The sequence below is a fragment of the Python bivittatus genome, unplaced genomic scaffold (assembly GCF_059951505.1).
Source record: "Python bivittatus isolate LINGU-HERP-01145 unplaced genomic scaffold, Pbiv_v1 ctg000610_np1212, whole genome shotgun sequence".
Classification (NCBI taxonomy): Eukaryota; Metazoa; Chordata; class Lepidosauria; order Squamata; family Pythonidae; genus Python; species Python bivittatus.
In genome coordinates this window covers 46,987,066-47,131,244 of record NW_028277088.1, presented here as the reverse complement: position 1 = coordinate 47,131,244, position 144,179 = coordinate 46,987,066, and the positions used below count along the sequence as shown (strand labels likewise).

Below are 144,179 nucleotides of genomic sequence, written 5' to 3'. Positions count from 1 at the left end.
TCAAATTTGAGCATTGTTTAATTGTAATCTATAGTTACTTTTAGTTCCCTCTAGTGTCTAATTTTTAAAGTTTTATCTTTTTTTTTTTTTAGAATTCAAAACAAAAACATTTTCCCATGGGAAGGATTCCTTATAATTAATTCCAAAATCTTATTTCAAATTTAACTGGACCCTTAGTCCATTTGTAACTTTCTAAAATCAAAGTTCTAATCACCCTTTTGCTGTTTATTCCAGAAAAAAAAAATTAAGTCCTTAAACTTGCATTTAAAACATTTTCCCCTAAGGATTGAAGGAAATTCACTTGGTGCTGTAAAACGTGTTGATCCAAAGGTTCCTAATAGCTGAAAAGCAGTTAATAAGCAATTTCTGAAAGTGATTAGAAAAGGAAGTATGCAAACCCAGTGTTCTTTTAAAGGTGCCAACTGCGGTTTGAGCAAGATGGCTATTCCTTATCTCCCAGAGCTCTAAACCTGCTGAAGACTGCTGTCTTGTGGTCTCCTTGCAATAAGCAACTTTCTGGAGCACTTGTGGGTGATTTCAAGTCCTCTCCTTGTACAGAGAGGAGATAGAAAGAGCCGGTCTACTCGGCAGCTCTTCATTCTGCTGCAGTCATCAGTTCTACTTTTCGCAGAACCATCTTCAGCTTGCCATTTCTTCCCCAGAAGTCTACGACCACATAGATCTTGTTCCACAACAATCTGTCCCTAACTTGATCCTTCAGGTCTTCCAGTGGTGCACCCATTGCCACTCTGAGACCATCCCCTTTGCTGCTGGTCATCTTCTCCTTATATTTCCTTCTCTCTTTCTCAACATTAGAGCCTTCTCCAGAGAGTTATATCTTCACATAGTGTGTCTGAAGTACAGGTAGTCCTCACTTAACAGCCACAATAGGGACTGGAAAATTCATTAAGCAGGGTGGTTGTTAAGCGAGATATCACATGACCACACCCAATTTTACGACTGTTTTTGGGGTGATCATTAAGTGAATCACAAGAACATTAAGCGAATCACATGGTTCCCCATTGATTTTGCTTGCCGGAAGCTGGTTGGAAAGGTCGCAAATGGTGATCATGTCATATCACTACACCCGTCATAAGTGTGAGCTGGTGGCCAAACACCAGGATCATGATCACATTACTGCAGGGGCATTGCAATGGTCGTAAGTGCGAGAATTGGTCATAAGTAGATTTTTTCAGTGCTGTCATAACTTTAAACGGTCACTAAATGGTTGTTAAGTAAGGACTACCTGTAGAATAATTTGAGCCTGGTCATTTGTGCCTGGAGTGAGAACTCTGGGTTGATCCATTAGTTTGTTTTCATGGCTATCCATGGTATTCTCAGGAGTCTTCTCCAACAAAGTTCAAAAGCATCAATACTCTGTCTCCTGCTTCTTCAAAGTCTAACTTTCACTTCCATAGAGCATCATAGGTAATACCATTGCTTGCAGAAGTCTGATCTTACAGACACATCACAGCATCTGAATATCTTCTAAGGCTTTCATGGCTGCTGTACCATGTGCTAGTCTGCAGTATATTTCTTGACTGCTTGTTGCTTTACTATTGATAGTTAATTCTAAAAGGGAGACACTATCTACCATTTTGATATCTTCATTGTCATTTACTAGCTCTTGTTAATGGAATCCTTAGAAACTGTTCTGTATTTTCAATTTGCCAGCCCAGCCCAGCCCAGCCCAGCCCAGCCCAGCCCAGCCCAGCCCAGCCCAGCCCAGCCCAGCCCAGCCCAGCATGTGTGTTTGTGTGTGTGTGTGTATGTTCATGCATTTGTCTTTAAAACAAATGTAGGCAATCTAGATAACATCTCCCCTCTCTTTTTCTTTGAAACGTACTATGAGGTCTGGCTATTTCAGCCCAGATTATTTTTGCTCTGTATGCTTATTCCTAGTGAAAAACTATGTGCATACTCTAGAGCCTATGAACCATTGTCTCCTTCTTTTGTACATCAGTTTCTAGAAGTTTAGACAGCCAATATTTGGAGTCTCAGGAGCTATGCAATCCTGGGTGGAGGTGTCATCCAAACAGACACCGGAAAAAGCGAAGCGGATATTTTAGATGCAAGCGAATGCATAAGCCAAGCACAATTTTATTTTAGAATCATGAGGTGTTGACAGTGCCTACGTATAAGAGGCATTGAATCAAGCCTTTGTCAGTGAGCCAACCTGAACAAAACTGTAACCGATTTGCAAGAACAGTGCCCTGTAATCCATTTTTAGAATTCTTTCCAAAGAGCACATTTACGCTGCCTACAGTTATAACCTTGTTATACATCCTGCCGTTGGTGCATTTCTGAGATTGCATTCAGCTCACAGCCATACCTTGAATGGACATTGCTGCCAATGATGGGGAAATGAATGAGGCCACTGTAAGGAGACACTCAGCCCTGGGAGAACACTTTGCTATCGAGATGGGTTTTGTTCAAGCACGTTCCATGGTCCTCTAAGTAATACTAAACTGCCAGAGCTTGACAGGTCTGGACAATAGCAGTTGCTATAATGGATTCAAGGTCTTCTTTTCCTAACAACTTACACATGTTGCCATTTCTTATCTTTTGGTGGCAGTATCACCCTATTCTCTGGGAAGGTTTTGACAATAGTCTGAGCCATAAATGTAGGTAGAGAAAACCTAAATCCTCCTCCCTTCCCACTCCCAGTCACTGTCATAAACAAATGGATGCAGGAAAGCATAATCTACTATTTTATCCTGGTGCAGGGGGTTCAAGCCGAGATGGCAACATGTAAAAAGGGGGCAGAGCTTTGATCACACAGTCACCACTGTCGTCTTGATTTTTTTATCTCTCTTGCAGACATCCCTGCCTTGGTGCTAATGGGATCACTCTTACAGCCCATAAAGGATTCCTCAATCTGGTCTCTTCGTCCTATTTCTACTTCTATCTGTGTATTTTTTTTTTCTCACCAGACTAATTTTATCATGACTTTGCGTGAATGTGTGGGGAGGGGTTCTAAAGCTATAGAACATGTTTTGCTCCATTTTCCCTCACTTTCTCCTTTGATCTCCAGCAGGTGGGAAAAGAATTTCAGACAGGAATCCATTTTTTTTTCCTTTTGAGGCTATTTCTTATTTCACACCTACATAACTGCACAGCTGTGAATAATCACCCTAGTTTTATTTTTAAACTTGCATGCCAGTGCAGCTTTTACAGAGTTACCTGAAAAAAATAACTAGAGTACTTGAAATGACAGCATAATCTCCTGCTCCTCCTGCAGCTGCAGTGCTATTTGAAATGCATGGAATTTGTGTCCTAAATGGAAATGATAAAGTACTTGTAACTTTCCCAACTTGATATGTTTCTCTTGCAGCTAGATATCATGCATCAGCGTTGTAAACACAATGGATAATGTGCTGCACAAGTTCCCATGACAATATTTGCGAGAACAATCGATTACAGTGGTGCCGAAAGAAATGGGCCGCAGCATAGATTAGCTCATGACTTCTTGAGATATAGAGGCATCTATATGCTGAACTGAATTCCGTATATATGACACTGACATGCAGTAGATCAATCTATCCAACCTGGGCACCTGCAGCGGCTGAAGCTGGTGAGGTGGAAACCAGTGGTCTCCAAACAAATTGCCAAATATCTGTTAATTCAGAAAGGTGGGAAGCATAAGTGAGAGTTCAAACTCTGGAAAACAGGTATTTAAAGTCTTTGAATTCTTTGTTCTGCAAAAAGAATTCAACTGTTGTGTTCAGGCTTCATTCTTGTCTGCAGTAAAGGCTCCAATCTAGCTGATCTGCGTCTGACAGCTGTGTGCCCAGTCTGCTTAGCTGCATGTCATTGCAAGGAAGTTCATGTATAAAGGCAGCCGTAGGGGAATCAAAGGGTACCCAGCTGAACTTAGACAACTTTCTTGTATGATGCTGTTGTATCTTATAATAATCTAGATGCCACAGTTGCAAGAAGATGACTTGCATGGTCATTATCTGAGGATAACAACATCGAGTGATGTCCAGCTTATGGAAGTGAACCAACACAGTTTAGCCATCCAGAAAGAGGCTTAGGCTCCTCCTCTTCCTCCTCTTCCCCTTTCTTTTCCTCCTGTCCATCGTGCTATTCCCTTACAGGACAAGAAAAATTATACAAAGCACAGAAATGGAGTAAAAAGTAGGAAACAAAAGAAATTAAAGGCATGAAATAAGAAAAAAAAAAAAGGAAATATAGCTAAATGCAGTTTACACTAATACCATTCATTATACCCCCTCATAGCTTTCTGTGTTTGCTTCCACCATATCCATATACCCTTCCATACTTTGCCTTATATATGAATAGAATCCTCTGATACAGAATACTTTGCAGTGAAAGCTGTTTGTGTATTCACCTGTAAAGTAAGTAAAACAAATCGTATGAGATGTATACTTATGTGAACCATCTCAAGTTATTCTTGCACACTTTTTCTCTTCAAATAAGTACAGTTGTGTTTTGTTTAATTTTAAGTCCTGAACTATTTTGAGTACTGTCCAACTATGGACATTGGGAAACTCACTGAAGATATGGGGATCTAAGATGGAAAATATGAAGATATTTTCCATATTAGATCAGGACTGGAGAGACTCAGGTTTAAACTACTAACAATCTTTAAGATTTAGTCTTTAAATCTTTAAACTACTGAGTTTAATCCAGTTATTATCTCTTGATCTAATTTTGGAGGATATTTTGAGGATTGGCAACAGCCTTTTTTTGATGTTGTTGTTGGAGGAAAAGTTGGTCTATAATATATTAAATAAATTTTCTACACAAAATGACTAATTTTGAACAATTTCATATACTTAGAGGCTAATCTGGTTGAATCAGCAAGTGGGAGGGTATTGATCTATATTTACCGAAGGTTTGAATGACTTATTTTTGGATGGAAATTATTCCTTGATGGAGGCCAGTGTCTAAAAATCCTGAGAATTCATGTATATAGGAATCAGATATTCACAGAGTAACTCTAGTAAAATTCATGAACATATTTGTCAACAAAGCTGCATGACTGAAAACATTTCAAGAGCTCAGCAGAGGGTTTTTGTTGTTGTTGTTGTTAAAATGTATATAATGGAATGAGAGTTATATGTATAATTTAATATACTTGCAATTTCTGGAAGGAAAAGAAGAAGCTAGAATATTTTGAAACTCAGATGGAAACTGGAAGAAGCAAGCTGTTGCCACCTGATAGAAATATTAGGAATAAAAAAGCATGACATAAGCTAACCCACAAGATGTCCCTTGATAGCTTTTGAGAGCGGGTTGCAACATTGCCATATGTTTAGTTGATGAGGTAGAGCCACTGGGGACTCACAAACAGAGAAGTAGCTATAAAGATATCCATCACTAGGTCTGCAGATTTCAAAATGTGTTAAATAGTTCTTTGAACAGAGCTTTCTTGAAACTTCACAACATTTTTATTGACATAAAATAAATTTCTCCATAGACCAAGACAATTACCCTCTTCCTGTTAAACTAAAGTTTCAACGTACTTCACATGGTGCATATTATGATGCCAGGTTGACCCATCATGACTGTGGGAAACCTACCATTCCTGGAACTGATGATATCATCTTATATTTGTTCCCAGCCCAGTGTGAATGCCACTTCCACCTGTGTTTTCCTGCTCTGTGTTGAAAGTACTGATTCTGGCTTGTGACGTGACAGCACAAATTTTGCTGTCTGGTTTGTTTGCTGCAGTACTTTCTTCTTGGTAAATCCCTGCACTTTAGTTGGCTCCTGCATGTTGAGAGAGGAATGCCCCCTTTGCTGGGTCAATGGTCGCTGCCCTGCAGCTTGCTATTCTTTTCTGTAGCCAATTGTTCCAATAGCCTAGTGGTTACAACATTTGCCTGATATGCAGAATGTTACTGATTTGAAACCTAGCAGATTTTCGTTATTACTATTTTTCTGTCTCTATACTATCCACTGTTCTACAGAGCCCGAAACACAGGAATTATTTCTTCTCCTCCTCCTCCTTTTAAAACTCACCTCCCAGACAGCCCAGTTCATTTGGGTTATTTGGAAACTGAAGTGAAATCTTTCCATCTGAAGTGACAGGAAAAATAATGAAACAGTGCACTAGTGAACCTTTTTTAAAAGAAAAAAGAAAAAAAGTGGGTATGCCCATAGGCCTGCTTCCATCAATGGAAGCCAAACTCTATTTCTCTTTTAGAGGTGGCCTTCTGATTCAAAAGGCCTGTCTCCAAGTGGCATTTTTAGAAGATACTTACCTGGATCTTGTTATATTTTCTTGGTAAAATAAAAGGATACTCAGATATTACAGTTACACAGAATCTCTCTATGCAGATATTTGGCCTGTGTTCTCATATAGTTATTCATTTGTAAAATGCAGTATGTTCATGCAAATTATATACAGGTTGTTATAGGTTAATCTGTAAAATTATCTAATTGATCACATGTAACAGATATTTGGATTTCTCTCAGTCATGAAAGGGCACTTTACTTAGAAAATTGTGACAGAATCTAGTAACTTGACATTAGTTGTCACAGTACTCAGCCATATAGTACTTCCTGTACTGCAAAGATGGGCAACCTTTAAATCTAGGATCATATGATATCACCAAGCTTCCTCTTTTATAGCCTCTTGAGCCCCTTCTAATCAGGAACTTTGAGGTGAGGGTCACATGAAAGCTTTGTAGAAATCATAACATAGATCTAACCTCATTTAATAAAGAACCCCTTATTTTCCAGGAACCTAGATAAAAGTTTACAATCCTGGCTTCGTCCATGAGGTGACATGGTCCCACCTATTTTATGTAATTGTTCTATCCACAGTGGTCCTTGCTTCCTTAAAATGTTAAGTGCCATTCTTTTGCCACAGTCTTGTAGAGATTGTCCATCTCTACAAGGACTGCAATGGGGCTTCCTTCCCCCTTCTCTTCTCCTGTTCTGAAAGATCATTCAACTTCCTAGAGTAGATTTTGAAGAGCTGCTATTCTCCCTTCTCTGAGGGAAGGCAGATGGATTCCACCTAAGGAATATTTGGATTTGGCATAAACAGTTCCAGATTTTAAAATTCAGGTCACTGCTTGCGCTCTCCCTCCCTCCCTCCCTCCCTCCCTCTCTCTCAATATCCTATTGGGCTTAGACACAGTTGTGCTCTCTGAAAAAAAATTACTCCTTCAACACAAACCATCATAGTTTTTCAAGAAAATATTTCAGTGTTGTATAATAATGCTTTTGACCATCCCCAAAGCACAAAAAGTCCTGACAGATTTTAAATACTGGGGCCACACACAAGAAGAACGTGGGCATACTTGACTCATATGTAAATTTTCATTCATTTCATTATGAAATAAAACAATCACTTCAGTGTTTTAAAAACACAATAAAATGCAAATAAAAGATATTACTAAGTTCATGAGAGACATTTCAGTGTCATACATTTATTATGAACTTGGCAACATCCTTTATTTACATTTTATAATTGGGTTTTTAGTGCACTGAAGTGGTTGCTTTATTATAAAAACTGAATAAATTTTGAAGCTTAGTGCATTGCATCTCTGGCATATAGGTTGCTATAGTTAATATGCTTACCCTCCATGGACTTGAGGAATATTAGAACTTATAATTTACAAGGGTTTGGGAGGCTGATCAGAAGGTTTTCAAAGACTACCTTCAGATTTAAGGTTTTAGGTTGTTCCCCCTGCTTCCTCTAGTGAAATATATCCAGACATTCTTGTGCTTGCTAGCCACCACACCCTCAGTCCTAGCTGGCAAGGTTTGACTGATGCATTAGTTGTGCTCTTGAACGTAAACAGAACCCTCCACAGGACAGTGAGAACATATGAGCCTGCATTCAGGGTAAGATGTGAATTTCCTAATATTTGCCCACTGACCATCTACAAAATGAAGCTTGATATATGAAATATTTATGCACAGTAACATTTGTTCCAAACATTTTGTAAACCATAGACTGGATTAGTTAAATTTTGATGCTGAAATGATGGATGAAATAAATAAATAAAATAAAATAAAATAAAATAAAATAAAATAAAATAAAATAAAATAAAGAATATGGAACTGAGGGACCAAATTAACCTAGCACATCATCAGGGGAATTATTGTTGACCAGCATAAGTACATACAGACTTAGTCTCTGTTCTCTTTCAGCTCCTAAGAGGATTCCCTTAATGATCTATACAAAGAAGGCAGAAAAGAGTTCATTTTACCTCTGAAGGATAAAGGGCTGAGACAGATCCCCTGGGATATGAACTTGTAGCCCTAGCAATACTTAATGTCTAGGTCTCCCATCTGTTCTATTAATTGCTTCTCTCTATGGCATGTATTGCTAAAGCCCTTGTTCTTATTACGCAGGAACTGGTGTATCTGAAGCCAAAGGTCTTGAGTTTGATTCCTCATGAGGGATGAGGGTTACATACACCTTTGGATGCCTGCACAACATGCCTTCTTAAACTTGGAGATGTGGAAAGAGGAAAGCTGTGTTAAAATGAACAAACATTACCGGACATTATGGGATGTTGCTTGCTGTTGTTTTTTTCAGGAACGGAAGACTTAATGCTTTCAGACTCTGAGGGCCCTGAGTTTAAATCCCAACAGTAATAGGCTCTAGAGACCAATTAGAAGGCATTGTTTGATATTGATCCTACTGTAAATAATGCGGTGCTCTTGAATTGTTCCCTCATAATCCTGTAATTGAGTGGGCCTCAGTGACCATGGAGACAGACGTTGCCACCAGATAACGTAGTGCCTTGTGTGAGTCACCTCATCCATAGTGATACAATAAAGGAGGAGATGCCATGCCAGACGGTGTCTGTTTTGTTAAGAACATAGGGAATGTCATGGGTTAGACGAATGTTTCAGTCCAGCTGTAAGTTTTCATGTGTGAGTGCTTTTAACTGATGTTTATAAGGGCATTTGCCAAGAAACAGAGTTACGGTTAATCACCTGCATCTTTGATATTTGAGACATAGAAGGTTAGTCTCTGAGTATCTAGTACATGCATATATTTTATTAGTCCCTCTGTCTGTTAATAGAAGCAGTTGTGCAGAAACCATGAATAAATATAAAACTAGGTATTTCATTTTTCAAATAAAAGTCACGCCTTGTGAAATCTGCCATCTTACATAGTTCCTTGCCTTTCAAGCACTTGCTTCAATTATGTGTTCAAAAATAATATCAAGATGGTTTAACTGAATCACATCAATAGAGCTATGGAGAGCTTCAAGGAGCATTTCACCTCAGTGTAGATTCAGTGACAGACCCTTCCAAAGGATTCCCAACAAAGAGAGGTGTGCATCTCCCCACCAAAGCAGCAGCAACACTTCACTTTTCAAAGTGAAGCAGTCCAGCCCTACCTTGACACCACAATCAAAGTCCCGAGGCAGTGTGTCACCTCCTCAATACAAAGTACATCTTTGAAATGGAATGTATCTGGCTGGTTCACACATGTCTTCTCATTACAACCAAATGTAGTCATGAACTGAATTCAATAACACAGTTTATTGAATAACTTCAAAATAGCAGGTTGCCAAATCCAAATGGTCACTGCTGCCTTTTGTATCCTTATGTCTCTGTTTTAATTTTACACCCACATGATTTTTGAAATGGAAGGCAATGATGTGACAAATAGGCTAGGTTAGCTTTGAGGTTACCCGGGTTCATTTATATGGCAGTCAAGTCTACGTCTCTCAGCTAGCTGCCTTATGCAAAAGCTTATAAAATAGGGGTGCATAATCACAATTGTGAGTCAGTATAGAAAAGGTTAAGTGGGTCAATTTGCCCAAACATTCTTGCTTCAAAGTGAAGTTCAGGCTGAGTTCTCACATCACAACTAGCCAGGATTTTATTCATGATTTGCTAAACAAGCCATAATAGCATGGTTATTATTCCAGGCTACAGGGGTTAAATGCACATATCGTACTAACTCTAAATCAAATAAACCACTTTAGGGCTTAACACATACACTTGCACACTTCCACACATACAGCTAGACCTCACTTAACAACTGCCCTGTTTAGCAATCGTTTGAAGTTAGGACAGTGCTGAACAAGTAACTTTACAACTGGTCCTCACATTTACGACTGTTGCAGCATCCCTGTGGTCACATGGTTGAGTTTCGGGTGCTTCACAGCCAGCTTCCAACAAGCAGAGTCGATAGAGAAGCTGGCAGTAAAATCACAAATCGTGCTCACATGATGTTTCGCTTAACAACCGCATTGCTTAGCAACAGAGTTGCTGGTCCCAATTGTGGTTGTCAGGTGAGGACTATCTGTATAAAAGAAAGATGAACTTGACAAGATCCTACCATTAGGCAGAGCAAGATGGCAGTCTCAGGGCAAATAGTTTGAAGTGTTACAAATGTCTCACATTCTTAGTTCTTCATGTTATTACTTTTGCTGTTGTTGCTGCTGTTATTTTTCCTGATGGAATGAAGTGCTTGTGGGATTATTCCAGATACAACCAAAAAAAGAAAAATGAAGGTATATAATTGTTCTCGTTATGTTTACAACTCCAGCTACAAAAGGAATTGGCTATTCGGATTATTTCTGTAGATAAAAAAAGAAAAACAACAGCAACCCTCTACTTCTGTAGTTAAGTGATTAGTGAACTGAAAGCTTTCAGAAGAGACCAGCTCTCTGCGGGACGAAAAATGGAGGCAATTCAAACTGCCATGACCAATAGATGTTTTGCTGTTACTGAGCTAAGCAGGCATCCACATTAAACTATTGGTGGGCTCTGCTTATTATATAAAGCAGTGCTTATTATTTGTTTTTACCAATGGGACTGCTTTAGAGCAAATAGCTCAGATATCAGGCCTCAGTTTTTCTTCTGCAGAATGATGCAAGGAAGTACCTGGAAAAGTAGAGCTGCCAACATAACCTGTTTAGGAAAGCAGCTTCTTTTGTGGTAGGTCTTTTATTAAAAGTAGAAGAAGGAAGGAAGGAAGGAAGGAAGGAAGGAAGGAAGGAAGGAAGGAAGGAAGGAAGGAAGGAAGGAAGGAAGGAAGGAAGGAAAATTATACAAGTATCAGGGCTAGACACTCAGTGTACCGCTTTGGACTTCAGTTTACATCAGCCCCAGTCAGCAGGGCCAATTACAAGGGACTGAGGGAAATATACTCCAAACCTTCTAGAGGACCCCAAGTTCCTTATCCTGTTTTAAGCACATAGAACGCTTCAGTGTATGCAGAGCTATTTTGCTTCACCAGTGGTCTTTGAGGCAGTTGTTCTCAGTGCAGGTGCAGACAACTGGGGAGACCCTTTCAAGCAGCCGTACCAAATGTCCTGGAGGATGTGACTTCCAAGGAAAAGTGCTTTGCTTGCACCAAGGTACTTGCAAAACAGTTTTCAACACAGCCTTGGGTGTGTGTGTGTGTATCCAAACAGTCTTGCACTGAGATCAGTTAAGGAGGCCCTGTTTGTGGTCCTACCTATGGCCTAGCTCACCCAGTGATGATTAGGAATCAGCCCTGGATTAACCATTAATTAAAATTATTTAGGGCACCAAGGGAATGGAGACACCACAGAGTTTTCCCCCCTAGTTATCATCCCCTTAACTCTTTTACTGGCATACCTGACTTTAGTTTTCAGCCCTTATTGAGTCTTAATGTTTGGTCAGTTAAGCAATGGCAGGCCTGAGGAACACCATTGTTTGGCTGTGCTTAGGGTATCAGTTGGCTTTAACTTGGCCCTATTAGGAATAGGGCTTTCTTGGTAGTGATATCCTGGTTATGGAGCTCTATTCTGTGGAAATTAAGATGACAGTTCATGCAGCACTTTTATGGCTGTTGCCCTTCTGATTTACTGTCTTTTTGTCTATTGTTTATTAAACGTTCTGGGCTCCCTTCTCTTCTGGGAAGAGAAGTATACCAATGAACAACATACCTAATGCTTGATGGCTCTGCATTTTTCACTGATCATTGCAGTGGAGGTCATTGCATACCCTTTCCTGATCTTGCTTGCTTATTGATTTCTTTGAACTATTTCTAGCTGTCTTGGAGAGCAAGAGCATCTGTGCACCTGTCATTATTATCAAATTGCTTGTTCAAAGAATGTTTCAGTTCCTAGTGCAGACTCCTCCAAAGGAAAATACTCTCAGTTGCTTTCAGGACCATTATATGTTTCCTTTCTTCTCTTAACCACTACTGTAAGCCCACTCATTGGGGGATCCCAGTTGTTATTGATGGCTATATCTTTAATCTATTTTCATACCACATTCCTACATTTGCCAGCTTTCCAATCTGGCACCCTCTGGCTCTGCAATTCATAGCCAGAATAGCATTTGACTATGCTTTATTTGAAAATCATTGACTTGGGGAATATTTCTAACAGCTTGATGCCAAACATAGTTTAAAACCTATGAATGATGCTCAAATAGCAATCTCTGAACTTGGAAAACATTGCTATATTATTCAGGCTAATAAAATAAAGACACCTAACTGACTTCACTGTAAATCAAAGTTCATAGCTAAAATCTACCAAAGCAAGCAAGACATTAGAAATATAGAGTGATGTTTAAAAAACCCTTTGTAAGATGCCTATGGGTTTTCACTATCAAGCCAGCATCACATGAGAATGGCAGATGCAAAGGTTCCTATAACTCTAGCAATTGCCCAGAACAGAGGATACAGTACAAAAATACGAAGAGTTAGTCAAGCATTCATAATGGCTAGGCAGATATCTGTCTTTAACCCACAAGGAGGCAAATGTTCTTTCCCACGATTGTTTCCCAACATCTGCTAAGTCAAGGGCATGTTCTCCCTCAACAGCAGCAAGTTAAGCAACCCACCAGGTGTTAACACTGCTTATTGGCCAAACTTTTTGCCATCAGATTTCAGTAACATGATCTTAGGGTGCTTCAGGGACTACAAGTGGGGTGCCAGATGTCTATATGTGGCCAATGGATTTCTTACTTCTGTCTAAACCATGGTTTATTGAATAAACCACATCTGGTTTATTGCTTCACACAACACATCAAGTCATAAACTGGTTGCAAAGGATAAACATGGCTCAAACATTAGCTCAACCTGTACAGCAAACTATGCTTTACTGTATATTGGAGTTCTAAGATGGACTTTCATTAGTTCTTTAGTAACCTTTTTAGTACACTCGTATCTTGACAGGAAATTCTAGGAAAGGTATATAAGAAATTATATAAAATGTCCACAATGCCACCAGTGAATAAGGATCTTAATTGCTTTCTGGGGCAGCAAAGACTTTTCTTTCAACTGACAGCTCTGAAGAGGTCTCCCTCAATTTTACTCCCTTCATCCAGTGCTTAATACTCTTAAATACATTTTCACGTAGAACATCTTTTCTCTGTATCAGCGAAGGTACACATTGTTCAACACTCTTGTCGTATTTTAAGGTATTAACTGGGGATTTGTGAAGACAAAGAGTGTTCTCAAGGAGCTACTTAAAAGATAAGAGTTGAAAAGCCTACCTTTCAGAAAATCAAATCTCAGAAGTGCACTGTGTTGTTTGAACAAAATATCTCCTAAGTTCTACAACTTAGTTAAGACTTTTATAAACAGATATCCCTTGCAGCAGTCATCTTAAAAACAAAACTCATTCATAAATCTAAACAGCTTGTAACATTGAATAAGCATGTCATAGTTCAGTCCTCACAAGAACATGATCTTTTCCCCTCTCGGTTCAGTTCTCCCAAAACTGGTAGCCTGCAGAGTTGAGGGTCTTCTACGCCTGGAATCTCCAGCCAGCATAACCAATAAGGGATAGAGGGAATTGAAAACCTTTGCAGTGTGCAAAAAACAAAAAAACCCCACAAACCTGTTCTAGCCATTGCTCAGCTTAGATTCTCTTATGAAAACAGCAAGGCGTCTTGTAGCTAAGAAATATATTCAGGCATAAATGTTCATGAATTAGAATCCTCCTTGTTACCTGGGTGTATACAATATGTCTTGTTTGTTTTTGGTTCAGCACTTTGCATAACACTATTTAATAGATATAGAGATAAATGTGTAGATAAAGTTACTAGCATGCCCCATTTCCTGCTCACAGGAAGGACAGTACTTGTCAGTCTGGGCAGATTTTGGCCAGTATGCTACCAATGCAGATGAAGTTCTATCCCAAGCATGCTCATGCTATGACTAAGTTAAATGCAGAGATTCTAGCTGTAATGCGTACCAAAACCTTATTTTAAGACTTTGTATGGGATAAAGATTTCCATCAAGGAAATCGGGTATTTGGAAAGAATGAATACAGTCCCCCATTTTTACAGCCCCTATATAAACGGATGTTCAGTGGTCACTTTTAAGGCTATAGACACCCAGTCACAAATTTCCCTCTGGCATAACCTGGCCCTCCAGAATTAAGTAGTTGAAAAACTGCAGCAAGAAGGGTGGGGGAAAGAAGGCCAAATGAAAATGATATGGCAAAAAACAAAACCAAACCAAACCTATTTTTGAAAATCCACAAAAGCACCCAAACTTTACCATAAATAAACCATACAGCAAAACCCCCTGAGGATGTTGCTTTTCATGGGCAGCCACCTGCCTGAAGCTTATTTTTAAAGAGGTGCTGTGCTTAAACAGATGATTGATAGTTTTCCTGGAGCTCTGCCCAGGAGGAGGTAGACAGATCTTCACTCCCATGCCCTGGAATGGTCCTCCTTTCCAATAGTAGCACCAACAGGGGCTGTCAACACTCAAAAAAGATACTGGGGGTGGAGAGCAGAGTTCAGTCCCAGATGAGTTGCTTTCTTTGGAGCCTTGCCTGGGAGACTGATGAATCTCTATTCCCAGCCCTGGAATGTTCAGTTCATTCTGATATGGCCCTAGCAAGTTCAAGGGCTAAATCCTGAGGGGTTCTGGAACCAAATAAGGCCACCCAGGAGCAGAAAAGAGATACCAGTGTGCTTCATGGGACTCTGAAAATTGCATAACTAACCCATTTAACACAGCATAAAAACAAGCTTCACACTCCACATTAACAGATGCATAGAACATTACTGTTGAACTTTGCTTAATGCAAAAATGTAGCCAAATAAGTAAAAAATGAATACATAAGAGGGGGAAAAGAATCTATAAGGAGGAAAACCACTATCAAAATAGCTCAGTGAGGATTCAGCATACTCATTTGTCATAGAATATGGTCTGAGTTCCGTGGGAGAGATCTGGGAGGATGGGTGGAAGAGTGGGAGATGTAGAATGCTTTATTTGGAGGAAATGGCCTGGCAGTCTGCAGAGGAGCACTCCTGTTTAAAAGAGGATATATTGCTAGAAGAAGTAAAAGGTTGATCCTATCATTAGGCAGAATGAAACAGGATGTAGATTTGGATGAGCAGTAAATTAGTTCAAAGTCCCCAGCCTCTTCCTCTGTTCCCAGTCCAGAGCAGTTGCTTTATTGCATCTACAGCTCTCTTGAGTGCTTGTGGACCAGGTGGATGGTCTGCTCACACATCCTGAGGTATCTGTGATGTCTGCCTGCACAGGCAAGTACTGTGGGTACTATGTTGGCACCATTTTGAAGACCCTCTGAAAGGGATGGCTATAGTTTTGCATGGTACGAATGGTGCTGGGGAAGCAGCTGGATCTCTTGCTCTGAAGTGGGATACATTTGAGAATTATGGAAAGTAGCCATGTGAAAGAACATTATGGATATCCTGTAGACTGGAAGATGTCATTGCCTTTGAAGCAAGTCATTTTCCTCTCCACTGAGATTATTATGTGATCTTTGCTGTAGCCCTTCCCAATCCATAATATACTTGCCAATGCTAACTCCACTTACAAAAGTTTAGAAACATGGTATGAAGTGAAGCAATTATTTCCAATGTGCTGTTTCCTGGGTCAGATAAATTGTCTGCTCTGAGGAGCCATGTTCTAAGAACAGCAGCTGTTGCAGAACAGTTTGGGGAAGTAGACAGGGCGGCTAATTGGCCCTCCCCACCATCACCATTGATTCCCAACTTTCAACAATGGAGTTTTAATGAGTACAAAGTTTGTTCTTTAACAGTGGTTTATTGGAGATCCTTCCCCCATAAGTTCCAGCAATTGTATGAGAAGCTTTATAGGAATTCAAATATTTTTTTCCTCATCAGACTGTGGATAATGTAGATTCACACATAAAGTTTCTTTGTAAATGTCATTATGCATAGTTCCTCTGTTATTAATATCCAACATTACTAAAACTGAATGATAAATAACAGACTTAAAAGCCTGGATCTGTAAAAGTGAAAAAATATTATTACAAAGAAGAAGGAAAAAAACAGGGGTCTCTTCTGAGAGTGCAGTCTGACCCTGCCTGCCTGCCTGCCTGCCTTCCTTCCTTCCTTCCTTCCTTCCTTCCTTCCTTCCTTCCTTCCTTCCTTCCTTCCTTCCTTCCTTCCTTCCTTCCTTCCTTCCTTCCTTCCTTCCTTCCTTCCTTCCTAAAATTGAACCAATCACCTAAAGGAGTAATGGGATCTTTTTTGCTGGAGAACTTCAAGCAGCCATTTCTTGGGGAGTTGATTTATTCATTTAATCAATTAATTAAACTGAAGCAAAACAAACAAATACAGATTTTTGTACAATTTCCTGTACTGAGCATGAGTTGGAGCATAAAGCCTCCTCAAATGCTATTCTTTCTTTGATTGCCATGTTCAGGCAACAAACAGAACTTTGGTAGCCATTTCAAAATCTTAGATACAAAAAAATAACACAGGACTATCACTTACCCAAAGCCTAATTTTGGGGCAGATCAGGATTTTTCACAATATATTTATATTTAACAGATTTTTTAATCTACTCCACTCTGAATCAAAACCTTCCAAAAACTGTGGTTCCAGAACTGCTAATGGTGGTTCTCTGGCATTCTTCCTCACACTAAAAAAGGGGAGGGCAGTTTCTTTTTTGATGCAAAACATCATGGTAAGTAGGTGAAGAAGGACATATTCAGTGACTGATACAGTGGATCTGTCTTCAAATCAATGTGATACTTATGATCCGACCACCTCTGCTTTGTGAGCTGTGTTAGCTAGGTGACTGTCATAATTATCTTTATTGTATGGAAAAGACCAGTCTATTTATCCAAAAGCATAAATGTTTATACTTCTGCTTCATCGCCTATCACCAGCAAGAGACTACAGGTATTCATTCTCACAGACACTCTTCATCAAACATGGAACTTCACTGCAAATTTCATCCCATTTGATTATTGGGAGATCGTGTCTACTAAAGAGGCATTATGTTACGTTCAGTGGGGCTTACTCTCAGTTAAGTGGATGCACAGAATCAGATCAAATCTGGATTTAAACCTATAAATTTTATGACATCAAAACAAAAATAATGCTAACGCAAACCATATCAGTCCCTTTTTTTCTTTTGCCAATATTCTTTCAGAACAAGTGAATGTTATACAAGAAATGCACAACCTGAAGTTCTAGAGCCCTTTCAAAATGTGATACCAAGTTATAATTCTAAAGGTGACAGGAGAAGAATTGTTAAATACAGGAGTAACATTAAAAGTAAAGTAAATTTAATTTTGTCCTGGCCTCATCCACTCTTTGTTGTTTAGCGCCAGTATGTCACCTAAGATCAAATATGTGGTTGCCCTCCCAAAAGTTAAGTATAATATTCATGAGAGTCCAGAAAAAAATAGACCCTTCATCAGATTATACCTGTCTTGAAAACAGAAAATGTCACATTATCTCTCCCTTTGGAAAAAATTCTTGTACAGGCTTGGTGAACATTGAAAGCTTAGTTTCTCCATTTAAAGACTTATAAAATCATGTAAACTTGGAATATATTTGTAATTACAGATTTTTCTTTAGTCTTTTTTATGTTTTCATTTGTTGTGTCATTTTTTCCCCCTATTTTCATTTTTCTTTATGTTTGAAAGTGGATTAATATTTTTTTTTTTAAAAGAAAATTGAGAACAGAGCAGAAGACTAGATTTCACCCCATCTACTCATTGCAATAAGATACTGAAAAATCCAATGGCATAGCTCTCAGAAGAATCTTTTGCTTCTGGGCTGAAAATGGGGAGAACATGCAATATTTTTTGGGTGACTGACTTGTTCCTGGGACCTAATTGGTTCCTTCCAAAATAAATTCTGCCTCAGGCAAATTACATGCAAGAAAGGGACTTAAATGTTCAAACATTGCTGCAATAATGCACGCTAGAGTCAAATGGTTAATAGGCTGTTTCTCCATGGGAATTTGTGGATAACTAGCTGCCAGCCAAGCTCTGCACTGAACAGACCCAGTCAGGTTCTGTCAAGGGGATGGGCAGGGGGAATAAAAACAAAAGTTTCTTAGAATAAATGAAAAAGTTTATGAGCATTTTAGCTCTCACCAGGGGGAAAGAAGTGACATATTTATGACAGGCCTAACTGAAAAGAATCCCAGAGCAGTGCTTACCAACCCTGCTCTGGCTTTTCCAGCATTAGCGCTTGTCAGCTTTAACACAACTTTGCGGAGGATGTAATTTCTGAAGGATTTCCAAAAATAATGGAATCAAAGGGAATAATGAATTTTTTTCTCTCCTTTGCTTGAGGTGAACGTTTCACATTTATTTAACTCTTTTTCTAAATAAACATAGTAATGCTGTGTGTGTGTGGGGATCCCTCTTGCTCTCTCTTATCTAATCCATCCATCCATCCATCCATCCATCCATCCATCCATCCATCCATCCATCCATCCATCCATCCTCCATCCATCCTGCTTAATTCACTGCAGAATATTTAGGTATTTGAGTTTGGAAAATCAATTGTGATCCTGTTATATCTGTATGTAAGTGCAGATACATACATAGAGCATATAATCCAGCATTTTTGAAGGAGGGATGATGAATTAAATACAGATCCTGCTTCTTGTCAAACAACCAATTAGCATTCTAATTTTTCTTCATCCAGCAAGGTAGCTCTAGATGGCTCCCCATCCTTCTAAAATAAGGGACTGGCACTAATAAAGTAGTAAGGGAGAAGGCTAATATGTAGGGCTGATGGATGACAATCTCCCATAACTTCCAGCCAAGATACATTTGGCAGTACTAGTTGTGGAGTAGGAAGAGTATTTTAGGGCAAAGCTACCCTGCAGTTTTAAACTGCATTAGAAGTAATGTTGTGCAGCTCTGGAGTTATAGTCTAATTTTTGCCACAATCCTCCTAATTATTGAGTTTAGGAAGTTCCAGAGTCAGGGATGAATTTTGAGAACTCTCCTTACATTTCACCTTATACTGGAAGTTCTTGGAGGGCAGCTACACATCTCCAACTAAAAATTCACAGCAAGACTGGATGACTGCTCCCAGCTTCCTTGGAAAGATTTGGAACTGATCACAAAATACTTAGACCTATTCATAGTCAATTGTTATTTATAACATTGGATCAAAATTTTGCGTAAAACATCAAATAACAAAAACATAGACTAAAATAATAAAAGAGAAAAACATAGCTAATCACTTTCTGATATGGAACAATACGTTAGTGCTTAATTATGTGCAGAATTTCTGTAGAGCAATTGTGATTGAAAAGTATTTTGCTAATTTTTCTGAGATTTCTGATGATTTATCAGTCAGTAGCTATATATATAAGCTAATTATTGTATTGTACTGGATTACTGTAATGTGCTGTACATGGGGCTGCCCTTGAAGTCTGTTCAAAAACTACATCTGATCCAGAATGCAGTGGGGCAGGCAGTGTTGGGAGTGGCGTGTTACGCACCCATGAACCTACTGAATGACCACTTATCTCCATTTGTTTCTGCCCATGTGGTAAGATCAAGAAAGGTGGATGTGCTCTGGGTCCCATCGATCAAGCAGTGTCATCTCACGGGTTCCAGGAAGAATGCCTACTCTGTTGCAGCACCTGCCCTCTAGAATGATATTCCCCCAGAAAATTGCACACCTCCATCCTTATGATGATTAGGAAACTGCTGAAATCTGGTTGTTCTCCCAGGCCTTGGGATAGGGTGGTCATGGAGCCTCCTTTACTGATGCCTAGTTATGTTTGCCTATAGCTGGTGTGTATTGTTCTTCTAGTCAATCAGGATTTTTTTACTCATATTTATTGTTTTTTCTTTTTTATATGTAAGCCACCCAGAATCATTGAGGATAATAAATAAATAAAATAATTTAAAAAATAGAAAGAAATATTCTCTTCCATAGTACAGTTGGAGTGATTTACAAGGAGGAGTGTATTAATACAGAGTGCCATGTATGGTGTGAAGGATAAGTCCTGTGATGTTGATTCAGTGATACCTTCCATACAGGGACAGACTCAGTCCTGGAAGTGAAGTCACTATATCTCCCTTCCAGAATCCTTGATGGCAAGGCACTCAGTCTGGCATGAATAAGCTGTTCTGTGAGGGACACAGAGAATGTTGTATACATATTGAGGAGTAGATAAAAGCCTGTTCCAAAGGCTGATGTTACAGTGGTGAGAAACTCTGCTTCTGTCCTTCTGTAAATCTAGGTCCAGGATACATTGCTTGGTCTCTTGCTCTCAGGTCATCTAATTATTGAAATGAGAATCCTCAATAGGTCACTTTTTTTCCCACGAGGACTCAAACTTTTGGACAGCTGTCACCCATTATTCTTTAACATTCAGTCTGAAATCCAAAATATCCCATTGGAACGATGGAGACAACCTTTGTTAGGCAATAAAGTGCCTTAAACTGCTTGAGAGTATTATATTCCAGAATTACTTTTTATTGAGATGATGGAAATAAGGAGCTTGACTAAAAATGGTAGAAACAACTTCTAAAAAGCAGGACCAGGCAAGCCTGCCAAAAGCCAAAGATATCTCATGCTTGCCAGTCCTCACTGTCCTCTCAGATTCCCATTTTGGTTCTGTGCTAATTTTGAAATGTGAACTGTCCAAATTCTGGATCATTTGCAAATGTGTAGCTACTGAAGCAGTTGATTTGTGGGACGGAGAGGAAGAAATAACTGCCGAGATTCAGTTCGCCTTGAAAATGTGCTTATTTGGTGTTTGAAGTAGCTTTCTATATCATAGAGTCTGCTCATACCTAAAAATGGAAGAAAATGCAGGATTCATGGCCCTAATTTTCATAAGAAGTAGTGCTATAGTATTTATAATTATTTCTTGTTTTTTTCCCAAAAAACATTTTTGAAAACCCTGAGTACCTTTTGGAAAATTCTGAATATGATACATTTTTATCTTCACGTAGCATACCCACCCATATGCATCTATATTCTTCATGCTGGACAAAAATATGCAAATTTTAATTGTTGGATGCAGAAATCTAGCAAAAGCCAGTGTAAAAGGGAACAGCAATAATGAAAAACAGATCTCTTATTTGGATCCAAATGACCAAGTTGTATGCTTGATCAGGAATGGTTGTAAAAGCAAGCAGAACAATAATAACATGCACTGTTTTAATAAATGAGTTCACATACAAAAGAAGGGGCACTATGAAAGATGAATGATGGAAAACTTCCACTTGGTCATCTAATCAGGATGCATCTCAGTTGCTGGCCTTTGCAGTAGTATATGTGGTGGTTTTGAATTCAATCCTGTTATCTATGGAGCAGCAACATAACTGCATTGCTAATACAACAGCCCATATCTCTAGTAGCATTTCTTCACACCTTCCATGAATGGCATTACACCTTCTTTTTCCAACATCAGAAGGATTCTGGTTGCCCTTCAGAATTATCTGTAAAGTGCTGAATGAGAACAGGAAATACACTGCACTCAGAAAAGTGCAGAGAAAAGGAAGCATTGTTTGTTTCCTAAATCTTGATAAAATTACATCCCTCAGTAGCTCCAATTTGGCTTGCAGCATTGCCTAGCTTGTCAGGCCAGGAGGACGATGGATGGCTGTGCCAAACTTGCAGTTGCAACAGCCTGTAATGCTTTCTTTAAGACAGAAGTACCAGTGGTGAAGGCAAAATCTCCAGGACTCTCACTCTGAGTATTTGATTGTATTTTATTACTTGTCTCCTCTGCATTACAAGTTAGGCACAGATTCTAAAATGATGGTGGGCCATTAGTGGCTCTCCAAATATTGTTGGATTCCAACTGGCATGTTGAACTGATTGGTGAGTGCTGGAATAAATGACATCTGGAGTATCATAAGATGCCCACCTCTTCTGTGAAGAATTTGCATGCTCTTTGTTAAAGCTTGAAAATGCCAGAAAAATACTGTATATTTCACCATACAGACTCTTCCTGCAGAGTTCATTCTTTATGTGCTAAGGAGGAAGCCTAGTTCTTGTTGACAGTAGTGATTTATGAATATCATTTGTTAAGCATGGTACACTGATACTCTGACTGCCACACCAATTTCTGCTTGGACTAAAGGGCTTACAAGGCCCTAAAATGAACAATAACATTGCTTGTAAAGCCCATGAACTCTAGTGCCAACTTTTGTTGATTGAACAGAATGTATGAAGATCTGCAATGAATGTCAACAAAAGTTCAGTGTTGGTTTATTACCCTTTGGAAAATTGCTTCAGTAAATTTATGCAGGTAGCTTTTCTGCCTGGATAAACATGGCAATCCTCCTTGGAGGAGCCCATCACATTTCTCACATCAATGGACAGCTTTCATCAGTTTTGTACAAAAGAGCCTCTGAAATGTCTGGGCAGTTAAAGTGAGCGACAGCTTCAACGGCAATGCCCATCTCCTCTCTGTGCATTGCTCACCCACTATTTAAAGCCTCTGTTGCTGCAGTGCACTTAGCTAACAAAGGTAATCCAGACATTATCAGGAAACCGTGATGATTCACAGCAGAGATTACATATTAGGGATAGGAAAGCATTACTTAGCAGCTGAACGGATGTGCCGGAATGACGGGACATGGCCTCTCTCAATGTTACACAGGTTAGGGGGCAAAACCTTGCCTAGGGAATAATCAAGACAGATGGTTCCATGTCTAATGGCCTTTCTCCCCCTTTGATTTATACATGAGAACACTTGTTTCATTATAGAACGGAATCTAACTGCTCCATGTCCCGACAAAATGATTTGCTCCTAAGCTGTTCTGCCTGCTGTTATGCATTTCCCAGCCACATTTGTACACTGCCCTGTCAGTTCCATAAATTATTGCAGATAAGTAAATCCTTCTCTTAACCTTTTGGAGTGATAGCATGGCTGGTATTTTCAGAAAAGTATCGCTCCCGATGTTGCCTGAAAAGGTAGATGTAGATGGTTCCAGGCTCTGGATAGCTGCATGACTTGGGCTTTGCTCATTTCATTGGTCTCTCTGCAGGTGGGAGTTTAACCCTTTCTTTGCTGGCAGATGTAGCATCATTGTGGCATAAATAGGTTAGCATTCTAGCTGTGATATGAACTGTTCTGATTCAGTTCCCTGGCTGTCACCAACAGGTGCCCACTTATGCTCTTTCCAAGCTTTTCTTCAGAATGTATCACACTCGATCAATTTGTCTGTGACAATACTTTCCACATTTTCTGAGCAATCTTTCCCCCATGTACTTGCTTGCTAAGGAAGCCATGTCTGTTTGCCAAAGCACCCTCTTGTCTTTTCAGAGGATGCTCTGGAGTACTGATTTGACTATTATATAACACATCCTGTATTCAGATTATTGATTTTATTATGAGCCTGGCTGTGGCTGAAATATTAATGATTCATTTTTATATTACTTGTTTGTTTTGTTGTTGTTGTTTTAGCATTCTGTCATTTACAATAAATAATGCAGTGTGGTGCATCTCCAGATACTCAATTACTCCCCCCCCCCCGGCTTTTGTAATTTCCCCTTCCCAATAGCAAGTCCTCTGCAGAGTTTTTTCCCTAAAGACTTTTTTTTTTTGTCTTCTGCAAATCTTGGGATTCTCTGGAGCATGCTGATATCTTCCCAGCTGGGTGAGGAAGGGAGGAATTTGGCTGTAGATGGTGGTTTGAGAAAGTCAGAGAGTCTGTTTGTTCCACGTTCAGTACAAAGAGGTGGTGTCCCATGGGGTGGTTTTTGTGGGGAAAATAGGAGGCAGGAGTATTAGGTATGTTTGCCACCTTGACCAAAATATATATTAAAAAGGTGGTATAAAAATATCATCATCATCATCATCATCATCATCATCATCCCAAAACATCTGGAGCACTACTTGAAGACCATCAGCACTGAAAAAATCACCATCAGTCAATAGCAAAAGACAGCTTTACTTGGAACAACCTATATCCTGGGACAATACCTTTAACACCATCCCATCAAACCACAACATCTGCCTATCCCAGGTCCTTGGGAAGGACTTGATAGGTGAATAAAAATGCCAAATCCAAAAATGCCAAAATGTCTAAACATCTGGCTGATTGTGCAACCAACCAGAACATACAAAAAGCCCTCTTGCATCGAGAGTCCATCTAATTCCTGCTTCGCTTAACCTTCTGTAGGGGTTCATTGTGAATCCATGAATGGAACAGTCAAGTGCACTGGCCGAATGTCTCAAGCCCGTGCTCCCACACCTTTCCTTTGTGCATGTATTGTTAAGCCTACCATGTCATCATGTCCCTCTTGGTTATATGAATGATGGTGGACCTTACATCCAGGTAGGGTTTCAATACCCAATGTGTTGACTCCATAGTCTTTTTCCAGAGCGGTTCACAGTAATCTGAAGAAAGTCCGTTATATCTCCAGATGGCTTTTAACTTTCTTTGAAGGGATTCTAAGGCACTGGATTCAATGCCTGGAATCACCATGGGCATTGATTATAATCATTTTACTGCTCAACAGTTTTGTTGGATTGTTATGGAATTCATTTGCTCAATGACAGAAAAGATGCTTTGAGCACATGGGGTGTGTGAATGTAGAATCTGACCGTAGTTCTTTGAAGCAGCTGTGTCTTTTCCCAGGATTACATGGGAGCTGAGGAGGCTTTTTTGCTCCAGCATCCTCTGAAACTCCTTTTCTGAGTATTTCTGAAATTCTCAGAACCCTATTAGAAAGTGCTCTAGCTGATAACCCAATTCTGTTCCCCTATTATTCATTCATGCACTCTCCCCTTGATTAAAATCCTAATATGAAAGGGGGAGACAATGTACTTACTCCTGTTGAATGTTATTGTCTTAAATGTTACCAACTTGTTTTCCCATTCCTAATAGTGAACAAGGAGTTGTAAGAACTTGCCTTTTTCAAATGGGAGAATTGAATATTTTTTATTCATACTATTATAAGCATCAAGGCAGACATTGTCTAGTTGTTTGTTCTATTACTATCAAATATTGGCATCACATGCTTTTGTGTTTATAATTTGGGGCAGCATATGAGTTCTTGTAAGTTGTCTGTTGTCAAAGGCAACTTTTTTAATATGGCATGTCATCTGTCAATTGCAGTCCAGATTTAATGCAATTACAGATCATTGATCGAATATTGTCAATTATGAGCTGTTCATTCCAGGTGTCTAGGAGCAATGAAAAAATATGGTGGGTCACCCCAAATGAAATGAAATGTACTATTTAAAATCAAAAGTTGCTGAAAGTTGCTGAATATACTGTATCTGGTCCCTCTGAGGTACAGAATCAAAATAACAACTGAAAGAAAGAAAAAATTTAAAAACTCCTACACTTAGAACTGATTTGCATGTATAGCAGTAGAATGCAAAGCTCTATTGGGTGCCATTGTTTGAAACTTGAAAAATGGTTGTTGATAGAATTTCTAGCAAAAGATAATGTCTTACTGGTATGGTTGGATTTGTAGAAAATTAAAAAAAATGCCCATAGGAATTGAACATATTGTTTTCTTCTAGATGGATATGTGTAAAGGTCAGTATGGAACTCTTGAAATCAGTTTCATTCTGAGAATCAGATAATGCCATAGCATGATTAAGTGTAGAAGGTTTCAGCCAATGTATTGAACTGCAATCATATAACCCCTGACCTGAAAATAAATCTCACAGCAATCAATAGGGCTTACACCAGAATAAACAACAGCAGCAATAAAAAACTAGTGATGCTGAGTGAACCGGACTTGAAAGGGAAGTAGGCATTTTCTTTCATGAAAACAGCCATTGTGACATCCAATACTTGCCAGATAGGAACAACAATTTTCACCCTCATGTGCTGAGGCCTAAATGTCCTGCTTTAGGCCAAACACACACACACACACACACACACACACACACACACACAGCAGTTAGGTTGCAGAGGTTTTACTTCTGAGTTAAATAATACAGACAGTGGCAGGCAGTGCATATGTGCAAGCGTGCAAGCAAAGTCCTAGGCAAAAGTACAAGATTGCCTGGACGAGTTGCAATAGCCAGCGTCCAAAGCAGTGAGTGAGAGCATGGTCAGGTCAGAGACTGAGGTCCCAGAGTCCAATTGTGGATTCTTAGCCAACCCGGCTTCCAGGAGCAGAGTTTTTTCAGGCAACCCCAGGCTCAGGAGACAAATACTCAGGATCATAGCAAGTGGGACAGTTTTTCCCAGCAAAGAACAGCTAGGCAGCAATGGCTTTTGAACAGAGCCTGCACTAAGTGCAGGCAATCAGTGGCGAGAACACCCTTGCTGTGCAAAGAGCTGCACAGATCTCTATTTTGCTCTGCACTCAGCTTGAAGGGCTCTAGGGCTGGGTGTCCAGATCCAGCCACTCATCTTCTTGGCCATGTAAGCCTCCAGTGCTAGGTTCCCCCTGAACCTGGCATTTGTCCAGCTTCCTCCATCTCAGACTCTTATGATTCTGAGCTGGTCATCACACTAAAAATAACAACGCGTGAAACATTTCTTTGGTTAGTGAGTTTTTTTCATGACAAACTGTCTTGCTAAAATAGTCTGTTCTCTACAGTGATTACAAGAACACAACTTTGGATTCTTTGGCCATTCTATTCTAGCCTGGCTCCAGGTTTGAGGAAGCCCTGCAAGATATCAATCAATCAATTTTATTTATGGCCAAAAGGCAGAAAAGCAAGTTATAAATATAATCTGAACTTGGCATTAGATATTATGTAATATTTATTAAATACCTTATCAAATAAGGAATGTAATAAATATTACATAATACACTTAAAACTCCAACTCGTTGCTTTGTTACCAAAACTTTGTTTTTATAGCCATAGTTAAAATTCTGGCTGTTGCCACTGTAATTTTAGGATTTTCATCTGCAAGTAAAATTTTACATATTCAGAAGTACCTCTTCCTGGTTTGGATTTAAAAATAGGCCAGATAACTTCTTGCCAAAGACTCTTATATACTTCACAATACAATAAAAGGCGATCTACCATTTCAAGATCAGTGCCACGAGGACAGAATCTTTGAGAGATGGGAATTTTTTGAAATTTACCATATAGCATATTTGATGGCAAACATTTAATTTGGCTTTTGAAAAGGCTATTCTGTATTTACTTAGATATAAACTATTCAGATATTTAGAAAGTTGAAAAATATATCAGTAGTTAATTCTAAAGATTACAGGTGAACACGAAACTTTGGTTTTAGCCATTAATTCCTATACTGAATTATCCCGTAGTCTTTGTTTGATACAATGAAATACTGATGACATACATACTCCTGGAGAATAAATAATCAGGATCAATGCCAATCTGACTAATATTTGAGTCACCTGTTAGACCATATATCTACAAAGGATTCATTTGGGATTTCCTGAGGTGATCCTTGTTTTTAAAAGCATATATTTGCAACCAAAACTTAATACAGGTAGTCCTCAACTTACGACCACAATAGAGACTGGAAAATTTGTTAAGTGGTATGGTTGTTAAGCAAGGCATCACATGACCACACCTGATTTTATGACATTTTTTGTGGTGATCGTTAAGTGAATCACCATGGTCAGTAAGTGAATCACATGGTTGTTAAGCAAATTATATGGTTGTTAAGTGAATCATGCAGTTCATTGATTTTGCTTGTTGGAAACCAGCTGGGAAGGTCACAAATGGTGATCATGTGACCCCCGGGACACTGCAACCATCATAAATATTTGCTGGTTGCCAAGCACTTGAACTTTGATCACATGACTGCAGGGACACTGCAACAGTCGTAAGTGTAAGGACTGGCTGTAAGTCACTTTTTTTAGCACCGTCTTAACTTTGAATGGTTGCTAAACGAATGGTCGTTAGTCAAGGACTATTTGTGGTGTTTAACCAAGCCTCTGTTTTCAAAGGGCATTGCCCAGTTTCCAAGAGAATAACAGAATTTGGAACACAGCTTGGAACTCTTAAAAGAAATCTTCAAAATTTCATCTGCAGTTGTGCTGTTATTATTAGCAAATGTGATCCAAATTGGAGCTCCATATAAAATCTGAGATACAATTTTGGCATTAAAAACTTATATTGCTGCAGGAACAAATCTTTCTTCTTCTGAGTAAAAATATTGAAGCAAGGCTATCATAGTAGATTTTGCTTTCAGAAGTATTGCCTTGCAATGATGTTGCCAGGTTACAGAATGGTTAAATAAAATGCCCAAATAACTACAATTCTCTGCTTGTGTAATTATATGATCTTGAATTTTCCAGGTGCACTACTTTTTTTCCAAAAAGCAAAATTTTAGTTTTATCGTAGTTAATTTGCCATTGATTTTCTTGGCAATACTTAACTAGTGCCACAAGTAGATATTTCAAATCAATCTAGTATGTGAAAGAGGAACCGCATCATCTGCGTATAACAAAACACAAATTTTCCTTTTGGCTAATGCTGGACAATGGCTATCAACCTGAAGTAATGTGGTCTCCTGATCATTAAGATAGATGTTAAATAGCATAGGGGCCAGGATGCAACCTTGTCTCACTCCCTTTTTACAATGAATTTCACCTGTAAGTGAGCCTTTTCTGTTGTATCTAACCTGCATTATACTATCTTGAAACAGTGCCTGCATTAAATATGTAAGATGCCTGTCAGGAACCAAATTCTCTAATTTAGCCCAAAGTTTGGTTAACAGACTCAAAAGCAGTTTTAAAAACTATAAAAGCAGCAAAGAATTTACCTTTTAGGAAAATAGAATATTTTCTCCTGTAAGATATGTCTTCTGGTGATTCCCTTTGTATGGTGAGGGGTTTCCCTGGGCTTATTTGAGAGCAGAGGTGAAAGCAGCACTACATTAAAGCTGCCATTTTATTCTCCTAAAATAACTTGAACTCTGACCTAGTATCTTTGATAGTATGGCAAAATGAACATAGAAGCCTACCGTTTAGCCTCCCTTATTAGAGATCTCAGAGCAGATGCCCTAGAAATCTTGGTGCTAGTAGCAGGCCTGATACTAATTCTGAAGTAGGTTTAGGATAAATCTATCTTTCTTGAAGATATGGGAAGCACTGCTAATTATCTATAAAGCCTTAAGCAATTTAGTTCTGACTTAGTGTGCTGATGTGGTTCTTGCTGTATTTTAAAACTGGAACAGGACCTCTGCTTTCAATTGTCATTAGCTTGTTTAGTAATGATTTGAGATTAATTATTTTCAGAATGTATTGCCATTGGAAATTTAATAGAATAAGGCAGACATGGAAGAAGTACTTAAAAAGCAACTTCCTTGTCAAGCTTTAGAAAAGAGATTTTTCATGGTTTTAATTGTTTAATTATCAGATAGATAGATAGATAGATAGATAGATAGATAGATAGATAGATAGATAGATAGATAGATAGAATACTTTATTGGCCAAGTATGAGACATACAAGGAATTTGACTTCTGTCCAAAAAAACTCTCAGTGTGTTTGCATAGCATCAGGAAATAAGGAATAATAAAAAGTAATAACATTATATACTAAAACTATACAATCAGAAGAGGAGAATTGGGGGAAGAATAATACTACAACTATTGACTAACATACATTCATTTTTAAAAGGAGAAGCTATTGTCTAGCATATATTCACATTTAACAGAGGATCATCAGTCACGTCTTGGCAATCATATCTTATCATGCAATGTCAATCAATCTGTCATGCTGCATTAATTAGGTGTTCAGCAGAGCAATGACACAAGGGAAAAAACTGTTCCGGTGTCTAGATGTTTTAACATACGGTGCTCTGTAGCGCCGTCCTGAGGGAAGAAGTTGAAACAATTTATGTCCAGGATGAGAGGGATCTGCAGATATCTTCTCCGCCCTCCTTTTAACCCTCACAGTATACAGAACTTCTATAGAAGGCAGGTGGGTTGCAATTATTCTTTCTGCAGTCTTAACTATCCGTTGGAGTCTGCATCTGTCCTGTTTGGTTGCAGAGTCAAACCAGGCAGTTATAGAGGAACAAATAACAGACTCAATGGTTCCTCTATAAAACTGTACCGAAAGCTCCTGAGGTAATTTAAACCTCCTAAACTGACGCAGGAAGAACATCCTTTGTTGTGCCTTTTTGATGATGGTTGTGATGTTAAGCATCCATTTCAGGTCTTGGGAGATTATAGAACCCAAGAACTTGAAGGACTCTACTACTGATACTGGGCTGTCAAGTATAGTAAGGAGAGGGGAATTAGAAGGGTTCTTCCTAAAATCCACAATAATCTCTACAGTTTTGAGTGTATTCAGTTCCAAGTTGTTATGACCACACCACAAGACCAGTTGTTGAACCTCCCGTCTGTATGCTGACTCATCTCCATTTGGAATAAGACCAATGACAGTTGTATCATCTGCAAATTTCAGAACTTTAACAGAAGAGTTTTTTGAGGTGCAGTCATTGGTGTAGAGGGAGAAAAGCAACGGGGAGAGCACACATCCCTGAGGGGCACCTGTACTGATTAACCTGGATATAGTTTTGCCTAACCTCACATGTTGTTTCCTATCTGTTAGAAAGCTGATTATCCACCTACAGCTATGGCCAGGCACAGTAAGCTGGATCAGTTTGTTGTAAAGGATTTCTGGAATAATAGTATTAAATGCTGAGCTGAAGTCCACAAAAAGAACTCATGCATAAGACTCCAGAGATTCAAGGTGTTGCAGAATATAGTGTAAGGCCATATTAACAGCATCATCTACTGACCTATTTCCTCGATAAGCAAACTGCAATGGATCTAACAGGGGATCCGTGATGGCTTTCAGGTGAGCCAGCACTAACCTCTCAAAGGTCTTCATAACTACAGATGTCAGTGCAACAGGTCTGTAATCGTTCAACTCGCTGATGGAGGATTTCTTAGGAACTGGAATGATTGTAGAGCTTTTAAAGCAAGAAGGGACATAACACATCTCCAGTGATTTATTAAAAATGTGTGTGAAAATGGGGGCCAGTTGTTCCACGCAAGCTTTCAAACAGGAGGCGGTCACACCATCTGGGCCTGGAGCTTTTCCAATCTTTTGTTTTTGAAATAGATCTCACACTTCTTTTTCTAGGAACACCAGAGGTAAGGGACCGAGGGAATTGGGAACAGGAGTAGAACAGTTTGATGCTAATGATGATGGCTCTCTTCAGTCAATAGAGGTGGGTTGTTGTAGCCGATGACGTTTTTCAGGCTTTTCCACACAGGTGAAGAATCATTTGCCGAAAACTGATTTTTCAGTTTTTCTGAGTAATTTCTCTTTGGCGCTTTAATCTCTCTCGTAAGTACATTTCTAGTCCGATTATACATAATCCTGTCCCCATTCCTATAGGCCTCCTCTTTGTCACGACACAACTGTTTGAGCTTTGCTGTGAACCACGGCTTATTGTTATTATATATACATATATTTTGGGTGGGCACACATGTGCCCTCACAAAAGCTAATGTATGATGTCACAGAATCAGTATACTCATCCAGATCTGCCGAGGCAACTTCAAAAACATTCCAGTCTGTGCACTCTAAGCAGGCCTATAGGTTTAACTTAGCATTATCAGACCATATCTTCACTGGTTTAATCACAGGCTTTGCAATTTTAAGGCTCTGCCTGTAGCTGGGAATGACATGGGTCATACAATGATCAGACAATCCAATTGCTGCATGGGGTATGGAGCGGTAGGCTCCCTTTAATGTAGTGTAACAATGATCCAATGTATTCTTGCCTCTAGTAGGACAACTGAGATGTTGTCTATATCTGGGCAACTTGTAAGTAAGATTAGTACTGTTAAAGTCTCCTAAAACAATAAGTAAGGAGTCCGGATATTTCTGTTCTATGCCAACTACCTGGTCTGCTAAAGTCTGTATTGTGCTATTTGAGGAAGCAGGAGGTATTTAAACTCTAACCAGGATGAATGAGAATTCACGTGGAGCATAATATGGCTTGCAGTTAATAACTAAAGTCTCTAAATGCATGCTGCAAGATTTATGTAGGATTTTAACATCTTTACACCAGCAAACATTAATGTAGAAACAAATACCATCTCCCCTTTGTTTGCCCAATGACTCTGTAATTCGATCTCTTCTGTAAAGATGAAAGCCGGAAAGTTGTAGGAATCTATCCTCCATTAAGTGATTAAGGCACATTTCAGTGAAGCAAAGGGCTGCAGCATTTGAGAAGTCAGAGTTATTCCAATTTAAAATGAGTATCTCATCCATTTTATTGGCTAGCGAGTGTATATTTGTTAAAACTATCAAGGGTAGAGGAGTTCTAGTTTGTTGCTTTCTAAGTCTTACCAAGATTCCAGCTCGCTTTCCCCTTCGTCTGGATCTCATATGTTTTCGTTTAGTTCCCAAGCTGCTGCCGACGAAACCGCCGATGAAGCTGAGAGAAGCCACTGCCCCCGCGGTCAAAAAGTCTGTAGCAGCACTCCCACAGCCACAAAAAACAGGAGGAATTGTGTAAGCAGAAAACTGTCTGATATTTAAAAGCTCATTTCTAGAATACGTAATCTGCAATGAACTGCAGAATATAAAGAAAAACACCAAACCCACCAGGGAGCGTTTCACTGAGGCTGCCATCCACGGCGCCATTTTGAATTGGAAAAAAAATGGTTTTTTATATTTATATACTGTACATTGTAAACTGCCTTGAGTGGTTTGGTAGTTGGTCAGCACTAACTGTTTAAATTAAACAATACAGTCATAGTATCTTTAACTTGCCATTTCATTTCAGAAAACATCACCAGTGAGACTAGGAAAGCTTTTGCTACCTTTAGTTTTTAATTTCTCTCTCACTAGTTCACCATAATCAGAAGTCTACCTAGCATTATCCCTGAACCATGGAAAGCAGGACACTGTTCTTGGTTCTATAACAGCTGCAGAAGACAAAGGCGCCACTGATACAGGTGACATTTGCTAATTTACACAGCAGATTGGCGGTGCAGCTTGTTCAGTTGAATGGCTTATCATCCATCACCAGTCTGTAGATTTAGACAATGGGCTGGCAGTTATCAAATTTAGAGTGTGTAGTGTTCTTTTGCAGGTGTGTGTGTGTCTAATCGTCTCATTTGCTTTATGGCTGCCTAGAAAACACATTTCTTTTCTCTTTCTAACCTTGTCTTTCTCCTTTAAAATGAATCTTGTGTGCATTAATTTTAAAGCCTTAAACTAGGTGTGAAATGAGTATAAGTGGGATGTGCAAGACCAAAGGCAGTTTTGAAAACAAGAAACATGTTTTGTGTTTCTGTAATTACTAACACAACAATGGTCCCCTAAAGAGAACGGGACCCATCTAGCTCAATTTTGTCTGTTTAATTGGACTAAGACTAAAATGCTAATGCTAATGATTAAATGCAGTTTTTTCTGTGATACTATATCACTAAGCTGTGGGCCTTAGCTTGAGTTAGGCAATCCATAACCCGTGGACTGACAGCAGTTCCCTGAAACATTCCAGAATCATATGGATGAAATTTGGAAGCAAAGTGTTGAACTTCGCTGGAGAATTTTTGCTGTTTTCTCCTTAGCAGAAATCTAAGGAGATAGATACGTAGAGACAACCCCAACATTCTGAAAATGCTGAAAAGGAAAAATAGATAATAGAAAGAGTAAGAGATAATTTTGTAGTCATACTTGTATTTGCTGCAAAGAAAATTGGAAACTTCATCTTTATATTGATTTTTTTGTTTATATTTCTTTTCCTCTTATCTTTTTGCATTTTTTGTCTTTCTTTTATCTTTCTTTTTTCCTTCTTTATTTACTTGCTGTGTCAGGAAATATTTGCTGTATTTATCTCTTACAGCAGCTGCAAATCTACATGTAATTAGAAGCAAGATTTTATCCTGGGGGTGGGTGGGTGGGTTGCCATGTCCCTTTAGTGAAACATAAAATGCAGATATCAGCCAGCTTGGTTAAAGACTGTTCATGATCATCATGATCATCATCACCATCATCATCATCATCATCGGTTTTGTGTCTGGGCTCTTTTTAAAAATTATTTTGGCAATTTCAGTGTAATTAAATCTGAATCCATAGAAGTGTAAAGTTGGAAGGAGCCATTTAGGCTGCTGAATCCAACCTGCTGCTCAGCGTAGGAATCCAAATTAAAGTATTCCTGATAGAATTCAATTGAAAACATTTCCACCCTTTACTTGAACACATCCAGTGAAGGGAATCTTACCATCTTCCTCATGTCCTACATTCTGAGATGACAGAAAACAGATCATAGTTAAAGGAGCCCTTCCGATATCTGAAGACTGCTACCCAACTCAATGTGCCGATGCTCTTCCTTAGAGATAACATTAAAAAAAAAAAAAAATTAGCCACTTGGAAATGTACAGCTGTATTTTTTTAGCATATTGTAAGCAGATTTGAATAGATGGGGACAAAGTTAAGATACTTGTAAAAAGTCCAATTCTATTTCAGGACTAAGGCTCTCTCTTACCTTCAGGTCTAAGCTAACAAAGCAACAACCTTTTGGGTTCCTTTTATTGCTACTGTAATATTTGCTGCAGGTTACCCTGTAGATCCTCAAGGTTTGCATAGTGATTGAGTAAATAAAACAGCATTGACAGAATGAAAATATCTGACACAGGATGTAATTTAACTTGGAAACCATTTATGGATTATAATTCTACAAATGGATGTGTATTGCACCCAAAGTTTAGTCTTCTCTTAGCATAACGTTTTTAAAAAATAGCTCTTGTCTGTTTTGTCATAATAAGGATGATTTCCTAAATTTGAAATAAATGTTTATTAATTCTTTATTTCGATTGTCAATTCTTACTATATGGGCTACTTTTTAAAAATCTTGACTATTGATTTAATTCCAATGATAGAGATGATTACTTTATATATAGTATTGCCCTAATGTTATTTTGAAAATTCTTCTTCAGTTTGTAAGTACGTAAATCTCTTTTTATTTCTTTCTGGTCATTTTTTTTCTTTTTTCCTGTTTCTTTCAGGTTTCCACTATTAAATATTTATTAAAAGAAAAGAAAAATTACAAAAAATTAAAAAATCATGCTGGCTGGGGAATTTTGGAAGTTGAAGCCAACATATCTTCAAGTTGCCAAGGTTGAGAAACACTGCACTAAGCTATTGTTTGCTTAATTGTAATTTATCAGTAAAGCACATTGCCTAGATTATGCAACATGCAAGCTCACAGACAGATAAATCACTTTGGGCTGACCATGTTGTATAAAAGTAAACCATTTTTGAGGTGGGGTTTTTTTTTTTTTTTTGGTGCAATAGATTTAACCTAATCAACACTTAGCAAGTACTTCAAGGGGTTCCATCTTAATTTATGTTTCCTCTGTTAATGAAAATATATTTTGACATTGCAAGTAAAAATAGTGTTAAAAGTTTAAAGGTATTTCAGCTATTTATATTTCATAAGTTTATATCCTTTTGAGTAAAGCCCTGGTGCTTCCTCTCTTTTCCAACCATTTCACTTTTGATGATCATCCCTTTTTCTTACAGACTCGGGAATTAAGCTTGATGGTCTTTCAACAATGATAGGAAGAATAATAGAGCAAATGAAGGATCCTTAGGGCAGTTGATCACATTTTTATGTGTAAATGTTATAGGAAGAATAACATCCAAGATGATGCCTTCATGTGCCTAATTTCCTCTTATCCATCCCATGAATTCTTAGGTGAACCAAAATTGTACGCTACCCAAAATTGCATGCTACCAATAAGTGAATACCAAAGGGATTCACAATTCATGTACACTGGATGAGACGACATGTATAAATATCTATATATTAGAATGGTGGATTGAAAGAGTTGCTTTGGAGCACTTAGGGGTGCAAATGGAGTATCTGCCTGCAACTCCTTAAAACCACTGTACCTGGGATCCTCAGCAACTCCTTACAATTCTAGCTTCTCGTTCTTCTCTTTTTGCGTATTGGGTGGGTCTTAACATTGCCTCTGCAGCTACATTAGGCCTTCTGTGCTTCTTTAACTAAAGTCAACTGCTGTCTTGTTAAAAGAATAATTAACACCCCCCCTACTATTCAGCAATCTAATTAAATGAACCTGGGCTAAGTATTAACAGCACAGTATGTTGTAGACTGAACTATATTTTTAACCTTTTCAAGCCTTTATCATTTTAAAAAGCTAAATTCTATTTGTATTTTACAAAGGTCTAAGAATGAGGCTTGGATTTTATTATTTAAATTGAAAATTATGGGTGTCAAGGAAAGTTCCTTCCAATGAAGAAGCATTCTAATCTTATACTATGTGGCTATTATACACCTTCTATTATTTCATTTCTCACCAGGCAAGGAAGATTATCTCAACTCAATTAGAATAAGTAATAAATTTCTTTTAGCTGTGTCTGTAATTGGAAAGAGGAGCTATAGAAAGACTTAGATGGAATATAAAAGGCATTTGCATTCTGGAAAAGACAGGAATCCTGCCTAATCAGGAGTTCTGCTCCTGCTAAACAAATGGTTTTAGGATTCATCGGGGAATAGTATATAACAGTTTTGCCCTCAGGTTTAGTCACAGAGCTACAACAAAATCAGACAGATAGCATCTTTGAGGAGGCTGTCTGTTTGAAACAGCATCTTATTAAAATCAGTTATGTTGTCCTTCTCTGTATGTAATGTTTTGGATGACTCCTGCCTTCAAAAACTTCATGCTGAGCTCGCACAATGTACTAAGTTGTATTGTTCAAAACCAGTGTTTCTCAATCTCAGCAACTTTAAAATGTATGGACTTCAACTCCCAGAATTCCCTACCCAGCATAGCTGGGTAGGGAATTCTGGGAGTTGAAGTCCACACAACTTAAAATTGCTGAGGTTGAAAAATACTGTTCTAAACACTGGTTAATTGAATAAACTACTACTGATTGGCTAAGCCATAATCCACTGTTTACAGAACATAGTGCCTAACTCCCCAATGTGGGACCTGGGACCAACAGCATGCTTGATACAGGGATGTCAGCTGGGGGGGGGGGGGTTGGTGGTAAAAAAAAAGACAACATAGCGTCCATGACTATGTGATTGAAGCCCAACCCTATTGATTTATTTATTAGATTTATATGGCTGCCAATTCACAAGAGCAATTCTGGACACCTTAAAATTTGAAGAAACATAAAAACAAGAAATTAAAATAAAATATAAATAATATATTTTGAAAAAAATAACCTTTGCACTAAAAAACAACAGGATACTGGAATAACAGAAATAATAGTAATATTGTAGAAGCAACCAAGGCTAACCATCATATATCTCATTCAAAGCTCTTACATTCTATATGGATTCCTCCCACAGTCTGGCCCTGTGCTCAGGGGAATGGGAAGGTCCTTAGGGCCTTTCTGAAGGACAGAAGGGTTGGGGCTCACTGAATTTGGGGAGAATAATGTTCCACAGGGCAGGTGCTGCAACACAGAAGGCACAGCCCCTGGGTCCCACTGGTGACATTGTTTTGTGAAAGGGATCCAAAGCATGCCCACTCTGCTGGATCTGACAGGACAAGCAGAGGCAACTGGAGACAGGTGGTCCTACAAGTAAGCCAGCCACAAAGGGCTTTAGAATTGATAATAAGCACCTAGAATTACACCCAGAAGCCTATAGGGAGCCAAAATTTTAAACAAGGGGGAATCAGAAAGACTACTCATGTGTAAATGGTAAAAGGAAAAAAGCATAATGGTTTTCTCCCAGCAACACTGTGCCCCTGTAGCTGCCAGGTGAGGCTATAACTTGGAGGTGTGCAAAGGATTAGGGTTGGTTGGTATGCTCAGCCAATGTGGTCAAAGAAGCTGGAACTTTCATCTATGGGAGAATCTCCCTGTGAGTTAAGCTAGGAATGGAACTTGTGAATGAGCCAGGAAAAGGGGCAGGCTGGATTCAGACAGGCCAAGATGGACGAGATCTAGCCCCAAAGGAAGCAGCCAAGAGTGTGAGAGAAATGGTCACGTGTGACTTTTTTTTGAAAATGCAGCTGTAACATGTGAGCATATGAGAGATTATAGAACAAAAATTAAGTACCATCCTTAACAAAACACAAGATAACCATTGATAAAACTACATAAGAAAATAAGCTTATATGGAAAGGAAGAAGCGAGAAAGAACAAAAGCAGGGAATGAGTCCTTTTGTTCGGAAAATCAGAATATGGACTGAAATTAGTTTATATCATGAATTCTTAAACTTTGCGATTGCTTGACCCTCCTAAAGTTACAGATACATTTAGCAACCTTATAGCTTGATACAATAAAGCCATTTCACTGGAAATTAAACTCTTTTCAAAAAATTAAAATACTCTGCATACTTCCTGAACTCTGGGCTTCATTTGCAAAAAGAGACATTCTAACTTTGCATTCTGCATTTGGTTTTGGTCCGTCTTTTTAAGCCATTATTTTCTGATTACAAAAACTCAGATAAGTAGCTTTATCTTACTTTCTTGACTTAGGCTTACTTTTATCAATACTAATGGTAGCTGGTTGTCTTTGACAGTTCTTGTACCACCCACCTAAATTTTTTTCAGTCTTGAAACAGGAAGATCTCAGATAGCTTCCTTGTATGAATACCCCATCCCAGATTATTTAGGATTTTATAGCATGAAGCAAATAGCTCAAATGAGATGTTAATACTTCAGTAGCTGAAAATGCGATTTGTATACTTGCCTTTTAAGTGCTGAACGTTACACAACCGTGTCTGTGGGATGAGCTTCACTGTTTGCAGCAGATTATTGAACAAAACAGGGTTTCTAGGTCAAGTCACTGCTTTTCACCTCTGTGGTTCATTTGCTTGCCCTATGAAACTGGTTTAGCTATGTTAAAGTTTCCTCTTGCACTGAACGTTACCTTTTCTAGGCCTTTTGCATAAAACTAGCCATTAAAAGAGCCTGGCTCATATATTTTTTCCACAAGGGATTTGAATATGGACAAAACAATGAAAGGGATTTTACTAATTGATGGTTTCTTTTTGGATACTGAACAAAAGCTCTCTTCCTTTTTAGCCTGAGTTGCTATGTGAGCCCCTTGTCATGTTTTCATGGTGACCATGGGCATTGTGTTTCAAGCAAACCTATTCCTTTGAACAGATGGAAACTTCAGGGCTCATATAATTTGTGCTGTTGACTGATGAGAATGACACACACACACACACACACACAACAGCTTGCACTTGATGTCACCTTGCCCCTTGGAAGGCCTGCATCTGGAAGACAAATGCTTGCAAATGCTGAGGTGTTTAGTTCTACGATGATGAGTGTGGCGAAAGCAGCACTGTGTACAAGTAGCTGTTTTAAAGCAGGGATCGACAATTTGTGATCCCAGAGCCTCCCAGATCTCTTGGACAAATTTTAAATAGCCTTTAGCTTAATTCCTAAAACCCTTGGCAAACAATGAGTTTAGACTTCTGGCAAAAGTGTTTCTATCCCTTTCCCAGCTTGCTTTATGGGAAGAAAGTGTGGAGGGGGAATGGATGAAGGGAAGAGGGACAATGTGGGCTACAGCTATTTTTCCAGCACTGCTCACCATTTGTATGCAATGCGTTCCCAAATACATGAGAATTAATTATTTCTAGAGGAAGGAAATACATTCATATTCTTTGCCTTCTTAATGCAATCCTGCCCAGTTTCATCTTTTTCAATTCATATATAACTGAAGCTCAGTTATGTTTTGAAACTGAGCAATTTAAAAAGTGGATACAAATATGTACATTAGGGGAAACTGTGTGCAAAAAAGGATACACAGGCAAAAATACACAGGCAAAAAAGGATACACAGGCAAACATATGTTAAGGACACTTGTTTGTAAATATGCATAGACTGGACAAAATTGCAGATAAATGTGTACATTAGGAGAATGTTACACAGAATAATATGATTTTTTAAGCAAACTTTTTTAAAAAACAAAAATACTGATGCAGAAATAGGAAGAACAAATTTAAATTTGAGAAATTGAAATTAGCACATTTATCTATCTCTGAGTAACTGCAGTTGTGAGAAAAGTCTTTGTGAATCCATTCCTCAACTGTAGCATTCATTGTAGAATTATCATTCTTAAGTTTGATTGTAATGAAGGTCCCTAATCCAGAATCTTGGCTTGTGCAGCACTATGAGAGCTAAAAATTCTGTTCCTTCTTCCCTCCAGTGTTTCTATCCTGCAACCAAAATCAAAGAAGAAGAGAAGAGTCGTAATTGGAGCCAGGTCATTCTGCCTTTTGTTAGTGATGCTTTTGTCAGGGATTCAATCACAGATCTTTGAAAAATGTACCTTGAGTTTTTCTTTTAAAAGGCTGAACGTGTCCTTCAAATGCAGGATAACATTCATTTTCAAATTGTTATGATACCAGGCTCTCTTTTCTGTTCCCAAAATATTTCTTATTCCTCTGTTTTCCACAAATTTTTCAGGCCTGTTTTCAGGGATAGGATTCTTTTTGTTTAAACAAATGGAAACTCCAATTATTCAAGCAAATCATTTTGAAGAGTTAACAGAAAACATTTTCTCTTTCGATTCCCAGAAAAATAAATAATAAAGTGGATTGCTTTAGCGTTTCCATTGAAATGCATTCAGAAACATAGTTGAGAGGTTCTTCTGAGAAGAAATTCTTTGCAAGCTTGCAGTGATTCATCTTCTTTTCTTTCCTCTTCAATAACCTTTCAGGAAGGATGTGTTGTTTTGTGAAGAAAAAAAAAGTCTCGTTTTTGACTGTTCTTGAATATTTTGTAGAATAGTACCCAGAATTAGATGCTGAAATGAAGCCTAAGAGTTATTTCTACAATATTAACATCTTTAGAGTTTTTATTGAAATGAAATGGGAAGTAATGGATACTGCCTTGACCTTTGGAGGGAAGATGAAATATAAATCAGATAGGTGTTTACTCAGTAATTTTAACCTGAATGCAAAGCTGGAATCTTTCACAAGCAACTTACTAGCAACTAAGGACACAAAAAATAGTGACAAACAATGACATCCTGGCAAAGATGATGTAAAGTCTTCCTTCTTCTGTGTAGAATCCCATTAAAGAATCCCATTTAAGTTTGGTGTTTTCAAAATCATATAAAACAAAAGTAGTTGCACTGGCCATAAGTAAAAATTTAAAATCAAAAGTCCACAAGGGCAGTATTTTTGTGGAGTCCTTGGTGTTCTCTGAACTTGGTTGTTTCTTTGCAGATGTTTGCAAACTGTGGTTGAGTCTATCCATGTGTTGTGAGATTAAGGAGTTTTGTCATGTCTTCTGGCAGCTAGTTGGTATTTGTGGATGTGTTCTGCTGGTCTTCTGCCTGTCTGTCCTACATAGTGGCTGTTAGATTGTACGTTGTAGATCATTGTTTTTTCTTCTTAGGCTACTTGGTCTTTTGAATTGCTTAAGATGTTTTGGAGGGTTTTAGTTGGTTTGTGTGCTACAGTGATGCCTTGTGTTTGTAGTAGTCTGTGGGTTGTTTCTGAGATATTTTTGATGTACGGGAGTGTTATCCTTTTCATAGGTTGTACTGGTTGGTCTATAGCAGGTTGTGTGGTTAGGCACTTTTTGATAAAGTCATACAATGGATTTGTTCCAGCAGGTGGCAGCACTTGGTTGACATTGTCTCAACTTGGAAACTAAGCAGTGTTGTGCTTGGTTAATACTGGGATGGGAGACATCCAAGAAGTCCCAGGCCCATAGACTAGACTGAGAGGTTGAAAAACCATCCTGGAAGAATCCAAAGGTAAACCAGCATTGTGTTGTCTCATGGATGAGTCTATGATGTTACCAGGAGCTGAGATCAACCTGAAGAAAACTTTATTTTATCATTAGATTTTGATCCCTCTCCCAGTTTTTGCAATTACTTACATTAACCTTGCTATAGGAAGCCTAATCAATTTAATGTGGGTAGAGGGTCAATAGACCCAACATTTTCTATAGTGGTACCATATCTGTCCCAAAGGGAGATCACCCAGAATTTAATATGATCCTTGCAAAAAATAATAATAATAATAATTTGATAAATACAGACAAAAATCTTGTTCAATGCCCAGCTTCCCCACATTGTTGTGTAGGCTTGCCGATCTCATCTGAAATCCATTCTAGAGGTTGCTCTTGTTGTACTTATCTGTACATATAATTTAATAATAAATCAATCAATAAATATAGTATATGCATCTGTATGTGTATGTGTATCTGACCTGATTACAGCGGTGATGGCTGTGCCATTGGAAGAACTGAAGGACTAAATTAGGGACAGGTTATCCTGAAGAAAGTCTACCTATGTGGTTATTAAGAGTCCAAACTGACTTGGTGTTACATAATCAAACATCAATAATCAATCAGAGACACATTTTCTGCTTCTGAGTAATTGCTCAAGTATTGCCTTGTGGTCACCTTAGATCAATTTATTCATGCTATTAAAGACCTGTGTAGTGTAGGAGTTATAGCATTGGCCTAAGATTGGAGGGATCCAGTGTCAAATCTGCATCTAACTATAAAGCTCACTGTGTGATCATGATAGATAGATATTTGGGGGAATTTGTTGTCTACATATTCTCTTGCTTAATATTTAAAAACAATACTATTAGCTTATAGAAACTTCTTGATTCTCATGTTTCTCATTCTTTACTCCTTTTCTGATTTACTTGAAAAGGTAATATCTTGCCTCAATTTTCCTCTTATCAGCTAATATCTGTTGCCTAGCATTTATCCCTTGCTTTTCAAAAAAGAACGATGCTATCTTATTTGTTTCCATTAATTGCTGTGCCTTGATGGTCCTTTTCAAAATCCTTGGCAACTCTAATCTGCTGTCTTGATATGTGATTAATGACTTTCCATTCTCTCTACCATCCTGACAGACAGTGAAAGTAATAAGATGCCCTAGCATGAATCTTTCATCTAACCTTCCCTATTCCTTAATCATTCCAGGAAGAAAGGAAGGAATAATGAATGTTTCCATGTTCTACACAAAAAACACTGATGTTTGTGGTATTAAATGTTAATTAAATGAAACGTATTTAAATAAACAATATAAAGTTATTTTTCCACTTTTCAAGAGGGCAAAGGAAAAAATAAATTCAATTATTAATCAATTGTTTATAAATGAGCCTCCCCTTCATTGCAAAGATTCCAGCAGTTATTCAAAACCAGGAGGATTTGGCAAACATCATAATTGGTACTTGCTCTGATCTTGAGAAGTTCAGTGCTTGGAATGTTTATAATGTTTGTGGTTGCTAGAATAAATTAGAAAACGGGGATTGCAAAAAAGAGAAAAAAAGATTTCATGAAGATATTCCTGACTTACCCATGCAGTAGTGGTGTAGTGGTTAGAGCTTTGGACTAAAACAAAGGAGACTGGGATTCAACATTTCATTCAGTCATTAAATTCATTAATATTACTCATTAATACACAGATCAGTCACTGTCTCCCAGCCTAATTTACCTTTCAAGGTTGTTGTGAGATCAATGAGTTTCTAGTAAAGATCCAACATAAACTCCTTGGCAGAACACAAGAAATGGCAGGATTGAAATGAAAGAAATGTTTGCAAAACTGCTCTTAGAGCATCACTATTCATGAAGTTCTCCCAACCATAATAAAAGTCAGGATTCTTGATGCTTCTTTGGCTGCCAGTTATGGTAGTGAATCTTGTTACACAGATATTATACTCTGTCAAAATCAGTCCAGCACATTAGTGGTGTTAATGGATTTTTAGTGCGGATGAGTTTTATTGCCCCTGGTCATACATCTGGAGCACTCTCTGAACTCCACAACCTTGCAAAGAACAAGGAAAAGAATAATAATAATAATGATCTGCCTCTTTCCAAATGCAATATGATGGATTTAGATGCCTTTCCTCCTCCTCTTCCTGTCCCTTGAGGCAAAAATCAGGATTCACCACGCTTGCTACCATTTCATAGAGAGTAATGGTACATCAGGCTTTATTGCTCATTTTTGACTTCAAATTGACACATCACTTTGCCTTTTATGTGTCCCAGGTTGCCTCATACATTTTCTACCACAACTGCAGCATCAGCCATTCATCATAGATCCTCCTGTCTGGTTGATCAAGGAAATGCCAACTTTCCTTCCTTTCAACATCCTCTAAGCTTAGAAGTCTATTAATTAAATCTGCACCCTCCAACTGTGCAGGAAGGCAGTTGACTCTTCTGCTCGGTGTGAAGTTCAAATATCAACCGAGTAACTTGAGAATAAATACCCAGAGTTTACAACATGTTAAAACTTCAGGATAGGCAAAGATAGTTCTTTGTCAATGACAGAACTGAGATCTGAACCCTTCCCTTGACATAGCTGTTACCATTAACTGGCGTGAGGCAGCATCTCCGATAATGGATTCTGAGTGTCACAAGAAGGCAGCAAATAGTTATGTCAATTATTATTGTGTTTTTTACTGCCAAGGAGAGAGGAAGGTGTTACGGTTTCCAGGGCTACCCAAAACATTTTGTTGCCAGAGACAGATAAGATAATGACCATCCATTGTTCTACATGAAAAAGCTGACCATACTGACAGTTTAATCATTTAGATGTTGTCCACACAACATTTGAAGAAAGAAACTACAGCTAACCAGCACAGACTGTTTTACCTCTCTATATGTGGCCCTTTAGTTGAAGTCACAGGCTTAACGTTGTTTGAACCATAACTATCTGCTGTCTTGGATCCTTTTATCCCAGAAGCTGTAACTGACAGCACACCTAAGGTATAGTAGCTGCACTAAAAGGATCCACCATGGTAGCCTTTTAGAGTACAAATGACTCTGTAAGCCTATAACCTCATGTTAAAAAAAAAAAAGGGTGTGTTTGTGTGTGGATGATATTGGTGGTGGTACTGCATGCAGAAGCTACTTATTAATTCAGGCTTCTTGTTCATGTAAATATAGTCACTGATGTTGGTAGAGTTTCCTCCTGAGGACAATAGACTAGGTTGAGAGGTACAGGACAGGTCATATAGCACATAGAGCTTTGTCTCCAAGTAGCACAGAAAGAATATGCAGGGGTGCACCTACCATTGCCCTTCTATTTGTTAGCTGCATGGATCAGCTTATCTGATATGCAAATTCGGAGATTTTTTGCCTTAGGTGCCAAAATAATTTGAAGGGGAGTATAACCACATACTATTCCACCTCAGTTGCTAAAATATCTTGAGCTAGTCCCAGATAGTCTGGAACAATGCTTTGAACCTGGTTGTATTGAAACTGCCCATTGAATCTGTCCACCAAGATGCACAAGCAGGAGTGTATGTTGAGGATCTCCAACTTACTAAGAAATTTGTTGGGAGGATCCCAGAAACAAGCATTCTCTATCATGTCTCCTATCTTCTGGAAAAACTTGTCCCTGTGGGTGAGATTGGCCCCTACCTTGATGATATTCAGCAAACCTGTGAAGAGATGACTTAATCAAAGAGCCTTTGGGGACTGAAGGAACAATGTGATCCGCAGGACTGCTTGTCCTGGATGTGAACAATGGCACATGGCACATGGCGAAGAAATAATTATTGTGATGTTTTGCTTTTTATGTTGTGATTGTGTCAATTTTGTTGTCTGACTTTTGCAAGCTGCATAGTGATGGTTAAATTGTAGTGATACAGACATTGTAGTAATAAAGAAAGAAAGTACAAAATAACCCAATTATCAAGTAGTGAGAGGTACGTAGTGTCCTTTTGGCTGTCAGTCACTGTGGATATGTTATCTTTCTGGTGAGTTGACTTTTTCTCTCAAGAGCCCTTATTCCCCTATCCCTTCCTCTAGGGACAATAATATTACTAGTACAATAATACTGACATATTTTACATTGAGCCTGTGGGAATACAGAGAGATGTTTGTGAAAATTTGCAATTATGCTACGCATTCTTTTCCCCAATGAGCATAGCAGGGCACATATGGCAATGGGCTACCATCTATTTTATTTTCCTAACTAGTCTATGAGGGAGGCTAGGCTAAAAAGCAGAGGTCATCTCTGAGTTAGGATGTAAATCGGAGCTCCCCACCCAGCCTAATATTCTACCATTTTATCATTACTGGCCCTATGCCTTTAGAAACAATTTTTCCTTACATTAATGCCTATACTTGCAGCCAGAGGTATGTGCTCTTCTCAGGGCCATGAAATATATGCACCATTGGGGGGCCAGGAGAGAACGGGGGGGGGCGGGGGAAGAGGGAGAACAAGTGACATCATCATGCAAATGATGCAGTTTACAGAATTTGCATCATTTGTGTAACGATGATGATGATATTGATATGACACGTGTAACATTATTGTGGCTTGTACTGGATGCCTGTGATACACACTTCAAGTATAGTAAGAACACATGAATTTGGTAAATACTCTATTTTTAAACAAGAAACTTTTATGCAGGCAAGTTGGGCAGGGAAGTCCTGGTTCTCTCTCTCTCACTTCTTGGATGTGAGGGGATGAAGCTTGTGTTGGGGTTGTGAAAATGTTACTAGAAAAACCCTGAGGAGGAGAGAGGATTCATTCCCACCTCGTGGAGAGCCATGAGGAGAAGAGAAGGAAAATGAGGGAAACAGGAAAAAGGCGGGCTCCAAGCCCCTCCCACACAAAGCAGGAAAGCTAGGCCGCAGCGGAGCTGCCCCTCCCTTTGTGCCCGTGGGAGACAGGCTTGGTTGGAACCCCATATTTTCCAACAGCTTGTTTCTTTTGGGAAGTTGGAGCAGACTGTACTTGTTTGGTTTGGAAATGGCTGCTAGATCTCTTATTTTCTCAATCTGAGAAAATTGATTTATGTTTAAGATTATGCGTGTGAGAACTGATTATGAGTCTGAGAATCTGTTAGATATATTATTAAAAATTGGTTGCAATTAAGGAGGGGCCCTAGACACTGACTAGGGGGTTGGATTCAGTGGCCTACATGGTCCTTCCCACTGTGATTGTGGAGGAGTGGAGACAATAAAAGGTACACCTCCAGGAACTAGGTAAGGCAAACTCATGGGAAACATACTGTATCCCTAGTTTCTAGGAAATATTTCTTAACCGGGAGGTCATTATGTGGCTCTTTTGGAACCAAAATCGCACCACCTACACAGAAGAAGGCAGTATCAGCAAGTTCATGGAAACTTTAAACATGGCCAAAATTAAAACAAAACTAAAGGAAAAGAAGTCCAAAATGCTCACAAGGACTGAATGTGACTGTCTGACTGTTAGAGGGATGAGGGAATCCCCTGATAACTGTGGAGAATGGACAAGTGCCCTGAAAAAAGACCCATCTAGCAGCCCTACAATGTTGCAGTGTTTTGTGGCAAGTCTGCTTTGCAAGTATTATAACAATTTACCCTGGTGCACATCTACGGACATCCCCCCACTAATGCTCAAGCAAGCATTTACAAATATCCCTTTGACTTACAAAATATCCATTTCACATACAGGCCTTTCATACTTATGAAAATTACCTTGAAAGAATAACTGAAAGAATATTTGAGGGACTGTCCAATTTAGTGGAGATATTTCTACAATACACAAATCACCATTAGCCTGGACAGAACAGGAAAAGAAAGACAGAAATTGCACTGAGGTAGCCCTTTAATTGTGACTTGGGTCAAGGTAGTCCTTAGGAGCACTGATGGCATGGGGCTTTCCCTTGAGGTGTCTTGAACAATGTGGTGGGTGTATCACTAATGAATTCTTTCTATTACAACCTGGAATGGTTTTGTTGTCTTGCTCATGTTTTCAGAAGGGCTGGCCATGAGGGTCTTTCCACCCTGTCCTGCCCTCTTTCTTTTGTTCCAGAGCTAGAAAACACCCACACTTTCCTTTTCTTCTCTGTCAGTGTTAAATTCTCAAAAACAGGGCTGACAGTCATGAGTGATGCAGATTCATCTGGGCAAGGGAGTGCTAGGGAAACATTGACCAAAGCAGGCAGCGTATTTCACAACTGGTGTGCATATAATAATGAATTATTGCCACATAGCAAATTATAAAATGCTTGGCGTGTAATTATACTAAACATGTTTACAATTGGATTGATTGCACTCTATAACTCCCAGGGTGATGCATATCTATAAACTTCCTGGATTTCTCATAACAAATATAGCAACGCTTTCTTATTTTAAAAGAGGAGAGGGGAAGCTGTGATCCTACAGAGGTTCTTAGACATTAAGTCCTATCAGCTTGGACCCAGAATTGTCACTGGTCATATATGATGGGAATTTCTGGCTAAGAGGCAGTGAACCAAAGGTTCTCCATCCATTTGATATTATTCACAGTACAATTCTACCCATGTGTAAATCCTGTTAAGCTCAGTGCAGCTTATTCCCAGATAAATAGTATGAAACAGAAGCTAGGGGAAATTCTGATAGGTCTGAAATATGAGGCTGTATCCTAAATATTCTTAACAGGGCATAAGCTCCACAGAGCTTAAATGTTTACAGTAGTATTGATAGGGCTGCAGTCCTACAGAATTCAGTGATATTTTTTTAGAGTAAATAGGCATAAACTCACATTGCAAGTTACATAACTCATTTGGATTTTTCTTATCCAATCTAATTTGACTTCTAGAATATCCTTGCACACAGCTTGTTCAAAAGGAGAATTTAGGTGCTACTATTTATCCTTGTTTATCACTGGCTTTTAAGCTAACAATGGGCTGCAACTTATGGGTGATTTATATTTTGCATTTCAGCATAGTATATTAGCTGACAATACATTTCACTGAAGAAAATTTTTATTTGCCCAGTGCTTGCATAGTTTATGACAGTAAATGGAGTAGGTGTTAAATGTGCTAATTGGTTTGTGCTAACAGCACTGTAGTGGTGAATTCATATAAAAATGTAAGAGAGATTTCCCATATGTATTCATAACATGACTGATAAAAGGATGGATTTCTAAACTTTTGCAAGTTCCTCTGTTCGGTGAACTTAATATTTAATTAAACATATGTCATTTTTAAAATATGTGAATAACCAGATTAGTTCAAAAGTAATTTGTCCTTTTGATTTTATTATGTCAACAAAAAGGTGGATTAGAGAAACATTTGCATGCTAGTTATTTTGGGATTACAACTCCCTTGTCTAATGGTCAGTAATAATGGGAGTTCTGCTACAATATCATTTACATGGCCACAAATTCCCCACTACATTATATTAAATGAATTAGTCTGACAACAATCAGTGCTTATTTAATGGGCTACCATCTGTCCCCTATTTTTGGACATATTAATTTTGGACACATTATGCAAAGACCCAGCTCCCTTGAGAAGTCCATAGTGCTGGGAAAGGTGGAAGGAAACAGAAGAAGAGAACAACCAGCAGCAAGATGGATAGACTTGACTACAGTGGCAATGAGCACACTTTTGGGAGACCTGAAGGGCCAGGTTAGGGACAGATCTTTCTGGAGAAGATCTGTCTATGCAGTTGCTAAGAGTTAACACTGTCTTGATGGCACATAATCAATAATCAATTAGAGACACAGCTTCTTATTCAGAGTAGTTGCTCAAGTATTGCCTTGTGGGTACCCTAGTTTAATTTACTCATGCTATCAGAAAGCCTATGTGACTGGAGAGACCCAGTTTCAAATTTGCATCTAACTATAAACCCAAATAACTTTAAAGCTCAAAGAGCTGATATGGACTTGATGGCATATAATCAATCATCATCTGCCCCCTATATATACTAGGAGCTGAATGGCCACTAGAAAGTGAATTGCCTGGGTCATACCAAAACATGGCTCTACAACAAATTTATTTTTACTTTTAATTTGTGCCACAAACCCCATATTTGTGCTACCTTGTGTGTAGTACCATTTCTAATGAGAGGTCCTAGCTAAATTTGGCACTCTTAAAAAACCCTGTATTAATGATGTGTTGCCACTCACCACTGGATACTGTTGAGATCTTAGTGATCATTCCAAACTCATTCCTGTACCCTCAAGACATAAGCTAAACTTGGCGTATCAATTAGGAATTTCAGTAAAATATATCAATACACTTTAGCAGTAGTCATAAATCTTGGGGTTTGTGGCACAAAATAGTACATATATACAGTAGTATAAAATGTTTGTACAGATTTAGTTAACAAAGGTAAAGCATAATTTTATGCCACCATGTTATGACCATAGCTGTATTCTTGTTCATGTGGACAAAATTTGGTGGTGCAATTTTCTGATTTTTTAAAAAATTGGACTAAGTTTTGTTGTGCTTTTGAATAGGTTGAATTCACCTATTTTTCTCAAACTACAAACTACTAACACTCAAAAAGTAAAGGAAAAACCTGTCTTACCCAAAGGGGACATCACTGGCCTGCTTCACGCAGCTCTTGAAGGCCACCCAACTCCTAAAAAGTACATTGCTGATCTACAAAAAGATTGTCCCTCCCTGTCAGTAAATTATGTCAGTAAACTTGACCAAACAGTCCAGGAAGAAGGGTCAACATTTTTGGAGATATATTATTTTCTTATTTTAATTGGGCATATGTATGGTGTAATTCATTGTAAAGCCAGTTTAGTGTAGTGGTTAAAGGTTAGGGTTAGAAACCAGGTAATTGTGAGTTCTACTTCTGCCTTAGGCAGGCACCAGTTTGCGTGACTTTGGACCAGTCAATCTCTCAGCTGCAGGAAGAAGGCAATGTCAAACCACTTCTGCAAATGATGCCAAGAAAACTGTCTGGACTTGTCCAGGCAGGAGTCAAGACTGACTTGAAGGCACCTACATATATGTGTTTGCATGTTTGCGTGCATGTTTTATGAAGGATCATGCTATTTAAGGTTAATGTGCTGTTACATATGTAGGTGTACACTTGAGGATAATATAAATTAAACAATGTAGCCTCTCCTCTTGTATGCCAATGGATTACAGTTTTCAGTATTTAATATGGGGTTCAGTGAGGAAGAATCCTCTAATAGAAGGTATAAGAGATAGTAGGAACAAAGTGAAACATATATTTCTCCTTGTTTTAGAGAAAAGAGTTCCAGTGTGCTCTACATGAGATGACTCTGCTATCAGGAAGAGATCTTATGCAGAATCACGTTTGTTAGCTCTGATTCCCACACTGGTTCAGTCTTTATTAAAAAGAATATTAAATTAGATGTGAACATCCAAGTTCTAGAATGAAATTTCTCTGAAAGCTAGCCTCTAATAAAAGCAAGTCCATTCAGTGTTAATCAGTTTGTTAGTGCTATATCTATTTAGGGCTGCATAAATCAAAGCAATAAACAAGCTCTCTGGAATACTAATTTACCTTGTTATTTGGGATCAGTAATTATCATTGTGCAACAGCCAGTTGGATTCCATGTTCTCATGGAAGTGCTAGTTCTGAAGAGCCCATTAGGCTGGTACATGCTGCATCTATGAAAGAAGTGTCACTTCAAATTCTCCACCCTGGCTGAAATCAGGAAAATTGGAGTGGATAAGTGCATTTTTTCCAACAAGTTCTTGATGGTGGGATACAACAGTAGTTGTACTGTACATTTTTTTCTTTATTCCATTTTGTTGTTACAACACCAACAATTGTGTTGGTGTTTATATCTTAACATGATAAGTTGAGACAGGGAGAAACTTAGATAGACTTTCAAGATTCTGTTACTGTACACTACAACAGTAAAGTAGCATTTCTGAAATCCCTGCAGTGTCTCTTTCTTGATGTGGTCTAATTTGAAGAACTGACAGTCATCCTGAAAGCCTGTCCAAGTTTCTCCCTGTCCCATCTTATACTAAGCAAAATCAAGGTGGGGTTATTTTGAGTTTCTTTTGCATGCTTGCTTCAATATCAGGACTGTATAACTGCTTAATCAAATCCCTCCTTAACAGTTCTTTCATACCATCCCCAGGGCTATGTCTAAAATTCCTTCACAGTGACCTGCTCTATTGACACAGTGAGGCAGTAGGGAGGAAACTGCTTCAGAAAGTTCAGAGAGAATGCTATAGAGTGACCTTATTTTCCTGGAGAGGGATGTGTGGGGGGTAGGGGTGGGGGGGGGTGGGTAGGCAGATCTCAAGCTTTCTTAGGAAATTGACTTGAGACATTCTGTCTTGGTTCCAGTCTCACTCTTGTGATATGAATTACTGGGATTATGAAAACTCAACTAGGAATGTTGTGCAACTACAATATTCATACAGGGCAGATGTATTCACTTAAGGACTGCTTTGCTTTTGTTCCCTACCTGTGGCCACAAAGGGTACAGTGATGTCATCAGGAGCAAGGCTTTTTGGACCAGTTTTTTTTTTAAAGTATTTTATTGGGGGTTGGAGTGCTTAAGGATAAAAATTGCTCTACTTCTTGAAGTGGCTGAGCACATCTATTTCCAACCTTAATATTTTGAAGCAGAAAATCATACCACTGAAAAGTAGCCATTTTGCTGCTGAATTTTGGTGGTATATTAAAGTGCTCTGATGGCGTTTGGTGGGATTTTAAGGGAAAGAAGGAAACCTCAAAGAGGGTCCCTGCATCTATATCTCCCCTAATTTTAGTGCTTTAAAACTTAAAATTGTCCTTCTGGATTAGACACTTTGCTTCTGAATTTGACCATGTGATCTCAGGGTGCTTTGAGGACTGCAAATGGGATAGAGGAGCAGATATATTCAGCCTGAACATTACCCACCCTGCCTGGGTGGAGTCATTCATAATACCTAAGGGAGTAGAATGTGCAGGGCACTGCTTTATCGTGGCTTTTCCCAACATAGACACCCTCAAAATGTGCAGATTTCAATTCTCAGAATCCCCCAACCAAAGGGCTCTCAGTTGCAGAAGCCTGTTTTCTCAAGATCCAAGCAAAAGGAGATTCTACTGAATGCAAGTGGAAACTTTCAGAACTTGCCACTGTGTTAAAATACGAAATTGAGGTGGAGGTAGGGGAGGCATGTCTCTACAAGGGATGTAGGTAGAACAAACATTTCTGGCCCTGCTGCTTTATCCTCTTTGAGCCCTCATATATCCCTCAGTTTGTGGGAGGAGCTTTACTTCTCTAGTACCCATGGTTCACAAATGACATTTTCACATGGATGCCCTCTAGAGATGAGGCTGAAAGTATTAATCCACCTGTATTAATCCAAATAGATGCATCTGTGTCTAAGTGTATCCTGTTTTCCTCCTCAGGTGAACAAAGTGACACATCCCTAAGAGATGGCTGAATGGAGATGGTAAGATGTGTATGAACCAGATGTCTAAAAACGGTGAATATTGAACAAGAAAGACTTGTTGATTCACGCAGCTGCTCAAAAGAGTGTCCAACATTACTCATGAGTATGAATACTAAAGCCTTTGATCAGCCACAGCAAAGAGTGTGTGTACGTGCACATTCATTTCTGATTTCACCATCAGTGGTGGTAATGAAAAAGATGAAAGCCATCTGTTTGTAATAGAGACATGAATCAGTATGACATAAAACTAACCAAAAGAGTGTTTTAAAAATCACTTTGTTTTATTGCTTAGTATCAAAAGAAATGAGACAATGATTAAAGGCCATTGTGAATTGAAATTAATATTAATATTTATCCTATGAGGCAGGACTGAAAGAAAAATTGAACTAAGAGAAGCAGTTGAAATAGGGCAGAATCACAGTATATTGCATTGAAGTAAACAACAACATGTACAGACGGTTGTATAGTTTTACCTAGTCTTTGCATACTAAAATACAATATAGCCATTTCAGGAATCCTTACCTCTGGTCAGTGATTTGAAACCAAGCAATGACATAAAGCAGGTTCGGTTAATAGTGTCTCTTCTGTACTGCTACTTTGTCATAGGCAAATGTTTAGTAACTAGTAAACTGTCTGGTTTCCCTTTTTCAAAATGAAAAAAAAAAATTAAAATGTTTTCAAATGAAGGCGGCTCTATAATGTTTCTAGCATTATATGGAACAATTGTTTATTATAATTTTGCCTTTGGGGTGACTTTATTTACATGAATAAGAGCGAGCAAATAATGGAGTGGCTGTCAGTACCATGCATTCCATTTATTCCATTCCATTTCACACCTCTGGAAAAGTGGGCCTTTCAAATGAGTCAGTGATAATATGGATGTGTAAGTCCATGCCCAACCCCTGTCGTTCTGGCAATCCCCAAAAGCATTAAGTATGTTCATATCAGTAAATGCGCTGCAGGTTCCAGTTGTATCTTCAGAGTCAATGCCAGTCACAGCAGCCCTTTGATAAATACTAAGGGTGGACTTGATGTCCCCAAAGGCATCTTCTCTGGTAGCAAATGCACACCAAGATCCAGCCAGAGTTTGAAACACAAACCAAGTGGTGAAATGGGTCATTTCTGATTTTCTTTTGGGTCATGGGGATTTCAGGTCAGTGTTAATAAAAACAGGACATTGCTTATTCTTTTCTCCCTAATGAGTGTAAAAGTGTATCCTAGCTTATGGATAGTGCATGTTACAAAAGACTCTAGTACATTTTAAAAACAAACAAGCAGATCATAGATTAATTATAAAAAGGGGCTTAGAACTCCTCAAGAGAGATCACATTGTATTCTTCTTGTGCTAAACCAATAGATTCTGTTCAGCCTCAGTGACAACCTCTCATCCACTTGCATAAAAAGGGAAGGAAAAGCTGACTCCAAACTCTGACTGGAATCAGAAGGATGTTGCCTGGGTTGGGTGTCAAAACAGAATGTGAAACAATGGGCAAAATTCTGGCTTCTGTCAGAGGTTGTTATCCCAAGAAGGCAGTGTTAATTCTATGAAACGTAATAGGGCATCGTTATAACTGCATCTAACTTTGTGTTGGACTGTAGCTGGTTCATGCTTCCAGTTGAATTTTCAAACCTTGCCATTTGAACGTTGCGCTCATTCTTCAATGTGTCCTGGTTAATCTATTTTTCTTTCATCCCATATATTTTTCATCTGCGGATGAACGCTTTTTTCATTCTGAAGGGGAACTGGCTACCCACAGAAACAAGAATATGTTTGAGTGTGTGTGTATGCATATACCCTGAAACATGTTCCCATGCATACGTGCACACACACACAATATTTAAAAATAGAAAATGTATTTAGCATGTCTGCAGCTAAATTCCTTGTTTCAAACAATTTTCTTCTTTTGGCAAGAACTTCTAACTGGGCCTCACTGGGGAAAACGCTATTCATCAGTTGTATGAACAGAATTTACATCCATGATCTGCAACTTGTAGGTATACAAGCCCACCAGTTTAACCTGTATAAAAAACCCACAGAGAACTTAATCTAGGCAGTAGTACATTTCCCAAACTGATGTCTACATGTTTTACTTAAACTGCTTTGTTACAAAACATTGAAAATCAGAACCAAACATTATCCTGATTCCTTAAAATGGGGGACAACATTTTAAAGACCAGACTCATATATTTCAACCATCAAACCACAGTAATACACAGAAAACATCTGAACCCTTCCCAACCAGTCACACTTCAAACATCAAAAGTCTCTCATAGTTTTCTTAAGACATCTGAACAAGATAAAAACTTAATCTTACAGATCAGTTGCCTGTTGCCAAAGGGGTAACAGTTAGCAGCCTTGCTCAGGAAAAAAAAAAAAAAAAATCCAGTTTAATTTTTTGTCTTTTAATTTTTTGTCTTTTTAGAAAAACAGCCCACCCCTCCCTTAAGACTCACACCACCTTTATTTGGTTCTTTCTCTAATAATACAGTTTGTTATTGATCAACCACTGTTTGTTGCTTCAAAGCAGCTTAAGTGCTTGATAACAGTTGATCTTTGTAGTTGTCTTGTGATTTCCCTAGTCATCTTCAAGACAGCTTGTTTGGGTAGACACAGTGCAAAATGAAGCAGACGGGTCTTGCTGGCAAAGCTTCACTACTGCAGTTGTTGAGCGGGTAAGTTTCAGATGTTTTCTAAGACATCTACTGGGACAAAGCCCTTTTTCTTCCCACTGCATACTTTGATAAACCCGTTGTGTTCCTTTTCTGAAGTTATACAGATCTGAAGATAAACAATGGAGAGAACAGTTAAATATTTCTCACACTCAAACACTACTTTTATTATGAAACCCAAAGAGCTGCTGCATAGATGAGACAACCTGCTGTAAATAGGGCTGAGCTGAACCAGGCTACCTAACTTTGCAGCCCTGAAGTTTCTTTGATGTTTCAGAGGGGGAGATATGAAGGTGGAAACTACGAAGATGCTTTCCAAACACCACAGTACAGTTCACACACTACGCACTGCCTTATTTATTCATAACATTTATTAGCCGTTTTTCTTTGTGACAATAACCCACTTCTATAATGTAAGCTGTTACGACAGAAGCAAATTACTGTGGCTGAGAAGTCTGCTAACAGCCACATAATAAATGAATTAAAAGTGCATTGAGATGATGGTTTAGAGAAGTTCTAAACACACAATTTTCAATTATGCTCTCATTTTTTCCCAGATGCTAATTTATCTCAGTCTTACCTGTAAAAATTCTAAATGGTTTGTATAACTTTAACTCACTTGTTTAGCTGAAGCACTGGACTCTTCTTGGTGGCTTGAGACCACGTTTAACTTTTTATCAAGAGTTAAGGGAATTATATTATCTTTGATGGCTTGTGTATTAATCTTATCCTATGGTCCTGTGAGTCCAATTCCATAGTGAGTTAACAATATGAATAAATATTAGAACCTCATCTGGACACGACCATTTTAAATGCAGGTAACAATTAAAAGCCAGATTTTCAGCATACCTCATAACATTCTGCACCTGTGAAGGATATATTTTTCATCTTTGGGTGACACATACACAACAATAAGTGTGACTAATTTCTTCCAGATTTGTGCTTTTAATGTAGTTTTCCCCCTGTTTTTTGGCTTAGCCAAGCAGAATTATCTTTACTGATAACATACACAAAGTGCATGAACGACAAAAAATGTCTTAAAGGTCAGCTGCTATCAGTTGTCTGTATTGTGCTATATCAAATTAGAATCTACTTAAAAATAATAATAACTACTCAGATTTTGTAAGACCGATAAAGAAGAGGAAAGCAACCCTGCCTGATTCAGCTTCAGAGGAGCCAACAGCCAATGTTAACTGTCAAAAATGTCTTAAAGTTAATAAGCCAGTTTTGAACGTTGATCTTGATATACAGTATAAGAAATGTAATTGAATTGGATTCTTCATCATGGTCTGTGACCAGTGAAGAAAAGGAATACAATAAAATGTAATAAAACATAAAATACATATATGTAAGCAAATTTAACATACATGAAAATTATAGAAAGATCCTATAAAACCTACACTGCAAATCTAAATAACTAAACCTATAAAACCTATTAGTGACTTGGCATATGTAAGGATACTAAAAATGTCTCTGCTCTTCTGAATAACATTATACAGTGGTCCTGTTGATAAAACACCATGCATAAAAACTTCTCTATTTCCCATAACAAGCATATTACTGTTTGTATATTCATGCCTTATCCAGCGTATGTAAGCCCTCATTAATGTGAAGAGCTTATGTCAAAATTTACAAGATATATTCCTGTTTGAGACATGAAGCACCCTTTTAAAAATTAAGAAATCCACCTCAGGTTAGTGAATGAAATCTTCAGATGAATGTTCCTGAGGCATGAGATGGGCCTACTAATTTTTAAAACATCCCCATCAAGAAAAGGGAATGTAACTTCATACTGTAAATTTAGATGCATATAATGTTATGATGTATGGGGTGGGTGGGGTGGTTGGTGAATGGTACCTTGGCTTGGGAGGAGAGAACAAGGAGTGCAAGTGGGTTGGGGAGAATTGAGAAGGCAGGCAGGAACATTAGGGCGTGCTCTGGGTCCTTTTGATTAAATGGTGCCATATACAGTATTAGGCCGTAGGAAGCATGCCTTCTATGCTATGATGCCTGCCATCTGGAATGAGACCCTTCCTGATATCTGTGTGGCTCCCACCCTATTGGCACTGCAGAAGGACTTGAAGCGATTCAACACTTTTAAGGGAAACCCAAATTTTTGATGTGGTACAAGCCCACATATAATCCACAAGTGGTTTCAAAGTTGAATTAAAATCTGTGTTATATTTACTTTTGAAATATGATTTTGGATATTGAGGAATATTCCCACAGCTTAGTCATTCTTCTGAAAGAAACTGCATGTACTTTCCAGTGGGAAGTGTAGCGTATCCTTGCAGCAATTACCATGTACAGTGGTACCTCTAGTTACGAACACCCTCCTTACGAATTTTTCGAGATACGACCAGCTCCGGCCCCAAAAATTTACCTCGACTTGCGAATTCGCCTCAACTTATGAACCGGATCCGCGGCCATTTTCTGCCCGTTCCACGTGGTCTGCGGCCATTTTTCCGCCCTTGCCACGTGGTCTGCGGCCATTTTTCCGCCCGTGCCATGTGGTCCGCGGCCATTTTCCCGCCCTTGACACGTGGTCCGCGGCCATTTTTCCGCCCTTGACACGTGGTCCGCAGTCATTTTTCCGCCCGACACGTGGTCCGCGGCCATTTTTCCGCCCGACACGTGGTCCGTGGCCATTTTCCCGCCCGTGCCACATGGTCCGCGGCCATTTTCCTGCCCTTGACACGTGGTCTGCGGCCATTTTCCCGCCCTTGACACGTGGTCCGCGGCCATTTTTCCGCCCGACACGTGGTCCGCGGCCATTTTTCTGCCCGACACGTGGTCCGTGGCCATTTTTCTGCCCGACACGTGGTCCGTGGCCATTTTTCCACCCTGCCACGTGGTCCGCGGCCATTTTTCCACCCCTGACGTATGGTCCGCGGACGCCGGAACGGATTAACGGTAATTACATTGAACCTTATGGGAAAAATTGCCTCGGGTTGCGACCAATTCAAGTTGCAACCAGAGTCACGGAACGGATTAAATTCGTAACTCGAGGTTCCACTGTACAAAGTTAATTCTATATATTTTAAGGGAATATAAGATTTAGTAATATTTAATTGAAAAATAACAGGTTGGAAAGGAAATCCAGCTTTTAAAATGTATTTCATTCTATTACAATCACCTTCCAAAATTATTGATTTTTATAACTTATTTAGAGTGACTTCTATTGAAATCAGTGTGCCTTACTTCTGGGCAAATATACCAAATATTGGGCCATATGCTATATATCTAGCTGGTGGTGTAAAGCCATGCACTAGCCACGTACTTCTCACTTCAGACATGAATCCAACTGGTATTATCAGACAAGCCATTATTTCTAATTCTCAGAGTAATATTTATTTATTAAATAGAGTTGCATAGTGCTTCCTGTGCTGCATCTCAAAGTGGTTTACAACAAAAAACAGCAACAAGATATACCAAATGATCCGTGTGACTGATCGCTGTTGGACTTAGAACTGCTGCCCTAAGAACTATGTAACTTCTGAGTAAAATTTAAATTAGGCTGGAAGTAGTTAAGTTTTGTTGTTAAGATGTTCCTTGCTTCCTCATCCCAGAACTAATTTCCTTCTGGGATCCACTAATAGTAAAAGAAGAGCTGGATTAGCTTAACTGAGAATGCATCACCCATTGGTTGACAAAGGCATCACTCACTGGTTTTGTCCTGCAGTTATTCTTATTACACGGACAGCAACATGAATAGGCAGGACTGCTCATGTGTCCTAATTCCGCTGTTGTCTCTGGTAAACTTATTTCATTGGATTTAACTTCCAAAGCATCATGAGAAGAATACCCGCGATTTGGAGAATGGTGCACGCAATTTGGAGAAAGGTGGGTGCTGCCTCGTGAGGTTTTGAAAGGCCTCAGAAGCCTTCTAAAGCATTGCATGAATGGTGTGCGCAACCTTGGGAAGAAGGTCTGGCGTGGCCAGCAGCTTCCTTGTATAGAGCCAGGCTGTGTGTGCCTTGTCGGCAGCAGGAGGAAGCAGATGGCAAAGGTCAGCTGGGCACAGCAGGGCCGGTGGAGCACAGGGTAGCGGGGGCATCTGGGCTTTGTGCTCTAGTGCTGAAGTAGCTGGTCATGGTGTGGGGCTTAGGTGGCACTTCTCATTGATGGTGGCAGTGCTGGTGACACTGGGGCTGAAGTAGAGGTCCAGGAGTGGCACGGCCAGTGGAGATTGCTGAAGGCCCTAGGCCTCTACTTCAGCCCCAGTGATGCTGCTGCCAAGGAGTGCTGCTGTGCAGGGTGGCCAAACGGCAGAGATGGGGGGAGGTAGGTGGGTGGGGGGAGTTCAAGAGGCAGTCCCTTACCTTACCAAAGCTCGGGGCTGAGAGGTACCAAGCCAGGAATGGCTTGGATCGGGATGGCTCCTTGCCTAATGACTGGTGGGATTTGGTTAATGGGGGATTGCCATTGCTAAGCAACATGGTCATGGGTCATCACGCTTTATAACTGGATTGCTTAGTGATGGAAATTCCAATCCCAATTACCGTTGTTAACCAAGGACTACTTGTATCCCAATTTCACTCTTGAATTAACTCAGAAATTATTTCTTATCTTCCATTTCCTCTCAAAAAGATAATTTCTCTAAACTAACTTTCCCCAAAGTTGGCAAAATGCTGTATATTCCTACCAGCTCTTTTTTTCATAATATTTTTTATTAAAGTTTATATATATAAAAGCTAATACAAAACTTTAAGGCCTACAGATAAAAAGAAAAAGAAAGAGGATAGAGAAAGATATATCAAAGATGATTTCCCTCTCCCTGCAAACAAGTACATGCATTAACAGTAACTTAACACCTTCTCTAATATTACAGAAAAAATCCCTCTTCATCCTAAAACAATAACCAAATTATAAAAAATACTCAACAATCAAACTAATCAGCAAAAGCATTAAGAGTGCCAGTGATAATAAACTATATATTTTAAGCTTAAAAAAATAGGTCTATTTTGCATTTTAATTTCTAAATTTTTTCTAAAAAAATAAAACATAAAAGATCTTTCCCCTTAAGCATACGAAAGACCAATAATAATAACATATATATTTTAGACTAAATGAAATAAATCACTTTTGCAGGTATAAATCACCGTCTTATAGTCCTGGTCAGAGAAAGAAAATTCAATATTAACAATCCAAGATCCAAACTTATACAATTTAACCCTGATCTGATAAATCCATTTTGAATTCCTTTCTCTAAGGCTCAATATTCACTCTTTTCTCCAAATAAAGTCCCAGATAGTAATCTCTTATCATTCTTTCCCTATTTTCAGAAAAGGTTTCAGAGATTTGGTGTTTCCCTTCTGTGGGTCCAAACTCTGAGTCATTCTTCAGATCCATTTTAGCTTCTTTCTCCATATCATTCTCATAATCAAGCATCTTTGAGTCCATCTTCAGATCAACAACAACTTTTCCCATATCTTCCATGTCTCTCTTATAATCTGGCATTTATTTAAAGTCCATTTTAAAGTCTTTATTCAAGTCCTCCTCAACTTCTATTTTATCCAATGAAACCTTTTCTTCTTCTACAACCTGTGTTAGTCCCAATTTTAGAAGTAGTTCCTGGACACACTGATTCCAAACAGCTAAAAATTATTCTTTGAAATAAGGATATTCCTCCATTGTGTTAAAAGATATATTTCCTTTAAGTGTTCTCTGGTTCCCTCTGGTTAATCTTCAAAGCTCAGTCTTATCTGGTGTTTATTTTCAGAAGCAAGACTTTCCCAGGACAGATTTTCCTGCAGTTAACTCCAAACTTGCTTACTGTATTTTCTTGAACATTTAAAACAATCCTTAAAAAAGCTGTTTCAAATTCATCTAGTTTCTTAACTGTCCCCAATCAACATTCTTAATTCCCTTTCACTATTTCAAAAAGTTAAAATATTTCTTTTTGATCTTTAAACTTACTTTAATCTTCTTTCTCCCAGGATAGAAGGAAATTCTCCTGGTGTACAGCAACTTGCCTTTCAAGAGGTTTTTTATTTCCAAGTAAATCAAGAATAAGCAGTTTCTGATGTTAATTAAAAGAGGAAGTGAAAATCTAGTGTCCTTTTGAAGGCTCTACACTGTGGCTTGGGTTCGATGTTTCCCTCGACTCACCCACTGGAGATTGCATAAGGAGTGCCTGTGGGTGATCCTGTCACCTCCTACATCTGGAAATGATTTCAAAGAGCCACTCTGGTTGCCAGCTCCTCTATTTACCACAGATGTTGGCTCCACAAAAAAAGGGAGCTGTATTCAATCCACCACTTCTCCCCTAGAAATCCATTCTTACCTGCTCTTGATGACCCTTCAGATCCCTACCATAGCCGCTTCAACTTCTCCTGCCCTTTGTTTACTTTTCCAGCTGTGGAAATAGTAAGAAATACAGTGGGAGTGGCAGCTTAGGATCAGAGTAAGATTCTTTCTTTCACTCATTCTTCTCTATTGTCCTGGATAATGGCATGCTTGATCATAAAACAGAGGCAGTCCTTGGGCAAATTATATTTCCCACAGTCCTTTGGGCTCTTAATCCAGTGCACTGCTTAGCAGTATTATCAGTATTATCAGGATGAAGAAGTAATGAGCAAAGGTAAGGGACTTCTGATCTGGAGTCAACCTGTTTCACCATGTTCCATCTGTACTATGGCTTCCTCGCCTGTATATAGGGTTTGCATGAAGACAATGTAATGATTTGGGATTCGTATTTTTCTAAGCACATTCCACAGCTTAACACACTGACACAACTGAAAGCCTTTCTACAATCAATTAAGCATACATTGGCTTCTTCTTGGTATTATTTCACTTTCTCAATTATCCAGCAAGCAGCAGCAATGGTATCTCTTGTTCCTCAGCTTTTTCTAAAGCCAGCTTGAACATCAGACAGCTCCTTTTCCATGTACGACTCTAATATGCATTGGATGATCCTAACCATCATTTTACTAGCATGTATAATTAAGGATCTTGTGATGGTTTGCTCACTCTATTAAGTCTTTTTTATTTGATATTGGTATATAGGCTGACCTCTTTCAATCTGATGGTCACTGTGTCATTCTCCAGATTTGCTGGTTAGAACTTTTACTGATTCTCATTCTGTTGCTTGCCATATTTCTGTAGCTATTCCATCAATTGCTGTACCCTCCTAACTTGTAATGAGCGAAGTGCTGATATTCTAGTTTTGTTTTTTTTTTGGTCTGCGCTCAGTCATTGCTGACCCTGCAGTGACTGCTTGGACGAGTCCTTTGCAGTTTTCAAGGCAATTGTTTTTCGGAAGTGGTTTGCCAGAGCCTCCTTCCTAGGGCAGAGCCCAGCTGGCGAGCGCAGGAGGCGGGGTTTCTGTTGCTTCGCGCCCTTTTCAGGCGCGCACGGTTTTTCGCGCTTACCGGCAACTGCTCCCAACTCCTTTTTTCAAGGCACTGCCAGCATTTTTCCTCCCACCGGAGTGAGAGTACCCATTTATCTACTCACGTAAGTTTTCGAACTGTTGGGTTGACAGGAACTGGGGAGGAAACAGGAGCTCACCCTGTTTAACGCGAAGGCTGGACTCGAACCGCTGAAGCGTTGACCACTTCTGGCCAACAATTTTCAGCGTCATTAAGCCGCTGCGCCACCGCGTCCCCCTGATATTCTAGTACTACAGATTATTGTAAGTAGAGAATATCTTCTAAGGTATCTTGGATGTCGGTATTTCTACTGTACAAAATTTCAGTATAATCTTTCCATCTTCATTTGATCTTTGGATTAGTTACTATCTGCCCATTGGCATCCTTTAGCATACCAGTTTATGGTTGGAAGTTTCCACTGTGATTATTGTCTTTGCAGCTTCAGATTTTCTTTTCCTGCACGGCAACATCAGCAACTAGAAGTCCCAAAGGTTTTAATCTAGCCATGTCATAAACACTATTAGTACTCTGAAAGATCCTTAGATCTCCATGAGTAGCATGTTGAGTGCCATCTGACCTGAGGGACCTATAATCTGGCACTATATTGTCAATCATTTTATGTTGTCTATCCTTGTGGTTTATCTGCCTCCAGCATATTCCTCTACCTCTTCAGTCCAATATAGGTGCCTGCTTGTTTTAGCTGCACAGCTGGGATAGACTCCCAACATTCTTCACTCATCCCTCCCAGGATCCCCACCACCACCACCACCATGGTGAGGCAGCACAGCAGGGGAGTGGAGAACTGCAGGTAACTAAAGAATAGAATTCTACAAGCCTGATGTAGGATATTTATTCAGATCAGTCTTCTGATTACCAGGGTTATGTAGATATACAAACATTACATTATACATATGCCATCTGTGCTCTTATAATTGTGGAATACAAGTCAAAACAAATAGATTTAAATATATAGAAATGGTCAAGAACTGGAGACACTTTTCTCTTTAAATGAATATTTAATATTCCAATTTCGAGGCCACCTGATTCTACGCTGACTCTGGGAAGTTTACAGTGAAGTAAAATGAAAAGAATAACATACAGTATAGCAAAGAAAAGAAGAGATAGCTGATCAGAAGACCAACTTGAAACGAAAACCCAAAAATACCCCAAAAAACCAAAGGGGCTCAACCAGCCACCCTCCCTACCTCTTAGTCAATTTTTTTCTCTGAACTATTTTCTAGGCTTACCATCATTTGCACATGGTACTTTCTCTTGCCTAGTATTATATTATGAAGATCCAGTCCAGAATGGACCCCTCAATGTTTGTGGCTGCATTATCTGCACAGGCTAGGGCATCCTTTAACCATAACAACATTTTCAAGGGGAGTTTTGTGTAATTGCTTCCTAATTCCCTCTTAAGCAGAGAAACAACACATACTGTTTTCATTTCTCTCAGATCTTGGCTTCTTCACAAGTATTATAAGCAACTTGAAGGAAGAAAGGTACAAAGTCACATAAACACAAATTGCTTCACTGTCTGGGCAAAGTGACTTGGCATACGTAAGGACACTAAAAATATCTCTGCCCTTCTGAATAACATTATACAGTGGTCCTGTTGATAAAACACCATGCGTAAAAACTTCTCTATTTCCCATAACAAGCATGTTACTGTTTGTATATTCATGCCTTATCCAGCGTATGTAAGCCCTCATTAATGTGAAGAGCTTATGTCAAAATTTACAAGATATATTCCTGTTTGAGACATGAAGCACCCTTTTAAAAATTAAGAAATCCACCTCAGGTTAGTGAATGAAATCTTCAGATGAATGTTCCTGAGGCATGAGATGGGCCTACTAATTTTTAAAACATCCCCATCAAGAAAAGGGAATGTAACTTCATACTGTAAATTTAGATGCATATAATGTTATGATGTATGGGGTGGGTGGGGTGGTTGGTGAATGGTACCTTGGCTTGGGAGGAGAGAACAAGGAGTGCAAGTGGGTTGGGGAGAATTGAGAAGGCAGGCAGGAATATTAGGGCGTGCTCTGGGTCCTTTTGATTAAATGGTGCCATATACAGTATTAGGCTGCAGGAAGCATGCCTTCTATGCTGTGATGCTGCCATCTGGAATGAGACCCTTCCTGAAATCTGTGTGGCTCCCACCCTATTGGCACTGCAGAAGGACTTGAAAACCTGGATGTTCTCCCAGGCCTGGGTTAACGGGGATAGAACCATTTCTTGGATATGTTTTTTATATATATTTTATATTGAGCAGCAGGATCCCACTTGCCTATTTATTCTGTATTATGCTTCTATTTTGTTTGCTATATTGTGAGCTACCCAGAGTCAGTTTGGAGTCAAGCAGCACCTGGATGGATGGATGGATGGATGGATGGATGGAAGGAAGGAAGGAAGGAAGGAAGGAAGGAAGGAAGGAAGGAAGGAAGGAAATATTGATTAAACTAAATGATCAAAGGTCTAGTCTGGTAGAAGGCAGCTTTTTTCACACTTCATTTTCTATATCTTCAATTTGGCACTGGAGTTTAGCCCTACCTGCACACATGGGCATATGTTTCCAAGTATGAAAAATCAAAATGACAAAATGTGCATCATGACTTCCCAGTGCAAGCTCTGCCCTTTCATGGCTGTGTTGTGCCATCACACAAATACCCATTGCTATGTCCTCTAACAGCACTGTCCAAAAGAATTTGATTTAGCTTGGATCAGTGGTATACGTCAACCACTAATGTGCTTCTTCATCACACAGTTTTAGCGAAGAGCTTTTGATTTCATAGCTCATGCATATTAATTCTAATAGCAGCATGATCCCATAGTATTCTTTTGATTTGTTTCCCTGTATATAAAAATGGCAAAATTACTTTTTCTTCTCTAAGCACTGACAGCATATATTAATCATCCCTTTTAAGTAGACAGTGAGCAACTCTTGCCCTTTCATGTACCAGCTTTGTATTAATTGGGTTAATTGTCCAGCATTAGTCAGTGGATTTACCACTGACATAGATCCATGGCTTTGAATCTCAAATATTTATAAATTTTTTTGGAATCATGAATTATGGAATTTGGTGGAATTCATTTTTTTAAAGGGAAGGTAGGCCCTTAAAATTGTAAAGCAGAGGAAATAGTTTTAAGTTTACTTACTTGGTTCTCTTTTAGGGTTATCTGTCCTTGTTCCTTGCACCCAATAAATGTCCTGATACATTTGAAAACCTTTTCATCTTGCAATCTTTGAACAAAATTAGCAGGAAAAAAACCAATTCGGTCTTCTATTTTTCCCTGTGAATAGGATATGATGACAAGACAATCATTACATAGTATTAAATTTTGTATTTTGTATATGCTATTATTCTGCCACTTACTCAAAGTGAAGTGCTCTGTTCTCCCGTCAGCCAGTGAGATAGCTAGCTTTGTGAGATAGCTCCAGCAGAGTCTACAATCACCCACTGAGTTTCATTAAAGTTCAGAGGAATTTATAGTTTACTCATTCCAGCCTTGGCCAGATACTCTAACCCATCCTCCCCGACCTTGCCTCCCCAAGTATGGCAGACTACAACTCCCTTCATCAATAATCAGCAAGTGGTTTGCATGCTGGCTGAGGATGAGGGAAGCTATAATCCAACATATTTGGAGAGCACCTGGTTGGTGCTGGTCCTGTAATTGGTGCCAACTTCTAATGTAACCACCAGATAACTTGATGGTTTGATTGCATTCCCCTGGTCTATCTGTTGCCTTTTAATGTGAAAAAGAAGGAAAGTTCCTTTACTTTACCACTATGAAAAAGAGTAGCTAACGAATGAACAAAGAACTCTTCTATGGTGGAAAAGAGTATAGTTCTACAACAGGCTACTTTGATGTAGCAAAGCAGAGTATTGGGCTGCAAATGAATTTGTAGTAATGTATTGACCAAAAAAAAAAAAAAGTAATACAATGTCCACTTCTTCCATTTTCAACATCAATGAAATTATTTGATTGTACCTTCCACCAATCTTCATTCGAATCCTCTAGCAGTGTAATTCTATCTCCTGGCCTATGATTAAAAAACAGAAACATTGGTAATGAGTTTATATGTCTCTATTAATATGCAAGAGCAACAATGAATTCTGCCATTTATTTATCCACCATACTGCCTTGTAGAAGTACAAAATTATTTATAATGTTTAGCTGATATCAGTGTTGCTGGGATTAAAACTTACTGGTTTTGATTCCAATAAAATCAGTGAAACAAGCCAATCATAACTAAATGCAGCTCTCAGTGTCCCAAATTCACATCATTTTTTTTTTAAAAAAAGCTTGGGTATTGTGGACAAAACATGTGTATATTAAAACAAAAGTAATTCATACAGATGAGATATACAGTATATATTAGCATTACCTCATTTCCAAATCTTCATGCTCTTGTGGTACAAATTTGTACAAGGCAACATAGGTATTCATCTGTACTGTATCTTTATTAAGAGATCCCTTGATTATAAAAGAGGAGGAACAAAGAAGATGAGGATAGATTACTACCAGTTTTACAAAAACATCACAGATACTTTTCCTTTGAAAGTGAGGTGTTGTTTTGAAATATGTTTGGTCTGTTGAGTACCAGGGACCATTAGCTATTATTCGATCTGACTTTATTCTGTCTGCCCTTCTTAACTCAGTGTAGAACATAAGTGGTGAAATTCACCTGACGGGGTCTAAACATATTTTGAAATAAAGGTCAGGAGCTATTAGCTCTAAAGCTGGACAAGGGACATTTAGTGATGAATAACAACTATAGCAAACACTGAATGAGATATCACTTAGTATTATAGACAGACTTCAGGTTTGTAGGATCTGCTTTACTAGTACAATCCAAGATCCACCAAACAAGACACATGCAAAAGACTGATCCAGGAAGGTAAATGGAGAATTTGGAAAGAAGTTATTTTTGAGTACATAGAGAACTTAGGGTTTTTTTTTTTTTTTCAGTATCAGAACTGGTTTCATATATAAAACTAATTCTATTTTCTCTCAAGCTTTCTTGATCCCAGCAGCTTATACTAAGAGGGGGAGAAAAGGCTTTTTATGGTTGTTCTTGTTTAATCATTGGGAACTGGAACCATTCCACACCAAATATGTATTTATGTCTATTTCTATTCCATATCAGTTCTCTGTGTATTTAACTTTAGCTCCATTCCATCCAATTTCTGCTTCAGTGATTTAAAAAATGAATGAAAATTCATATTTATTTCCATACTTGTGTCTAATATATACTTTTTAATACATCTTTTCTAAAATATGTATTTTTGTGCATACTTTTCCTTAATACATGCAATTTCCAGCAAAGAATTATATATTTAGAGATCTGGGCAGTAAGAAATAGAACACTCTTTCTGCATACTAGTCCAGAAAGAGAAAATTAGATAGTTTATTGAAATCTGTATACCAAACAAAAACTCTCCATCTCTGCTTAATGCAAATGTCTTAAAACCATTCAGTTCACAGATTGAGATAATTTTTCATGATGCATCTGTACTTGAATATGAAACTATTATCTACATAAATTATTATAAAGGGTCTACGTAAAGAAGTATCAAGCATCTAAGGTTGCAACAAATGCTGCCTTTGGCATATGCTGATAGATAAGGAGATCTTTGGATCTGTGACAATTGGTTCTCACACTGATGTGAAGTCTAGTAGCGGTTAACAAAATAATGAATAGATGCAGTCAGACCCATCTTTACAAAAGCAGGCGGCTTTGTAAGAGTGCAATAAAACTGAGAAGGGTTTTGCCACTATACCTTGGCTAGTTAAATGGTAAATTCTAAGACAAAGTGATTGGGATATTCATTTTGGCCTTGCCCTGTCCAATTCCTCCTCTCCCCCCACCCCAAATTAATGAAAAGGTTCTGCAGTGAAACTGTAAACCTATTTGGCTGAAAGCTTTACAGAACTGGAAACCCTCAGCAGGCAGGTTTCCTCATTACCCAATCACTCTAGCTATATTCAGCTGAATTATAATAATTTATCTTCATATAATCCTATGATTCAGAAGTCTTGGATGGAGGTGCAGAAGTAGTATGTGCATGTCCAACTCCAAGTTTTATTTACAAAAGTGGGCTTTTTTGGGCCAGAAAGCTTATTTGCAGATTATCATATATTATCATATTTAAATATGATATGTTTTATTTATTAATTTATGTATTCATATTGAATATAATATGCTATTATCATATTTAAAAAATCACCTGTAATACGGAGTTTATTTTCTTCGGTTCTTCTCCAAAGTCTGACACACCGTTTACTGAGTATGTAAATACTGTAATCAGAGAGAAAAATATATTTTAGGACCAAGAATCTATTGCCAAAGGAGTCCCACCATTTTTACTACCATTATTTTTGCACTTTCGTTTTCTCTTTGCCTTTGGATTTGTAACTTGCACTCCTAATAAGATGCCCTTCCTAAGAGCCAAACCACCAATGTCCTATACTTCTATTTCCATCTGTGAAGAGAGAAAGGGTTGAAAACTATGAATATTGATTCTGTTACTGGTATTAAAACTTCACTTTTTAAATAGTGCTGCTTATTCTTTAACTGAAAGGAAAGGTATGGGAAAAAAGCGAGGAATGTGTAGAATATTTTGTATCCAAATATTCTGTTATGTACTATGCATATTTCCTCACTTTTCTCCCATGCACATATGACTTCTGACAAGAAACAAGTATTACTGTCAACATTCACCTGTATAAATTGTTTTCGGAAATTTAAAAGTTTTTCCTAGGACTGATAATGCTCACACGTGAATATCAACATTTCTTTCGATTATCTTAGCCACTGGGGGTATATTTGGGCCTGCTCAAGTCTGTTGGGGATGTTTTTATGGCAAGGCATTGCAGGAGATTTTAACAGCATTCAGGAATAGCATTCATTCAAACTATTAGTAGCATAGCTTGCTTTTTCCCTTAGGGAACAGTTCCATGATGAAAGCATTAGCATACTTGAATGTCTGATGAGGAACTTTTCCCACCATCTCCTTCTACTCCAGATGGCTACTCACTCACATGTGACAGCAAATACCGCTGCTTTGTATGAGTTTGACTCAGCAACCTTATCACTGAATATCCCGATGGTAGGCTCTGCAATGTCTCTTGCATTTTTACTGATGGCAAATGGCTAATCTAAACAGGATGCATCTCTGCTATCTCTCGGTTCCATGATTCACAGTTTTACACTGGATCCCGGACCATTTGTAGCTAAGTCAATTACACCAAGACTCTGTCTAGTCCCCGGAGCACTCAACTCTGAAGCAATGCAAAGATAACTCCAATAACACTGATCGGACCACATGAGCTGCTGGACAAAACCTTTCTTACTGGAATTTGTTCAGTTGCTGAGGGAACTGTTAGTCTGTATTTCCCTAATGATTACTTTGTGAGGCAGATATTTGTATAGCCTTGATCAGATAGTTGGTGGTTGCTGTGTGATTGGTGCATTTGAGTAATTTGTGGCAGCCATGTATGATGGCTGCTGAGAGGTGCCACTTTATAAAAGTGGTGATGCCATGCATCCAGGTTGCAAGTTGCTGACAAGTTGGAAACTGCAGAGTTTATGTTTGCACAGGCTGTTTCTTCCTGATTATTAACCTCCTTCCATGACTCTTGAATTACTTGAGCTATTGCTAAAGAGGTGTCAGATATAAGAAATAAGAATTCTATACTGATCTTTGTAGTCTATGAGCAGTAGGTAAGCAGGATTGTATTAATTGTATTATTTGTCAAGGCATGCTCTTCCAGTCCTTGCTTTACTTATAATGTATGGATTTAAGCCTATGTATGAAGAAGCCAGTGTGCATTAGCAAAATCTATATAGCTTATGAACATCTGAATTCCAATGTGTTATCAGTGAGGTGGAAGTGTCTAGTTAATGTAACTCACCACGTATATATGACTTACTCTGCTATGGCATATGGCATCCAAACAGGGGAGACAAATTACAGTACATGTATAATGACACCATCACACAATTGTCATGGTCTACATACTTATGTCAGGATGCAAGTACATAGTGACAGCATATTTTGTGTTGTGACATCAACCTGTGCTTGTTCCCAATTTGGCATCTCTGTTTTGTTTTGCTGTGGATGCTGTTGGCTTCTGGTTTCCAAGATGACATTTTGATATAGGATCACTTGCAGAAGCATAGGATCCAGCATACTGCCACACTATTTAATTAACAGTAAATCCTTAACTACCAAAATTAAGACAGAGTTGCAATGCAGCAATGAAAGTATAAACAAAATCTCCCAGTGCTGCCATAAGCCAAATGGCAGTGTTTATAATCAATTCCATCTGCTTAAGTCCTGCATTAGATTATTTAACAAGTTAGCAAACTTTGCTATAATCTCTGGCTCTCATAGAATGTGGGACCACGGAATATAGATCTTGATGAAGAATAATTTTTTAGGATCTTCTGGGTTGCTGTCAGCCCTACAAGGTAGACTAGACTAGGAAACCAGTGCCATGTAGGTCAGGACTACTTTTATTGTAACAACTATAATAACAGAAACTTGCAAGTCTAAATGTGCTTCCCCCTTCCCTCACCTTATCTTCCTGTGAACTAGGGAAGGGCTCGTCTGAGATGCTTTCTCAAGCTATTTTTTTGTCTCAGGCTATTCCCCATGCCCCCTACCACATCTGCATGAAGCCCACCGCTTAGAATCAACAGGCAGTGGCATTTCCTTGGGATTCATAGGACAAGCCATGTGATCGGAGGTGGATATCTCTATCTCAGAGGGACCAGACTAACTCTACCTCCTCCTCAATTTCTATAGGTTCTTGGTCTTTGGCAATAATGCCATGTTAGCACAGAACAAAGACTAAAAATTGCCTTATAATATGTATGTATGTATTTGATTTTTAATTACCTATCACTGAAGACCCTGTGGGGCAAACAAGTTCAGACTTTAAACCATTTAATACCCATGCATACCCTTCAGTACACTTAATATCCTTAATTAATGTTTGTGTGCCCTGTATCAGAAGCCTTGGGAACACAACAAAATTTCTGCCATTAACATGGCTTTGCAGACAGCATGGGCAATTTTCTAAATCTGCCAAGAGGAATGTTTTGGAGTAGCTCCTGTATAATTTTCTATGCTAATCTTCTGACGAGACAACAGTAATCTAATCATGTGATGATCAAATAAACTGTTAATATTCTGCTTTGGAAACACACACAGAACTCCAGCAACAACTTTCCTGCACTACGTGAAATTATGCACATCTCACAGATAATAGATCTTTTTAAATATGGAAAACATGAATGTTAAATAGGGCTGTAAAGCATTTACAGCAATTTTTTATGATTTATTGGCAGTGTACCAAGAAACAGAACATATTTAATTATTAAAAACCCTGGGAATGTAGTGGGGAGTAAATAACTGCGTCCTCAATATTTGTTTGCAACCTTCTGACATTAATCCCAAAACAGGGTTTGTACTTCAGGACTCTGTGAGGTATTTTATGTTGGCGCTAATAGCCTTGCACTCACCACTATTGCTGCGTTGTCTATTTATGTCAAACATATTTCCTGGACTTCCTCTTTCCTCAGGAACTTCTGCCAAATCCGATGTCTGCAACACAGAAAAAAGGCAATAGAATGAAAATGAGTGACAAGGTGAAAAAACTTATGAGATCAAACATGCGCCAACAAGTTGATGATAGTGGTAAGTGTAGGGGGAATGAGAGTGGAGATTCAGTGCTGCTTCTACTATGTTATCCAGAGGCAGTTCAAATGCTTGATGGAAGGATAGCAATATGTATGGGATAAACTGGTGTCCTAGATGTTAAATGGAGTGCAAACTTGTTTTCTTATTTCTACTGGCAGAGAAAAGGAATACTAAGCTCTTTGGAGCTTCCTCGTGAAGTAGGTTAGATCAGCCCTTCCCAAATTGGTGCTCCTCAATATGCTGGAGGTCAACTCATATTATTTCCTAAACAGCATAGCTATCCAATGTCAGGGGAAGACATTGCATCACCTTGTGGGCAATGCTTTAACTCCCCACAAACACATACTTAGATTAAAGCTGAAAAGATGCACTGGTGGGACTCAGTCTGCTCTTGGTTGCTGTACTGAATCCAGATGATAGTGGGATAGAGATGCAGTTATAGTTAAAACAGATTTACTAAAACCTATTTGTAATCAAGTAGTTTAATCAAGAGTCTAGTCTATTCTACTCTAACTAGGTATGGATTCAATCCATTACGAAGTAATGTCATCACCTCTTCATTTGCATATTGCTGTTCTTTCCCATTCCAAGTTTTGTTTCACGGTCATCTCTGACATTCCTTTGAGACTATTTTTTGAATAGCTGGCAACAAAGAATTTGATGAATGATGATTGATAATGGATGTTCAGTTATAAAAAGAGCAAAGAATTTTCTAGCAACCTAAAAGCTAAACCATATTATTGCTGCAAAAACTGTATGGAACCCACCTGACTTTATCAAATGCATAAAACATAACCCACTGATTTTAGGGCTAGATGAAATAGATACCTATGATACCTTGTGAAATAACACACGTGTTAATCTCTAAGGTGCTATAAAAATAAGGTTTACTTATGTTTTTAATATGTTAACAAGCACTGGCAGACCAATATGGTCTCATTCCTTTGGTGGATTATAATAGGATTTGTCTACAGCTAATGGGGTTCCACAGTCCATATAATGGAACAGAAGTAGGGAAATCAAGGTCATGGGGGCTTGGGCCTAGAGACAGATTTTCTTAGTTGCAGCTTTAACATTACAATAAGTTGACCCCAAGGTCAGGATGGTGTTCTGTTTAGAAAGACTGTCAAGATGGTCCTTTTCAATAGAGTCTTGGATCATAAGGTGTCACTTAACTGGGGACAGCTGCCTACAAGATGTCTTGCTATGTTGGTTTTATGCCTGTGGATTGTTGAGATATGTTTTTTTATGAGATACTATAATGGTGTGAAGTGATATCACAAGACCTTGTTTTATTGCTCTGATAGTTTTCATGGTTTTATGATTTTACTGAGTTGTGAGTTTATTTATTTATTAAACTTATGTGCTGCCTATCTCCCCCAGAGTTGCCTTGAGTCTTAGATGGAGGTGGTATACAAATGATTGAAATATATGAATGAAATAAATTTAGAAATTCCTGCTCAATGATGAAGCTCACTGGGTGAACTCGGACCACTCATTCTTTTTAATTTTTGCCTATCTCACAACATTGTTGTAAGGATAAAATGGGAAAAAGAAAGAACCAGATTCACTGTCATAAACAACCTGAAGGAATGTGAGAAATTAAATTAAATATACTTCTAAATTTTAATGCCTGATCAACTGAAGTTCATGTGTATGTTTTTTCAAAATGACTGTAGTATTAAAAACTACACAGTTATGCATCATCTGCTATTTCACAGCCTGACTCGACAAGAAGTAAATCCCACAATGTATTGGCATTAGAAACCTACGCCCACTCTCCATCTGATCAAAATTTCAAGTCAATCTGACATTATGTTCGTGTTTTCTGTGTTTGAGTAATCATTTATTATTTAAGAGAACACTTTACCAATTTGACATGAAATAATTACCCGTAGGAAATTCTGATCTCTGTGAATTACAGAAATCAAAGAAAAGGAGCAAAACATTTGAAGAAATTTAGCCTTCTATTTATGAAATATAACAATGATTAGGTTTGGTAGATCATTTCAATAGGGATATGATCCAGAACCCTTCTCTGGGAGGATAAATTATTTGGAACAGCTCTAACAGTAGCAATTAGAGAAAAGTTGGTGCTACATGGGAGAGGCAAGACTACATCTTACTCCTGATTGCTATCTAACTAGTCTTCTGGTCCAACTCTTGCTTAGGAACACAGAAAGCATTTTTACATTGAGCCAATTTTGTCAGGACTGACTGGCAGGTGCTCTCCAGTGCATAAAAGAGGAATCTTACCTAATTGGAGATGCTGGAAATGGAGGGCTTCTGCATGCAAATCAAGGTTTTACAGATTTAATTCAGAGGGTCTTTTCAGAGGGTCCCTTTCTAAGTTGGGAGTGAAAGAAGCCAGAGACTGGGCCAACATTAAGCGTACGTTTAGGCTGTATTTAGGGCAGGGGTGATGGACAATCTTTTGGTGACTGGGACTGAAATTAACATTTTTTGAGAGGATAAAGTTCAGGATTTTCTATTCTTTCTCCCAAAGTTTTAGGGGGAGATTTGGGGCCATTTCTTCTCCTGTTTTTTTTTTTTTAATCTAAGTAGCTTAAACTTACTTTACAGCTTAAAGTAAATTGTCAGATTTCAGACTTAAAAGGTGGAAAAACCATACTGTGAATTTTAGCAGTTATATTGTAGCTAGAAGAGAACAAAGGGGCATGAGCGTTTCAGGCAGCTATATGGCATCAGGTTGCCCAATGTCATTTAGGAGTACATGGAGCTAGAGATTTTTTTATTTTGGTGCTTGGCAAGTATACTTTGATTTGGTTAAAAGAGACTGAAAAGTATGATGTATTTGGAAAGCAGAGCCCAAAGAATTAACCTGGATTTTACTCTGCACTGCACATACTGGAAATCTTCCCTCGTACAAAGAATTGTTGGGAATCCTAAAGAACCTCAATACAGTAAGCGGGGTTGGCATATATTACCAAGAGGTAAACTGAAGTTATCCCTGCACAATAGAGATGCTAATCTCACAATGGGTTCAGCTTTATGGCATATTTTCTTAGATGGCTAATCTAGCTTTGCTATTGCTTCCCTCCTGAAATTGTAAAGAGGGTGACCCATTTCTCCACTAAAGTGTCAAGAGTTACTGAGATGGTACTAAGAAAGGACAGAAGAGAATTATGCCCTAAAGATCCTTTGAGCTCTTCAAAGATTATTGGAGAAGCCAACCTCTTTGCATGATAACAGCACAGCTGACAGCACCAGGATGCCATAAGTACCCCTACCTTTGTTTTTGAAAGATTTGCAATCATATATAGGTGAGGTATTTTATGTATTGGCAGAAACAATCATTTAGAGAATTGTTGGCTGCTCCTTAATGATCAGAAATAATTCTGGCCCCATTCTTCTGGCGGAATTATCAGTATTCTAACTCAAACTCATAAAGCAGGATTTCCCAACTGTTCTATTTCTGTTTTGCTCTCTTACAGCCATTGAAAATATTTCCTTTTTTGTTTGTTTAGCTTGGTGTGCCAGCCAGATTTGACTGTGGATGGGATGGAATTTCCTTCAGAAAGGTCTAGTTTGGGCTTTTTGGGAAAGTGAAGTTCTACCTTCTCTGTCAGCCCCAGACAGCTCAGGATCTTGAACTCCCTTACATGATTCTGCCTATTTTCACTTGCTGTCCTGTTTGTTTCAGCAACCATATTCTGTTAACCCTTCATCTTGTTCAAATTGCTCCTTATTTCTCTAAAGCCTTTGCTCAATCCTTTAGTTCAAAATCTTCAATGCTTTTAATTAAATTTGTTCATTCCTACTCCTTTTATCCTTAATATTTACATTCTTGGCTCTCCTTTGGTGTCTCTCCCCCCCCCCCCCCCATGAAAGTAAAAATGTAGATTATGAATTTTGTGAGGCAGGGACATAAGGAAGCCCAGATCCTATTAAGAGAGTTTTAAAGGAGACAGAAAGGAATGGTATAATTACAGAATTCCTTTTTGGTGAGTCTGAGCTACTTCCAGTACTGCCTTTCTTGGTTTTCTGGGCCAAGGAAGTTCCAAAGCGAAGTGTTTCATACACAGGGTCAACTTTATTGCCACAGGCTGAGGGGAAAAAGCAAAACATCAGTACATTTGAGAGATAAGGCAAGGCAAGTTCTTTCCATACACACTGCAAAATATCATGCATCATTCCATGATGGCAACTGGTTCTTTAAAAACAACAACAACGTTTGGCAGAGGATTAGATCTTGGAACACAGCCTCCAGACACCATCCCCATGCCCTAGCCTTGAGAAAAGCTGCTTATTGTTTGTGGAAGACATGTCATCACACCAGAGCCACTATCTGTTTTGTGGCTGGATCAAAAAGATCCCAGCAGAAAATGAAGCAAGACTGCCTATGCAAAGATTCTATGCTGAATGGAGAAGGAATCTGAGAGATTTGTAGGGCTCCACCTGGACCACTGCAAGACAACTCTGCCCATCTCACTGCAAGGTTCTGTGCCACCAAAGCCATTTCTCCTTTGACTGCTGGAGAGAACAGAGCTTCATCTAGTAGCCAATATTCCCTCCCTCCCTCTGCCTCCTGAATAGTGACCTTGCAGAAAGTATTCTGCAAGATCCCTATTTCTACTGGTAACTTCTGCCACATCTCACCAGCGCAATCCTTGCCTTTACTTTCTGGCCTGCCATTACTGGCCTTTTGGCTCCATGGCAGCAATGGCACAGCAAAGGCCCAGCCAGCCAGCATGCTGTAGCCATGCTGCCATTGTTGCCCCATGCTTTTGAAGGGCTCCATGGGTGGTGTATGGAATCAGTCAGTGACGGGGAGACAAGCAGGAAGGCAAGGAGTCTATGTTTTTGGTGGGGGTAGGACACTGGCAGGTAGAATCCTCTACCTTGCTCCTTGGTCCCTCAACAGTAACAGCAGAAACTGAGGACAGGAGGAATCCACACTGCAGGGGATGTGGGGAAGAGCCCTAAGACAAGTTGGTTAGTACAGTTAATAGGTTCTGGCTAGAATCTGGAAGACCTAATTTATATTATAATTCAGCCAGGAAGCTACCTGGGCGAACTGTAGATGACTAAACACTTTCATTTTTGCTATATATAGGCAGTTCATCCCCTGCTACTTATTTTTGACTTTCAGTGTCTGTGCTGTCTCCACTCACTAATCAAATGCAGTTGTAGTGTATCATGGTCTGACTGTGGATCCCCCCCACCCTCAAAGGTAATGGGACTGAATTAGAATCCCCCATCTATGTAGCTTGTAAAGAGGAAAAAAAAACTTTGGAATCATATCCCACTTTTGTTTATGCTGTTAACAGTCCCCCAACTCTGTGGCTTGGCGTGGGAATTTCCAGGTTCATGAACTCTGCATAACATGTAATTAGTGTTGCTGTTCCATCTGTTCCCCCCCCCCTTCTTTTTGAAGTTTTCCCGCTTCGACAAGGCTTGGACACCTCCAGGAAAGAAAGTGAGTGTCACAAATGAAAACACAGGAAAGTTCGTGTGGGCTGCTGAACACCAAGACTCACAGAATAGAAAAACAGAAACAATATAAAACAGAAAGTTAATGGGAGTTTACCAATTGGCATCACTTCTTTGATGCAGCCAAACTGCTCATGAATGAGGAGGGGAGAGCTGTAGTAACGACGAAAACCTTTGGGCTAGAAAGGAAGAGAAAGAAAATGAATGCATGACACACAGGAAACGGGAGTCAGGGAGACCTGGAAGCGGCAATTCTCATGTTTTCTCAGGTAGGTCCATAGGTGAAGAGCTTTCAGTTTAGGAAGAGATGGATTCCTGGCCTCCCGCAATTTGAACAATAGAAATTCTTATCTAGCAAAATACCCATAACCACAGGTTTACATTGCAAATGAATATTTGAATAAAACCATTGAAATAATACAGATGGCATATGCACAATAAAGTGCTGCAAAGGAACTCAGATGGTGCTTCCCTGGAGAGGAGCTTGCAAAAGACTTTTGCTCTGATTCAGAAGTAAGACAGGAAACCAGTTTTGCTTTACTGCTGAACCTAGGGCAGAGTCCACTATTTGGGTGGCCCTTAGTCAAGGTAGCCTCAACTGCTCCTCCTAGCTGGTGTCACTAGTTGTAGGGTTCCAGCTAGTATCTGCCTTTTGACAAATCTCTGGATTTGGAGAATCGGCAAACTGTCCAGAAACAGAGTGTAAGACAAGAAGAGCACACTGCTTCTCTTCTTCAGCCTTGTCATTGCTTGCAAACTGAGCAGAGGATGGAAATAGTCAGAGGCACACAAAGGAAGACCCAGAAGACTGTAGAAGTCAGCAATCCTTGCAGAAACGTGGGCCCTGGCCATCAGCCAAGTGTTCTGATCTCTAATGCCAACCCTGCCCTCACATTGTACAAAAAGAAAGCACTCAACATTATCTTTGTCTACAGGCACCAATGCTTCTTAAACACAACAGATTAGGAATGATTTCTGCCGCCTCTGAGTAATGCAAGTATATGCCTTTAACTCAGCTAAATCAAGATGACTGGAGGGATCTGTTGGATTACATCTCTTATTAAGCCTTATTTGCAGGTTTATTCAATAGTTATATTGGCTTACCAGTTTGCCCATGCACCGTTGCTGTCCAGTGCTCTCTGCACATTTGTGGTGAATGCTCAGCTTGCATGCCTTACAGCGTAATCCATGTTTAGCATTTGTCCCTGTCAAAGGCACAGATACAATCAATAGTTTCCATGCACTCACCAAATGACATGGCATACAAACTCAAATGAGTTTCAACTTTCCGACACTGCACAAACTTCCAGTCTTATTCCAGGTGTGTGGAATCCGTTTCATTTTTTCAGATGATGAAGTGAGTTTGTTTTAGTGACATTTGGGGAAAACACTGTTTATCTGTAGATAATAATTGTACCTCAAATAAAGGACAGAGCAGAACTGCACATGTAAATGGCTTATTTAGTTAATATTATTTTTACCCTTTAAAAATAGAAATGTGTAAAACATTGCAAGGGCCCGGCCGGTGTGTGAGAGAAACCCTGGCTGCACCGGCACGAAACAAGGCAGCGTAAAAGGAGGCCCCAACGGGTACAGTAGTGTGTGGTGTGGTGGGCATGATGGTGGGCAGGGCCAGGTGGGCAGGGATGGGCAGCAGGAGTAGCTGGTGGCAGCAGGTAGGCAGGAGGCCAAAAGGCAGTTGTAAATGCGGGCGGGCTTGAATGTTGTTCATGTGATTGCTGAGGCACTGCAACAGCTGAAATTTTGAGGAGTGGTTGTAAGTCCTTTTGTTCAGCGCCATCATAACTTCGAACTGTTGCTGAACAAATGCATATTAAGTGAGGATTACCTGTAGTTCATTATGTGAATAGCGTGGAAATGGCAGATCTAGTCCCGGCTCTCCCCTATTGTAGATATTTACAGAAATGCTTCCCTGAAAGATTTTTGCCAGCCACGTTATAGTGCTGATAAAGTTTAATCTGCAGATTTAGCAGTGGGTCCTGGTTGGTAAAGGGGAGAAATGGCAGATCTAGCCCTGGCTCTCCCCTATTGTAGATATTTACAGAAATGCTTCCCTGAAAGATTTTTGTCAGCCACATTGTAGTGTTGATAAAGTTTAATCTGCAGATTTAGCAGTGGGTCCTGGTTGGTAAAGGGGAGAATGCCAGCTCCAAACCCTCAACATTTTATAGACAAACCCACTCACATAGCTGGAATCTGTGGCAGGACAAGAGCTATTGTAGACCACTGTCTTCTCACTGAATTCAACGGGAGGAAGATGGCTTTCTTAGCTTCCTGCCGTATGTTTTCCTGTAACCCCCACCCCCTTAGTTTCCCTAGTGGCATAATGAACTACAGGTAATCCTCACTTAATATGCATTTGTTCAGCATCAGTTCGAAGTTATGATGGCGCTGAACAAAAGGACTTACAACCACTCCTCAAGCCTGAGGAGATCAAACATCCTGCATGTATAACTTTGGTCAGATTAGGCTACTGTCCCTCTGCCCTAGTATTGCCTATTACGGCTGGCAGTTGGACTCCAGGATTTCAGGTATAAGACTTTTCTATTCCTGCAGCATCACATTTAAAGTGGAGATTCCAGAGACTGGATATGCACTCTGCCATTGAGCTATATGAATAAATGACTGACTGAATAACTTATATCACTCTGCCAAAATTCAGCAGTAAAAGGGCAATTTTGTGGGGCGGAATTATCACTGTTAATATATGATTTAAATGCTGCCGTTCTACCCACAGGGCACTCAAGATGCCTCATAACCTAAAATAAAATACAAGTTTTGGATTGTCTGTGCCCACTGCCCCATGAAAGAAAAGTCGACAATTTCATCTCCACACACTCCAGCGATGTTACCTGCATCGCCACTATGATCTATACATTCCTTGAGGCCTGAAATGATTTAAGAAAAAGGAGGAAAAAAATTATCCAACCCTTTTTTCCAGCATGTAGTAGCCCATCTCCATTCCCTGAGCGTGAACCAATAAAGTGAAAGAAGGTGTGGGAACTTGCTTAGTAGTGGACTTGAAATAATTCTGTGCCTTAGCCCCTGGTACTCTCTAGAGTTATATATCCGATGTGTGAAGATGTCAAGTCAATCTCCACTCTGCAAATGGGCTGTTTCAGCTGGATTCTCCTTATTAATCTATAGGAGATCTCCTTGATCCCCACAGACATTCATATATACTACAGGACAAATTCACCACTCGATACCACTCAACATTACCATTATGCTAGGAAAAGCTTCTCCTCTTCAGTTCCTACCTGTCAGGCACAACTGCTCTATTTGGCAAGATTGGTTATGAAAATAGGCTTGTGTAATAAAAAAGAATTCTGCAACTGAAAAATTTCAGCTTAATCCATTTTGCATAATGGAGAGAACACTGCTTTGATCATCTAGCATGCGCTTTATGTCAGTTGTCTACTCTAAAAATGATCCATGCCACCCTGTTAAAATATTCTAATTCTACCCATGCTCCAAACGTCCAGATATTCAAAGAATTGATTAGAGTTCTGAGTAGTCAGCTGTTGATTTCATCAGCTGAGAGAGTAATGCTGCACAACACAATGAGAGATTACTTAAGGGTGGATGGGAGGATCATTACTAAAATAAAAATATGCTTAACTGCTAGTAGCTTAATGCTTAATTCCAAAATATGTATTTATGTTCCATGCACAATGCATGGCAATGTCCCTGCATTTTCCTGGATTACGGTACTATCATGGAAAGAAGGCAGACTGTCCAGCACATGGAGGAACTTTCAGCACCTTCCCTCTCTTGGCTATTATTAAAGAAGGAACAGAGGTAGGTTGTGTGATTCTTAGATTAATTTCCCCATGTTCTGAGACCAAGTTTCATATGCCTCAAATGAGATAGTAAAGCTGTATTGTATGTGACTGGTGCTGGAATATCCTTGACTGAACGTCGCTCCAGACAAAACAACATTCCCAATGTAAAAAGAGCCTGTTAAAGAGAAATGTTTCTGTCTCATCTTCTTCATAATATGCTGGTTTTCTAAGTGCAAGATTTCCCATCTTTCATGGGAAAGCAATCATTCAAACTCATAAACCTCTCACTTGTAGTTTGAAGTAGTATACTCTAGAAACAGAATTACTACTATTTCTGCTATATTATTGTAAGAAGAGCCCTAAGATGTCAACCCAAAGATCTTGATAGTACAGCTTACTTTTTCTGTAACAGAACATGAATACAACAGCTCCTTTCTTCTGACAAATCCTAGCAAATAATATCAAGATAATGCTGCATTTAATACAGAAGATAATATTATAGCCATCACACTATATAGCTATGGATATCATTTCCTTCTATGTTATTGTCTTGTCTCCTTTAAAAACAAGTTGGTCACCACCTAGTGGTAATGAACTCCTACTATTTAACTATGTACTAGGAAGAAGCTGTAATTTCATCTGCCCTGAATTCCCTGCCTTTCAGTTCAGTAGATGACCTTGATTATGGTGTGATAGAGTTTGGAGAAACACCTTAGCATCTCCACATCATCATAATTTTGTATGTTACAACTCTCATTTATTTGCTTTTTATCAAGAAGCTCTAAACGTTACCATCTTTTTCATAGCAAAATTCCTCCAGACATTGCAAACTAAACCAAACCCTGCATAGAAAATCAAAAACCTCTTACTTCTGATGACTGTTCTTTTTATTTAGAAACACTTAGACAATCTCTCAGCCTGCTTACTTGTGGCTGCACGTCTCTTTCAGATCTATAGTGAAAGGTGAAGGTAGAAAGGACCAACAGATCATGCATTTATCTGTTTCCGCTGCCCCTCTACATGACTCAAATAATTAGTTTTCTCTTTCAAAAGCGAGAGAGAGCATGTATGTAGAGCCATGTGAGGAGTTGTATGATCTTTCCAATAACTATGTATAGGATTGGGGAGGGGCACTTTTTTCCATTCATCTTTCTGCATGCATCTACAGCAAACTGAAATTATGCCAAAATGATGATATATGTGTGGTAATGTGAGATACAAATCCTGCCCTTATGTATTCGTGTCCTGGCATTTGATGCAAGAACATAAGTTTTGTTTTTAGCATCATAATGCATGTTTAATCACTCTTCCCTCCTTGCCACTGTCCCACAGATGTCCATGCATCTCTCCCAAAACTATTCAGCATGTGCAAAATAAAATAATAGAAGGGCTTTAAATTATTCTTGATTTTTGACGCTAAGTTACACCTCTGCCACCCTCCCTGATTACAGAACAGATCAATATAGTGGCTTACAGTTGAATCAATTATCATAAGAAAAAAAGCAGCATATCTACTCCTTTTTTTATGTGGTTCCTTTGGATTTATGCTTGAGTGTGCCTTTTTCTTTCTTTCTTTCTTTTAAATAAGTTGCAAAGTGGCCTGGGGGATTATAGTGAGATTCTGGGTGTATGCTATCTAACTAATCACTTTCTACCCCTTCATACTTTTTTTGTTCTTGACAATCAAACATGCAGAACCACGCTATTCAAAAAATTCATTTTGGAACTGAAGATCTTTCATGGATGAAAGATTACTTGGGCCTCTTCAAAACTATCAACTTATATGCAGAGATGTAGGCTAGTAAATTTTCCACTTCAGCCAAGTGGAAACTTGACAGTTTCAAAGTTGTATGATCTTTTATTGTCTATTTCAAAAATTATTTCCAACATCCCAATAAAAGTAATTCTGCACACATCAAAGTTTTTAGTTTTACTAACCATACTGTCCAAACCTCATGCAGCAGACTTTTTTCTGCATCAAGTAAAGTAGCATAAATACTGGTACAGACTGTGGATGCTGAGATGAATTGCTAACTGGAATCCTACTCACTTGCACAGGATTTTCTGATTAAAAAATGTCCAGAAAACTCACATTTCTGCTTATATGTACCAACACATACATTTACAGCATGCTGTACACACAAACTTGTGCAAACATGCCTTTTGCTTGAAAGCCAGTATCCCTAGCTTCCTTTACGGAAAACAGATCTGTCTAAATGCTACCAGTAAGCTTCAAGCCATTCTACAAAATGAATCCCAACAGGAAAAACTCTTTATTTTTCTGTTATTGAATTTCATTTGCTACCTGTGGGGACATTTGGAACAGTTTCAGAGAGAGGTTTGTCATCACAGATGCACAGTGGGTTCTAAAGAGAGTCTTTGCAAACCGAGGTGAAATCTCTTTTAGCCACTGATTTTTTTTCTTAAATGCATAATCTGAAATATACATTTTGCTAAGTATCATTCCAGCTTCTCCAAAGGGAAGCAAATTATTTTCTGGTGAATCATGTAATTTTTATTATATTATATTCTCTTATCTTAAAAAAAAAAAGAGTAACATCTCATGTATTTTAGCAAAAACAAAAATAGTCACTGTATATTCTATTTTCCTGATTTTTAGCAGCCTGAGCTAAAATCATAGGCCAATGCAAGGCTGAAGTTAGATCTTTGTATTTATATTTGGTAACAGTAATGATCAGACAGGAGAATTTAGAGTGTATTTTACATTAGGAGAAAGGAAAAATGTACAATAGGGTTTTTTTCCCCTTCCCTCTGACTGAAAAACTACAAAAATGTTGGTGATACAAATCAAGACAGACTTCTAGGTATAAGGATTCCTGTCAAAAATCTATCAGGATTAATTCCTACTGAACACAGTGGGTCCTTTTTAAAGCATAAACTGAAATGCAAATACATAAATGTCTCTGTTAGAACTGAAGTAGATTTAACAACAACAAATTAACAGTAATAGTAAGAATAACAATAATGCTTTTGGCCAAATAAAAAGTGCTACTATGAAGTGGCTGGTTCTCTTAGCCATGCTTATTACTTTGACATGAGGTGATACTGTGCATCTGTGAAATCACCATGGCAGATATGACCACCCAAAATAACTTTTGAAAATGAGATCATAAGGACCTTGATTATAGTCACGTAAAACACTACATAGCACCAGGGTGGGGTCCTGCTTAAAGTGTTGGACTGGCACTGGGGAAACCCAGCTTCAAGTCTACTTCAGCCATGGAAGCTTACTATGTGACTTTGGGTCAGTCACTCTCTCTCAGCCCAACCTACCTTAAAAGCATAGGAGCTGTGGGAAAAATGGGAGGAGGGAGAGCTATGCATGTCACCTTGAGCTCCTAAATGTAAAATGGGATATAAATCAAACAAGCAAACAAATCATGGTTCACCAAATTGGGTGAACCTTCTGAAGTAGTTGCCAAAACAAGACTGAGGTAGGTGGTAGGTAGGTAGGTAGGTAGGTAGGCAGATAGATAGACAGATAGAGCCTTCATTATGGTAACTGACTAGTGAAGATAATTATATAACAACATCAACTAAAAGATCCCGTGCATGGAACAGCAATTCAGATTACAGGGGCGCACATCCACAGAAGACCTGACATGATTGCTCATGCATTTAGGGATATGTGCGTTTACTTGTCTCCTGGGAAAAGGAAATAGCTTTCTGCTATGGGAAGCATATCTATCTATCTGGAGAACTTAAAGCTTGATATCTTAGAGGTGTTTCCTAAAACCGTTGGGAGGACACTGTGGACAAGTAATTCATTTTATTACTGCAGACACTTCTCTTCTATGCTCTGATCTTGGCAGGATCTTCTGTGCGATGTGAAGGCATCAAGTGCCTCAGAGATTTACCGAGAAGCTCTGTAATTCAGTTCAGAACATTTTTGGGTGCTAAACTGGTGCTTTCCAGATATGTTGGGCTTGAACTCATATAATTCCCAGCTAACTGAGAATTTTTAGAAACCTAGTCCAACACAAAAGTAGAACTTTGGTATTGCTAACATTAGCATAATGATGGTTTTGAAAGATAATGTGTCATGAAATGATTCTATTTATACTAACACATTAAATCTTTTTCTTTAAAAAAAACTTGATTGAGATAGTTGACTGAACTGAATTCTTCTGGCCTACATATATCATTATGACTCAAGTCCAACTATGACTACAGCTACTGCAGTAAATAGCTCAGGCAAAGTTTAGATCACAGAATACTGGATTATTTTAATTGAAATTTGCAACTCCTAAATGAAACATTTGAAATCATATAGGAAACTCCTAAATTTCTCTTCCCTGTTTTTGGAAGAGGGCAAGACAGCAAGCTACTTTCTTTCTGTAATCTTGTGCTTAATGAAAGCAAATCTCTGACATATCCCTGGTTTAGCTTCCCACCTTTCTCACCTTTAAAGAAAGGGACATATGTTTGCAACCTGATGTTTAAACTGTTTTCGTGAAAGTCCCTCTAAATGAAACTTGTAGTACAGCTGAAAAATCTGGTACAATGAGTGATACAAGCAGTGTCCTTATCAACTAGAAATAGAAGTCATTAATTCACCATAACAGGATTATTAGATCTAGAAGGAAGATTATACAATATGGAAGTAATTCAGGTAACCTAACTGCTATCATGATTTCCCCTAGAGGGGCAGAGGAAATTATTTATTTGTTTGAACCAAAACTCAAATATTAATTCAGAATGTTCATAACAATCCAGCAACCAGTAGAACATTTAAAGCCAGTGTGTCTAAGATTAACCGGGGTAAAATGACTTTTTTCTGTGTTTGTGCCTTAACACATTTACTGTTTAATGTGTTAAGGCACAAACACAGAAAAAAGTCATTTTACCCCGGTTAATCTTAGACACACTGGCTTTAAATGTTCTAAATGCTACCACATTTTAGTGCAGTTTCACAGAGGAAAAGCAGAACACCAAAAGAAACCGCTATATATAGTTTTGTTTCTTACCAGTGCTCTGAATAAAGTCAAAGATGACATTTCCTAAGTGCCTCTGAATGTATCTTAATAAGTTGTTGCTGGTATGGTATTACATAAAGGCCAGGAGTGAGAGGCCCCAATTCAAATGTCATCTCTGCAAGAAGCTCACGTGGTAGTCTCAGGCAATCCACAACGTGGACAGTATCTGTGTTCCCTCTGCAATATGGGAATGGCAACAAAGCTGGCTTATCTATTAAAGAGGGTTTCGGTATACCCAATCAAAGGGTATACTGTGCTGGGTGACCCGAATCAACTGAGCCATTCAAGACTAAAAAATCTCGACTGGTCAAAGATGACATCATGTGTAGCCCCTGTAAATTAGCCACAGAATCTTTTGACTGGTGAAATAATAAGGGAGCTGCCCAGAGTTGCTGAGAGTTGGGTTGCAATACAAGTTTTAATAACAACAACAACAACAACAACAACAATAGTCAAAAGAAAGCAAAGATAGTAAAAAGAAAGCAAATATAGTACCAATAGTTATAGGTGTCTTAGGTGCAATCCAAAGACATCTGGAGCACCACTTGAAACCATCAGCATTTACAAAATCACCATCAGCCAATTGCAAAAGGCAGCTTTACTTGGAACAGCTTACATCCTGCAACAATACCTTTAACACCATCAAATCACTACGTCTGCTTATCCCAGGTCCTTGGGAAGGACTCGATAGGTGGATAAAAATGCCAAATCCAGTCTAAACATCTGGCTGATTGTGCGACCAACCATAATAGTAGCCAATTGCAAAAGGCAGCTTTACTTGGAACAGCTTATATCCTGTGACTTTAACACCATCAAACAACATCTGCCTATCCCAGTTCCTTGGGAAGGGTTCAACAGGTGGATAAAAATGCCAAATCCAGTCTAAACATCTGGCTGACTGTGCGAATAATAATAATAATAATAATAATAATAGCAGCAGCAAACTCACTTATTAAATAAGTCCAGACTCAGTGGAGGAAATACCATCGAGGCAATTAACACCTGGGCAATTCCAGTCATTAGATACACAGCTGGAATAGTGGACTGGACTCAAGCTGAACTACACGCCCTGCATAGGAAGACCATAAAAATAATAACAATGAATTATGCCCTTCATCCACGCAGCGATGTTGACAGACTCTACTTACCAAGGAACATAGGTGGGCATGTTGCAAGTACACTAGACAGTTGAAGAAGAAAAAAGGGCACTGGAAGAATATCTGAAGGATAGTGAAGAAGATGCACTGAAGCTAGTACACCATGAAGACTTACTGAATACTGAAGAGCCCAAGCTGGCCTACAAGAAAGACCAAATGAAGAATAGAAAAGAGACATGGCAAGGCAAAGTATTACATGGCCAGTACACAAAGAAAAAACTAGCAGGTAAAGCAGATAACTACAAGACCTGGCAATGGCTAAAAGCAGGAAAGTTGATGAAAGAGACAGAGGGGCTAATTTTGGCTGCACAAGACCAAGTTTAAGAACAAATGCATACAAAGCCAGAATTGAGAGGACAGCAACAGACAGCAAATGCCGCCTTTGCAAAGAAGCTGAAGAAACAGTGGATCACCTGGTTAGTTGCTGCAAGAAGATTGCACAGACTGATTACAAACTACGGCATGACAAAGTAGCAACAACGGTGCATTGGAATATCTGCAAAAAATACCATTTGCCTGCAAGCAAGAACTGGTGGGACCACAAAAGAGACAAAGGAATAGAAAATGAAGAAGCTAAAATGCTCTGGGAATTTAGAATTCAAACAGACAAGCACCTGCCACATAATACCCCAGACTTAACAATTATTGATAAGGCAGACAAAAAAGTCTGGATAGTGGACACTGCAATACCCAGAGACAGGAGAACAGAAGAGAAAGAACTGGAGAAACTCATAAAGTACAAAGACCCGCAAATAGAAATAGAACTACTGTGGCAAAAGAAAGCAAAGATAGTACCAATAGCAACAGGCACCTTGGGTGCAATTTCAAAACATCTGGAGTACCACTTGAAGACCATCTCCATTGACAAAATCACCATCAGTCAATTGCAGTTTGGCAGCTTTACTTGGAACAGCTTACATCCTGCAATAGTACCTTTAGCACCATCAAACAACAACGTCTGCCTATCTCAGGTCCTTGGGAAGGACTCGATAGGTGGGTAAAAATGCCAAATCTAGTCTAAACATCTGGTTGACTATGTGTCCAATGATAACAACAGCAGCAACAGGGAAACCTGGTATACAACTCATAATCATTAAGTACAATTCTAGCATTGCAATGCCTGCTACTATCAGATGGGCATTTTAGTATTATCTGTGCCATACGATGGATATAATTTTTTTAGTTATACCACACTTCATTCATCATGACATGAATGCATAGAGAGGGAGCTGGCTTATCACATGGGGCTAATTCATGAACTGCTGACATGTCTGGGCTATGGCTAGCTTAGCACCCTTGAAATGTGCTACGTAAGACCAACTACTGTGAATTTAGAGATTATTTTCCTTGCAGCTGTTATGCCAGAGTACTGTTTCCATCCTTTATGGCTGCAATTTGATTTGCTAGTGGCATTTGTAAAAAGCCACATGAACCTTATTAGTGCAATTTATTCTGTAACTGGACTGAGGGTTCTAAATAGCTTGGCCTAGATGAGATGGAGATGACCATGACGATGATGTTGATGATGCCATTTTTCATACTAGAACACTGTGCAAACTACACCTTCCCTGTGCAACCCTTGTCCATGGGGAATCCTGAAAACTACTGTATTAGTACTGGATGAACTCTTGGGCAGTTCCCAGTTAAATCAGATCTCAATTAAAGATTCCAGTTAGATCAGATCAAAGGTCTAACTAAGTCAGCAACCTGTTTCCCAGGAACTTGTGGAAATCCATAACAAGGACATGGAAGTGATAGTATTCTCTCGCTGATCTTTTTCAGCATATACTTTTGAAGTGGAAGGAAACCCAGGGCCATTTTATAAGCTAACTAAGCTTACACAACATTTCACGGCAGTACATTTCCATAATTTATTATGTGCAGCACATTAAAACTACATTAGTGGCTACTTTTTCTCTCAGGATAACAATAATAATAAAGTAGTAACAGTAGCGGTAGTATAAGAGTAAATATGGCCTCCTTGTGCCATCAAAGTCCTTGAGCTCCATCTGAGAGCAATTATTCCACACAGGCAATGCTCCCTCTAAGCTGTGCACATGCACAGCTGTGCAGCAGCCACTGCATGCCCATGTACAAGACTCCGTGTCCTGATAAAGCTGGCCAGAAAGTTGTGAACAGAAACAGGCAAGTCAATGGGCAAGTCAATGAGGAAAGGGATGCTGATGGGAATCAAGGACCTCTGGGTGCACCAGGATGCATCTTCTTCCTGTTGGAACTGGAATCTGAAAGTGCTCCACCTTGTGTGCAACTGGGCCTTTGAAGTTTTTCTCTTTGATTTGCATGGGACTGACTGCCAGTTCAATAGGGCCAGGCCTAGAGGGAGAATCCAGTAATCTTCCTTTGCTTGTGATTCCAGAAATTTGGAGACTGGAAAGAAATAACTGGGGTAAAGCTACCCAGGCAATATTGTCTCAGCCCAAGATTGCCCAGGCCAACCCAACTGCTGCTCAGAAGACATCATGACTTTCCCTGGCTTAGAAGAACATTGCACACGGATTTGCAGTGTTTTGAGGCTATTAATAGAGGTTTTCTGAGCTGAAAGAGCAAGTGGAGTTTTACGTTCATTACAATGGGAATCACAGCTGAAGGTGAATCTTCAGGAGTTCTCAGAGAGCAATGAATAGCATGATCTGACAATGGTTTCATACAGATTGCTCTGTAGCTAAGATTCTGTATGAGGCCCTTTTGTTAATCTAGTGTTGTAGGAGGCATTCTAAACTATCAACATGGCTGTGACAGCGAGTCTATGGCAAGCAGCAATAGTTTATAAGGAATGAAGATCTATTGTATCACTAAGGCAATGTTTATAGAAATAGCTCCTGGTGGTTGTGTGGCAAAAATCAATAAATCTCACATGCTTTCAATAAAAAAAGAAAGGAGTTAGTTTAAAGTGTGAACCTGGACTCTTTTGATAAGAAGCTTGCAACAATATGAAAGGTTGCAACTATTGTCAGAAGAAGAAATCGAAGTACTTAGAAGGAAAAGCAGTATCTTCTCCCTGGTCTTTAATTGAAAGTTTTAATGGTATCTGCTGATGATGGTTATTTTAAAATTGTCTTTTAGTGGAACTGGCATTAGATGCTGATGAACATTTTAAAACAGGGTTTTAATTGAAGTGCTGTCTGCTCTGGTAGGTATTTTAAAATTGAATTGAATTGAAATGAATTTTGATTAAGTTTTGATACTTAAAATGATATTAAAATTGTTTTACTGTTTTAATTCTGTAAGTTGTTATGGAAAGACTATGGTCTTGACAATTAGCTAAGATGCAGATTAAGAGATGGTAAAAGAGTAGCTATTAATCTGTAATAGCAACAATAAAAGGCTTATAGCACATTAAACAGCTTACAATTTTTTTGTGGCCAACATCTTTGAAAGATGAATTTATGGTAGCAGGAAAGCAGAGGAAAGAAGGGGTGAGAGGTAGACATGGATTCTTACAGAGAGCCACTAAGATCTTCCTAACTAAACTAACTTCAAATTCTAAACCATCATAGGTGAATCAACATGGACACCACATACTACACTTACAAACTGTAACAGTCCTAGTATCATCACCAGCATTCTTGGCCAGAAACTGGAGATCACTCTCCAAGGTAATGTTTATTGGGGCCCACCAACAATTTTGATGCCTGTCAAGACTTCTGCTCCACCGCACTGTTAAAAAAATGTTGACCAGCATCTATTTTAAACCCTAAATACTACAGAAAACCTTGGGCACTGCAATTTGAAAAAATCAAAGTGATGTTGAGTATGTTTACTCTGGAAAAGAGACAGCAGGTAGGCATGATAGCTGTCTTCAAGTATTGGAAGGACTGGCTTGTAGAAGACTGGGCATAGTTCAGAGTTGTTCCAGAAGTCTGGACAAGAAAGAATTTTAAGCTACAAGGAATCAGATTTTAGTTCAACACAGAAAACATTTCATAATTGTAAGAGCTCAGGAGATGGTGGATTCTTCTTTGACAGAGGTGTTTAAACAGAGGCTGGATGACCTTCTGTATGGAATGATGATGATTTAACAATGGATCCCTGCAGGGGGTTGGAGTAGATGTTCTCCAACTCCAACTACTGCCACAGGGAGCCCAGAGACAGTATCCTACCAAGCGTTCCCTTAATCCTGAGTCAAGTTGCAAAAGTGAAAATGTGAGCAGCCTGAAAGCAGATATAAGATTGCTTAAAAAAAATTGAGCAAGACTTTTTTCCCCGATTCTATTTTTATTAGCTACCATCCAGATGTATCTCTGAGGTTTTGATAAATATATTTTTAAAATCCCTGGTGGAAATAGCTGAATGTATTACTGCATGCAGACATACTAGAAACAAGAATAAAATTAGAACTTATTTCCTAGGGACATAGATTTGGAACAATTGTTTTTAAAGGAAACATGAATAGTGAGAGTCCTTCTCAGGACTGTGTTCTTAAAAATAATAGTAATAGTAATACTATTAATAATAAAAGCAAATACTTTCCCACAGTCAATACATTCTATTCTACTTCAGGTTTGGCATGGCTAAGTAACACTTTCAATGATAGACAACTTTGCAGCCTGCCTACAGCAAAAGCCCTACTTTAATTTGTATGCAAATACTTTACTATTGTTTACATACTAAAGGAGGGAAGACATATGGTCAGGATTTCATGTGCATGTGAGAGTACATACAAACCCACGCTCACAAATGAAAAGGCATTGAAAAAAGAGATACTGGGCACAATTAACGTGATACTAAAGTAGCAAATACCTTATTAATAAAAATATAAGACCAGTAGGCTATACCTGGCTTCCTACTAGCCAGCAATGAGAGCTGGGCTAGTGTACTGCAGTTCACATTCTTAAAAACTTATGAATAATGGAAAAAGAGATTCTCCTTAAGCTCAAGGTGATCAAACTGAGAGGCAGGGATACAGGTCATCTTAGGGGGGGCAGGATAGAAGCAGACAGCTAATGAAGCAGATGGAATCTTCTCAGCTTGGCAAGAAGACATAATGAATGGGTTCACATTTTATTCTAAGCCATGGTTTGCTTACCTGTGATCTGTGGAATAAATCCCCACTAACTGGATTCACAAAACATGTTAAGCTATAAACCATAGTTTACAAACTACAACAACTGGCATCACACAGCACACAAAGCCAAATCCTAAGAAACCATATAATTGCATTATGTGATGTATGAAACATGCCCTTGTTTCTTGAACTTCTACTTCAAGTCCTTGTTGGTATGAATTGCACTGGGCATCCATGGTATCTTCTAGGATTTTTTAAACAGCAAGCACCCAAGATCACATGGTGCAGCCCTCTCCTTAGCCTCTAGCAAATGTTTCAAGGAGTACAGAGTGATGATGAAGCAGACCAAAGGCCCGTCTAGCCCAGAATTCAGTTTTCTATAGAGGTCAAACTAAGCCCGCCTTGTTGCTATCTATGGAAAAAAACACATTCAGAGAATTCCAATATTCAAACTTGATTTGAAAAAAGGGAGCTTAGGAGAACTGCTGCATTACATTTAGTAGTGTTTCTCTGTGTGCAAAATTTTAGGAAACAGAGTAGCTAAATTTTAAAATAGGACATTGGCCCTGTAGCTTGAATTGCTACATAGAAGAGGAAATGAAAAGTTTGTAGTATGTCAGGCACTGATGAGCAAAGCACTTTCTGTTGAAATTTCCACACAGGAATCCTTTCGTTTTCTGACTTAACAGAATCCTAATGCTAATATCTAAATCAGTGTTTCTCAACCTTGGCAACTTTAAGATGTGTGGATTTCCAGAATTCCCCAGCCAGCAATCAGAGACAGAAAGTAAAATAAGAGCTGAAGGAAGATTTGAGTTCCCAACATTTAAGGGCTGTTGCAGTACGACACATAGTTGCATATCTGGCGTTGCTTTCCATGTTGTAGTTTGGGAAATAAAGGCTAACTGTATTTCTTAAAATTAAGCCCAAAATGTAACTTATGCAAAGAATAAAATGGCTAGTTGAAGTAGGGTCAAGAGACTATTCATTTACAAAGCAATCTCTCTCTTTTATTTTCTATTCATTCCATTCATTTAACCGCTTTTGAATATGTTTATGCTCATGCTGAACTTACTAATTCATCTGAGTTCATACTTTTATGGATCCTTGCATCTGACACAGATGAAAGACCTGGCATGCAAAGAATGTGTGGAAAATTAAGATGTTTTCCATCTAAGTCACTACAGGAAACGGAGTTCAAGAATAGCAGGATTAATTAATTTATTTATCCCAGTTTAAAGCACTAGAAAGTTGGTATGTGGTTTTGGTAAGGGTATGTGTGTAATACAGTGGAGAAAGAAGAACAGAGTCTTGCTATTGGTAGTGTTGTCCTTAATTAGTATGTTCTCATAGAATCACACCTCCTGCCTGCCTGCCTGCCTCATTTTTAATGTAAATTAACATGTTATTTCAAGGTTGAATGGAAAAATATGACAGTCAAACCAGAAAAAAACCTGAGACTTGATTGTTGGAACTGATAATCAGAATACTTCTTTTACCCACTTTACATTCCATTCATGCTATATATTAATAGCTTATAAATAAATAAAATGAAAGCTAGATTTTTGCTTTCTAACAAACTGGAAAAGAAGGTCAGGAAGGAGAGAAATTCTAAAAATTACAAAGGTTCTGTAGTTTGGAAGGAGTTTTGAGTTTCCACTTCATAATGAAGGCATGTTTATTTTAAATTCACCTATTCCAATTCTGGGAAAAAGGGAGAAATAACAGTCTGAGTTACTCAGCATCTATTCCATTAAGCACTACAAAAGGAATTATTTCACTCCTTGGTGGAGTATTATTATAGAGATACTCTTAACTAGGGTAAATTACACACTTAGCAACTGCATTCATGCAACATGCTAAGTTTGGAATGATAAGCTTGCTTAGTTTTTTGTGGCTTAATGTGTTGTGTGAACCCAGACCATGCAGTTACTTATGATTCAACACATTGTGCAAACTCAGATAATGGGTTATGTTAGTAATAATGCACTAGTATGTTGTGTGAACACTGCTGTTTTCTTCTGATAGACTTTCTGAAAACAAGTAGTGCATGAAACTAGGCCACGGGCTGTATGTGGCAAAAGAGCTATAAGCTGCCACTCCTTTTGTAAACATGCAGGAAACTATCATACATCCTTCAATATTTCCCCTGGCCCTCCCAATTCTTTAGTGACTCCAGGCTGTTCCTTGTGTAAAACCACTTAATCAGGCAATATGAGTCTACGGCTGGAAGATACAGGACATAAATAGACTGACACATATGTGCAGCCAGTATCCACTTTGCCATTGGCACAGAAAAGATGCAGCAGAGGTTTTGATCACCACAATAAAGAGTTTTTTCTGGAACCAGGCTTCCTGCCCCACCCATGGAGAGTAAAGTTTGCAATTTCTACGGCCCTGAGGCTTACATGAATAGTACCACTGAGAAGTCTTCCAAACACATCTACTGAAGGAAGCATTTCTTACAATTAGTGTTAATTACAGCTTGACTACCTGCATTACGGTATCTCTCTCCTAGCTTCCTGCTGGCTACTATTTAAGCATGTTTCCATCATTACCACTATACCTCCTTTGCTTCTTACATACAGAAACCTGGGAAACTAACCCTAGGTTCTAGAAACTTGGCTCTTAGAATGTCTAAATATAGCAGTTATAAGTAGAAATGTTTAGTTCTGGTAAACGCAGTGATTCTCAGAGGATCACTTTTTATGCACAACAACATAAAGAGATGATAGCAAATTTTGCAGATAGTTTGAATATATATTAAGCAAATGCAAGAAATCCATCTAAGTGCCTTTGATCACACCCTCTAGAAAGGCCACTTTGTAATAACAGAAATAAAAAGTGCTCACAGAAATGTCAAATCTTTCTTACCAACAATCATATGGTTGCAGATATCACAGAAAGTGGGCTTTTTGAAGATGTGTTCCTGGAAAATGTGAGTCTTGTTGTCTTCTGGTTGGAGATGGGTTTTGGTTGGAGTAGAGTGTTGACTTTCAGAATTAGGGAGCTGCCCTGTTCTAGAGCTGATTTCCGATAGCAAATCTACTTGCAACTTCATGTCACTATTTGTCCGTTGAAAAAAGTTGTCTGCGCTTTTACTCCGCAAACTTTTGGTCTTGAAAGAAAGCGATCGCTTCAATTTCTGGAGCTGCAAATAAATTAACAATAACATTTTTTTCCCCAAAAGGCAGAATTCAGAATACATGGCATGTAACCATAATATGCAATTCCCGTTAACGCTTATTGTTAATGTTCAGGCAATTTCAAATAATTGGAATTTTAATACAGTCCAGGCACATTCAGCAACTACTCCAAACCCACGGTAGGGCCAATCTTGCTTATTTATTTATTTTTTAAATAGGAGCTTTCAGACGTCACAAGATGTTAACGCAGGCTGGGTGAAAGAAATTAAAGTCAATCGGAGAACCCTATACACTTTCTGATTCAATTCTAGACCAATATGCTATTTATACAATTATATATCAGCATCTCATTTATATTAGTCCACATATTTGCTTTGTCTAGTGGCATATAATCAGGCAGACCTGGCTCCAAGTTCTGAAGGGCCTTGGCATGTTAATCTCATTGGCTTCCACACTTACTTGATATGGGAAAAGGGGCTGCCTGCTTGCCTATGGCTAATGGTGGGGTGGCAGCATGAGCTCTGCTGTAGTTCCAGCTGTGCTGAAACTCTGAAGGTACCCAGCCTCCTTCCCCCAGGCTTGTTTACTCTTGCTTGGGCCTGCTGCCAATTCAAACACTTGGCCTCAAAGCAGGCAGGAGCTGGGGGGAGGAACACCGGGGGAAACTAGCCACGGAGGTAGTAGAACACTCAGCCTAGCAATGGGGAAGAGGGCACAAGAGGGGGCTTCTCATTTGTTGTGGGGCAAAAAAGGAGGCCAGTAAGACTACTGGCAAGGTTAGAGGGCATCAATCTTGCCTAGTCTAGGTCACTCACAGAGAAATATGTATTTGAGGCTTCCCTATTTCAAATCCTATTTTGTTCCAGTAAAGTCTGCAATGGTCACTTGCACACTTGCCTCAAACTCAAGCACCTAACTAGTGCACAGACTGTGGAGGCTTGTGAGCTATACTCAACCTTTGGATGGCATGCTGGGGACTGCACTCCAAAACCGAGTGGGACCAAGGCAGGAAGGTCATCTGATTTAATTAAACTGAAATTTAATTCAAATTAAGGTAATTAAATACAGTTACTGCATTTACTCCCCATGTAACCATCCCCCTTCAACATGTATGAGAACATTCTGTGTCCGAATTAGCCTGGTCAGTCATCTTCGGACACACCACATCTAGTCTGAACGTGATAAAACAACAAAAAATGGTCTTGAAGTCTTCATCAATGATGAGGGATGAACAACCACCATTCCCCTTCTATTGATTTAAATATTACAATTGTTGGCAACTTTTGGAAGAGCTTTGAAGAACCAAAAGGCTGCATCCAGACCTGAAGATTCAGGGTTGCACCTATAAACTAGAGGCTATAATGAAACTTCTATACAGCTCCCTCCCTGCTAACTCAGTGCTACTGCTTGGCTAACCCCTTCCACTCCCCCAGTTCCAGCTAACTGTCACAATGTGCAGGTAGACTTTTCACAAATAAATTATGTTTAAGTTGAATGAGGCATTACTGTACTTTCTGAGCTTCTCTGGTGTCCCATTATGTTTTCCAAGAACATGCAGAGTTTGTCTGCGGCAACCAGGGTCTATTGTTTATACTGGATTACAAAATATTTATAGAGTACGAGGTAGCAATTGGAACTGATCATAGCCATGAATGTACGGGAGTGAGAACATATTCTTTGGAAAAAACAGCTGAAGAACTGTTGGCCTTCCTAATAACAGATTTAACATAGTTGTCTTTGAACGTCTGCTAAGTCCTTTCCTTTTCCCTCCTCTCACATTTGATTTGAAATGCACCTCTGTATGCGTTTCTCTTTTGTTTTCTGTTTTTAATGTGTTTAGTGCTGTAGAATCGAATTTCTTTGCTCCATTTGCAGAGGTCCCAGTTCAGACTTACAGTAGTGTTTGATTTGCAGCTCTTTACAGTAACTGTGATTAGATTGTTTTGTATCTTCAGATAAGTAGTATAGTACTAAAACAACTGCAGAAACAAGGGAAAATACTGAAAGTATTTGGACTTTTTGCAGAAAACAGAAAAAAATAAAATTATGATATATGGATTTGAAGATTAGTACAATTAATAGATTATAGAAAAAATGGATTTGAAGTTGAAATCTTAGAGTAAGAGCTTAATGTGTGTCTTACTTATATCTGCTATAAAAGAAGTCGGAGGTCATTCTTTTTTTGTATTTGTTTTTTTTCTTTTTCTTTACTTTTCTGCACTTTGCTTTCGTTCTTTCTCTTTATTCTTCTCTTTCTTGATTATTAGTTTCTGTTAGTTTTTACCTTTTTAAAATTTATTTTATCTTTTTAAAAATTTAATAAAGTTATTACAAAAATATATTTAGTCTTGGCTTAGAGTTTAATAGTGTTTTTAGTCTATTAAAGTGATATAATACATTCAATTACTTGTAACTAATTATGGTAGACTAGAAAATTATAACCTCCATGACATTTCCAAATCTCTTGTTTGTTCATTCGTATTATACTTTCATCCCTCTTGACTTCTTTTTGCTTGTTTAAGTATTTTCTTTACTGTTCAATAAAAATACAAAAAAGTCCAGTTTTGTATGTAACCTTCTCCAACAGTTGTTTTTAATACTGTCACCCCTAATATACACTCTTGTTTCTGTACACATCTTTCCTAAAAGGTTTGCATCAAGAAAAGCAGACATTATCAAACTCCAGTTTTATTGCTATTCTTGTTGCAGTGGCATCTATGTTGACAGTACTGATGACCTTGCCATTTTCTTCTTAAAAAGACCTGTAGTTCAGCAAGGAATGGATTTCTAGAAACTGTTGTTCATACTGTGTCACACTTCACGTTGATTCTCTATCTTAGCCCATAAGCTCCCAAAAGGAATTCTTAAGGTCTCTTGTAACAACAAAAGAAACTGGAAATCATACAATTAATTTTTGAAGTGGGAATGAAATATACTGTTGATAACTTGATTTATAAGAGCTAAAATTTAATTTTGGGATTTTTAACTTCCTATAACATTGAGAATGAAGTGCACATCTGAGTCCCCACCCCAAGTCTCTCCTGCTCACAGACTTGCAGTGAACCTTATCCCTACTTTCAGCGGGACTGCCAAGCTCAGTTAACTAATCACCTGCCTACACTGAAATTGTTCTTGCAGAAATTAAGACTAATTATCTCCTCCCTCCTCCAAAACAGAACTGCAGTAGACAATGTGACTATAATGACATTCATTATTGATTTGTCATCCATGCCCACCAAACCACAGAAGGTTAATTAAATGGTAAATATTATTCTTCTCAGACTTTGAAGCAGGACAAAATGTACAACAAAGTTTTTTTTATATAAATAACTCTCTTGGTGGCTCAGCAACAGGCCTGGGAAAGCTAATTTGACATAATAATATAAATTTGGTTTTAGACATAATTTGCCAGTGATTCAACAGAAACCAATTGTCCAAAGATACAGAAAGAGTAGGTTCTATGTGTGAAATGTGTCAGGGTTAACGGCATAGCTTTTAATCACAGACTAAAAGTAGCAATCAATGCCATTGAGAAGCAGCAATTTCCCATTATTTTAGGCCATGGGTGCATATATTTTTCATGCTGTGGGCCATGTCTAGCTTTTGATGGCACACTGGGGCTGCATTCTAAAAAACAGGAAGAACCAGGTTGAAAACTAAAATATAGTTTTAGTAATTTTTGTAATTACTATGTTTAAGTAATTACATTTTAATTACACTATAGTGATAATTTCCTTATATCAGTATAGCATAATTAAAATGTAATTACTTAAACATGGTTTATATGATTCTTCTTGCATTCTGCTCTTCTGCCATTTTAGACATTACCATTTCGAGACAACTTTCAGGGGCCACAAAATCCTGGAGCTGCGGGTCATAAATATTTTAGACTCCCATGGCAATTATGCTGCAAACAGAACAGAAAGCATACATGTCACATGCTTCCATGCTCTCTTTTGTCTTACACTGAATTTCTGCATCGTTTTCCTATTCTTGATGATGATGAAACTGTTAATGCAGGGACAGTTCTCACATAACTTGGGCAGAGAGATGTGACCTGCGGGAAAATAAATCTCAGTATTTGCCTGCTTCTTCTTCCTTCTTTATGCAACATCATATCCCAAATTACCTGGCTATGTTGGAGTGGAGGGATGGGGGAGAGGTTTCCTAAGGTTCTCAGATAGCTCCTGTTGGAGATCATTTCCTGAATCAGAATTCTGGTGAAATGCTCATTGCTCTTTTCTTTCTTCTATCATTATGGCAGAAGAAAGAAAAGAGCAATGAGCATTTCACCAGAATTCTGATTCAAGAAAATATTTTCAACAGGAAACTGAAATTTCTGTAAAAGGTACAGGTTCAACCTGGCAATTTCTGTAAAAGGTACAGGCCCAACCTTGCATCTTGTAACAGGAACTTGCATATGGGTAGGATAGGGAGTGCCCATCTGGAAGGCACCAATTTGGAGAAAGCTGATCTACAACTTGAATAATATTTTATTTAAGTATTCTAAACACTCTGGGAAGCAGTAGTCCCAAAATATCTGGACAAACTAGTTTAGGAAAGGTTGAATCATGTTTTTCAAAAACTTTGGTACTTTTGCTAAGAAGGAAAAACCAACAGCGTACTATTCTACTCCCATTGATGCAAACTACTAACCAGCAAAAGCATTCCTACCTTGCATCTAGTGACCTATGATGTGAAGAACACTTCAGATTCTTCTTCTTTTACACACTGACATCAGTTGCCCAACATGGCAGGAATGATATATTTAGTATCCAAATTCCTCAGGCAAACTGTATGGTAGTGTGAAAGGGAAAACTGCGTAATTATCTCAGTTCAGCAGAGGTGACTGACCAATTTGGGAGAACAAGGAAAATTATTTTTCACTTGGCCAAGCTATTTACCCTTCTAGTATGCGGTAAGCAAACCTGGTGTCCTCCAGAACCTTTGATTAACTGCGGCAATCTCCAGCTAACATGGCTAATGACTAAAGATTATGGAAGCCAAAATAACTGGAGGGCATGCCTATGGGAACAGCCCTCTGAGATTTCTGGGAAAGAGAATTCTTCTACCTCAATTGCCACTTAGGATCTCTTTTAACAGGAGATGTGAAAGACTCAACCTGTGACCTTCTGCATGTAATTATAATCTACCACACAGCCTTTATCTGGAGAGCTGTTGCCAGTCAGTGTACAGATAATACTGTGCTAGATGGACCAATAGTCTGACTAAACATAAAGCAGCTTTCTATGTTTCTATGATTGCTTCCAATCTCTCATCCTGGGGTTAAGTACTCTCTGACCTTTCATTAAAGAAATGGGTATTGAGAATAAACATAAAAGAAGAGTGCTGTGATTGAATGGTTTAGATTCAAGCTAAAAGCTTAGTTTTTCCAAATGGTCTTACATCAGCCAGATGTTGTTCTCATTAAAGGACATTTATGTGGCATTTAATTGAAGAAAACATCATCTAAATCAGATCTGCTATTTATTACTTTATTGGAGCACAAAAATACTTTAAGCTCATGTTAAGATCCTCCTCTCAAGATGCACTTGTTGGGGAATGCTATATTCTTTCTAGCCAGCCTTAATCCTATTTCAGGCAGAAATTCTTTAGATCTGGTACAGTATAAGAAATGATTCAATGCTGTGTAATGACAACAACAAAACAGAGTCACCATACACAGTGCAAACTTTCTGAGTTTATAGCCTGATCTGAAGCACATAATCATGTAGTAAATTATACACCAAAAAATCCTACTTAAAAGTGTGATATCTTCCTTCCCTACTTCACTATTCCCCCAATATGTTGGAATTGCAAGTCTCACAATTCTCAGTCACTTTGACTTGTCAGATTTGAAAAAGCTGCATTTGAGCATCCAGGCCAATTCACACAGATTATACATATCTATCCCACCAAATTTGATCTAGCTAACTTTTTATGAGCAAGTCCCAGAGCAACTTCTTATTCTGTCATAATCTTTATTTAGCCCATGTTGATATTTGAAAATAACAGAATGATAAAGCATGTCTTATTTTATGATCCACATATTTAGTAGCTTGGTAGAGGACTGGAATCGACCACATATTATTTTAAAGTTCCAATTTTAATAAAGGCTATTTCTGCTTCTAGCACTTATGAGATATGATGTTAGTATTTTAAATAAAATAATTAATATGCTTGTGCAGATTATTCAGCAAGACACTTTGATTTTCAGCAAATCATCCCTATCAATCTTCTCCACAAAGCATGCATAGAAGGCCCATGTGGACAGAAAATTTGGGGGAGCCTCAAAGCAGCCAGGCTGAGCCTTTGAACAACGACTTCAAAGCTTTGAGGACTGAATTCAGAAGGGTGCACAAAATTCCTCACTGAATGATCTGTACAAGCCTACTAAATAAGCAGTTTGGTTAAAGAAACAAAAACCCTTGATCATAAAAGATAATGGCCAGTTCAAACTCAAAATATTTCCAGTTTGCTTTTCTTCCAATTTGTTCTTCTCTTCAGGGCACATCAGTCACCCCTTAAAGTTAACTTCTTTTATTAGGAAAATAAAAGCTGAGCTTTAAAGATTCTAGAATGTTGTGCATAAGAATGCAGTGCCCACTCCATGAGCAAGAATGCTTGGCAGCACATGAATGAAAATGGGATTTGAAACTCCTGATATAAAGACCTCAGGAAACATACTTCAAAAAATACCCAGGATTTTGCTTCCAATATGGCTCAGGTTTATGATCAATGTAGCACCGGTACAAGTCACAGACACAAAAAGAAATGTCTGGATATCGCTGTATTATTACATGACAGTCTTTCTTATATTGGAGGAATAGCAAATGGTCCTGGGTTGCATAGGAATCATTCGCTGGATGCCACGGAGTCATGCTGTAAAACTTCCTCCATTATGGATGCATGCTGGATGATAATGATTTTGATTTGTATTGGGTAGGGTATCCTCCTACCCAAAAACATGCTCAAGGTGGCAAATATGTATAAAAGAAGCAGAAATATGGGGGGGGGGTAGAGAGGAAGCAAGAACATTTCAAACAATGCATACAATAATTAAATTATCATTAAAGTAACCTAATTAATTTTCATTATTTAATGTATTATATCAGTATTGTAAATTTGAGCCTCAACTTTTTATTCCTTCCAATGAAATAGGTGTCACATTTCATGCATTATGAATAATAAAAGGGATGGTGCTTTACCTACTGGATTTTTAGAGTGTAAAAAAACACAATTGTGCCTTTTTAAATAGACAAACCGCTTGTTCAAATGTTCACCCTCTTCTCCTTGATAGAACATTTTCCCTCTTTAAGCTTTCCAAAGTCATCCAATAGTTTTCATGTCTGAATGGAATGTGAACCTGATTTCCTAAGTGCTAGTCCAATACTTTAACCCAGTGTTTCTCAACCTTGGCCACTTGAAGATGTGTGGACTTCAATTCCCAGTATTCCCCAGCCTGCTAGGGTTCCCACCTGGTCATCCATTCTACATCTGTTATCTATATCTTGCATATGGGAAGCTGCTGTCTTGTTTTAGTAATATAAATATATTTAGTAATATATTTAGTAATATAAATAGCTAACACTCACTTAGAAGAATTCACTATAATGCCTTTTTTGTTTCAAAAGCGGTTTGCATGGATCAAACCATTTTAATCTGTTACTCTGATGGCACTGTGAGTCACAGGAAAAAGGCAGATTTTAACCCTTAGAGTGATCCTGCTGGCCAACTGGGAGCTGCTTTATACCAAGGCAGAGAATTGATCCATCTGATACAATATTGTCAACAACATCTAACAAAAGGTCCAGTCTGGATTTTTCCAGCCCTAAGTGGATTGGATGGGAATTGAACTGTGGACTTCACTTACAGAGCTGTACCTCCTCCCCATGTCTGCAATGTACAATACTGCATTGTTTCCTTTGACTTCTTTGTCTCTCCTTTCCCCATTGCTTCTACTTTTATCTACTGGGATTTCTGTTGTTTACACTGCAAAGCCTTAGAGGAGAAGATCATTGCTTTTGTTTGTTAACAGTGTTGAAAGCTACTGAACATCTCCAGGTATAACTAGATGTCCTTTAATGATCCTGCCCTGTATGTTAGTGGGCTTCTCCAGTATCCTGATAATGGTTGCTCCAGCTGGTTGAATCCAGAAGCTACCATTTCAGTTTCTCACAATATTTTGGAGTGAAGACGGTAAACATAAATGGTGGCTCCTGAATCCAGCCTGAGAGGGAAAGAACACTTTAGAGAAAATCTAACACAAAGGTAAAATGTAAGTTCCTTTCAAAACTTGAAGGTTGTTGGCATACAGTAGGGCTGTGGGCATGGGCATCCACTGGGACATGGGGGACAAATGAAAATATGTGCACCCTGACATTACAGCACAAACAATGCAACTTAAGCACTTGTGTCAGATGTCATGACGCACATAATTGTCTCATCTGGATGATGATGCAATAATGCGTGCATTGTTTTGATGTTACTGTGGCTTGTTACTGGTGCTATTGGCTGTGAGGCTATATTCCTAGCTCAATCCTATAGACCTGTAGTTCCTGGCATGTTAATTGTGGATACTGAAGCTGGAGTTCACACAACCTGGGGGACAGGTCTGACGATGCAAACCCACAGATATTTCCTATGCATTATGCCCATTCCTGCAGTTTATGAGTTGAAGACTCTAAATATCTTGCTGCTTTGCGCATGATGAAGGAAGAGAGCTGCTACTCTGAGATTATGTAGCCATTCTCCAGGCTGCAGAATGTTTGTTTTAATGAAGATGACAATGTTTGCAGGGTTTCTTTTCAAAAAGATACTAAGTATCCAAGCCCTTTTGTGAGTCATTTTATTTGTATCTTAGATCAACTCTGTTGAGAAAATAAAAACCCAATTCTGTTTCCTCCCTGTTGCAAAATGAAGCAAACACATTGAGAGAATGATACGGTTTCTGTTTTACTTTGTCCCTACTTGTCCCTTCCTAATTGTTTATTAATTTAGAATGTGATGCAAATCCAACAAATACTCTATTAGAGTTCAATAATTTCACTAGGCATGAAAAGGAAAACTTTTCCAGTGAAATCACGAGGATTTTCAAGAGACTAATTTTGTCTTGTGGTGTTTTATGTTGATAACAATGATAACTAATAATAATAAATAATAAATAAGAACAACAAGAAGAACTAAGGATGAAGGCCACTAATTTAAAGCTTTTCTTTCTTAAGATTTATTAAACTAATGCTAAATGTACAGTCTCTAAAGTATACATCTGAACAAGAGTGGGATCACTGCAAATTTAATTCTTTCTTTGGAACCAAAGAAAAAGGGAAGTTAAACAAAAATTTAAAAATCCATTGGTACCAATGGAGTTTTTAAAACTATCATGTCTATGGAAAGCATATATATTAATTAAAAAAAAAAAAGACTTGTAGAAAAGTTTAGGTTTTTCCATCTTCATGTGAAGCCATGAAGTGTGTTTTGTGAGACAAAAACTCTCTGGAGAGCCCTAGATTGGGAAGGGAAATTTAAATTTTTATATTAAACTAAGAAAAAGAAAATTCTGCATCCAACAAAGTTGGAAGTCTAGAATCAAGGGGGAAATCTTAACTAGCCCTTTGCTTTAATTGTGGATTCACTTTCTCTACCAGCTGTAACACAATATACTTGTCTTTTTATATGTTTACTCGCTGAAATGGATATTCTCCTTCGGGAACTGCATTGTGTTCTTTGGGCCAAGGAGATATGAACCAATTACTTAATGCAGATAGAGTAAATATGTATCATCACCCCAAACACTCTTTTTTGTGGTCTTTGTCTACTTTATAATATAATGGCAGGAATTAAAAAAAAAAAACTAAAGAACTCTTGGTGGGGAATGAATAGTGATACAGTACCCATTTTACATCAAACAAATAAAAGAACAATGAAAGAAAAGTGTCTTTCCATGGGGTAGAACAAGTCTCAATTATCCTTTAGTGTCAGTTTATTATTTGATGCCAAAAAACCAACATCCTTCTAATTTAAGAAAACCCTTGTTTTTGAGTCTGGTTTGTTATTATAAACAAAGGGAAGGGAAGTTGTTAAAAAAAAAGTGCCTATGTTACAATGTACTGTACAAAAGTAGAGCTGAGTCTTGGAGTTTGTTAGAATCAAAACTTTTTTATAGTCTTTTTATAGAATTTTACTTTCGTATTAAAAAAAAATCATTTGTATACATACAGTGGGGCAAAAAAGTATTTAGTCAGCCACCAATTGTGCAAGTTCTCCCACTTAAAAAGATGAGAGAGGCCTGTAATTTTCATCATAGGTATACCTCAACTATGAGAGACAAAATGGGGAAAAAAATCCAGAAAATCACATTGTCTGATTTTTAAAGAATTTATTTGCAAATCATGGTGGAAAATAAGTATTTGGTCACCTACAAACAAGCAAGATGTCTGGCTCTCACAGACCTGTAACTACTTCTTTAAGAGGCTCCTCTGTCCTCCACTCGTTACCTGTAGTAATGGCACCTATTTGACCTTGTTATCAGTATAAAAGACACCTGTCCACAACCTCAAACAGTCACACTCCAAACTCCACTATGGCCAAGACAAAAGAGCTGTCAAAGGACACTAGAAACAAAATTGTAGACCTGCACCAGGCTGGGAAGACTGAATCTGCAATAGGCAAGCAGCTTGGTGTGAAGAAATCAACTGTGGGAGCAATAATTAGAAAATGGAAGACACACAAGACCACTGATAATCTCCCTCAATCTGGGGCTCCATGCAAGATCTCACCCCGTGGGGTCAAAATGATCACAAGAATGGTGAGCAAAAATCCCAGAACCACATGGGGGGAACCTAGTGAATGACCTGCAGAAAGCTGGGACCAAAGTAACAAAGGCTACCATCAGTAACACACTACGCCGCCAGGGACTCAAATCCTGCAGTGCCAGATGTGTCCCCCTGCTTAAGCCAGTACATGTCCGGACCCATCTGAAGTGTGCTAGAGAGCATTTGGATGATCCAGAAGAGGATTGGGAGAATGTCATATGGTTAGATGAAACCAAAGTAGAACGTTTTGGTCTAAACTCAACTTGTTGTGTTTGGAGGAGAGAGAATGCTGAGTTGCATCCAAAGAACACCATACCTACTGTGAAGCATGGGGGTAGAAACATCATGCTTTGGGGCTGTTTTTCTGCAAAGGGACCAGGACGACTGATCTGTGTAAAGGAAAGAATGAATGGGGCCATGTATCGTGAGATTTTGAGTGAACACCTCCTTCCATCAGCAAGGCATTGAAGATGAAATGTGGCTGGGTCTTTCAGCATGACAATGATCCCAAACACACTGCCCGGGCAACGAAGGAGTGGCTTCGTAAGAAACATTTCAAGGTCCTGGATGGCCTAGCCAGTCTCCAGATCTCAACCCCATGGAAAACCTTTGGAGGGAGTTGAAAGTCCGTGTTGCCCAGCGACAGCCCCAAAACATCACTGCTCTAGAGGAGATCTGCATGGAGGAATGGGCCAAAATACCAGCAACAGTGTGTGAAAACCTTGTGAAGACTTACAGAAAACGTTTGACCTCTGTCATTGCCAACAAAGGATATATCACAAAGTATTGAGATGAACTTTTGATATTGACCAAATACTTATTTTCCACCATGATTTGCAAATAAATTCTTTAAAAATCAGACAATGTGATTTTCTGGATTTTTTTTCTCATTTTGTCTCTCATAGTTGGGGTATACCTATGATGAAAATTACAGGCCTCTCTCATCTTTTTAAGTGGGAGAACTTGCACAATTGGTGGCTAACTAAATACTTTTTGCCCCACTGTATGTTCACTAATTTGGATATTTGTGTTACAACTAATGAAGCCCCTGAGTGAAAAATGTCTAGAATGGAGACAAAGGAAAGAAAAAAATCCTGAAGGTAGTTCTAAGAGCTTGGCTATGTGGATCTGGTAGAATTAAGACTTGGATCCAAATATAATCCAACATAATTCCTATCAGTTTCAATAGATCTATTTTGTCCCTAAGTAAGAATCCAACTCACTCTGTACTTATTATTATGGGAAAAACAATTGCCTTTAGTTTAATTGCCAGTGAAATATTATACAATACCCCTCTCTTAGGAAATCATTCTGGTTTTTCACACACACACCATGCTTGTGAGATTCAATTTCTGGCAAACTTTAAAGCTTTCTTTCTGTTAACTTTTTAATGTTTTTGAACAACACTGACAACAATGAAAATCTACCTGTGTTCCACTCAAACCATTCAATTTTCTACTAAATTTCTAATCTAAGACTACTCACCCGCCTGCCCTCTCAGAACTTTAAAAAGAGTGTTGCTGTATGGATACAGAAGATTTTTTTTTTTTTTAAAGTGCACCATTCCCATTCTAAATGAGAAGATTAAAAAAAAGAGTCAAAGCATGAAATAAATGTGAAACTATTACGTTTTTGGTATTATGAAATCTGCTCACAGCAACTGCTGGGCTTCAGGGAAAGAGAGAGGAAGGGCCTAAGCATTGCTTCACATGTGGAAGCCAGCTCCATTCTAAAAACCTATGACAGTGAAATGCTATGGAACCTCCACATCTTTGAAGAACTATGTTGCTCTGAGTCTTTCAAGCTAAATAAATTAGTCCAGTTTAAAAATGAAAAAAAAAAAATAGGCAAAAGAAGAAGAAAACGTGAGTTGAAATCTAAAGTATTTCAGCATCGTTTAAATGGTCTGTGAAATTATGGTAATGACTGCAAATGCTGTCATCTACATGACAAAATGCACAACGATGTTCAGCTTTATGTTTTTATCATAAATACGAACAGCTCTCACGTACAAAGACAGAGATGCATTAACATAATAGGCATTATATTTTGCAGTTAAATAACTCAATCTCTTTTGCTTTTTTGAATGAAGACTTCTAGAAAAAAAGAACTTAAGATCAGTCACATCTAAGAAAAGGTAAATATTAAACTTCAAAGACATTGTGCATTGTACTGGGACCCATGCCATTGGTTACCCTCTATAGAACTAACTTGTTCTGTAGAAACTAATGAGGTTAAGAAGGATCAAAAGATAATTGAGGAGAACCAAGCCTTGTACAGAGTCTTCAAAAATGAACCCGTGAGATCTATTTTCAAAACTTTTTTGATTCTGAGAATCAGAGATGCCAGATTTCCGGACTGGTCTTGGTGACAAGCCTGTCTTTTATGTTGTATATTGTTTAATCTTACTTGATTTAATGAGTTATATATTGTTATAATTTTCATAGGGTCTAGTTCATCTGTTCTTTTTATTATAAAGTAGTTACATGTTTGGTATTCCACTACTTCCTTACGGATAGAACTGTCCAAGTTTAATGAATCTGCAATGCATTTGCATACATTCAAATTGAATCGATATTCCTTGATTTCTGATCTATGCTTACTGGAACAGATAAATAAATATACATTTTGCACATGTATGATACATGATTTTAAACATATAGGGTTTTTTTCACCTTAAACCCCTTACCCAAAAGATGAAAAAACAAAATAGTAATTCAAGAATCCTACACAATAGAGCAAGGAAAACATTAGACTAGACAGCATTGTGGGCATTTGGCTGAATGTTTTGGCTCAACTAGGTTTTCCAGATGCATGAAATCATGTGTCATATCTCTTTCCTATGGAAACTGCACTGTTATATTATTTGGTCACATGAAGAGGAGAGCTATTCTTCAAAATCCTTCAAAAATCTTTGAAGATTAAGCCAGATTTGAAGCCAGAACTTTTCCTTTTAGGACTAATAGATAAACAGAAAAAAGCCATGGAAGATTATTTCAATATATGATTACTGCGGTGAGATTATTATATGCACAGAAATGGATCTTGCTGACAGATCTTGCTGAGATGGATAAATTAACTTCTCTGATTAGAGAAAAAACATTATTGGTGCCTGGAAACCCCTTCTGGACTTTTTGTGTAAAAATGAAAAAAATAAACTTGTCATTTATACCTTTGATGATTAGACGGGATAGATTATAGAAAGAAGAGCATTATGATGTAGCTTTATAGAGAGAGATTAAAATATAATTGTACATATAACTGCTATGGAGAATATTGGAAGCCACTTCTTTGTATCTTTTTCCTTTCTTTTCTATTTTTTTCAACTTTTTTCTTTTCTTGCACTTTTTGCTTTCTCCTTTCTTTTTTTCTTCCTTACTTTATATTAGTTTGTATTAGTTTTTATCTTTTTTTAAAAGTTTCAATAAAAATCACATAAAAAAAAGAGTTATTCTTACAGAGAGGAATTAAGGGCATATATTGTCCTATCTATCTATCTATCTATCTATCTATCTATCTATCTATCTATCTATCTATCTATCTTAAAAATGGCTACATGCACGTTCAACGTGTCTCTGTTGCTTTGTCATGACCATGTCTAAACAGAGGAAACAGAACTTCAGCATCAAAGAATACTAAGGATTTTCTGCTGGTGTGGTCTGTATTTAATTAGCACGTGTACATAATCAGTAACATTTTCCTTTTGTATTTAGAGCCACTAGCTTTATGGAAACAAGACTCATTAAAAAGACAGTGTTTTTGTTGGATTTGGATAATGCTCCATTTAATAGCATAGCTACATCAGGTCAATTTTTTTTCTTTTTTTATAGAACTTTTTTTATAGCATATAGGAATTCAAGGGACGCTTCCAAAACTCCTGAGAGTGGTGGAACAACCCGATACCATCCTTAATATTATTGCTACTTGTGTATGTTTATATGACCATAGATTACCAGGCTGACTGACAGACTACTAATCTGATTATCCTAATCGAACAACCTTACCTTGAATTGCCTAGGGAATTTCAAATGGTAGGACTAAGACATCCTGTTCTAATTACTACAACTCATTTACAAATCACAATGGATTCACAATGCTATTTAGCTCCATTAATCTCTTGTTCTGAGAATAACCAGGGCAATCTTCACAAAGTCAATTTTCTTGAGATAAGAAACCTTATTTATCAGGAGGAGGAATGGGAAGCAATTTTAGCTAGTATAGTAGGTAAATCAATCTTGGTGGCCATAGGCTAGAAGAAACTGCAGGCAGATGTAGAATTCCTTGTAGACAAGCAGAAGGGCTGGAAGAAGAGGATCAGATTGTCCTATCCTCTATGGATAGAGCTGACTGTCCTCTTTTTTCCTGTAAACTTTGTGGAAATTTATAGGCAATGTTCAGTGTTACACTTATTACAGTACTCATGTACATGAATTCAGAAAAACATTGAGGAGAGCAAGGAAAGCCAGGAGTGTCATTTTTTTATGATGTTTATTGCAGTTTTAATGCAATTCTACAAATGCTGCTCCAAATGAGAGGTCTGCATTTGGACATATCAGTTTTACATTTAAGAAAAATTTTGCAAAGCATTTGTAGTATTTGAATCACAGATAAAGATCTTAGCAGTTTGCTTCATGTTTATTACAGATTAGAAGTCTTTTTGAATTGATTTGCACGTCCAGGGAACTGAGTCTCTACACGATTTTAATAAAATTATTCTTGACCTGATGATATACAGGGCTATTAGTATTACAAACACTTCTTCAGAGTTCTCCCATAAAGTATTACCTGAAAATTGCACATGACAGCATGAAATCAACAGGCTTAATGACATCTATGACTCAGCTAAATAATCAATACCTAAATCATGAAAAGCGGTAAAAACATACTGGAGATAAAAGTTTCTGAAAAACACTGGTGGACTTTCACATATCAAACAAACATCAAACAGCTCAAAGGTATGGGCCCATTTCTTTGGTCACTAAGTTCTCCAAATCACTGATCCGTTGCAAAGGGAGAAGCAAAGAACTACAATCTGTTCTCCATTCAGGCTGAAATGTTTCCAGATTAGAATTCACCACTTAAAATTGCCTAGCTATACTTTCTGCAGCGGCTGACTTTAAGCTCAAACAGGCAAGTAATTATATTGCACTCCAACAAGTATCCTTTGATCATGAAAAGAATATCACTGTTTGAGGATTTTGACATTTTTTTAAAAGAGCAGAAATCAGAAAAAAGCAGACTATCTATATATGTCTGTTTGTTGATGTTCACAGGCTGAAACCAATGGCAGTTAAAAGAAACTAACTTTTGGTAAACTGAAAAGAAGGCAGGCATAGTAGCATTGGAGCCACAATAATAAAATGCAACAGTAGTCAACTGCAACTTATTGACAGTCACTGCCAAAGTTGTAAAACCTGGCTTGTTGTCAGATTTGTATCTGCATAAAGCACAAATGCTTTACTTGCTAATGAGTACTGTAATCATTAATATAAAAACAATTAAAAAAACAGTTTTTACTGTTATATTGTAGAATATGACATTCCCATTAGTAGTGGTGTTAGAGTTGCCTTGCTTTGTCGTAAAAATGTGGAGATGATCATTCAGCTCCTATTGATAACTTCCGAAATCAAAAGTATCTTATTTCGAGATCACACTGTGGCTGTGGAGGGCAATCGTGCAAGCCTGAGGAAACGAACAGCTGCTTTAAGAAGTTGCCAACAGTTGTTTTGTCAGTGCCCACATGCTTCAAAGCAACTTTTTGCTTTCGAATGCTAATCCTGCACACCTCTAGTGTCCCTCCCTAGACAAGCAGCTGGTGCTTTATCCTATTCTGGATGGTGTAACATAACTGATTTGAATCAGAATAAGTTACTAAAAGTTATTCATACTCTTTCTAATTTACTAATCTATTCCTAGATTAGTCGCTGAAACATCTCTACTATTCCTAGATTAGTTGCTGAAAAGCTAGCTGGGAAGAAGCATATTCCAAGCAGGACAGAGGGAAAAAACAGACAGACGAAATGACTTTTCCAATAATACGTAAAACAAGTCTGAAAGTTTAAAAGCAGGCTATTCACAAATGTACAGCACCTTTTCCTTGATCTATGAAGAGATATTTGAGACGTTCACATCATTTGTATAAGTCTTGCTAATTACTTTCCCCTTTTTTCAATATAACAAATCTTGTTTGTTCACAATACTCACCATTTTATGCTGAAATATGGGAATAGCTTTAGAACTGCAGATGAGTTTCAAATCCTCTCTGGGGATTTTAAAGGGTTGTTCTCATGTTCCCTTCCAACTGCACATTGTATGTTGTTTATTCAGCAGACTGAATAAACTGTCCATGTGCCATTCTCTGCCTTTTAAAATATTCAGTAGCCGGTAACGTACCCTTCACCAATGGAGACTCAGAGTATATTAATTCCATTAAGCAGGAAATATATTGGTGTGAGTTTACCTAACAAACACACCATGACTTTAAAAGAATTAACTTCAACAGGACTGGAAGTTGGATAATCTAGCTCAAAACCAGGCTTTTATATTAAGAAAATTAATTAGGATATATTTACTATCCGAGAAATAGGGGCAGGGGTGTTACATGCATGATGCTGGTTATTTTTGGAAATTCTTTGAAGGGAAAGCTAGCAATATGGTATAAATGACCTCTGACCAAATTTTCACTGGATGTTAGCTTAGCTATGTTCTAGCTGCTTTCTCATTGAGCCCCACAGAACCAAGGCTCATTGGGATACAAGTGTGTTAACCAGGTGTGCTTCCTATTTTTACAGAAATTGTTCAGACAAGAATTGACAAAGAATTCATTTACAATATTAAGAGTTATTCCTTTCTCAGCCATATGCATCTAAATATAATATGCTCAACAACCACAGAGTATTTTACAGAATCTGCCACCACTCTTCAATCCCATGTCTCAGTGTACATTCACCTTCTTTTCATCAAGTAAATGCTCTTTATTAGAGGTAGAATATAAATTTCCAATGAAAGATGGTCTACAGTGTTTTTCTTCACCTTGATGCCCTCTAAATGCGTTAGATCACAATTCCAGATTTAGCCACACTAGGTGGGAAATCTAGAGCTTAATACATCAAGGGGGCAATAGTTTGAAGAAAAACAACACTCTGCAAATATAGAATGAGCTGTTATTGCAAGGTTTTGAAAATTATTTAAATGTTTAACCATTTGACTTTCCTCAGAAAGCTGTTTTGACTGACTGTTCCTCAGTCTGCTGAAGGGAGCTAAGTGATTTGTTACCAATTATGGGAGGCTGGGTTAAATGGTACCAGCACAAGTGGAAAAACCAAATCTAGGGAGGCACATTGTGGCACATACTTTTGATATATTCCATATTCCTTCAATGCATGAATATATGCCTATGGACTGCACAATTTTATACCAATCTTGGATCTGGTGAAAAGAATTTCCATCCCTAGTGACCAGTGAAAGAAGTAGTTTTTTTTTTTTTAAATTAGTCATTACAACAAAGCATTATGATCTGCAGTAACTTGACAGCCATTCACTGTACATCACCATCAGTCTGTAAACCCAACAGCTACTCAGATGATAGGGAACCTAACAAGGAATTAGAATTATAACTTCATGTTTAATCATAATATTCAAGAGAGAGAACTCTGTTGAGGAGAAAGGGTACACAAAGAGGATTTTGCACAGAACACCCTGGCTTCCCAAACATGCTGAGAATGTTAACATATTATGTACTTAGCAGTTGTCCTCAGAATTAATACCTAATCCCATTTGCCTGGTTAAATTAGAAAAAAAGGCCAAGGTGCCTTCAGATAAGACTTTTATTATGAAGTTCCTTCCCTCATTCACACAGCCTTCTGTTCACTGTCTTTTCCATTATTCCTTCTGACTATTATCACAAAATAACATTTCTAAAGAAGGAAAGATAAAATGATTGCACAATGGATTTTCATAGACAGGAGCTGCCTGTCTGGAAGCACCTTAATAGTTAAAGGGACAGTCAATTAAGCCTTTTTGTTATTTTCCCAAACTCCCTAACAATTAAAATACATTGCGCATTGATCAGATTAGGGACTTCCATGGGCTGGATTAGGCCTGTGGATTGGAGGTTTCCCATAGTTGCTGTAAGGCCTGAAAGTTGAGTTCTCAAGTGTATTACTTTGAACAAAGGGATTAGAAGTGTCATATACTGTAAGATAGAGGTCTACTTGTATGGAATATTGGATACATTGAACAGGAAGAAAACTTAGTTAAAATCTTTGCTTTACCAGTGAAGATAACATTTTTCCAAAGATTTCTGGTAGGCTGCTACAGATTAAAAAAAACCCCCTCAATGAATAAAAATTAGAATTAAATCAGGCAGCACTATCTAGTTTCCATCAAATTTAACAGGAAATTTAACAGAAACAACTCTAGAAATCCAGTGCAATATCCCGAAATGACAGAAGGGTAATTTCATGCCAGTTAATATAAATTATAAATTCTTTGGGGAGGTTTTGAGGTACAATTTTTATATTAAAGCTGAAGGACAGATCTCAAAAAAGGAAAACAAAGAATGGAATTAGGTCTTACATAGAAAGGCATTTGCTGCTCAGTTTCCATTGAGAGAAAGCAATGAAGTGTTCTTCCACAGCGTCGATGTCTTTGGAAGACAAATGTCATATCAAAATATTGACAGTAGTAATCTCTCACCTACAGTAATACCAAGGAATAATCCAGGAACGAAGTAGTTATGTAGAATGAAATACTTATCTTTTACCATAATGGCTTAGTGTATTTTCAGACAATAGGTTTTACAGTTCCTCTGCCAGTGCTACAATAGGTGTCTAATGCCTGCTAAATCAACTTTTCCTTAAGCTCTAAACTGTCTATGGCAAGCATATTCCTAGCTTCTATACAGCATAGCTTTCTAGATTTTATGGTCTATAAAAGGGATTAGCATAAAGGTGTACCCGTCATATCTACCATAGTAAAGTGAGGCAAGGGGGGTTCTTAGAGAGAATAGATCCAGCAGCCCAGTCATGCTCCTCACAGCTTGTTCCACTGAACTGTAAGATAGATCTCATATATCAAATTATGTTAGACTACTTGAGTGACCTGTAGAAGAGTTTTGTGGGAGTTGATATCAATAAATGTACTCAGGTTTTACACAGTATGAAATGCTGCTGAGACACCATGACAATACTAGTAATGTGAGCAAAGATATTAACAACTGTCGTTTAACTTCTGGGTGATTTATATAAAAATCCAAGATATGTTTCCTTTGAACAGTGGTACATAACTGTTTTCAGGCAGATGTGAATTGCATACTGAAAGACAGTCTTCAAACAGTAGGAAGAAACAGGACAAAGAAGTGGATAGAATTAGGAAAAAAAAGTTGATTTAATAAAACTGCTATTTAATAATTTTCTGTCATATTAAGAATTTGTTTGCACCTTCTGGAAGTATGCTGGGGCTACACCAACATCTTTTGGGAGCTTCATGCAACCCTGAGGCTTCACATCTTGTACACAGAAAAACAGAAAACTCATTGTCATCAAGTGCTTGTATTTAGGACTGTTTCCTTAAGATTTAAGCACATCAAGCTTGACCAGCTTTCCCCCACTTGGTGCCCTCCAGATATGTTAGAACTACAGCTCCCAGAAATCTCTGCCAGCATAGCACTGTAATCCATCACATAAGGTTGGGGAATGCTGGACTTAAACATGCGATCTAGATAGGCTAAAAAAATATTGTGCATCATTTGTGTATGTGGGTGAGAAAGCATATATGAAGCCAAATATACAACCTATATATCTCTATAAATACCCACAGAAGGGTCACATCACCCTGGGCACAGAGAGAACTGCTCCTGTCTGTGCTCCTGCACTCTGAAGATGCCGGTCACAGGTGCTGGCGAAACGTTAGGAAACAAAACTTCAAGAACACGGCCACACAGCCCGGAAGACCCACACCAGCCATTATACAACCTAGTTTGTGTAGTCTTTTTCCAATTTGCAGCTAATAAATCATGACATATAAAAATCAGCCACCTTCTACCTTGTAGTCTACTACATCATCATCTCAGTTTGTATGTACCAAGATCATCTCTTCCAGTAAGGAGGCATGATATCCACAATACTTTGAGTTTACATTTAGCTGAGTGACAAACCTGTTGATCAGTGCAAACTGCAAACGGAAATCTTATCAGAATGCTGGAAAAAGCGTTACCTACATTAATGCAATTCAGGGGTTCTGTCCTCCTTGATTCATCTAACTATCAGAACATGGTAAAACTTCTTTGGCCATACCAGTTCAGCCTAACTGATGACTGCATGTCTGAATAAATCCACAGGGGAAAAATACCAAATTATAAGGACAGGGAAGGAAAGATCAATCTAGGTTTCTCATTGACAGACTAGGTTTCTATGTGCTAGGAATTTAAACCATCCATCAAGAGCCAGAAGTGGTTCAATCATTAAAAGCTTTAGCATGTTCATGTCCCAACTAGCTCTCTAGTTGAGCGTGGCAGACATTTTCTGAACCAGGTTTTTTGGCTTCTTAAACAAACAACAAACAAACCAAGTGAAACAAGTGTTTGTTAAACTTAGTGAAGGTTTCATCTACCTACAACAGTTGACTCACAATGTAAATAAAAAATAAAATATCACCCAGCTACAGTTCATTGTTTTGCAGCTGAATTTCAGCAGAGCAATCTGAGGAGACTCAGGGGCAGAAGCTACAAAATTTGTGCTGGAGGGACACATGTGGCATCTGCAAACCACCTATTGCCCCCATCTTGTACACTCCATGGAGCTTTAGTCTAGGACCAGGAACATGTCCCTACTTGGTCATGAAATCACTGAGCCATCACTCCCTTTCTGCCCAACACACCTCACAGAGTTGTAGTGAAGATAAAATGGAGACAGAAAGAACCTTCATGCCATCTAGAGATACAACAGGATATAAAAGGAAGCAATAGTTTAAAAGAATGATTATATACTAGGAAGAATTATTTGCTGTAAATGATGGGCCAAGTAAGTACTGAAATGTTTATTTATTTCAGTGGATCAGGTGACTCACTCATGAGAAAGCAGAACACTCTCTAATAAAATGTATTTTCTTGGAATATTTCATATTTGAAAGAGCTTGCCTTAGCTCCAATGAACTCCTCTTCAAATCAATGTTTAGGATAATAGCCTTTGCCAAAGGAACTGTATGATGGCTTGTCTAACTTAGTTCATAAACTTGTCAAATGTTCTGGCTTGAACTAGGGAATTTACATTTGTCCTGGTTTTCTTTTCTCCCCAACAGTAAATGTCTAGGGACTTTGTGAAAGATTGGATCCAGCAACATATATTTGCCAAATTATGCCGAAGTAATGTGGCCTAAATGGGGCAGAAACACCATGAAAACATGTCCAACCGCAACTATCCATTAAACCATAATTTGAAAACAACTGCTTTAAGATAGGGCTGAAATCAAATTTCTGTGTTGTTATCTATCACTTCAAACCCTATTCAAATTATGTTTATTTTGAAATAAGCCCTACCGATTTCATAGAATGTGTTTTGAAAAAGACAAAATACCCAGTTTGTTTAGAAAATACTCTCAAATTTTGTTTTGTTTTTTTAAAGGCCAAAAAATAGGGAAAATGTTATAAAAACAGCGGCTTTAGCATGCATCAGTAAAACAGTGCTTTGATGACTGCACATCTGGCTCTGGTTTAAGGCAAGAGGGATAGAAAAGCAGCTACAGAAGCAGTTCCTGAGGTCTTAAGAGTAAACTGCAGAAACAGCCACCCTTGAGCTGTGTTTACAAAGTAGAACACTGGGAAAATTGCCTATCTTGCTTTCTGAGTTTAAGACAGTCCCCAAGAAGCCAATTGATTTAGAGCTGCCCCTATGGAAATGCAACACTTTAGTTATGGCACCTGTTGTGCCGGTGGGTAATAAGAGAAGAAAGCAGTGACTAGATAAAAGTTCCTCTTCCTCCTCTAATTATGTACCCACAAAGCAAGATTATAAGCAGCATTTTACAATGTCTTTTGGCCATCTTTTACTGGAAGTATTTCTACTCAAGTTTCTGGCCAAACCAGAATAGAATAAGTCTTGTAGCATGGTTTGGCACTCACAGAAGCAGAAGTCAAATTTCAGGGTAGAAAAAGGACACTTCACCCAATCCCTTTTCGAATCCTTTTTATCCACCTTGTTTTACAGGGCCCTAAAAGCTTCACATTTGGAGATGACCACAATTTTTATTTTTTAGAAAATACATAATCTTTGCTAACAGATGTATACTAAGTTTTGATCTTGCAATTTGTTTCTGAAAAAAGAAGAAAAACCAATAAATAAAATTTTGCTATCAATCTTTCAGAAGAAGTATGGCTTCCCACTCAATCAATCATGTAGGATATAATGTGTAGGGGCAAAGAGAAAGCTATAATCTATATTCCTCATTAGAAAGATATATCAAAAGTTCTGTATCTTTTTTTCTGTATCAAATTATGTTTTTTAAGCAAACATAATTTGACTTTTTATACCAACTTTTGAGTTTAGTAACTGAATATAAAGACCAACATCAAAACTGCCAAGATCAAAAAGTGCTCTAAAACTTGAAGGCCATCCCGCTAAATTCAAGCAGAATTTAGATTTTAAGTTTTATCATTTCATACTTCGTAGTTTGAGATGTGAATTTCCCCATTTTTATGTGGGAAAATTTAACTGAGAATATTTTCAAAATATCAAAAGTGTTTTCGCACAAAGTACTTTTATCCATCCTCATCAAAAAGGTATACTTCAAATAGCGTCGAACTCACAGAGAACTTTTAAAACAATTTATATTTCCTGAGATTAGGCTGGAACCCTGTTATAAATTCAAGATGCCCCAATTCTCTCTCCTATAGGCCAAAACAATATGTGTCAGTAAATGCAGTCTTCCCTCTCTCCCACAACTCAAATAGACACAAGGCCTCACAGCTGCTCTTCCATATAACTTCTTGTTACAGCATGGAGTAGTCCTATTGATTATATGACATAATTCAGAGCACCATCTACCACCATGTTAGTCTCCATCTTTGACACGCTTGCTGAAATCATACTGATCAAATGGGAAAGGGAAATCATTGCAGCTCCTGTCCCCTCTCCCTCACCAATAATAATGGTATTTTATAGCCTCAGTGCCTCTTCAGATGGGTTGAATTCCTGGAGTTGACCATACGTCCTGGGAGCTATGGGAATTGTATTGCCACACAACTGCTACAAATCACTTGAAAAAGGCTTTTGTGGAAGACCATCCCAGCTTTCTTCTCATTCCCCTTCCTACCCTGAGCTTTCTTTGGTCCTGACCCTTCTTAGAATATCTTTAACTCTGTACACCACCTTGACTCTTGATTTGACTACCTTATGAAGCTAATGTAGTATTATTATTCTCTGAGATCAGTGTCAAATAGTGCCAACACAATTTATATCACAGTCTCACATATCTGAAGTCCTTTATCAGAGTCCACATATCAGACTTTGGTTGAATGTCTAGTCCAGTGTTTCTCCACTTTGGCAACTTTAAGATGTGTGGACTTCAACTCCCAGAATTCCCCAGCCAGCCTTGCTGGCTGGGGAATTCTGGGAGTTGGTCCACACATCTTATAGTTGCCAAAGTGGAGAAACACTGGTCTAGTCCCTGAAAGAGAGCTCTCTTTAGTTGATGTATCCAGTGAACAGGTTGCTGAGGCTCCTAGGTACTTCCTGGCCTTTCATAACATGCCCTGATTAAGCAGAAACACCTCATGGCTCTGCTTTATTCCCTTTATAGAACTCTGCTCCTGATTTAACCTAATCCAAAGAAACTTTTTGTCTGCCAAATCACTTAGTTTTGAAATGCTGGAAATAGAAAGAACCTTGACTTGCATCATGCAGGTAAGACTAAGCAGGCCAATAACAACCATTTTAGAAAAGGGGGGGGGAGGGGGGAGGGATCTGCCCTCACTCCCCCAAACTAAGATCTATGACTAGCCTTTAGTTAGTGATCTGCTTACCCATTAAATTGCAAAATTCCTGGAAAGCATTAAAAAAACCACTTTCCCCTAATGAATCCATTGCAGCCTATTCAACACAGTAGTGAGCAATTTGTGAGCCGCGAGTTACTGAAGCCCCAAATATAGTAACGGTTTAAAAAAATCAATCAAAATGCCTCCCATTCCTCCAGGAATAAATACCTAAAAACTTTCCCACTACAGAATCCTTTTAAACACAACCGCCCTTCGCCACAACCCCAAAACCCAAACTAATCAGGCCACCCCTCCAGAGCCATCTCGGAGAACGTCAACCTTTGCGAGGTCAGCTTCGGCCACGAAAAGATGAAGACTCGGGGGCCGCGCTGGAGATCGACGTACCCGCAAACAGGCACACACAGATGTCTATCTGTATGGATGTATGACGCACACCCCCGACGCTTGAGATACCTTTGATTCCTGGCTGGTGGTGGAGGCAGGAGAGGGGGGCTGACAGTCGTTCTCCTTCCCCACCCTCTCAAGGCTGACTTCAGTCGCGTTGCCCGGAGGAATCATTTCGCCTCTGACAGGAAAAACCGCCGCTGTGACTGGCTGTCAAGAAGAGCTCTCCGCTTAGTTCACGTGTTCTCGCTTCGCCATTCCTCCGGAGCCAGCGGGTTTCCTCGGGCTCCGCCGGACTCCAAGATGCAGGCGTGGATTTTCTACTTAACAACAATTAAACCCTCTAGCCTTCCTCCGCTGCCTTCACGTTTTATGCCTCCCCCACCCCGCGTCCCTCCCGCCCGCATCTGCTCCTGCTTGCAAGTTATGGATTGTTCACCGGTACCAAATTAATCAGGGACGGTCGACGCGCCCACTGCTGTTTCTCGGCTCCTGTCGACCCTCCCTTTTTCCTCCCCAGCCGGGTAGGTGTAACACGGAGAAGCCGACACGCCGCCCCCCCCCGCGAGCCCCGAAGGGGAGTGAGCTGAGCAGAAAGCGTGAGCGTAACACATGGAGGGCGGGGAGGCAGCGGAGCAGCTCTGTGGCGCCTTGGAGCGGAACACGTGCTTCTAGTAGTGGCAAGGAGCGACGTCCACGAGGACTCCTGGGGAGCTGTTGTAAAGCCCCGAGGACCTCGTCCAAAATCCAAACCTTTCTGTTTCTGGATCGTGCTTTCCAGGAGGTGCTGGCCAGTTGTTCTTCCTCTCATTTTTCCAGGTAGAATAAGATGTAACCCTGAACGTCCTTTCCTGCCAGGCTGCTGCAGTCGTTAGCCCTGGGCTACAACCGAGCAGACCTGATTTCAAATCCTGGTCAGTCATCGAGAATTTTTGCATTAGCCATTTATAGCGTCATCTGGCCATTGCTGTGGCAATATAACATCAAGGGGTGCAGACATTTTATTGCCACGGTGGCAGTGATGCAATAAATTGTGGAAAGAGGTAAGGTCTCTTCACCAGCTTGTTGTATTAGTAAAAATGAGATCACTGCTATGGCCTAGTTTGTGTGATACCCTGAGCCATATTTAAGCTTGAATATTGGGTGAATCCACCTCTGTAGTTTATTGTGTCGTGTGAACCCAGGTAATTGGATGGTGTAAACAGTGGTTCAATTAACCGTGGAAAAATGTGTTATGCAAACAAAGCCACTAAGTTTTTCTCAGTAAAGAAAGGACCGGCGGTATCAGGTTAATACACACACAAACAATTTAAAACGGGGCAGAAATTGTTTTTGAAAATTCTGAAACATGTAAACTGGTGTGAGTCCATTTGGAGTTGGCAGTATACAAATAGAAGAATAAATAAATATTCTCCACCAAATTACCTGTTCTTCCACATTCAACATTATTTGCAAGGGAGTTTTCCTAAGACAAATGGCACTGATGCCCTAGCAAGATAGAACTCAGAGGTATTTACCAGGGTGCATATCCTTTTACTAAGGTCAAGAAGGCACATTCCTTGTGTCTGCATGTATACCTGATTTATTACTCTAAAGCAAGGTTCCCAATCTGGGCACTCTCCTGATGTGTGCATTTCAACTCCCAGAATTCCTTAGCTATCATGCCATTGCTGAGAATTCTGAGAGTTGAACGTCCAAACAACTTGGGTGGGAACTGCTCTTTTAGAGTGTTCCTTTCAGTGAATCCCCTACTGAATCTCAAACAGCTCTTTGTAATTTCCCAAAATAAAACAAAACAAGCATGTGGAGATGAGTAAAGGGGAAAAGGGAAGGATTACAACTACATGCCTACATGTAGGATTAGGACTACATGCCTGTTATGCTAATTCAAATTGTGAAAATTCATTTCTTTCCTAGTGACTCTAAAACTTTTCTGTGTTTCATTGATTTCATGAAACAATTTACATGACTTTATTCACTAGAGAAAAATATTAGGTCGTCCAATTATCCAGATTTAGTACTATGGCAGAACATGGCATAGTATTTAGGTTTGTATATCACACCAAGCCATAGTTAGCGTAACTGCGGTTTATTGAATAGCACAATCAGCTGAGTTCATGCAATTTATTAAGGTCTAAAAACTTGGTTTATGGATTAAAATAGCTGGATTTCACATGCTGAGCTAAAACCAAACTCCTTCATGAGTTTGTGTATTGTGTGAGTCAAGCCAGTGAAGAAAAGGAATTTTGCTTGGATGGCATTGGTATTTATTTGGCAAAAGAAAGGAATCCAAAGGAAAAAAAAAATATTTATTATATTATAAATGTGTGTGCAAGGAATACATGAGGGGAAGGGATTGCGGCAGGAAATCCTACCGTGGAACTCAAACAGAACATATTTGTTTTACTGTGTATAATTACAATACACACACACAGTGCTCTGTATATGTTGTTGGAAGGTTGTTTTTCTATGGGCCTAACTGCTAATCCATGCTTCTCATGCAGATTAGCATGTTGCACTGATATTTAGTTCTGTGAATGGAAATATTCTTACATCTGCACCAAATAGGATCATGTAAATACTGGTAAGTCAAAGTGTGCCCAAGAAGATGATGTTCATTTCTTCACATGTCATGAATACCCAGAAACCTTTTTGCATGCATCAGGTTACATAAATTGCATATAAAATCATGTCTACAGTTACTGCCTGGAGTTGAAACCTGCATGAGAATCACAGCATAGTTGAAACCTGCATGAGAAGCATAGATTAGCAGTTAGGCCTGTAGAAAAACAACCTTCCAGCAACATACACTTTGGGTGTGTATGAGGCATGCAGACGGCAGACTGTACAGGTGCTCCTCAGAGGCCAAAGACTGCGTCCCAGGTCTCCATCAAGCAGTATCCACAGGTTGCCACGGTGATAGTGCTGGCAGTAAAGTGGTTTAATAATTTCTCTTTCCTCTGTAATGAGGGCATTTGAACTGGCACATTTGTCTTCTCTTTCCTCCCCAGCATTTCAGCTCTGAGGATCAGTCAACTTTTTTGGATCATTGAGGATATGGTGGAGGCTGGTGTATACCTACCTTCTCCTTCCCTTGTTCCTCCATGTATAGCACACAACATAAGCCAGGTTCTCTAGGAAATGGTCACTTTTCCATAAGTCCCATCCATATGTGTTCCTCCTCGTAGTCCAGTTCCATTACCTGCTTCAGTTTTGTTATAAATCTTCCGTTTGTGTTCCCAGATGGTTCAAAGCCATAATATGCCTCATTTGTTGATTTAGCATATTGTTCAAACCTTGGCTTGCAAAAAGTTGTCTACCTCTGTTTTATCCAGTGCTAGAGCAAATTCACCAACATTTCTGGATATAACTGCATAGTTGAAACTTTTCCCTGATATGATAGGAAGCAAACAGAGCATATCCTCCAAAGCCAGAATTTTTCTATTTTATACAATAATTCCATCTGTGTTTGAGAATACATCTCACTGTTTTAGTCTGCTGCATCTATTCGTTTCTGAAGAAAACACAATGATCTTTTGGACACAGTAGGTTGGATACTGAATAATAACTGGAAGGGAACATATGGGTCATACCTAAACAACGAGGATTAGCCATGTCTATTCTATAAGCTGTTTTTGGCCCACAACACTTTTGGATTTGATTTGCTCCCATTCCCCCCATCTTGAGCATTTGGTTTTAGGGATTAAAAAAAAAGGTTCAGTTCAAATAAAGATAACTTTTTCTTTTCTAAATCTAATTACAGCGTGGGGATACTTGTGTTTGTGGGAAGTATTATGGCTGAGAAGGGATTCCTGTGGGTCACCCTGCCCCAATTTTCCCTTGTGTAGCAATTAGATTTGTGGGGCAGGAGTAGATGGACTTGAATTATTGCTAATGGGCACTTTTTTTCAAATTGTAATTGTCACTGGGAATGCAGTGAGGAGGAAATGGCAGCAGAAGGTAAAGAGAGAAGAGAAAAAAGGAAAAAGAATGAAGAGAAAATAGGGAAAAATGATTAATGCGTTGTATGCTTGTTTAGGTATGAACTGAGAGGAAGATGAAAGAGATAATGTGTCAGCCCTAGTAGGCAGACCAGACTAAGAAACCAACACCATATAGGTCAGGACTACTTTTACTGTAACATCTGTAGTAACAGAATCTTGCAAGTCTGAATGTGCTTTCCTCTCCCTCCCTTTATCTTTGTGTCAGCTAGAGAGGGCCTTGTCTGAGTCGTTTTCTCAAGTTATTTTCTTGGACAAGCTCAAGTCCCTCTTATCTGATGTTGCCTTGGTAGCAGCTCTTCCTCCTGTTCTTCAAGGCCATTCCCTCTGTCTTCCACCTAATGAGTGAGAATGGATGAATAGTGTCTGTGGGCAAATCCACACAGCCTCCTTGGCCTCACATGAGGACAGCCCAGTGGTTCTGACCACATGAACTGTGTGCCTCCCTCTGTATATTCCCAAGAAGGCTTAAGGTGCTACCCTCTGGAAATGGTGGTTTTCCTAATGTCTTGCCCTCAAATACTGTGCATGGGCAAGATAGGGTGAGTTGATGTGCTTTGGTGAGACAGCCTGAAATGATGGGTACTGGGCCAGCAGCAAACCTGTGACTCCAGTTGGTTCTGCTGATTTCCTTTGAGACACTGCTCTCAGTCTGGTCCTTGACCTTTTTGCCCATCCTCAGTCCTCTTTTAGTTTCAAACAAGACCGGAATTCCAGATTCTGCAGTCCTCCCTCTTTGAATGGTCATTGGTTGGTAGGTGCACTGGGAGAGTGTAAAGCCTTGAAATTGGTCAGCCTGTGCCTGGGTTAATTGAAAGTGTAATTGAAAGAACCTGGCTCTTGTTTTTCTGTAGTCTATCTATCAGGGAAGTCCCTTCTCTGCTTTTCCGAGAGAAGGCCTGACTCCATGCTTCTTCTCCTCACATTAGGGTAGTTTACAGCTCCTATACCAGTGTTTTTCAACCTTGGCAACTTTAAGATGTGTGGACTTCGACTCCCAGAATTCCCCAGCTGGCCATGCTGGTTAGGGAATTCTGGGAGTTGAAGTCTTCATATCTTAAAATTGCCAAGGTTGAAGAACACTGTCCTGTACTGATTCTCACAGCTAAACCTCTTCTCAAACTCTTATCCACCAGCTGTATTTTGGCTGCACAAATCCAGATGATCGCTAGATGGCAGCCAAGAAATAGTAAAACAGACATAATGCTTTGCTCCCACCTAGTTGTTGATAGGTTGACCACTTGACCCATAGTTTCGAGGTATTAAAGAAATTCAGTTGCTTGAGGGTGCAACATGAAAGAACGAACAAACAAAACAGTGCAGGGCATGAAATAACCAGAGCATTGTGCATGTCAGTTGGAGGAAGCTTTTCATATATTGGATGATGTTGGGTAGGGCTAAAGTTCAACCAAAGGAACCAGCCACCGCGTTGCCAAGTTTGAGCCTGTGTTGCTCTCAGGCATCAACGTATTGTGTATTAAAGCTATATAGACAGCAGCACAGCCCAGACCCATTCCTGATGTGCAATAAGGGTATACTATGGAGCAGCGCGGGGGGGGGATTTTTATATCTAGCTCCCCTCTTTCCTGCTCTTAGAAATTATTCCATATTTGATCAACAGTTTTTTTTTTTACTGCTTGCATTTATAATCTGAACAGAGACTGTAAAGGAGTTATTTGTCCTGTCACTAGGAACAATGGCTTTACATTGAGGTCAGATCTTTCTACCCATGGAAGAAAGGTTGGATTACATTTTATTATAAACCTTGTCATGTTTTTTGGCCGTCGTTTGACTATAGCTTAGTTTAGAGCAAGTTCATTGTTCCTGGAATTTGTTTAGCAATGTCCCTTTAAAACAACAACAATAACAACAACAAAACTATGTGATGAATAGTACATAATCTGCAGTAAAACGGAAGGCTTCTCATGATGTTGAAACATGGTTTTTGATTGCCACATCTAGCAATTTAATCTAGCAGTTAAGTAAAAACTTTTCTTTGTGAAGCAGATCACAGTTACTGGATGATATATAGAGCTCCCTATTTCTCTTAGCAATATATGTCAATATAAGACTTTATAGGATAATTATATTGCCTTCCAAAAGTACTGGCCTAGGCAACTCTGCTATCACTTCTTGATCACTTGCAAAATTTAAGTTTGTCCCCAAATAGACAAAGCTTCAGAAGCTTTGGTTTCTGAAAAGCAGACATTCTGTCTTTAGATTCTTCTCACACCACGGTCTTTTTTGACTTCAATAAAGCAGGTTAAAAGTATTTAGCAGCTACCTGTCATCAGATCTCAGTATCACTTTAGTAATAATCCTTTATTTGTCAGACTGCTAACTACTACTTATGACTGCTATTATCGAGAAACAAAAGTTAATAAATGGGATAATTATATTGTATTGACAAAAATAAAATAGAAAACAAAACAAGTATAAATTGTACAGAATAATCAGAACTACAGTGGGATTTTTTAAAAAATCTAATGCTTGCATTGTAGTGTTCTACATATTTATCCCAAATACATTATTCATCTACTTTCTGGTCATCCAATTGTGTTCAAAAATGATTATATTTTGGAACTATTTCTCTCAATATGCAGTTTATTTTCTCAGACCCTTTCATTCATGCTTAAAAGTTTCCATGGGCTTGATTAAAAGAGATATAGAAGCTTAACACTGAACCAAAGGACAGACAGGCTATCTTAGATGTTATCATCTATCATTTTATAAGAACATTTCACAAGATAATGCTTTGAAATTATATCACAAGTCATTTTCCAGCTTATTTTCTGACAACCTTAGCAAAGCAAGTTCTTGAACAGAATTATTTTCAGATTAAAAAAGAACTTTGCTGGTAAATTAAAGGAGTAGCCAGTGGCCCAATATAGCTACTGAAGTGAAAAACCATTTTGGGTGCATTTGAAGAGAAATACTGTATATAGTGTCAATCAAAAATTCTTACACCGTACAGATAAAAGAGTTGTGAAGTCATACAAGGATATCATATTTTGTATTTGGAAAGGGCAGTTGGACATGTTGAGTGAATATTTTATGTGGTTGAATCAGAGGGAATTTTATATTTATGTTGCAATTAAACATGTCTTTTTTTTAAAAAAAATTGGTTCTATCCAAATTTCTTGCATAAAAAATCCATAGAAAAAGAACTCATTACAGTTCCCATTCCAAGGAAATAGGAAATCATTTACCCTATGGATAAATTTCTGAGAATTTAATACAGTTGCTCCCCTTAAGCTGATTTTAAACTTTAAGATATCAAAAGATCAGCTCTTAATCAGAGGGTAGCTATAACCATTAATTGATGCCAGCTTCAGAAATGCAGAGATCTCCAAATTGTTTATGAATGCAAATGGAATCAGGAGACAATATAGGTTCCAACATATAACTATTATTTCTGATACATAACACAGAAATATTTTTAAAAATTGCAGTTTATTTTGGATATTTCAGGATGCAAAAAACAGCCTTGTTTTGCTTCAGAAGGACAAATAATTTAAAATATATATTATTTTGATTTTCTGCAGGATTCATCTTGTTGCAAGATAATCAAACATGCTGTTCAGATGATGCTCATCAGGCCTTGTGATCTTGGCAAATTAAGGCACTATTTAAGGTGGTCCACCCCAGCGGGATTCTTGCAGTATCCCGACAACCAGTTCCATCAGGCATCTGATCAAACTCTGGAACTCAGAGATGGTCATTGCTCCCAAGTGGTCTCTCTGATGCTCTGATGACCAGTCCTAGGAGCAGAGGTATCATGATTCAAGTACAAAGAGGCGGAGGTTTCCTTGAAAGAGGTTTATATGCATTCCCTTCATTTTTCCCTAGATCCAGCAATATTGGACAACTTCTGCCCCATCTTCAGCCTCCACTTTCTGAGGAAGATGTTGGAGAAAATGGTGGATGGCCTGCCCATAGAAGCAAAACTACATTTGTTGCCATGCTGGATGACCTGCATTGGTGGTGATGGGAGACGAGAAGGTAGCCCAGTAGATGCTCCCTTGTGGGATATGGCATCCTTGTTCTTTAACTTCTACAAGAAACCACAGGGAGAAAGAATACATTAGTTCAGAGTAAGGTGTCACAGTATGCTGTTATACCAAGCTGTAACTCTCCATACTGGATTTGAGCTGGACATCTTCTGTAAGTTTAACCAGGTGTCTGGTGGGTCTAGAATACTGAAACAAGTTTAAATTGAATTCTTGCAAGGTGGAGGTGCTGTTCATCCCAAAATAATCTGGCTGTCTTTCAGATCCTGTTTTGTCTCTAAATGGGATAATATTCCCCATGAAAGAGCAAGATTAGGGGTTATGTTGAACTCATGGCAACTGCCGGAAGATGGCTGATGCATAATTGTGGCCATATCTAGAGCAGGAGGCCTTGATGATGGTAACCCTTACCTTTATCATCTTGAAGTTATTGCAAAGCACTTTACATGGCTGACTTTGAAGATGATTCAGAAACTACAGTTCATAGAGAATGTGGCAACCTACTGATTGGTAAGTGAGAGCTACCAATGCCATTTAATACTGGTTCCTATAGGTTCCACATTGGCTCCCAACAGAGTTCTGGTTCAAAGTTCTGTTTTTAACCTATAAAACCCTACATGGTTTGGCTCCCAGGTACCTCCAGAACTGCTTGCTTGAAGTAGAACTGGTATTTTCTATGTGGTCCTGCCAGGAAGGATGCTCAAAGACCACCCCATTCATGAGATTTGGAGGAGAGCAGAGGCAATGTTTCTCTTTCCTTGTGGAATAGCCTGGAAGTTTGGCTGATACCCCACTTTGCTTGCCTTTAGGAAAGCCAAGTTGTTTGAGAAAGCATTAGGGACATGTTTCTCACCATTAAGACTACCTACTAGGCACAGGGTGTTGCTGTTCATTTGATATTTTTCATTGCATTTTGTTTTGCTACCATTGTTAATCACCAGGAATCTTTCTGGAATCTGACAATATAGAAACAGTTGTAATACATTAATATGTGTGGAGAGAGGAGGAATATAATAGTGCTTTTCAAATACCTGAAGGGTTATCTCACAGAAGAAAGCCAGAACCAGGTCTCTGTTGTCATATTATGCAGACAGGAAACAATGGGCTTATGTTATAAGAAGGTAGGGTCCAGTTGCATGTTAGGAAAAGCTTCCTGTCAGGAAGAGTGGTTTGAAACCGATTATCTGATGAGGTGGAGGTCTTCTTTTTACTGATGGGTTCAAGCAAAGACTAGAGACCTTCTGTTGTGGATGCTTTAATTTGGATTAAAGCAATTCCTAGACGGAGCAGGGGGGATTAGGCTTGATGATCTTTTCAATTCTATGATGACTCAGTGACAGATTTGCAATTGACGTGTAATAGTGAAGAATGTTAGCATTGTGAAGTCAACCTCATTTCTTATATTAAAAATGTAGCACGTCAGCAATGGGTATGAATCTATGTGAGTAGATTATACCATTTGGGAGCTTTTTAAAAAAAATCACCAAATTAGTATTGACACCTGCTACACTTATTCCATTCTCCCAATTACTCATCTGTCAGCTTCAACCAAACTGTCTGCAGTTTGACAGTTATCCCAGAAAAGATGACTCAAGACTTCCAGCCTTAAAAGTCTTTCCGCCTGTCTTTATTTGGCAATAATGGAATAAGCTAAAAACAGATAACAAAACAGTATGCTCAAATCAGATAAATATAATACACTATTATCCCTGCATTTTTTCTTAAACAACTTAGCTTTGAAATCTTTTATAACGAATGGGGAGATCTGTGAAAGAAAAAAATATCCTAGAATGCAGAGAAGATAGGCAGAGCCTTCAAGTGATTGTCATTGCACGCAGATGTGACAGATACACACCACACTCTTTTAAACCACAAGGACCTTTTCTCTTGTGTAGCTTTATGGAGCCTTTCATAGGATGAGAAATAGGTGGTGGAAGGGAAGAAAAATTGCTTTAAAATCTAACCTTCCTGCATCCTTTAAATGTCTTAAAGGAACTTAGGGTGGGAAACACAACTAAGGTTTGAAGGATCCAGCTCTGGAAGGTGAAATCTTATTTATTTCTTACTTTATATCCTGTATACTTTATATCCTTACATTATTTCAAGAATCTAAGGGCAAGATGCATGGTTTCCCCCCACCTCTTTATATCTCTACAATAATCCTACATGGTAGCTTAGATTGAGATACAGTGACTGCCACAAGATCAGTTGGAGAGCTTTATAGCCAAGTTGTGATTTGAACCAATCCTAGTCCTGTTCTTACCATGGACAAATATAGTTTCCTTTAATATTCAGTGATCTATCTCATTGGAAAGTCATGGGATATTAAGACCAAAGCATGACAACAGTCAGTCAGTCAGTCAGTCTATAAATAGAACATTATTGAACAAGATGGGTGAAAATTCTGCATATGGGTTTCTCCAATTTTGGGGGGAAAGGAGTAATTTGTTGTTTTTAAATTGGTGGTTCTTAATATTCCCTCTTCAATTTTGTCCCTTTCTATTTTAACTCAGCGTGTCTTTTCAAAGAATATCACTTTTTAAATAGGGGAAGAAATAAAGTCAAAACTGCCTGCCTGTCATCTGCAAGTGACAATCTAGGCCATTGTGCAGGTTATCTGGTGGGAGAAAAACTTCACCTAGGACAGAAAATTCAAGATTTTTAGGGGCATAAGATGAATTAACTTATCATAGCAGCCACTAAACAAGATTTTAAGGCTTAAACTATATATAGGCAGCTATGTAGTAGGCATATTTCTTAATAAAACCAAAGCAAATTAAGCTTGTACAATATCTGGTTGTGACTAAGATTAGAATGTGAAATAGGATTTTGAGTATATTTGTAATTTAGTGGGCAGTGAGAAGAACACATACGCCAATATTAGTTTTATGGATACCTTATGACTGTAAATGTTTATCCATATACAGGAACAAACCTAGATTCAGGTTCAATTAATAAAAGAGTGAGACATACCAAACAAAAGAAGAAAGGTGCCAAGCATCAATCCTGCCTTTAGTTCTCAATTTCTAAATCAGAGGTTTGGATATCCATGCTGGATATAGGTGCTATTACCCAAGGACATCAGAACAAACACAATATATACTCAGAGGCTGTCATTTTTATTAATGTTCACGTTCTCAGACTAAGTTAGGATATTAAAAAGGGACTGTGCAGCTAAGCCCTACCTCTGATTAAATTAATACATTTTATTGGTTCAGTCCCTGTGACTGAAACTGCAAGAATCGAGAGACATTGTCATGAAGGAATTTTTGGAGATGACATGGCATTATTTTGTGCATTATATTTCAGCTATGATTTTGACTACAACTGTATTCCACAGTTTTGATTTTCACCAGCATTTTGTTGCTACAAAATTCATCCTAAGGGGAAAAAACTGTAAGACTTGATGTGAGGCCAAATCACACCCTATAAAAAAAGCAGTCAGATATTGAATTATACAGTGTAACATTTTAAATGCTCCTCCATACTTTATGAAAAAAAGCTTGTGTTGGAAATAACTCACTGGGCGGAAGGGAGAAGTCTTGCTAAATCCTGAGCAGTCTAGCAAAACTACTGATCTGACCATTCCTTGGGAAATCTTGGCTGCTATGCCTGGTTTGGTTTGGTAGTAATACAGATATAATTTAGGTGGTGTGAATAGAATCGAAGTGTTCAAGTCATGGGAAAGAATCACTATTCCTCACAAATCAGACTTCCCTACAACACCATGTCCTGTTCTGCCTGCCACATTTTAAGAAGGTTTGAGACAAATTGGTATGGATTTAGAGCAATGTTTCTCAAACTTGGCAATTCTAAGATATGTGGACTTTAACTCCCAGAATTCACAACCCAGCCATGTTGGCTACGGAATTCTGGGAGTTGAAGTCCACACATCTTAAAGTTGCCAAGTTTGAGAAACACTGATTTAAAGGATGCCAATGAAGATAGTGGTATAAAAAACATAATTGCGCTGCCAGGTTATGAAAAAGACATGAAAATGGCACTCAGAAGGAAGTTGCAGTTAGAATTTCTGTGAATGTCTATCTGCATCCTCAGATAAGTATCAGGGACACAAAATCCCATCACTGTTTAAAAAAACAACAACTATTCAATCCATTTTGCCCAGAAATATCAAGCATCCCTATTCAGCAGGGGAAACACGACCATTTTCAACATAAAAAATGCTGAGGTCCCAATTTAAGGCAATTAACCTGCATCCTTGTTTCACCTTCCCATTAACATCCTCAAAACGGTGCCTTTCGTATCAAGAGTAGAAAATCAGCTTGAGTGCTTTAAAGCTAATTAGTCACCTTGGTGATTTCCACTTGATATTTACTTGATCTGGCCAGTTGTTTCATTGTGCATCTGATCCAACACTTACATGCCTTCCTCAGAATCTTCTTCAGTGTGTGGGTGAGTCTTGAACATCTATATTCTGTATCCATATCTATATATAGCTGTGTCACCTTTTCTCATAAATGAACTGACATTGTCAGAGGAACATAAGCAGGAACAGCAATTTTATAGTGGTTCTGTTGGAAAAAGTATATTCTTCTCCATATGTAAACCCCATGATCAAGCTGTTTTTATTAAGGTTACCCCATCTAGGCTGCAACATTCTGGAAATCCACTAGATAGCAGCAGAGAGACACAGAACCTCCAAGTCTTTGTTGCTAGCTACTGATCATCTGAAATTTGTAGCCCAGATCTGGTAGCCTTACAATTTAAAACTGAAGCAAATCTCCTATTAAGCTAAAAGTGAGGGGTTTTATTGGCTGATCTGTAAAGACACTGGTTTTCTAACATGCATATTAATAGAATTCCTCAGAACTAGGGCCCAGGGTGTAGAAGTAGTGAATCCCACCCTTCCCATTTCTTAAGCAGTTGTTTAGGATTACTCAAAGTAAGATCAGCCTCTAAAACCTGGGAATACCAGATAGCTTAAGACAACATTCAGCAGATCAGCCTTTCCAATTAAGGAAATGTTTCAATACAGTTCACAATATCTGTCCTAGTAGCTAAGACTGATGAGAAGTATAGTACAATTCATCTGCAGGCCACCAAGTTAGGAAGAATCACAACCAGGACATAAGCGTGTTGCAGCATTTTCCCGTGTTAGACTTTGCCACCGTTCTTCATAAAATGTGCCTCGTGTCTTCTAAATGCAAAACATGGCTAATGAAGATGATTAATTGTCTTGCTGATAATTAACATAGCAGCACAGATATTGCCCTAGAGCTGCATTAATTTTTTTCTATTTAACCACCTGTCTGTAGTTGATGGGCTAAGGATAAATGAACCTGAACCTTGAGCAACAGGAGTAAAGCTTTCCAGAAATGTGATTTAAATTCAGTGCCATGACTGGGAATAACATGATTAACCATTTCCTCTCTATTCATAGACGTAGTCAATAAAGAGTTTGGCAGTCTCTAGTAGAGAAGACAAACCTTTGCAGGGAGCAAAGGGAGCCATTTGTTCCAACCAACCACCAAGATATTGCTCAGACCCTTAACATTTGGAATCTCAGTAATAGAAGCCAAAGAAATGGCATCTTATGGCCTTGTAGGAGATGGAAAGGGTTGTAATATTCTGGTAGCCTAACGGGTTACAGGCTTGATCCAGGAGCAGACATGATAAGAAGAAACTGTTGTATCTGCTCTGATGTGAGTCCGTGAAAATCCCAAAGTTAAAAAAAATGCAGTTTTGAAAACATCAAAGTTTTCAGCCATTTTATTATAATGGAAAGGCTGCAAAACTTTTTCTCTGAGAAAAAGGGGAATATACAGATGACAGTTGTAGAATAGCTGTCCTTTGTCATATGAGAAAGGGGTAGGGAGGTCATCCATCCGAGTCCAGAGATATGGGTTCTCTTGAACATGTTCAAGAAAGTCAAGAATAGAATATGCCTCCCCATCCCCAACCTCTCAGTGAATGAGGATGGGCCAACATTCTCAGGTTTCAAAATAATGGCAGAAGGTGAATCACAGGGGATACAATTTATAGCAGGGTATCTCAACCTTACCAGCTTTAAGATGTGTGGACTTCAACTCCCAGAATTCTTACAGCTGCTGAGGTTGAGAAACACTGATATACAGGCTTGCAAGAAAGTACATTTGCTTGCTTGTTTTGTAAGATAGGAACATAAGTAATATAAAGATGAAAGCAGGAGAAAAAATCTGCTCACTTGATTTGAGGTTTGTTCAGTTTCTGTGCAATCTAGAGATGTTATTTGTTCTTAAGACCAGTATGGACTGTACTGGACAAATGGCTCCTTCTAAAAAAAAGTCTCTAATGTTGGAACACCTCTTTTATGGCCAATAGCTCTTCATTATTATTTTTTTAAAAAGCACACATTGTATTCAGCTGATACATGAAACTGGAGTAAAAGGACAAGATAACAGATCATTCCCTCCTTCGGTTTGTAGCATGAAATGGAATAGCACCCAAGGCCAATTTAGAGAGATCTGCTTGAATAATGAAAGATAGGTCTACAAAAGGCAAGAAGTGGTGGAAGCTGAAAGCTAGCATTAAGTTCTGAAATGCTTCTTGAGCCTGAGCAGTCCACTTCAACAGGATCCCTTCCTTAGTAAGGTGAGTTTAAAACTGTGGTGCATTTAGCAAATCAGGTATAGAATGCTTATAAAAGTTATACCCTCTCTCCCCATACGCTGTGCATCTTTGGCAGTTCTTGGAGCATTCCAGCATAGAATGGAGTCCACCTTAGCAGGATCCATCTAAATGCCAGCTGCTGAAACTCTGTAGTTCAAATAGTCCATGGCAGGGAGATCCAGACTACATTTTTAAATTTAGTATAGAGCTTATGTGTGCATAGCTTCCCCAAAACATTCCTGATGTATTCAGTATGAGCAGCAAGATTTTTGGAAACGATTAAAATGTCATCCAAATATAGTACAATACGCTATCGAAAAAATATTTTGTTCATAAATCTCATAAATATTGACAGTTGGACAAACCAAAAGGCATCATGGTATAATCAAAATTCCCACAGCATGCATCAGAAGCAGTTAAATATTCATGGACCTCCTTCAGATAAATGAAATTTTAAACCCCTCTCATGTCCAATCTACAAAAAATGGAAGCTGTTTCAAGCATTCCAGAAGATAAGAGGTATGTGGCAATGGGTAGTAATCTCTAAAAGTTACAAAGTTCAAAAGTCTGAACTTGTGAACCATCCTCAAAGAGGGGCCTTTCCTCACAAAGAAAGCAGAAGCAGATGAAAAAGATCTAATAAATCTTTGTTTAAAGTTGTAATCAAGAAATCATTAAAAAAAAATTTGGGGGGTAGGCATGAGATACTTGCAATTAGCAGGACTCTGAGCTTCATGAACAGAGGTTATAGCAATAGGAGGGGCAATGTGTTAGCCTCCTCCTTACGAAAAACATCGACAAAGTCAGAATACTTTTATGGTAAATCAGAAGGACTGGCCTGTGGAGTCATGGCAATGAGAGAATTGGGCTTTAGTGCCTATATTTGATGATGCTGACACTTTAATGATAGAAAAGGTATAATCCCTTGATCCCAGTGAATATCAGGACTGTGTGCTTGTAGCCAATCCACCTTTAAGACAATGAGAACATGCAAGGAAGAAGATGAATACAAGTGTAAGATTTCCAGATAGTAATTTGTGATGAAATGAATGGGAGTGGTGCATTCAAGGATGGGACCAGAATGTTAGGTCTTCCATCTGTGATTTCCACATGTATTGGATGTTCCATTGTCTGAATGGGTAAGGCAGATTGTTGTATAATATATTTATCAATGAAATTAACCATGATTCCTGAATCTAAAGGAGTGCAGAGGTAGCTGGAGAGTGTAAAATCACAGGCAGGATAAAATTTAGCCTCCTAGTTTCAGATGTCTGAGCTCCATTGTTGGAGGGTATTGCTCTTCTGTGCTGTACTTCAGAAGGGAGTTAGCATTGCTCCTGGATTCAACTCCAGGTGCATCTGAAAAAATAGAGCAGGGAAGGATGGGTAGAAAGATGGTATAAAATTTTCTCTCTTTCCCATCATCCTTGTGTCTCAGCTTCTCTAGCTTTCCATCTATTATCCCACAGCATTGAAATAATTCCTCTAGATGGTGAGCTAATTCATCTCACAGTTCATTAGATAGCCTTTCCTGTAATTGATTGATTAAAATGACGTTATTCTGGTGAACATCCCTAGCATACAGTGGACATTCTGCTGTATTGTCTCATGCTCTGTGCTTATTTGGCACAATCTGCACATCTCCTGATTAACGGTAGCTCTTCTGGCAGAGTTGTTAAAGGCAGCTCTAAATGTACGCATAAAATTGCCATAGTTATCTATTATGGGATGATTGTTGTCTATGATTGGAATGGTTGACTTGGCAGCTGCATCTGTCAAATGTCCAAGAATAAATGCCACTGAAGTTTGATCCATGGGGAATACAGCTGGCCTCCTGGATATGTATAACTTATACTGGCGATGAAAAGCTTGAACTGGTCCTGAGCTCCACTAAATCTTTTGTTCCTGGAGAACAAAGTAACAAGGGTGGAGAGCAGAAACAGCAGGAAGCAGACCAAGGTGGATGCAGGACCCATTTGCTGTTAACATCCAAAGCATTATTGAAACTGGTGATCTGTACATCCATCTGTTAGCCAGTGTTACAATACTAAGACATCAGCAATCATTTCAGCCATCAGCGGATCCCAGTGGGTCAGGTGCCATATTCTAGGTCTGGAACTTGAAAATTGGTAGCCTTTCTTGTAAAGAAAAGTAATAAGTAATGGGTAGTGGATTTACAAGAGTAAATCCACGAAGAGTTGGACATGACTTAACGACTGAACAACAACAGTGGATTTACAAGATTAATTGACTTTCCAAGGTTAATGTCAAGCGCCTAACAACAGATCATGACTAAGGAAGCAACAGTCATACTAAGTTTCTTTAATAAGGTTTAATGCAAAGAAAGAAAGGATTAGGAGACTAAATTGGAATCCTAGAAACTAAACTCCTACCCTAATTTATGAGTGAATTCACAAGTTGTTTGAAACTCTTTCCCAGATTGCAAAATTGAAGGACTAACTCTTCTTTTTCAGATAAACCTGACATTAAAACATCCATCTATTATTCATTAGCAAAATTTTGAAATACCCTCTCTTCTTTCTCAGTCTCAGTTCTCTTACAGATGATTTTAAAAGTGGATTGACAAATTCATGAAAATTCAGGCTTCATGGGCTAAATTTTACTTCCAGAAACTTTTAGGTCAACTTACCTTAAATATCAGCTGTCTTGGTCTTGACAGAACCAACCCCCCTATAATAAATAAAGAGGGTAGTCTTAAAGGACAGAGGGAAGATCGGCTACCAAGGCAACAATCAGATAAACAAAACTTGGGCCTAGATCAAGAAAGTAGTTTGCAAAAATGCTTCAGGCAGAAAACCCTCCTTCCCCAATTCTCATGAAGATAAAAGAGGGAGGAAGGGAAGCACATTTGGACTTGCAAGATTCAGTTATTATAGCTGTTGTGATAAAGTAGCTATCTTTCTCTAATAAAAGTAGCTTTAGGTCTGCATGGTGTCTGTTTCTTAGACTGGTTTACTTTATAAGGCTGACATCAATCTGGAAAGTCTGAATGTGCTTCCTTTCATCCCTCTTTTATTGTCATGAGAATTAGAGGGGTGTGTGTGTGTGTTCAAGTTTTGTTTATCTGATTGTTGCCTTGGTAGCAGATCTTCCCTTTGTCCTTCAAGGTCACCCTCTTTATACACACCCTGACTATACAACAAACATTAACTCTATAAAAGGCAGACCAAGGACAATTGATAGACAACATTATCGTCAACATTTCCTGTTTTACCTGCTGTACAATCCACATGGAAATTTAGGGAGTACAATCACATTTCTAAATACGTAAAGAATAAAAGGCCAGTAAACAACTCCCTGCTGCTTCCAATTAAAATAAGTGTTAAGGGCAATTACTGTAGGATCGTAAATCCATTCCCTCCCTTGGAGTGCTGGCTTTAATAAAACCCACAATTGAACCTAATTAGAAGAAAAGCAGACATTTTCCCTTTGACTCATTGAAAATAAATAAATAAAGAGGCATCCAGAGAGTATGTTAAAAGTTCAGAGGAGAGAAATTGCTGTAGAATTCTTACAGCTTTGTAAGATTCATGAAAATTCTGTTTTAAGATTCTTTAACAAAATTGAGAATGCTGAAATTGGTTATTAAAATAAGAAATTACAGGGCATTGTGGTTTGGATTAACTCAAGGTGAGAGAACATGTTCCTTTAACAGTTGAGTAGAAAGTGTTTCTGGAAAGAGCAACTTTCAGCATAATAATTAACTAGCAAAATGAAAACAGATGTCAAAATGTGTTCTTCTCCATAGGTGCAAGAACTGAATTCCTTGATATAGCCAGTGATACCTTCAGGACAGGAAGACCTGACAAGAGACCTGACTTTCATATACTGTACATATTAAGTAGCCTCTAAAATAATGGTATAAAATCATTCAGCCTAAAATTACTTGAATGCAAAATTGAATGCAATATAAGGTTACCCTAACAATAGTCAGCTCAGATATCTTGGATAGATCCTGTATAAATTGCTACTCAAGCGCAGTATGCTTCACAGAATCATATTTTTGATTGGGTGTTCAGTTTAAGTGCTGGGAATATAAGAAATGATCAATCACCAAAAGTCCATAAGCCAACCAAGTCTGATATTCAGTTCTCACTTTGACCAACAAGGTATTATGGGAAACCCACATGTTGGAGACAAATACAGTAGCACCCTTCTCATGAGAGGCATACTTCTGTAGGCAATGTGTCTTTCATGAATTTGTTTTATCCCTTTATCCCTTACAATCCCTTCCTGGGAAGCTATCCAAAGTAGAGGCCATTGTTATATGCTGTGTGTTTCTCCTAATAAAATGGAGCTTAAAAGTGCATCTGTTTGGTTGGCTTTTAGAGCCCTCCATGCCAAGTGATTGCCCGAGAAGTTAGGTCTAGTTGTACTGAAATGCATCAATTGTAATTAATTAACTGATTTTATTGCCAGGAAGAATACAGCCATTTAAATAGTTTCTGTTTTTTAAAATACTAAAATAACGTGATCTTGGGTACTGTTCATGTTCATTGTGAGGAGGGGGAAAGTTGGTGGTTTTCTGCTCATGCAGCAAAACGTTTTGGGTAAATCTTGAGCGTACTTATGGCTCATCAATATATATCCTATCACTCAGCATTGAGAGTTGTATTTGGAGGTGAATAAGCATCTCCAGACATTTATTGGTGAGTTGACTTGCTAGATTTTGGTAAGTTTGGCTAGGGGACGTAGGGATTATACATGATAATTATCTTGAATGCCTTTGATTAGCAAGTATGCGTTTAATTCTGACACTTTGGGACTGGGTTCACACATCACATTCAACAATGGTTTCTCTATTTTTTTCTTTTAAATAAACTACATTTTGATGGATTCGTATAATATAATAAACAAAGCCCAAACCAAACAAACCAAATTATGGTTTCTCATGTTGTATAAAATCAAGCCATCCCCTCCCCATCAAATATTGAAACTGTTTTTGGAATAAACTAGCCAGTTGCTTTTGTATAACAGGAGGCCTTGTACCAGTTTCTTTCTTGAACAATGAGCATCCCAGGTTAAATTGGCTTCTTTGCAAAAATCATCAGCTCTGCTGGCATTAAAATATATTGCTTTTCCATTTTGCTGGAAAGATAACCTGCTTCCAATTGACTTTGGTCAGATTAATTTTGTTGTGTGGCATGCCCTGTGAGTTGCTCGTGTTGCTATCTTACACTGAGATAAGACCAGCAGACTCTAATCTAGGGATGAATTCATGTGCCTGCAGTTAATTAGTCACAGTATTGATTTTCCTGATGTTATTTGTTTGTCTATTCAATGTGAACTTGTCATTAGCTTGGTGTCAAAAGGCAATCTTATACAGAAGGAGAAAGTGAGACAGAAAACATCTTGAGATGAAGAGAGACACGTTGGCAGATTTGACGTATAAGGAAAGAACTAGAAAGGAACTTGTCCTTGATTTAATAAAGTTAGTTCACTGGGAAAGCATGATCTTCTGTTCATTTCATTTGTTAAGGTATAAAAAGTGACAAAAGCAGCCACATCAATTATAATGTATATATCTGTGGGTAAAGATCAGTGTTTCTCAACCTTGGCAACTTTAAGATGTGTGGATGTCAACTCCCAGAATTCCCCAGCCAGCCCAGGGAGTTGACGTCCATGCATCTTAAAGTTGCCAAGGTTGAGAAACACTGGGAGATAGATAGAGAATAGAGAGAATAGAGCTTCATAATAATGAATGCATAATTTTCAACAGGCTTCCATTCATAATTTATACACATAGTTTTACCCTCATGTAACTGGAAAATATACTTGTAAAATCCATGATGAAACCAAGATTTCCCCTTAGCAAAGGAAGTGTAGTTTCAGAATAGCAGTTCTTGTTATGGGAAGCCTAACCATTAACAATTACTGCTTCACTTTTTGCCTCACTATTCAGGTGTCCTAGAGTTTTACTCCTTCCCTGCTCTCAGCCACTGCAAATTACATGAATTGCTACTTGACATGATAGGAGTCAATCTGACATTGATACCTGAGAAGATTCTTGAACAGATCATGAAATCTATAGGCACCTTGAAAGCAATGCAGCACTTGCCAGAAGTCAACATGGATTTGTCAGGGCCAAATCTTGCAAGACTATCCTTATTGCATTTTTAAATTGGGTTATTGTTTTAACAGATTATGGGAATGCTGTTGACATGATGTATCCTGACCTCAGCAAATCATTCAACAAAGTACCCATGATACGCTGCTTAGCAAATCAGTTAAGGGCAGGTTGGATAGCGTGACAATTAAATGAAAACACAACTGGCTCAAAAATTGTACAAAGAGTGCTTATCAATGGTTCCCCATCAAATTGGAGAGAAATACTAAGTGGGGTACTACAAGGATCACTCCTGAGTCCTCTACTTCTGAAGATTTTTTATTATTGATTTGGATGAAGTGCCTTGATGAAACAAAATTGAATTGGATAGCTAATACTCTGGAAGACTGAAATTAATTTAAAAATTATCTTGACAGGTAAGAGAAATGGGCTGAAAGTAACAAAATGAAATGTAATGGAGATAAGTAAAAAAAAAATTTCAGTTAGTAAACAAAAATGAAATGCCCAGATATAGGATGGAGAATAATAGTTTGATAATAGTTGTAAAACAGCTTGTGGAGTAGTAGTTGATTGCAAACTGAATATAAGCCAACAATATGATTTTGCTGTGAACCCCTTCCCCAAACAAACAACCCCCCCATGTGAAGAATAGAAGCATAATTTCAAAATCATCGGAAGTAATATTTCTATTTTATTCTGCTTTGGTGACACCCTATCTTTACATACCTTAGTATTGTATCCAACTCTGGGTATTTGGAACAAGTTCAGAAAAGAGCAATGAAGCTGATCAGGGAATAGGGGGAACTATGTTGTATGAAGAGAGGCTGAAACAGCCGAGTGTATTTAGATTTGAGAAAAGATGACTGAGGGGTCATATGATAGAGCTCTTCAAAGATCTGAAAGGTTGTTATAATGAAGGAGGTCAGGACACATACTTTCTCATTCTAAAATACAGAACATAGAATAAAGGTCTTTAATTATAGGGAGGCAGATTCTGATTGAATGTTAGAAAAAGAAAATCTTAACTGTAAGTGCCAATTACCCAGAAAGTGGGGGGACTCTTGTTCATTAGATATGTGCAAGTGAAGGCTAGGTACTCATCTATCTCGAATACTTTTAATTCAATTCCTGCACAGAGTAGGGGATTGGATTTAATAACCAATGGAGTTGCCCCTTTCACCTCTAGGATTCTGTGATTCAGTGAACAGTACAATACTGATGTTGGTGCAGGATTTTGAGAGCTCTTGGGGAATCATCATCATCATCATCCCTCCTTTTCTCTGAGAACTCAAAGTAACTTACATAAGTATATTTACAATACAGTAATCCTGTGAAAGAGTTTGGGCTAAGAAAAAGGCGATTAGCCGAACGTTGCCCCCAGTGAACTCTGTTTTGTTTGGGGACTTGAATCTGCATCTCCTCAAATCTCGTGTCTTAACTATGACATACTTTGGCTCTCATTCACTGGGTTCCATTATTTTGGAAGAAGATATATCTCTGATCATGGTGTCTATTCTTTGAATGGTAATCTTACGAAGAAAGGTCTTCTGTGGGGTTTGAACCTAACAAACGCCCAGCCATGCCATCTGCTAAATTTGGATTAAGACTAACTTTTAAAAACTCCTGTAACATGATGGTCAGCTAAATTAGAAGAACCAAGGAAATAACTGACAACATCTGTTGAAAATGGCATGCCAAAAATATGCATACAACTACTGCTGATGGAACTGAGAAATGGTGTGCTGACTGCCCTTATCTTCTGACAAATTAGCTAGAGTAATAACAGATTACTCTAATAGAGTAGTCAACAGATCATGGAAGCTGGCTGGC

At 38.5% G+C, this 144,179-nt stretch overlaps 1 protein-coding gene across 2 annotated transcripts; it reads right to left on the bottom strand.

Moving 5' to 3' along the window:
• Positions 1-53,389: 53,389 nt before the first annotated feature.
• On the bottom strand, positions 53,390-122,647 carry STAC (SH3 and cysteine rich domain). 2 transcript variants are annotated; one of them, XM_088150954.1, is made up of 11 exons: positions 121,711-122,647; positions 96,182-96,458; positions 79,426-79,526; positions 78,419-78,500; positions 76,819-76,934; positions 72,690-72,771; positions 69,388-69,458; positions 67,545-67,633; positions 67,148-67,199; positions 66,314-66,448; positions 53,390-55,890 (listed from the first exon to the last, which is right to left on the bottom strand). In XM_088150954.1, exons 1-11 carry the CDS (start codon positions 121,813-121,815, stop codon positions 55,792-55,794), a joined length of 1,209 nt encoding a protein of 402 aa, XP_088007080.1. In that variant the 5' UTR covers positions 121,816-122,647; the 3' UTR covers positions 53,390-55,791. The 2 variants fall into 2 exon arrangements, with proteins under 2 accessions (XP_088007080.1, XP_088007081.1); XM_088150955.1 differs by lacking the exon at positions 121,711-122,647 and adding an exon at positions 113,472-113,586.
• Positions 122,648-144,179: the final 21,532 nt, after the last annotated feature.

Excerpts from the sequence above, each read along its gene's own strand:
- STAC (XM_088150954.1), bottom strand. The coding sequence starts at position 121,815 with ATGATTCCTCCGGGCAACGCGACTGAAGTCAGCCTTGAGAGGGTGGGG. Across the intron at positions 96,459-121,710 it reads CCACCAGCCAGGAATCAAAG|CTCCAGAAATTGAAGCGATC; the intron begins GTATCTCAAGCG and ends ATTTATTTGCAG. Across the intron at positions 78,501-79,425 it reads AACGGTGCATGGGCAAACTG|CCCAAAGGTTTTCGTCGTTA; the intron begins GTAAGCCAATAT and ends CTTCCTTTCTAG.